Genomic DNA, 144,179 nt, shown 5'->3' with positions numbered 1-144,179 from the left:
AATAATTAGCTATTCATATGTAAATTACATGTGAATACATTTGAATAGCTTACAAATTTATTGGATATCTTGTAACATAATTATCAAAAGCTTATAAAATTATAGGGGTTTTTTCATACTAGTATGAAAATTGGTTATTTTAAATAACATGTGAATTGCATACAAAACTATTGGTTACTTAATTACATATGAACAGCAAACAAAATTATTGGTTGTTTCAAATTACATGTAAATAGCTTACAAAATTATTGATTATTTCAAATTTCATGTAAACAGCTTACAGAATTAATGGTTTCTTAATAAATATAGATAGCTTACAAAATTATTGATTATTTCAAATTTCATGTGAAGAGCTTACAAAATTATTGATTTTTTTCAAATAACATATGAATAGCTTACAAAATGATTGGTTACTTTATTGCATGTGAAGAGCCAACAAAATTATTGGTTAATTAATTATGCGTGTATAGCTTACAAAAATATTGGTAAGTGAAATTTACATGTGAATAGCTAATGCAATAAATGGTTATTTAATGACATGTGTATAATAGCTAAGCCACAATCATTGATTACAAATGAAGTTTAATTAATTTGAATTTGTGTCAAACAATGGCTAACAAAATTTATAGATATTTAATATCTTCTGAAATGTAACTTTTCCTTCGAATTCACTCTTCGTTTTTTTTTGGAGACTGGGAAAATTTGATGTCAAATTTAATAATGAAATTGCGACTGAGATTTCTGGAAAATATTTCGATATATAATTAAAGCTTCAGGAGATCTTTTTAAAAGAACTATCATCATTTGTCGTGTTTTCAATGCAAGGAATTAATATGCTGCGTCTGGTTATTTTTCAATCTTTGTACTGTTTTATTTCTTAAGAATTCTATTAACTGGAAGATTATATGATTAGGACCTATAAAATTATCTGGATGACAAAAGAAGGCATAAAAACATTAATAGTTTTGTAAATTTTGGCAGACAATTTAGATATATATAGGATTTTTTTAAAACTCCGCAAAATGATGAGTATAAGAAATGCTGAGCTTTTAAAAATGCAATCATTAAATTGAATAAGAACAATAATAATTGATATAAATAGAATACATGCACGTCATTCTTTTTTTGTCAAGTTTTCAATAAACAGCGAAAGATTGCGCCGAATAATAATGTCATTAAATTTAAATTATAATTCTATTTGATTACTTTTTAATTCTATGGTAATAATTTAATAATTCTCGATGGAATTATGAGGCTGATTAATTTGTCATGTTTCCATAATTAACGACCATTACTGCTGTGTTTTTAAAGGTTATAGGATATGTATGTCGAGGTAATAAAAAAAACGACGACAAGAAATGTTCAATTTGCAGAATTTAATAATTGTACAAAGGAAATTGCATGCTTGCATAATATATAGCAGCATTGTATTGCTTTGCAAAGGAAAAAGAAATATTTTAAAATTTGTTGTTTATATTTTAGTCAGAATTTTTCCATTTTCATAGAAGAGTTTAAAAAAGATCGAATATATTATTCAGTCAACAACGCAAGACCATGCATGGCGCTTTGTCATGTATCTTGTCTAACTGTCGGCACATCTCTTGATTTAAAAATGCGCCATATTTTTATGAACATGTAAGCTCAGTGTATCCTAAAGTGGAAATATTTATTGAATGCTTTTTATAAAGATTTATCATTGAAATAAAACTGATATTTCACTGTCTCAAACACTGAAAATATCAATTTGATATTTTTCACTGTTTTGAGATTTTAGCCTGTTCTTTCGTCCAAATGAAACTTCAGCGTGTACAGGGCTGGGACACAATTATAACAACTTCATTTCCAAGATGAAGTTACTACTGTATACAATTTGGCACTCTTATCTGTAAAAATGTCATTTAATATCTCTTTTATGCATATAATAACAAGAAATAGCGTTTATTTCAGTGTAATATGGGAGTATATTTCACCTCGTGAGCACAAAAAGTGAATATTTCACTTATGGCTTCACCACTCATGAAACATAACTTTTGGTGCTCACTGGGTGAAATATATTACAATCTTTCACTGAAGCAAACAATTATCCTTTATGTGTTCAATATTTTCATTACAAAAATCTAGGAGTATGATTTAATGTTATTGGTCACAGCAAATGTGCAAGATTGTTTTTTATTTCATTGATTATTTGTCTTTGAATTAACAGAAATAGCAAAGGCCTTGGTTTTAACTGCATGTTTTGCAAATTTTACAACTACAAAATTTATTGATAATTGAAAAACTTACTCAAGTCATTCCATTGTTGATAATTGAATAAGGTTAGTTTGTGTAATAGTATTTACATTTAGATTGATTTGGTTAAGTTAATGTTGAGTAATATTGACTTTGCGAGCCTGTGGTTAAATATTTTGATTTTATTCAATTTCTCAGGGCTGTCTTTTTATATTTTGGGAAACAGGGGCCAGGGCCCTGAGAAAGGGGAATTAAGCGTTATTTTTCATAAAAATTTGCAAGTTGACGGAAAAAAACAAACTTATTTACATTTGACTTGCAAGGTTGTTTTTTTAAATTATGGAGGGGAAGTTACTCAAAATTTAGAGGAAAAGTATAGTCCTTGGCTTTGGAAATGCTGGGCCTTTTGTTGGCCAAAAATTCATCAAAGACAGCCCTGTAGCTTTTTCTTTTAGTAATAATCATGTCGTTGAACAATCCAAGTAATTTTGGTATAAATCTTTCAAAAGGTCGAGCTGGGGCAGCATTTCTGTGGCAGACGTTACGACACGACTCTAACCAGCGCCTACTGCAAGAGGACTCCTCAATCCCGGGCGAGTTGAAGGTAGGACCATCATGTACTGGCGCGAAATATATAAATATATGTTAACAGAATAAAACAACATCATTAATGTTGTCTGTTTACCCTTTCGGCATTATATATATAATTTAATTTGCCATATTATTCTTGTCATAATAATGCAACATCAGCGTTTTCCAAGGCTGTTATATTTTTGCGACTAGTCGGCATCAAAAAGGTTAATTCAAATGTTAAATCATTCTAGTGCTATGTTGAGAAAATAAGCTCTAAGTATCCAAGACTTAACTATTTCAAAATATTAAGTTCTCTTTAATATGGTCAAATTATACTTATTAGTAACTCTAATAACTTTGAGGATATTATTATTTGTTATTAAAATATAATTTGAAGAAATAAAAACGCATATTTTCATATTTTTGCTTTTGTGGTATGCATGATTTTAGTAATTGAGATACCTTCATTTTATAGATAGATACTTTGGTTTTAATACCTTCGTTTGATATAATTTTTTGCTTAATTATTAGTTATTCAGTTACGACAGTGGTGTTTGGGATTTTATTTATTTGAGAATCTGTCTTGCCAATTTTGACGCTGCGCAATTCAATAAATTCTGTTTAGTAGATTTTCAATTCCTTTCGTGAGACACATTTGTTTCGTTCCAAAATTATTATTCACGTTTAGAAGACTTTCATTAAGATAAAATCCAAATAAGTTGGGGTCTTGTGATAGCCTTCTTATCGTTGCTGCGTTCGCCAGTGTCGTTTTTGACTGGCTTCCAAGTGAAACTGCCGGTCCTGGGCTCAACGAGCTTGGCAGAGCGGGACATTGTCATGCAGAAAATTTAACCTTGGTGAAAACTGACAATGCGTTCAAAATATTCGAATGGAACTTGGTGCATCTGTTGCCAGAGTCAATTACACTTGTCAATCAAGGCCCATAACTCTGGCTTCAATTATCATGGAGTAATGCACCTTGTAAGACTGAGAAACAAAAGGATGACGCGTTCGAAGCACTTCTTTTATCATGTTTGAAAAGAGCTTCCAGGTTGTAAAGGCCCATAACTCTGGCTTCAATAATGATGAAGTAATGCCCCTTGATAGATAGAGAAACAAATGGATGTTGCGTTCGAGGCACTTCTTTTTTCATCCTTGAAAAGAGCTTCCAGGTTGTCAAGACAATTTCTTTGTTAACTGTCAATTTTCTTTTCTACTAAACTTAACCAAATACCTAGCATTGAAATGAGAAATTAACAAATAACATGAATATGTTAATGCCATATTTGAAGCTCCATGGATTTTATCATTTTTCCCAAATGTTTAAAATTTGCAGGAAGCTTATGGTTCATTTGCGCGCCAGTCGTTGCGGCGAAATCGGATCCCCGTGCAACGAATGTATTGTTTAGAGGACGACGTTAGTAAATTGACTGTTGTTTTTTCACTGAAAAAGTGTTATGTGAATTTCTCTCACAAACACGGTTGGACTTAGGTCACAAAGAGACAAACACATTGCACATAATCATTTTTTACGTGAAAATAATGTGTATTTGTTTAAAATTTTGGTTTCGGTTATATTAATTTTACTTAACATTTTATTTACTTAGTGTTTGAAATTATATTTTGTCCGGCATGATAGCAGTATTTTTCAATAATTTAAATAGATCAGCAGTCAGCTGTTGTCCATTTAAATCAGGTGAATCAGTAGATTTCAGCTGAGGCTGGGCCAGTAGACAAAACATAATTTTGAACACTAAAACAGTTAAAGGGTTTTTAGTGTGCCAAGATAAAATAGTTATGCAACTGCATCACATTTAATTGAAGTATGTCGGTTAATATATTAAAATAACCTTTTGCCATTATTTAGCATTGAATTTACTAAATGTTGGGTGTTTTGTGCTAATTTTTGGTTATGGTCGACTGAGTTTATCTTTGCTAACAGCTTATTATTTTCCTTGACTTATTTCAGTACTAATTTCTAGTCTTATAAATTATTATTAATGCCTTTTAATCATTTCCTTTTAAATTAACTTTTTTAATTTAGTAAGCTTCATTTTAATTTTTAAGTTTAATTTTAACCGATCAGATACCTCAAAGTATTCATTGACTGAAATTTGTTTCCTTGGCAACAGCTTCCTGAAATGCCTCGTCTCCTTGACAACCGTCGATTACAGCATGTACGGAAAATGCGTCACAAGGTCGACCTGATGTATCGAGCCTCGGTAGCGAACAAGGACCGAACAGAAGTGCTAAATTTCAACAACCCGTTACCAGAGATCCACGAAAACTCTGGTTCAGTCGATCAGTATTTACCATCATGGCAGGATCAATATTCGGTTAGCAATTTTATAAGTTTAAACGTTGTTTATTTTACAGCGATTTTTAGGGAAGGGGTGGGGGGAGGATTTAAACATTTCATTTAGTATCCTTATAGCCTATAAGTTACAGGAATAATTACGTCGTAACCTAAGAGATATTTTAAACAGTAGAATATAACCTGAGAAACTCTCCTCGGAACAAAATCGCACCTAGTATTCTTGATTAAACAGCAACAGTACTTCTTACAATTCTTGAGTCAACTGTTTCAGCTAAGTTTGTTTAAGTATTTAAAGCAGGAAAGCATCTTGAAGAAGTAACCCTTAAAAAGTTAACAACAATGTCGTTAATCATTTTGTGAACTTAAAGGTCTGAAAAATCAGTCCAATGCGTTGAACTTAATTACTCTACAAACATTTTGTATTTTAAACCAAAATGAATTCCAACATTACAGGACACTACAGAGCCAGAATATCTTCGCTGGTTGAAACCGGAACAACGCCTCCGACGAGACAACACCATACAAGAAACAGATGAATACGATGAATCAGCACAGAAGCCACAGGTCACCCAATCGATGGATGACAACTACCTGATGTTTATGCGACGTCGACGAGAAAATGCCCCGAAGCAAAAGTATCTGTTCTTGTCAGAAAAAGATACCCGGGTCAAGGGCAATTTCTCTGAGAAATTCAAGGACGAGCGGGAAAATAAGGACATTCCTCGTCCATACCGAGGGGAGATGCCGACAAGCTACTCGGCACTTGGCGGAATGATGTCGGCAACACCAGATGCTGTAAAATCAGGTTAGACTTTTGGATATAGATCCATATTAAAGTTTGGGCCCATGCTTTAAATGCTAAGCCTAGATTCTGATAAGCGAAAAACAAGTGTGAAACATTTCATATGTTCACTATTGTTTTTTAACACAATGCTCTGCTACATAGAATTTTGAAGTCTGTGTGTCCTGGTCTGTCTATCTGTGAGTACTGGTCTGTCTATCTGTCTGTGTGTCCTGGTCTATCCATCTGTGTGTCCGGGTTTGTCTGACTGCCTGCCATCAACATGGAATTCACAAAGTCAGTTCCCCATATTTTACACATTCAAGGTTAAATCACAATCTCATTGCCCCATATTTTACACATTCCATGTGGATGGGTTAATTCACAAAGTCATTGTCGCATGTTTTACATAATCCATGTGGATGGGTTAATTCACAAAGTCATTGCCCCATTCCATGTGGATGGGTTAATTCACAATGTCATTGCCCCATGTTTTACACATTCCATGTGGATGGGTTAATTCACAATGTCATTGCCCCATGTTTTACACATTTCATGGGGATGGGTTAATTCACAATGTCATTGCCCCATGTTTTACACATACATGCCATATCCCCCGGAGGGGGAAAAAATCCCTCGGAATTTCGGTCCATCCCCCGGTCTCCCGGCGGGAGATGCAAATCCCCCGGAATTTCCAAAAAAAAAAAAGATTTTTTTTTAAACCTCCGCTTACGAGCGTGTTGTCACTGGTTTTATTACCCGAGATTTGATCCGCGTGTTTACGGTAAGGAATTTGATGCGCTGTATTTTACATCTGGATTATCGATTGATGGTGTGTATACAGCCTTGCACAAACTGCCAATCAGTAGGGTACATGTTTTGATTGTTACACAGTGTGCCATAATAGCGCCTTTGATCTCTGCGTTATACGAAAGGTCGCAATAAATTTGTATAGGTGTCACTAATTGTTTGTTTGTTTTAACCCTGTAAGGGTGTTGACATTAAATTACAAATGAAGATGTTAACACGCAACTATTGGACAATTTTCCGACGTGTGAAAATGTTACGGTATACTGTACTGTTTCTGATAATGATGGATTATTCTAAATTCATATCAGTACAGTCACCATCAAACTGAAACGCTGAGCGTTGTTTCAGCATATTGAGAAAAATTCAGACAGACTCAAGGTCAAGATTGACTTCAGAAACAATTCACAATCTGCTGAGTGTAAAGTTTAATAAACATAACATTTGCAGCTCATTTGTTCCTTCCAAGGACATGCTATATAAATCAACCAATTCATGCAATTAATTGTGCATGTGTTTGCTATCATGATTGTCATGTGGACCTAGTGCTGTGAAGTGCCTAAAAATGAATTTTTTTAGTAGTGCTTACTTAGTTCTGTGAAGTGCCTAAAAATTCATTTTTTTAGTAGTGCTTTTTGTAAAAATTTACTTTTTTTATTATTTAACATTTTATATAAATACATTGAAGTGTTATATGCATAATATATTATGAATTGATGTTAGTTCAGTTGTCATTGCAATATTGAATGAATATTTTTATATAATTATGTGAATAAAATACAAAAATTTGATATTTCGAGAACTTATAATTTCGATATAAAATCCCCCGGAATACTTTCCAAATCCCCCTAAATTTTAAGCCTTTTGCCCAAACCTCATGGAATGGTCTCCAAAAAATATGGCATGTATGTTTACACATTCCATGTGGATGGGTTAATTCACAAAGTCATTGCCCCATATTTTACACATGTAAGGTTAAATCACAATGTCATTGCCCATATTTTACACATTCCATGTGGATGGGTTAATTCACAAAGTCTTTGCCCCATGTTTTACACATTTCATGTGGATGGGTTAATTCACAAAGTCATTGCCCCATGTTTTACACATTTCATGTGGATGGGTTAATTCACAAAGTCATTGCCCCATTCCATGTGGATGGGTTAATTCACAATGTCATTGCCCCATGTTTTACACATTCCATGTAGATGGGTTAATTCACAATGTCTTTGCCCCATGTTTTACACATTTCATGTGGATGGGTTAATTCACAATGTCATTGCCCCATGTTTTACACATTCCATGTAGATGGGTTAATTCACAATGTCTTTGCCCCATGTTTTACACATTTCATGTGGATGGGTTAATTCACAAAGTCATTACCCCATGTTTTACACATTTCATGTGGATGGGTTAATTCACAATGTCATTGCCACATGTTTTACACATTCCATGTAGATGGGTTAATTCACAATGTCTTTGCCCCATGTTTTACACATTTCATGTGGATGGGTTAATTCACAATGTCATTGCCCCATGTTTTACACATTTCATGTGGATGGGTTAATTCACAATGTCATTGCCCCATGTTTTACACATTTCATGTCGATGGGTTAATTCACAATGTCATTGCCCCATGTTTTACACATTCCATGTGGATGGGTTAATTCACAATGTCATTGCCCCATGTTTTACACATTCCATGTGGATGGGTTAATTCACAATGTCATTGCCCCATGTTTTACACATTCCATGTAGATGGGTTAATTCACAATGTCATTGCCCCATGTTTTACACATTCCATGTGGATGGCCTTAATTCACAATGTCATTGCCCCATGTTTTACACATTTCATGTGGATGGGTTAATTCACAATGTCTTTGCCCCATGTTTTACACATTTCATGTGGATGGGTTAATTCACAATGTCATTGCCCCATATTGTTTTACACATTTCATGTGGATGGGTTAATTCACAATGTCATTGCCCCATGTTTTACACATTTCATGTGGATGGGTTAATTCACAATGTCATTGCCCCATGTTTTACACATTTCATGTGGATGGCCTAAATTCACAATGTCATTGCCCCATGTTTTACACATTTCATGTGGATGGCCTAAATTCACAATGTCTTTGCCCCATGTTTTACACATTTCATGTGGATGGCCTAAATTCACAATGTCTTTGCCCCATGTTTTACACATTTCATGTGGATGGCCTAAATTCACAATGTCTTTGCCCCATGTTTTACACATTTCATGTGGATGGGTTAATTCACAATGTCATTGCCCCATGTTTTACACATTTCATGTGGATGGCCTAAATTCACAATGTCATTGCCCCATATTTTACACATTTCATGTGGATGGGTTAATTCACAAAGTCATTGCCCCATATTTTACACATTGCATGTGGATGGGTTAATTCACAAAGTCATTGCCCCATATTTTACACATTTCATGTGGATGGGTTAATTCACAAAGTCATTGCCCCATATTTTACACATTTCATGTGGATGGGTTAATTCACAATGTCATTGCCCCATGTTTTACACATTTCATGTGGATGGGTTAATTCACAAAGTCATTGCCCCATATTTTACACATTCCATGTGGATGGGTTGATTCACAATGTCATTGCCCCATATTTTACACATTCCATGTGAATGGGTTGATAAACAAAGTCATTGCCCCATATTTTACACATTCCATGTAGATTGGTTAAATCACAATGTAATTGCCCCATATTTTACACATTCCATTGCCCCATATTTTAAATATTCCATGTGGATGGGTTAAATCACATTGTCATTGCCCCATATTTTACACATTCCATTGCCCCATATTTTACACATTCCTTGAGGATGGGTTAATTCTCAATGTAATTGCCCCATATTTTACACATTCCATTGCCCCATATTTTAAACATTCCATGTGGATTGGTTAAATCACAATGTAATTGCCCCATATTTTACACAATCCATTGCCCCATATTTTAAACATTCCATGTGGATGGGATAAATCACATTGTCATTGCCCCATATTTTACATATTCCTTGAGGATGGGTTAATTCTCAATGTCATTGCCCCATATTTTACACATTCCATTGCCCCATATTTTACACATTCCATGTGGATTGGTTAATTCACAAAGTCATTGCCCCATATTTTACACATTCCATGTGGATGGGTTGATTCACAATGTCATTGCCCCATATTTTACACATTCCATGTGAATGGGTTGATAAACAAAGTCATTGCCCCATATTTTACACATTCCATGTAGATTGGTTAAATCACAATGTAATTGCCCCATATTTTACACATTCCATTGCCCCATATTTTAAATATTCCATGTGGATGGGTTAAATCACATTGTAATTGCCCCATATTTTACACATTCCATTGCCCCATATTTTACACATTCCTTGAGGATGGGTTAATTCTCAATGTAATTGCCCCATATTTTACACATTCCATTGCCCCATATTTTAAACATTCCATGTGGATTGGTTAAATCACAATGTAATTGCCCCATATTTTACACAATCCATTGCCCCATATTTTAAACATTCCATGTGGATGGGATAAATCACATTGTCATTGCCCCATATTTTACATATTCCTTGAGGATGGGTTAATTCTCAATGTCATTGCCCCATATTTTACACATTCCATTGCCCCATATTTTACACATTCCATGTGGATTGGTTAAATCACAATGTAATTGCCCCATATTTTTCACATTCTATGAGAATGGATAAAAGTGAAAAAGACCTGTCGTTTTTTTTTTTGATTTTTTTTCAATGTCTGTTTCAACTATTCAGATTTCACTTTTTGATATATTTTTATACATAGCGATATCAGGGTTTTAGCTAGAGGGTTATGGGAGGGTGCTGCACCCTGTCCTTTTTTTATAGGACCCTTCTGCCCTCATGGAGACGAGAATGTGTACCCTCCTCAGCCTTCCGAATTAAATGCTTAATATGATGAAATATGGTTATGAATTCAAACATTACATATTTGGTAACTGAAACTGAATATTTCTTCAATTTTCTAACAGTTTCCATCAAATTAATGCAAAGTAATGCTTTTTTTATTCACTGCCTGAAAAAGTGTGCCCCTTTTGCCATCAGCACTCTGAGCCTTTTCAGTGCATTCTGTCCTTTTTAAAACTTGGCTAAAACCCTTATATATACATTGAAAGTTTCATACCTGAGAAATTAATCTTCATCTTTTTTCTTTCCAGACGCCTCTGTACGCTACTCCGCTCCACTCCCGCATCGCCAGATAATGGCAAGAGACTACGCGAGCGCGTGGCAGCCCCTGAGTATGCATGCCCTTATCGAATACAAGCGACAGATGCCGACTCTTGGCGATGGAGATTTCAACCTTGGGCGAACGAAGATGTGGGCGACGATACCTGTTGTTTCTGGATAAACGTGAAAAGTTGTTGAAACAAATTGTAATTTGTCTCTGAATTGTCATTTTAAGGCTTAGTTGTTTATATACGAATGGCCCTTTTCGGCATCATTGACCGATTATATGACATTGTTAATTTAATGGATGTTTTCTAAATTTTTCTTGTATACTTGTTATCCGGACAGACCATGACTAAATAATGGTTAGAGTATTTTTTTAATGCTTTTAACTTCAGATGCAAAATTTGGACACTATAAGGACTTGATTTAACTAGATTTTTTTCCAAGGAAGGTTAAATCCAAAGACATAATATTCTTTTTAGCTTCATTCATATATACTGGAGAAAAAATGAGTATGATATGCATTTACGATACATTTGTATTGATATCTTTTGTTGTATTTTAATATCCATTCCGTGAGTTTTATCATCTTTAGGTAGAAGTTTTACATACAAAATGTTTTGACCAACATTTTTTTATGCCAAGAGAAAGCAAGATGCATTTTCATATAAATGCATTGGTTTCAACTAAATATATTCATGGAATTCTAACTATATGTGTAGAGTTTAAATATATTTTGCCACCCCAACATTTAGGCCAAGTTTTACATATTGTTATACGTGAATTGTGATAAAGATGTTGTATTTTTATAGATCTGTTATTTGTTACATTTTTGTTATTTTTTATTGTTATACATGTGGTTTATTCGTCAATTTTGATATGGAGATAAGAATGCAGTATTCATCTTTCATCATTCCAATAATGTGTTAAGGCAATGTTATATTCATGTATACCAATGTATAGTGTGCAAATTTAATCATGTTTTTGGTAAGACACTAAATGTGAACTTACACACTTAAAGCTTATTAGCTTGTAAATCTTTTACAATAGACAGTCGTTCAGAACTTTGCTGTAGCTAAGTGTGCGGTTGATGATATAACTGTTAACTTTCAAATCTTTACTGTTTAGGAAATTAATGGATACACATGTGATCTGCAATATTTCTAACAGGATTGGAGACAACTGTATTAGCTTATTGATAAGTCATTTCCTAAGTGAAGTCAACTTCTTGAACTGTCTATTGTCAAATTAAAAGAGTGTTTAAGTTGTTGTGTTGAAGAATATGGAGTGATTTAATCATATGACCAATGACTTTAAATATGGAAAAGGATTGAAGTTCGGAATGACTGTTTAATGACTGGTATAAAATGTTTTATGAATACTAACCCAGAACAACTAAAGTGTAGTTGACACAAAACAATTGAATCCGTCCATATCACAGTTGTGATACTCGTCACTGATAGGTTGGTGCTATGGAAACTAGACATCTCTGTATCCATAGAAACGTTCTATAAACATTCCCAGTATCACATTAAAATCTGTGATATTCAATAAAATATCTATCCTTTCAATGCGTTTGTTGTTTTGATTCAAGTTTTTGTATAAATTGTTGACCAAGAAACTAAAATTTTGATATGATGAAATCAGTGACCATGGCTAAGTGTTTAACATGTTTGAGTTTAATCCTCACTCAGATTTTCATCGGCACAATATTGTGATTTTTTCGTATGAATATTGGAAAAAAACTCAATATTTTCTGTCATTGGAAAAGAAGAAGCTGTCAGAGAAACGTGATCAATGCCCCTAAAAAGCCATATTTAACAGATAATCATTAGTATTTTGGCCTGCATACACATATAGCTTTGAGTATGTAGTATATTTTCATGATGACGTACCATACCTTCCCACGAAGTTTGGAAATTTTCAGATCTGTATCATTTTTATAGAGAAAAGTATGTACCATAAATGAAGTGATTGCAACATCTAATCAAAGCGCGAGGCGCTGAAAGACTATCTGCGGGCAAATATGTGAGAGTTGCAAATTTTATTTGAACTATGGGAATGGTTGAAGGGCACATAAATAAAATTGAAAAATGTGCCGAGAGCGCTTGTGCCCACACTGGGCAAGGAAACAAACATATCTATATCTTTATGGCGTTTTGTGTCATTTTGTTTTTTGTAAATGTCACTTCAATCGTCGTAATCCCCCATCCCCATGTATTTAGTGTTACAATGCATGCCCCATTTCAATCGTTTTTATACGCCCATCTTACGATGGCCGTATTATGGGAACACCCATGGCGGGCGGGCGGCTGGCGGGCGGCTCCACAATGTTGTCCGCTCTCTAACTTGACCATTTCTCATCCAATTTCCACCAAACTTCATGAAAGTGTTTGTTGGTGAAATATCTAGGTCAAGTTCGATAACCAGCCAAATCGCTTTAGGCACTCCAGAGTTATGGCCCCCTGAATTTGTCAAAATTGGCCATTTTAGCTTTGTCCGCTCTCTAACTTGATCATTTCTCATCCAATTTCCACCAAACGTCATGAAAGTGTTTGTTGGTGAAATATCTCGGTCAAGTTCAATAACCAGCCAAATCGCTTTAGGCACTCCAGAGTTATGGCCCCCTGAATTTGTCAAAATTGTCCATTTTAGCTTTTTTCCGCTCTCTAACTTGAACATTTCTCATCCAATTTCCACCAAACTTCATGAAAGTGTTTGTTGGTGAAATATCTAGGTCAAGTTCGATAACCAGCCTAATCGCTTTAGGCACTCCAGAGTTATGGCCCCCTGAATTTATCAAAATTGGCCATTTTAGCTTTGTCTACTCTCAAACTTGAACAGTTTTTATCCGAATTTCACCAAACTTGCTACTATAAATGTTTGTTGGTATATATTCTTGGCAAAGTTCTATAACCAGCCAGGCTCTTCAGGATTATGGCCCTTAAATTGGTCAAAATTTGCCATTTTTGCTTTGTCCACTGTCTAATTTGAACAGTTATCATCTGATCTTCACCAAACTTGCTGAAAATATTTGTTGGTAAAATAAATCGGTCAAGTATGATAATCAGCCAAATGCCCCAAAGCACTTCAGGATTACTGCCCTTGCCATTTAAGCTTTCTCTACTCTCTAACTTGAACAATTCTCATCTGACCTTCACCAAACTTGCTGAAAATGTTTGTAGCTATAAAATCTTTACCAAGAATGTTTGCCGGTATAAATGCTTTGCCAAGTACACACTGATTGTCTCTTGGGTACGATTAAGGATGAATCATCTCTTGGAGACGATTTTTACATGAATGTTGTTTTTCAAATCCCGAAGTGCCTATGAAAATTATAGACATTTTAGCACCTTTTGACTCGAAACCCTCGAATTAAAATCATTTTTTTCTACTGTTAATGCCATATTGTGCCAAATCATTTGCTTCTTGAAAAGCTTGCTTCTCAAAGGGCCAATGTGACAGTAAGTTGTCTTAGAATCCAAGAAATTATTGATGGGCGTATTTTGTGAGTGTCACTCTTGTTAACGGTTTATCGTTTTGATTAGATATCATACGATAGGAAAATACAATACATCATATATATATATCATTTCCTTTTATTAACATACACGTTTTGTTTAGGGAAAATCATTTTTTTTACAAACAACTTCAGCAATAATTCCATTCAAAATGCACAGCTTATCACTTAAGTCGACATATACCCATGTATTTGAAGTTACAGTAAATGCTCTTTTCAATCGCGTCTAAAGGTTTTACGATGCTTTGATTAGATAGCATACGTTAGACAAGTTTTATGAACTCACACGTTTTAATTCTTTAAGGAAAATGATTCTATTTTTACACAACTTTAGCAATAATACCTTTTAAAATGCAGAGCTTATCAGATGGTCGTTTTCCCGCGGTGAGGACAAACATGTGGTCAGTTAATGTAGTTGAAACTATTTTTAGATTATCAAACTTGTCGGTTTTATGAATGAGAATATGATTTTGCTTTTTAAAGTTTATTGATAAATTTAATGTTATTAATGTAAGTACCTGTGTAGAAATAGTACTAGTGCTGTTATGAATGCTTCGTAGTCATTGAATGTTAAACAGGTTTAATCCGAACTACTTTGCTTCACTAAACGTATGCATGACTCACTGTCATACCAGGGCATGTGTGCTTATATAAATTGAAAGCCTAATGTCTAAAACAATGCCAAGAATACACCGGAACGAAGCTTTTATGCAAAAAATGAAAACATCTCATTAGAAATATAAACGCCTAAAATCATAGAATGAATAGTATCTTGTTATTGTGTAGCAGGTAAATTGCAATGTATAGTATTTGAAGCATTAGCAATACGAAACCTGAGATACAACTATTTTAACACTTAGACAATCATTTCTGTTTCTTATCTCATAAAAGATAAATAAAAAAGCACCATTACAAATAAGCGTATGTGCTTCAGGGTCACGTCAGGTTATAATAACAAATCCTGCAGGCGATGGGACACTTGCGGTCGGTAATCATTTCTGAAGCATCATGGGCTAAACTCAAGAGTGAATATCAATATGTTATCTTCCTACCAGAGCCTCCATTATATTGACCCAACAATTGCCGTCACCGGAACGTGACCATTGCCCATAAAAGGCCTTGTTGGACAGATTACCATTACCATTTGGGCCTGCATGGACATATACTATTGTGTTTATTGGCGCCGCACTGAAGTGCGCGCCTATTATGGAATGGGAATTTATTTTAGTTAGTGGTAGGAGCGGTTTTTAAGTTCGTTGACAGTTGGGTTTTACTATTATTTTATAATGATTAAAAATTGCAAATGGGTGGCGATTGCATGGGTGTTAAAAATGCTACCGGGTATTTATGGTTGAATAGATAGTCTTCAATTTATCTTTAAAACATTATTTCGGAAGAACGACAAAGAAGTTTAATAACTGTTCCCGATTCGTTTACGTTTTGCGATTGGTTACCTGAAATATCTGAAATATCATGCGCCGGAAATGTAAAATGTGTGGACCGGTAATTATGTGAATGGGAATAATTATGTTTTATGTTGTTTTGTTATGTTTACTGCATTGATAAACAATGAGGTAATCTTTTTTCTTTAATCTAATCGATATTGGAATTAAATGTTCACCTAACTTTATTTGTTAATGTATTGAAGGTGACATTAGTAAAATTTTATTGCGATTGTCCCCGAGTTGTAACACAAACCGGATGTTGCTATTTTTAGAACCAGAAGGTATTTCCCCGCTATTCATAGGTCAATAATGGAATTTCTACATCGAAGTAGCTGGAAACTCGGGTGATGTTTTTATCATGAATATACGTTTAAAATAAGTAAACACTAAAAGTGCACACTGACATTTGATTACGATACACTTATTTACATGTATGTATCAGCTTGTTGTTTTTTTAAATAATGTCGAGAAATATTAAACTGTTTATACGAGGGGTGTCCCAGAAGTTCGCGGAATAACGTCATTATTCGCAAACGCAAATAGGTATTATCTTGACATGTATTGAGAATGTATTTTAAACTAATTGGTGTTTAGCGCTGGTATTTTTAATTTTCTTGTTCTTTGTAATCTTGATATAGTTGGTATCCATAGCAACTGACCTACCCTTACCCGGAGCAAGCATAGATATTGGTAAAACTTCGTTATTTTATATCACTTAAAGGTGAGTTAATATTCCGCCAAATGAAGTGACGTTAACAGCATGTCTGGACGTCATTTCCTGAAAACTTCAACGCCATTGCTGTTTCCATTTCAATTTTGTTGTAACTTGAGTAACATCACTGTTTCAAAAGCAACGTCGGCATAACATCGAGTTACGGAGTGCTGTGAAAATGTCCGTAGGCCTTCAGATGTCGCCAGCTGAAACCCTAATATTGATAAGAAGGTCGACAACGCTTCAACTGTTCAGCAAAACGTCCTTATAAAAGTGGCATGAGCGATTCTGCAATGGTAGTTTGTCTATAAAAAACGACACCAGGGTCGGCCGGCCAGTTCAAGTGAATTCGAACAATGATCGGGTTATACACCATATCTTCAGTCGACATCTGCCCTTATGCAAACGACACAAAGGATTGTTTTGACCCTTGACAAAGAGTGTAACGTCGAGACAGTGCAGAAATTTATCAGCAGATACCGGAAATGTGTGAACGTGCACGGAGATTACATCAAAAAAGTTAACAAAGAACTCGTGTGTAACGTCAGCTGATGTTCACGACGTCGTTTGTGCTCTGGGTGTTGCGTGATGGGTGGTTTCCGAATATCCAATAGTGGGTTTATGTATATTGTAATCTTTTGATATTTATACAATAATGTTTCGAAATATTAAATATTGTCATGCTGATTTTTTTGTTCAAAATAACCAGTATTGCAAAAGTTATTATACAATTCCGCGAACTTCTGGGACACCCCTCGTATTTTATTTTGTATATGTATGGCAGTATTATTATCTATACTAATAAGTTAGAAAGGCTTTAAAGTACTTTTTTTTTCCTTTACAGCACTAAACATTCTAGATGGGTAAAGAACCTGAAGGGGCATGAAAACCAAATCAGCATTGACTCAGCATTGAGTAATTATCATCTGTGCACACACTACAAGTACAAACGCATGGGAACAGACCAAGCTTCAAATGTTGAAGAGTGAAGACTTATTGTGAAAAATTCTAAATGTAAGAATACCATTGACAAAATAAAACAAATAGACATCGATTACCTACAGAGACTGTTTACATGTTATAATATTAAAAAGACAAATTAGTTGAGAACTTTCACTCTGACATTTTTGGAGGGGCATTACCGACTACATGTACATAGTGTTCTTGTTTCTTTACATATTTTAATTTAAAAGTACATTCATTGTTTTTAAATCTGAATTCTGAGTAAGTATCATATGTAACATTCATTTATTTGAATGATTACATTTTATGAATAAGTCCAATAAAGCTTTATCAATTTTTACAAGAAAAGGGTTGATTTTTAAGCATTTTATTAGCTATAAAAATGTATGGTTACATGACATTATGTATATTTTCTTCAAAATTGAACGGTAAACTATCATAAATTGTCTTTTAAATTGTTCATTAGACATCATAGAAAATATTTAAAATGATTTCAGCAGGTTGTCTTATTATTAATTATTTTTTATGAATTTATTAAACTGCTTTATATTTTCAAACATCGAAATACTGCTCTGTTCAGAAGACTCACAAGATCAATCAAAATGATTTTTTTTTTGCATGTGTATCAATAATGCTGTTCGGTTGAACTTATGTTTTCTGTTAACTGAAGTTTATTTCACCAGAAACTGTTGTGTTTATTTCATAAGCTCTGATAATATGAAAAAAAAATCAAATATAGACAAAATATTTACTTGTCGCTCTTTGTAGCCCTTGGAGTTCAGATGTAATAAAACTTAAATTACTTTTTTAATTCACAGTAAAATATCTTCAAAATTTGGATAAAAGTCCCATAGTGTACCATGATAATAACTATGTTGTCTGTGAAAGCTTTTATTAAAGTGTGTATTACTTATACCTTAATTCAGTTTAAATAATTATGGCCTTTAATGATTTTTGTTTTCATATAGATTTCCTGTTATATTGAGCTTTGTCAATTTTTTTGTTGTTTTGTATTATGTACAATTACTACTTCTATTTCCTAACTTAAAAAAATTGTCTCATTTGTCAAATTGAATTGGTACATATTTCATTTAAAGTGAAAAAAAACTCACATTATTTTTAGCTCACCTGTCACTTTGTGACAAGGTGAGCTTTTGTGATTGCCTTTTGTCCGTCGTGCGTCGTCCGTCAACAATTTACTTAAAAGACATCTCCTCCTTAACTGCTGGGCCAATATTAATAAAACTTCATAGGGATGTTCCTTGGGTGGTCTTCTATCAAAGTTGTTCAAAGAATTCAATTCCATGCAGAACTCTGGTTGCCATGGCAACCAAAAGGAAAAACTTTAAAAATCTTCTTCTCATAAACCACAAGGCTTAGGCCGTTGATATATGGTAGGTAGGATCACCAAATGGTCCTCTACCAAGATTGTTCAAATTATGGCCCTTGGGTCAAAATTGGCCCCGCCCCGGGGGGTCATGGGTTTTCTCTATATGTTTATAGTGAAAACTTAAAAAACCTTCTCCTCTGAACTTACTTGGCCTAGAGCTTAGATATTTGGCATGATTCATCGTCTAGTGGACCTTTACAAAGAATGTTCAAATTATGGCCTTGGGATCAAAATTGGCCGCGCCCCGGGGGGTCATGGGTTTTCTCTATATGTTTATAGTTAAAACTTCAAAAATCTTCTTCTTTGAACTTACTTGGACTAGAGCTTAGATATTTGACATGATTCATCGTCTAGTGGACCTCTACAAAGTTTGTTCAAATTATGGCCCTGGGGTCAAAATTGGCCCCGCCCCGGGGGGTCATAGGTATTCTCTTTATGTTTATAGTTAAAACTTCAAAAATCTTCTCCTCTGAACATACTTGGACTAGAGCTTAGATATTTGGCATGATTCATCGTCTAGTGGACCTTTACAAAGATAATTCAAATTATGGCCTTGGGGTCAAAATTGGCCCCACCCCGGGGGGTCATGGGTTTTCTCTATATGTTTATAGTGAAAACTTCAAAAATCTTCTCCTCTTAACTTACTTGGACTAGAGCTTAGATATTTGGCATGGTTCATCGTCTAGTGGACCTCTACAAAGATTGTTCAAATTATGGCCTTGGGGTCAAAATTGGCCCCGCCCCTTTGGGGGGTCATGGGTTTACTCTATATGTTTATAGTGAAAACTTCAAAAATCATCTCCTCTGAACTTACGTGGCTTAGAGCTTAGATATTTGGCATGATTCATCGTCTAGTGGACCTCTACAAAGTTTGTTCAAATTATGGCCCTGGGGTCAAAATTGGCCACACCCCGTGGCTGATGGGTTTTCTCTATATGTGTTATAGTGAAAACTTAAAAATTCTTCTCCAAACTCACAAAGACAAGTAACGTCTTAATTTAAACTGGATAACATATTTAGTACACATACCAATTTTCAATATGGGCCACATACAACAATTAATAACAAATATACATATATAGATATTTGGCATGATATATCATCTAGTTGACTTGTACCAATATTGTTCAATCTTTGGCCCTGGGGTCAAAAAATGGCCCCACCCGGGCGGTCATGGGTTTCCTTATATATGTTTATGATGAAAACTTAAAAAATCTTCTTCTCCGAAACCAAAAGGCGAAGGCCTTAGATATTTGGTATGAAGCATCGTTTATCGGACCACTATTAAGATTGTTCAAACTTTAGCCCTGGGGTCAAAATTGGCCACGCCCCGTGTTCATAGGCTTAGGTTTTCAATATTTGTATATAATGGAAGAATGTGCAATATATGACAGGTGAGCGATTCAGGGCCATTTGGCCCTCTTGTTAAAGATGCACTCTTACTCCCAAACAAGACTTATCACAATTAATATTATTGTTTTGATTTTTCAAAATGGGTTGATAAATGTCAACAACAATGTTTCTAATGAAGGATTTTGAGTTCAATTTGCTAATAAGAATGAACATAAAACATTTCTGCCTTGTGATACTATAGTAGACCACAGTAAATCTTTTAGCAATCACCAATCATTTAATATTTGTCATGCTTTCTGCTATTATAAACAGGGTCACAAGCTTGTTATAAATCAGTAAACAATATTTCAGTAAATGCATAATTTAGTAAGTAGTTATTGTTTTTTCTTTCATGCTTTACGATGAAATATGGGGTTTTAACAGTGAAATAACAACAGTGAAAATATCAATTTGATATTTTCACTGCAAAATAAGGAGTGAAAATATCAATTTTCAGAACTACTTTTAAAATCCTTTGTTGTTACATGTTCTTGCCTTGGTCAAAACAGAACACTGGACTTCAGTAAATTATGTCAAAAAATGTTTAAAAAAATAAAGAAATATTTTATAAATTTAAATAAATATATAATTGGAAATTAACAACTTACCGTTTATTACCGGTTATCCCGTTTATCAAACATTTTACTGATCTTTGAAGCTGAATGTTCGAACATTTGCTTTCATTCCAAACAAATTACAGACAAAAACAACTGTTCGAACATAAATAAAATTTTATAGCATCGTTCAAATGTATTTTGAACTGTTAACCGTTGTAGTACGTAAAATGAGCTTCCTGGAGAATTCACACAACAATTTACAGATAGATCCGATATTTTTTACCCCACCCACATCTCAAAATGTGTCAACAAACTAGCGTGGCATTTACTCTTCTGGAAAACAAACATTTTATAGCGAAACAGACTGGTCTCTGACAGTAAAATGACTGAATATTAACTTACTATAAAAACATGTGTATATGCAGTCTTAAACTAAGAAGAATTGTTAAAATCCAATGAGTATCAACATTTGTTTTGCTAACACATTTGACCTTCCAAATTTTCATTCTATAAATAGCGGCGTAGTAATTTGGTTAAAATAAAAAGTGTTTTCATATTTTTTTGGAACCTTTGTGCACTAATAATACTTCATGTTTTACTGTTCATAAAGCTTTGCAATAAAAAACGAGCGAATATTAAGCTATAAGAATGAATAGCAGAGAACTATTTCTCAGCAAACCGAAAGTAGAAAAGTTGACAGCTATAATTATGCATGAGGGGCACCCCACGGGTAGCGGCGTAAAGCCCACCCTTTTCAAAAAAGGGGGTAATTCAGAAATAAATAAAAAAACAAATAAAACTCCGAAAATAAGCATAAAAGAAACAGAAAATTTGTTTATTTCAGTGTAAGATCGTATTTTATTTCACTCGTGATCATAAAAAAACTACATTTTCACTCGTGGCTTCGCCACTCGTGAAAATATGTTTTTCTATGACACTCGTGAAATAAAATACGATCTTACACTGAAATAAACAAATATCCTCTATATCTGTCAATTTGATGTGTGTTATAATACAATTATATCATATATGTATTGATTTCAAATAAGAGTTTCACTTTAAAGATGCTCATTTAAAGATAATGAACAGACACACAAAAGACACATTTGATACTAATTGTATGAATGATTATTGTTTAGGTGACCTCTGATTTGTTTTGGAGATATTCATAAATGGGTGTTATTCTTTGTTGTCTTCAGTTTCTTACACATTTAAGGATTTTTATAATTGCTTTTCTGGTATATATTAATTTAATGCAAATGAAAACACACTTTAAAGTAGACACATTTGATACTAATAATATAAATGATTATTGTTTACATGTACTCTGATTTGTTTTGAAGATATTCATAAAGGGGTGTTCTTCAAACTTATTTACATGTTGGACTTTATTTAGTATTGCTTTTCTGGTATATATTCATTTAATGCACAAAGAAATTATTATAAGTGTTCAGTATCACTTTCACACATTGTTTACTATTATTTTGTGCATATATGGCCTATGTATGCTTATATGTGCATTGTTGTATTTCAAAACCTTTGTGAAAAATAGAAACAGTATTATTTCTTTCATACATAGTCTGATACAAATTCAGTTTGTATGCATTATTTTTATCATATTTGAAAAATTTGACATTGTCCTATAAGACACATGCTATTTTTGTGTTAATATCACTATCAACTAAAAACATCCATTTTCAACTCTTCTTTACCATGTAAATGGAGAAGTTAACATTATAACTCCATTGACCAGTTTTTTTATGCAATTTGTCCAATTTCATACATTTTAGTATAATTAAACAGCTAAAAACAAGGCATGTTATGTTATAAATGCATTTCATCTAGTAAACAATGTTCTCTTTTTATATAACAGTTCAATAATTATGTTCTATTTATGTTTGTAACTTTCAGACGAAATGATAATGTTTATTAAAGTACTACAAAAAATGTTATTTCATGTCACTTCTTCATGATGAATTACCCATATAATCAGGAAACTTATTCTTCCCTTCAAGTTATCATTCCATCATGGTGACTTTGCCCCCTCCCTCTAAATGATGAGAACTGCAGTGTACAAGGACAATAACTATATTTCAGTGAATTGGAAGAGTTATTCCCTTTGTTCCTTTTCCTGTCCGTAGCATAACAAGAAAACTACTTTTTGGAATTTCATTAAACATCATTCAATGGTAAAGCACAACAAGAGGAAGTGCAGTGCACAATGACTATATCTGTATTTCAGCTAATTACAGAATTATTGCCCTTTGCCTCTTTTTCTTGACCAGAGCATTACTTTCTAAATACTCATGGTATTGAAATAAAACTTGGTATATATGGATAGATGGCAATGACAAATAGTACAGTGCACAAGCACCCTAATTCTGTCGTGTTCATTAATGTACCACACCCCTAATGAAATGTTCAACTTGAAACTCTTCAATTTCAATGTTTTAGCCTATGTTGTTAAGCAGAATACTACAAATATTTTGAGAATTTCATGGATGCGGTTCGATGCATTGTAATATGCCTGTTGGCCTTGACATTTCTTGTTTTTCAACATATAACAAATGCATAAACTATTAAACGGCGCCCTTTGATGCTTTGCATCAATGGCCTTTCTTGTAACATATTTACATGATGACCCACCATACCTTCCCATGAAGTTTGGAAATATTGATCTGTATTTCATTAAAGAGAAGAGTATGTAAATCTGGGACCAATAATAAACAATGTAATCTTACTCCCAGATGTAAATGGAAAAGATAAGTCAATATAACATTTAAAAAGATCTATATACTAAATATATTGATTTGGAAACAAAACTGTCGCAGGAACGTGACCAATGCCTTTCAAAGGCCTTGCTGAACAGATAATAATAAGTATTTGGGCCTGCTTGGACAGATACACTTAAGTATGCAGAATATTTTCACGAAGACCTACCCTTCCTTCCAATAAAGTTTGGATTTTTTTATCTGTAACATTTTAAAGAGCAAAGTATGTACATGGAAATAATAAGTCATAATAAGATGATGTGGATGTCAACTTGTATCGCGTTCTTTTTTTATTAGCAAAATATTTTCAGCTCAAGTTGACCACATCCTTGACCTTTAACCAACTGCTTTCAGAATCAAGGTTTCGCGGGGTTTTATAAGTATTTATCATTGGTTTAAACAATATTTATTTCAAAAGATATATTTTAAGGAATACACAAGGTTAGAGCATAATCAATAATTAAAGGTCTAACATAAAAATACAGGCAAAGAAAGCACTGATGTATGCACATAACAAAATAATCACAACAGAATTGAGGAGGAAGCTTAGGCCACACCAAATTGATCTTTCGTTCCTCGGATTCGCCGCACCGGTTTTTTTGAAAATGTAAAAAAATATTTTTATTTTTTTCATGCGATCGCTCCAATTTTTTTACCTGTGAACCAGATATTTTGAGTTTAAATATAGGTTGAAGTGTAATTTGTCCATTTTTAATATGTTTTTCGCTTGCGCTCGCTTCATATTTTATGAAAAATGATAAAAAAAAAAAAATTATCTTTATTTTTATTTCGCTCGCTCGCTCCATTTTTTGGGGGCAAAAATCCGAGGAACTAAAGATCAATTTGGTGTGGCCTTATAAGCTTATACTGTATTTATCATTGCTATCAACATTTAGTCCTCAAAAACAATATGAAAGAAAGAGTATGATCAGGGCCCAATATATGAAGCACTTTGAGCTACGATTCTCGTATATAGATTATAAGCCGTTCAAAAGCGTTTCGTCTGCTACCTGAAAAAACGCAATGCAAGGTTACATCGTAAATTCACCAAGAACTTCAGCTAATGAAGGATTCATTTAACGCTTTCGGAAACAACTTAAAATATAGTTTAAAAGCATTGGGGTCCCCGTCTTTGGAGAAATGGGTTTGGGGATTATTTGAAGGGGATATTTTGTAAGAAAGATACTCTTTAACCTACTTCAGGATGTGGAGGTATCTAGCTACATTGGCCACATGAATCTCTTCCCGAGAATCTCGCTATGAATGTTGACGCAACCCCCAAGAGCCATGGAGATCGGTTATGAGGAAATGAAGTAATATACTAGAGCCATCACAGAAATTGATAATAGTTTGACCCCCAAATCAAGTTATACTGTGTACCCGACCCCCACAAGGGCCTTTGAAATCGACAACGAGCAAATGTAAATATCACATCATAAGTGTTTTAATTGTTGTATTAAAGTTTCCACAGATTGTTTTATATCTTAAACTAATATGTAAAAACTTTAAGAGGGAAAATATTCCTATTTACAAGGATGGATTAAAGCAGAGTTGATTAAAAATGGAACATAACCTAAGGGCGTAACCTTTTGACTTACGTCCTTCCATTAGAACCGAATTGTTTTTGGATTAAAGTGTTGGCAGTGTTTTTATTCTAACAATTTCTAGTCCGAAATGGTGCAGTTTTGCGTATTTCATAACTTTTTTCTTGAAATAAAAAGTAAACTTGGACGATTTAATAGGGGAGGGCGCTGGTCGTGTGACCATGACTGCTCAATGACCTTTTGACCTCATGAACAATAATGGTCATCTATTGGTCAATGGCAGCCCACCACTGAAATTGAATATTTCGAAGTCATAACATTCTCATATTATCGTGTTGAAATATTTTTATAATATGATAATGATCTTGACCATTACTGTTGACCTTTGTACAGTGTTACCAGACGCTGTACGCACATATTCAATATGACCTATAACTCTGACTTAAAACATTACTTAGTTAAGGCCCCTTAATCAAACAGAACAGACGAGCATAGGCGCTTGTAATATGGAGCTCTTGTTTCCATGTAATATGTACTTACATGGTTTTCATATCAAGGGAGGTAATGTAGGGAAAATGGTTCAAAGAATTATGTCCCTTGTATTATAGACACGTTCACATGGCCATATAATGATGCTGTAAGTTTCATTGAATTCTACCAAAGGTCCCAGTTTTAAGTGCAGATGGAAAGGTAAAGTCAGTTGCTGGGTTCCAATAAGTTAACAAAGGGTTATAAATATGACCATGTTTTAGAATACAACCTACATTTCAGCCAATAAAAATGCAGATAGGCGATCATTAAGTTCTAGGCTTAATCATGAAGCATTTCAACTTTTGAGGGTGTTTAAATGTCAACCTACTGCCGTGTATCTGATACACATTCCCTATGGCAGATTATGCGTTGACAATGTGCCAGTCAAATGAGGTTGTATTCTATGCCAGTTGAGCAAAGGTTCGATCATTCCGCCCATTATATATCATTATAAAAAGTTCATGTCATCTTACTATTACTTAAAGGAACTCACTCATGTTTTTGGAACAAAGCAGAAGTTTTTCTTAGTATTTCATCTGCAAACACCTTTTTTATGGGTTTGTTTTCATTCTATGATAACAACGTCACCCTATTGCATTAACTCAATAACTGCATATGAAAATAGAAGCAGATATTGAGTATTGCACTAAGGTTACGATATATCAATATTGCATAGAAAGTTACAACAATTTATTGAAGTAATATAATATATTGGTTTATGTGGGGTGCGAACCCACGCCAGTTAAGTCAGGTGGAGACAAATATTCTACATAAGTAACATGAACGTTGAAGCAGATATATATTGCTTCTGTGTGTGTCCAATATTTCTCTTAGATCAAACTTTATGACCTAGATTTTGACCTCATCGAAACTTCGTGATAAAAATTGAATCTTTGATATCTGAAATTCGACTATATGAAACATCTCAATTTAAATCATATGCTGTTTAAAATTAGTTCATGTAACAAATATTACATTCACAGAACAGTTATTGCTTGACACATATATGTTATACATAATTACTGACACAATTGCTATACAGCACTTCATTTATTTACAACAAATAAGAGGATCATGCGATCCTCGCTGGATTAAACAATGGAGGTAAAGATGGACATCTTTTTGCATGGTTTTTCTTTGCATACCAGAATCAGATTGATGGTTTAACGCAACTTGAAAACAGTGATGTTGTCCCCATAATTACCAACAATGAGGTTGGAGGTTTGTTCACTGAAGCAGACTGATCGAGGGTTACACAATCCATCAGCCTCCCTGGCCACTGTGGACAGCTTCTTTTTCTCCTCCTGGTCCACCTGTACAACAGTGTTGGACCTCGACCCACACACAAACACATGGCCACTGGGGCTGACACATAGTCCAGTTGGGTCTTGTAGGTCAGGATCCTCTACTGTAGATAACACTTGACCAGATGTATCAAGTGTTATAAGTTTAGAAGCATGTGTATTTGCCACATAAATTGTCTCCCCATCAGGAGAGACAGCACAACTATACACTGTGTGGATAAAAGAGGTGTCTTTATATATTTTCTTAACGAAACTCCCATCAAAAGCGTACACGTATAGGGCATTGCCGGAACCCACATACAGCTGACCCTTGTTGTGGGCAATGGATATGCACTGATGATCTGTGGTGAACTTTCTCATGTTCTGTAGCTTCCCTTTCGTCAATGTGAGGAAGTGGATCTCATCTGATGTAGAAGAGAAGTCATTTACAGCTACTGCTACTTCACTGCCTGTGGTGTGACACAAGTGTTGAGGGGAAGCAGGAAGATCTAAGCGATCAATGATCTCATACTGCCTGTTCAGAAGTTTAACTCTGCTATTTAAATAATCAGCAATAACCAGCTGTCCATTTGGCAACTCACATATACCTAAAATAGTGCACGTATCCTTGTCATTCATTCTTTTAACTTTATTCCTACTTGAACTCCTAGCCTTAAACAAATGATTACTATCATATTTTCTGACACTTTCAATATTTCCAAAGCTGTTTAGGTTTCTCAAAAATGGTAGTACACTTTTATCAGATTCAAACTTCAATTCCCTTTTCCCGTACTTCTTGCACAAGACCATTGGCTTCACTCAATTTAGACTGGCATATTCTGAATCCAATGTAAGAACTGCACTCCTTGTTTTTGCCAGTAATCTGCTTGAGTTTCTCAATCATTGTACTGAGTTGGTCATGCATACGAGCAAAGGTTTCTAAATCATCTTTTATAGACTTCTCTAAATCCTCAATCATGTTATCCAGCTGTTTAACTGTCTTCTTTTCCAGTTTGTCTAAGATCTGGTTAATTTCTTTGCGGAGAGCCTTGATGTCATCAATGATGTTCTTGTAAGAATCATATAGGGTGCCTTGATCTTTTATCCTTTCATTCTTGAGCTCATCTAGTCTGCTCTTCATCTTGTCCACTGCTGCTGGCAGCTGCTTGAACTCTGATGTACTAAGGAAGCCTCTGGCCAAGTCAGGTAGGTGACTGATGCTGCTACATAGCCTGAAATACATTGACTCATGTGATGGATAGTATAGAGGAACATATGGATGTTTTAAAAAGATTATTAAGGAAAGTAAAGACAATTATTTCAACCTTTGATCTACGAATAATTTTTACATAAGACTGTTGACTATGGCCTTTACCTTGTTTTATAGACCTTTCCCCTCCCAAACAAAAGTTAAATAAAGTAATAATACAAATATATATATATATATATAACCTTGACTTATTGGTCTAAATAACCAACACCACAAGAGGTGTCCATCAACATGTTCATGTAACTTTATAAAGTTTATGATAAGACTTGTAGCAGTTATCACATGCGGTTAACTCTTACCTATGGTTAAGGGCCACACAAACACTGCAACAAAGTTCCTGGTGGTCATCACAGTGAACCTCTAACTCTTTGTCATGTTGGGCACATCTGTCCATTGACCAATCCGCCCACTTCTGAATGGCTCCACGCCCATACACAACATGCTTCTTGAAATAATCTCCATGAATCCCGTCGCACTTGTCACACAGATAGTGTTCACACTGTGGACAGAAATGCTGGGCTTCTGTGTTCAGGTCATTTTCCTCACATGTGAAACAACTTTAGTCGTGAATTAGGTCAGATCCCTTGTTAAAGGATGAACCTCCAGTGGCCATGCTATAAAATTAATGTTGATTTCAACTCTAAATATCTGTTGAATCTGTATAGCATTAATCAATATGTCCACAACTATTCGAAATTGATTAAAATCCACAATGTCTTTGCTAACACAATTAGCATTAATTTTAAAAAGATGCAATTCGCTTATGTTTGAGGATAACAACACTGGGCGCCATTGCTGTGCTTAGATACCCCTCATTTCAAATGACGAGGAAGAAAAAATCTTCAACGATACATTTTATCTGTAATCTTACCAGACCGGGATATTCATAATAACAACAGTTGAAATTAGAATTTAAAGTATGACATTTGTATAGAAATGACTTGCGGATATGGAACTGTTTGATCAAAGTAAATGTAAGAAATAGTCTCAATTATTCAAACAAAATAAGGTAAAAACATTGATATCATACATTCACTTCCTACTATGTATTAGCTACACCGTCACTGCGTCCAAGCCGTCGTTAATACGTTATTATTAATTTCTGACTACTTCCTGATTCGACCACGTCCTCACTAGGTTTTTTTTAACATGTTCAAAGTTTCGTTACTAAGCGCATCCTTTGCGATGAAGCTTCGTTTTTTTATTTATAAGCGCATCCTGTGCGAAGGAGCTTTGTTTTTTATAAATAAGCACATTCTTAGTAAAGAAGCAATGTTTTTTATTGATAAGCGCATCCTTGCGAAGGAGCTTCGTTTTTTCATTAATACGCGCATCCTTTGCAAAGAAACTTTTTTTTAAACTGATAAGCGCATCCTTTGCAAAGAAACTGTTTTATTTATAAGCGCATCCTTTGCAAAGGAGCTTTGTATTTTATAAATAAGCACATTCTTAGCAGAGACGCAATGTTTTTAATTGATAAGAGCATCCTTTGCGAAGGAGCTTCGTTTTTCATTAATACGCGCATCCTTTGCAAAGAAACTTTGTTTTTTTTAACTGATAAGCGCATTCTTTGCAAAGAAACTGTTTTATTTATAAGCGCATCCTTTGCGAAGAAGCTTCGTTTTTGTTTCTTTGTACCCAAAAATGCAGCTCCCTCGTAAAGGGTTTAAGAAGAAAAAACTCAAGGCGGAAAAAGCTGTTTTTGTTAAAAGAGAAATTGCTAACAGCGTTGTTTTTACACACTATGAACTATTTACTACATACCAAAGGGATTTTCTTAATAATGACTATTATAGTACATTGTATTAAAATACATGTTAAATTAATCCAACAACTGGGCGGCCATTTGGCAGACGACAGTGTTATTACCCCTGGGAAAACAACACGACTCTGATCAGCTGTATAAAAGGGAAACATTCTGCAAACATTGTAAGTGTTGCCTTGATATTTTAATCAATCCATATAAAATTAAGAGTAAAAACAAGTCATCAGAGTTTTTACAACTAAACCTACTGCATTTCACTGTCATTTATAATCCTTGGAAACAGATTGAAACAATCTTTCCTTTAGATATATTCAGATTCAAGACTAAATGTTATCCCCTTTACTTGCATTGGTAACTGTTTATTAGTGTCACGCCAACACATTATGAGAATGTCTTTATAATAGAATCAGGAATTGAAGAGCACTAAGTCTTTATAGGTTGATGTAGACTAGAGTGCCGATCAAACTGAATAACTACAAACAAACAATCCTTATGTTTAAAAATCAGAAATTATATGGGAGTAATCAAATGATCACTTTTAATTTATACAGATTTTTATCTTTTGTAGCTATTGTGTTTGATAAATAATATCTCAAGCGTGTTATCTCATTTCTGTTAGGCTGCATCTCTATTTAGTCTAGGGAAATTGCCCATCAGCCTTATCAGAGAAAAGGCCTGATCTGTCTATGAAATCAACAGGACATTTCGAAATTTATTTGGTTAAAAGTGTTGGTAGGTATTTTTGATTTTTAAGAATTTCTAATCCTAATTTGTTTTCGGATTTTATTATATTTTTTTCTTATATGTAAACTTATGCCTTGCGTAGTCTGACATATGATGTTCGAAGTCCCAGGTAAAAATCTCAACTTAGTGTGTGATTATTTTTTCATAAGACATTGCACATTGACCATTAAGCCCCAAGAACAATAATGGTGATTTACTGGTCAATGGCAGTTCACCACTGAAAATTCATTGTCCTAGGTTATGCATACTTATCTCAAATTAGTGTGTGGACAAGTTTTCATGATAAAATGTTTACCTATTTCTGTTTGACCTTTTTACAACAGACGAGCACATGCGTTTGCGCTGCGGAGCTCTTCCATATTCCATATACACTTTGTCACAAAAGGAGTAATATATAATTCTTACTGTGAACAAACGTTATTTTTTGTCGTTGATTTATTCAATGGTTTTGAATTTATTAACGCACAAGGATAACAATGTGGATGGACAACTATGATGGCCTGGACAAACAGACGCACGGACAGACAGGGCAGATATTTATTTTAACAAAAGTGTGTGTTTGGGTTGTTTCGCTTCGGATATTGGATGTCAGCGTAAAATAATAAAGACAGACAAGTAAATAAACTAGTGTTTATTTTTGAAAATCAAACAGTTACTAATACTATAGACATTCATGTTTTTATATATTTTACTCGTGTGATATAAATGGATATAATTTATTAACTTGGACATTAGACTAGCTTAGGTGAATATTTTGTTCACAAGTATTTTCTAAGATTTGATCTGGTGCCCTGGTTTTTGACTCCATAAGACATAATTACAAAATATTCCAAGATTGTATTAAGAAAATGTTCCCCTTTCATGAATATTAAAGCGGATATATAGCCAAGATTTCTCTAAGATTGTACGTAATTGACTAGTCTTAGACCCATTGTGACCGTTTTGAAAGTCTAAAATATATAAAGTGATAACATCAAGTGGGACATTTTAACCACAGGTTAAACAACTGCGGTGTAATTTCATCAAGTGTAACATTCTTCCCAAGTTGGACATAATCTGACCAATCATAACCACTAAGGTTTGTCATAGTGACCTAATATTTGATCACATGTAACCCTGTTTTAAATTTGTTCTAAATTCATCAAGGGGAACTATTCTAATGAATAATAGATACATCATGGACCAAATATAATGCCCCAAGAGTGTTTCAAAGTTTTTCATAAGAGTCTGATATTTTACAAGCGATTAAGATTTCAAAAGGGGGAACATTATCTGATCAATCCCTACCAAGATATGGTTCCGGACAGGAGAAAAACGGATGCACAGAAGGACAGACGCAATGCCAAACCAAAATCCCCCTCCCGAAACCTTCAGTTTGGTGGAGAATACAATAAGTATTATAATAGAAAAGAATATTGTTTATTTGTTATTTGAACACAATGTTTAGAAGTCGGCAGGACAGATACAAATAACATTATCTCAAATGAGCTTTTATCACCGACTGCAAAAAAGACAGGTATAACATCATCACACGTTAATGTAGCTGCATGAAAAGACAAAAAGAAATTTGTAAAGATAAATGATATAAAACTTAAGAGCTTTAATAAGTATGATATTTTTCCCTAATGTTAAAATCTTTAAGAAGGGACAGGTACAAAATCACTAAATAAAAGGCACAAGTGTTTATATTTTCCATATGATGATTTTGGAAACTGAGTTAAGTTAAGAAATAAGACGTTTTATGAATACCGCCCATGGTCGTTTGAAATGGTAACTGAATAATATCTGCAATATTTTATTTTCATTGATGTTATTGAATAAACATTTATTTATTCTAAAAAAACTTACAGTTTTCTTTTAATTTGACTATAATGACCATTTTAAGATATCGACTTAAGTTAAGAAATGACTTAAGTTGTTTTTATGAACACTAAACCAGAGCTTTATTATCGGATTTGGACGTCTTGGATGCGTTTTGAAAACAAAAGAATTTAAGAAAGAATGCTGCAGGATAATTAGTTGTATAATCTACGCACCACAGTTCGCATAAAATCTTGCAGGAGTTACCTGGCTTGCAAAATTTAGTTCGGCTGTTTACAGTGATTTTAACCACACCCATTGATTGGATTGTGAGATATGGACAGTACATCATTAACACTGAGAATTGTTCATTTAGTTCATCACATTATATCATAAACACTAAATGTGTTCATGAATTTCCTAATAGTAAATTAATAACACTGAAATTGTTGATTAATTTCCCAAGAAAACATCATTAACATTGAAATGGTTTATTAAGTTCCTTACAGCCCATCATCAACATTAAAATCATTCATTCAAACGCTCCTGACATCAATTACAACTATTCAGGATAACGACTGTTACTAAATTTTGTACAAATTGTTTTTTCTCAACTTTCTAATTAATCCTTTTCTTTATCAAACTTGTTGTTTATGATCACACTTTTCTTCTTAAATATTAAACTTTTTTTTTAAATTTATTTATAAGTTTATAATTTGAAACCTAACTCAACTTGGGTTAAAAGCTAAAACTAGGATTAGAGGTAACAACTGAATTTACTCTGTAATTAGTTATCAAACAGAAAAAGATTTGTTTATACAGTGGATATTCTACACACTAAAATCAATTTATAATGTCAATGAACTTCTTTATCTATACATTGATATCCGTCGTTTATACAATTAATTTTATTGTCTATTAAAATCTTATGGTATCTATACAGTGAAAACTGTTATCAATAAGTCATTCGGACTTCGATAAAAAACTTTGTGATTAAGAAGTTTAATATCTAAACATCGACAATATGTTACATTTCAACTTAAATCCAATGATGTTTAAATTCATTTCATGAACAAAAAAGGAACAGTTCACAGAACAGTCATTCCTTGACATATATATGACATGCATAATAAATGAAACAAAATAGTATTTTCCATTCCTTCACAAAACTTGAAAAACAAATGCAAACTGTTGAAATTTATTTACAACAAATTGTAGAAAACACGCCATCCTTGCTCATTTTAACAATGAGAGTGAAGGTGGACATCTTCTTTCAATGGTTCTTTGCATACCAGATTCTGATTGGTAGTTCAACACAACTTGACAACATGGATGTTGTCTCCTAAATTCCCAACAATGAGGGTGGAGTTTTGTTCTTTGAACCACACTGACCGTGGGTATAACACGCCATCAGCCAGCCTGGCAACTGTGGACACCTTTCTCCCCTCCTGATCCACCTGTACCAAAGCGTTAGACTCAAACCCACACACAAACACATGGCCACTGGGACTGACACAAAGTCCAGATGGACTTTGTAGGTCAGGATCTTCAACTGTAGATAACACTTGACCAGATGTATCAAGTGTTAGTAATCTAGAAGCAGTAAAATGTGTCACAAAAATCCTCTCCCCATCAGGAGAGACAACACACTTATAAACTGTGTGCATAGAAGTATTGTCTTCGTATATTGTCTTAATGAGACTTCCATCCATAGTGTACAGGTACAGGGCATTGTTGGAGCCCACATAGAGCTGGCCCTGGTGGTGGGCAATGGTGCAGCATAGATGGTCTGTGGTGAACTTTCTCATTGCTTTTATCTTCCCTTTCGTTACTGTGAGGAGGTGGACCTCATTTGTGTTGAATTCACTTACAGCTACTGCTATATCATTGTCTGTGATGTGACACAAGTGTTGCGGAGCAGGCAGATGACAGTAACCAATGACCTCAAACTGCTTGTTCAGAAGCTTTACTTTGTCATTGTTATAATCAGCAATAACCACCTTTCCACTTGGCAACTCAAATATACCTTCAATACTACAATTTTGCTTGTCCTTCTTTTTCTTAACCTTATACAGACTTGAACTCTGAGCCTTAAACACATGATAACTATCAGTTTTTCTAACACTTTCAACATTTCCAAAGCTGTTCAGGTTTCGCAAAAATAATAATCCACTTTCATCACATTTAAACTTCATTCCTTTTTTTCCTCGTATTTCTCGCACAAGACTATTAGCTTCACTCAATTTTGACTGGCATTTTGTGAATCCAATATAAGAGCTGCTCTCCTTGTTTTTGTCAGTAAACTGCTTGAATTGCTCAATCATTGCACCGAGTTGGTCATGCATACGGGTAAAGGTTGCTAAATCATCTTTTATCGACTTCTCTAAATCCTCCATTATGCTTTCCAAGTTTTCAACAGTTCTCTTCTCCAGTTTGTCTAAGATCTGGTTTATTTCTTTGCGGAGAGCCTTGATTTCAGCAATGCTGTTCTTGTAGGAGTCATTCAGTGAGGCTTGTTCTTTCAAACGGTCATTCTTGAGCTCATCCAGTCTGATCCTCATCTTTTCCACTGCTGCTGGCAGCTGCTTGAACTCTGATGTACAATGGAAGCCTCTGGCCAGGTCAGGTAGGTGACTGATGCTGCTACATAGCCTGGAATACATGTACTCATAAGATTGATGATATCAAGGAACGTAAGGATGCTTATTAAAAAATACAGTCGAAAATCGCTATGTCGGGCTTTGATATCTCGATGTTCCGCTTGTGTCGAAATGTTTTCCCGTCCCGAATTTACTCCTTGTGTTTCTATATAAAGCAATTCCGCTTTTGTTGATAAACCTCTATCATTGCATTTATGTCTTATTCATAGTGTGCGTGTTTTTTCTAAAACTTTATGCCCCCTTATCGCAACTTTGTCAAAAACATGCCGTCGAATGAATAAAGGTGTGTAAGAAAACTATTACACTTAAATCATAGTTTAGACAATCATTTCAACCTTTCATCTACGATATCCTGTTGTACTGACACCGCCCGCCCCCCCCCCCCAAAAAAAAATAAAATAAAATAAAATAAAAATAAATAAATAAAAATAAAATAAAATAATATATATATATATATATATATATATGGCTGTTGAGCTTAACCTTGACTTATTGGTGCTAATAACCAACATCACAAGAGTTGTCCATCAACATGTACATGTAACTGTATTTAGATGATAATAAGACTGGTAACAGTTATCACATGTGGTTAAACTCTCACCTATGGTTAAGGGCTACACAAACACAGCAGCAAAGTTCCTGGTGATCATCACAGTGGACCTCTAGCTCTTTGCCATGCTGTGCACATCTGTCCATGGAGAATTCCGCCCATTTCTGAATGTCGTCACGCCCATACACAACATGCTTCTTGAAATAATCCCCATGAATCCCCACACACTTGTCACACAGATAGTGTTCGCACTCGGGACAGAAGTGCTGGGCTTCCGTGTTTAGGTCATTTTCCTCACACTTGGAACAACTGTACTCGTGAATCAGGTCAGATCCCTTGTATATGGATGAACCTCGGGAGGCCATGTTTTCTTTCTTATTATAAAATAAATGTTTATTTAAACCCTTGAATGTCCAATGAATCTGGCATCAATTAAAATTATCACAACTTTTCGTAAGGGTTGACAATTGACAAAGCCTTCACTACCACAATTAGCATTTGTCACATAAATCAGTCGATCACAGCACTGTGCGCCAATGCTACGGCATGTTTAAACTGACTACCCTATGTATTTCAAAAGACCAGGAAGTAAAATTATTCACAAATCAATTATATCGATAAACTTACAAGACCGTAATAAACATAATAACCACTGTGCGTAACTTGAGATTAAATTTAAGTATGGACATGGGCTAGCAGATTTCAATAATATTTTATTTCAAAAAGTCAATAGGGGTTACACAAGTACAACAGTTGCTGTAAGATGCAGCAATTGGATGTTAGCGCGGGACAACTATTGGTTATACATGTATATATGTCGGGTCAGAAATAAGTCGATGAAGTAAAGGCTAACAATGATTATAGATGGCAGTGAAAGGAAGTTATAACTTAAAAGATGACAGTATTGGACCGTTGTTTGGAACTGTAATGAAAACCGTTGTAAATACAATAGCAATCGTACAAAATGACACGACAATTGATGGTATAAATATGACAGAAACGATAACTGTACAAAATAACTTTATTCATGAACTGTGTCAATATACACACATATATAAAACACAACATGGCCACAGTGGTGGCTTTCTTTTGGAGTGGCTGATATTATAGTTGAAATGTTAAATATGCCAAAATCATTTGGTCAAGTCTGTGCAAAATTCGCAACGTTGTGATTTTGGAGAACTTTGATGAAATGTTGACTTTAAACAAGAGTAGCCCCTAAGGTTTATCCAAAAAGTTTCAAACGATGTACACATTTGGCTAATAATCTGCGAAACAAATTGACTGTTATAATGAAGTGTTACAAAGCCATTGTTTCTAACTGAAAAACATAGCACATAAAAAATGTTTGCATATGTAACAGATTTAAGCAAAAATACATTTAATATAAACTTAAAGAAGTTGGTTATGCATGAGTTCCTTATTGTGTGGCGTATAAGAGTTATAGGCATGCATAAGGAAACAAGAAAGCTGTTTAAAGAATTTGAAAGTGTGCATGGTACAAACTACTAAGTGTGAAAAGTAAACCATGATTCTGAAATAAACATGTTCTTAAAGTCCAAACATAAGAATAAAATAACATATATAGTAGTTTAAAAGTATGTGGACACAGAGTAATGACTTAGAAAACAGTGGTTGAAAAATAATCATATTATAAGCTGTGGAACATACATACTTTAGAACATATCATATACAGAACATGCGTAATACACTATCAACATTTGCATTAATATATTGTTGGTATTGGTAATAGCCGAAATGACAGAATTGTTTAAAGTGACACTAATATTCAAAATCAATATATACACATGTATTACAAATATCAATTTTGACTGATAAACCTTTAACTACATACTAAATAATGCATTTCTGGTAAAATATAAAGTGTGGTTAACAAGATCGTAACCATAAATTTAATAGCAGAAAGCGCAAAAATATTAAATGATTGGTGAATGCTTAAAGATTAACTGTGTTCTACTATAGTCTCAAAAGGTAGAAATACCGTGTTTTAAGCTCATTTATTTCCAATTAAACTCGGTATCCTTCACACTAACCAATGTTTTCGACATTTTATCATTCTGTTTTGAATATTAAAACAATATTATAAATTTTGGTGAATCTTATTTGGGAGTAAGAGTGCATCTTTAAGTCTAAAGAGAAGAAATGACAAGAAGTATTTTTAAGATATTGAAAAGAAATGTGTAAGGTTTAGAAATGGAAATTAACATTTTTGTCTACACTCAAGTCACATGTAATAGAAGTATGAATATTTTATGCGATTATGAACCATGCAGTAAAATATACTGCTAAGATGTCTGAACAATCTTAACTTTTAATATAGAACTCGAAAATTGCGGAGATGACCAATATGGAAATGTTGATCAATGTTTATGTAAGAAATATACTCAATTATTTCATTACATGTAAGTTCAAGGTATAAGATCTCGAGACATATTGATCAATTATTCCGCCAATGTCATTTGTTCAATCAATTTAAAATAAAAGTCAAAATTGTTGGCCACATTGTCTTTTCCAAATATAAAATTGAAAATCTATATTTTTAAATTTCTTTTGGTATAAGGGGCACTTAACCACATGTAGATATTAACCAAGGGATGACATTAATAACCATATATGTAAAAAATTACCAACGGATGACATTACAAACCATATATGTAAATATTAACCAAGGGATGACATTACTAACCATATATGTAAAAAATTACCAAGGGATGACATTACTAACCATATATGTAAATATTAACCAAGGGATAACATTACAAACCATATACGTAAATATTAACCAAGGGATGACATTACTAACCATATATGTAAATATTAACCAAGGGATGACATTACTAACCATATAATATCCCATATCTGTAAATATTTACCAAGGGATGACATTACTAACCATATATGTAAATATTAACCAAGGGATGACATTACAAACCATATATGTAAATATTAACCAAGGGATGACATTACTAACCATATATGTAAATATTGACCAAGGGATGACATTACTAACCATATATGTAAATATTAACCAAGGGACTACATTACTAACCCTAAATGTAAATATTAACCAAGGAATGACATTACTAACCATATATATATAAAATTACAAAGGGATGACATTACTAACCATAAATGTAAAAAAATACCAACGGGTGACATAACTAACCATATATGTAAAAACTAAACCAAGGGATGACATAACTAACCATATATTTACCCATATATGTAAACATAAATCAAAGGATGACATAATTAACCATATTTTTAAATATTAACCAAGGGATGACATTGCTAACCATATATGTAAATATTAACCAAAGGATGACATTACTAACCATATATGTAAAAAATTACAAAGGGATGACATTACTAACCATATATGTAAAAAATTACCAACGGGTGACATAACTAACCATATATGTAAATATTAACCAAGGGATGGAATTACTAACCATATATGTAAAAATTTACCACGGGACGACATTACTAACCATATATGTAAAAACTAAACCAAGGGATGACATAACTAACCATATACTTACCCATATATGTAAACATAAATCAAAGGATGACATAATTAACCATATTTTAAAATATTAACAAAGGGATGACATTTCTAACCATATGTAAATATTTACCAAGGGATGACATAATTAACCATATATTTACCCATATATGTAAATATTAACCAAGGGATGACATTACTAACCATATATGTAAATATTAACCAAGGGATGACATTACTAACCATATAATATCCCATATCTGTAAATATTTACCAAGGGATGACGTTACTTACCATATATGTAAATATTAACCAAGGGATGACATAACTAACCATATCTGTAAATATTTACCAAGGGATGACCTTACTAACCATATATTAATATTAACCAAGGGATGACATTGCCAACCACATATAAATATTATATATCGATTATCATTGACCCCCGTCTGCACATGCGCAGTATGGTTAAGTATGACACATTTCACGGGTCTAAGGAATTTCATGCCACAACGGCAACGCAATTGTAGATCTATAAAGCCGAGTAGAAGAAATAAGTCGTTTGACCAGCTGGAACTTTCGTTGTTTTTCCCATAATAAAGCATCATGTGGACCTCAGGAATTTATCAGACTTCATATGAGACTCTATCATAGTAATATACTATCTCTTTATTATGATTGTGGACCTCAGGAATTTATCAGAATTTATATGAGACTCTATCATAGTTATATACTATCTCTTTATTTTTTTTCTAAATATTTAATCCTAAGTGGCACTGATGTCTTAATTTTGATGGATGGTTGGTAGCCATTGTATAAAATTTGAATGCAATTCATCAAAAAATTGCTGAGATACTAATAGTCCATGCTTACATTCAAATCTTGAACCAGAATGTTTAAGTCGAATAAAAAAGGGATGCCATTTGCATTATTTGCAAATTGGAGTAATCTAATTCAATTTATTACGAATGTTGGAAGGTTTGAAGTTTCATTGCAATACATGAAGCATTTATTTAGATATGAACTTAAATGTGCTTACATCCACAAACTCAACCAGAGTTTTGAAGTTGAAAATTAAAGGGCCATAATTTGCATTATATGCAAACTGAAATGATCTAACTTGAATAATTTAGTATGTTGCATGGTTGAGAAAAGTTGCATTGCAATACATGATGTTTTTGCAGTTATATTTTCATGCAATTCCTCTACCAGAATTTGTAAGTCGAATAACACAGGTACATAATTTACATTATCTCTTTATTAGGCATTTTAAATTCTCAGAACAAGTATAAGTCATCGATTAATTAAACATAGTCTTAAGTTGGTTAAGAAAGATAACGTAAAAATATTATCATTAAATAACTATTTGTATAATTATTTAACACCTGAGTAATGTAAAATTAATTTTTTGTATTAAAGCTGCTCTCTCGAAAAATTACCGATTTTTTATTGTTTTGTCTCAGAATCAGCTTAGTTTGGCATCAATGCTTTTTATTTAGCCATATGATATAGTTCACATTATAAAACAGATCTCAATTGTTCTTTCCAAAATATGACCCAAGAAAGCAGCGATAGTCGAAAAATATCACATTCAATGTCGGTGAAGAGGAAATAACTTAAAAATATCCAAGGAAAGATTATGATTTTTGTGCACTGCACTAAATTTCATTGCCAATATACCAATTATTATAGCCTTATTTCAATCGCTTATCTATTTTCCAAGATGGGGCACATACTAGAACCCTGGACTTCCAAAAAAAGGTATCAGGTAAAAGGCAGATTACACACGAGAAATGTTGGGCGAAATTATGGATTTTGTGCACTGCACTGCACTTCGTTTCATCGCCATCTATCTATATTTCAAGTTTCATTTCATTGCCCGATCAAGCAATGATTATGAAAAATGTGTTAAGGGGAGGTAAATTCATTTTATTTCTGGTCGTTTGTTACCAAAGCTACTGTCGAGTTCATTTTCTGGGCAGAATGGACGAAAGCTGATAGCTTATAAATCCTTTGTCGAGTTCAATTCCTTGGCAGAAATCCGTTCTTTTGCGGACACCTACGCCACTATACCACTCCTACCTTTATATATACTTCAGCACAAACAAATCACGAAGAATTAGACAAGTTGTTGGAAATGCATAATGGTAATGATGTCGTGAAGCTGTGTCACTCGTTGCACTTTATAGATGTAAGGATTTTGAGTTTAGTATAGGATTCAAACTCGCCTTAGTACTAACTCTACAAATATAAAGGCACATGTTGCCTTTACTTTAAAATATTGTAGAGGTTTATCACAGATGAATTTAACACATTTTGGTTATCCATCAGATTCTGCTCGATTGACAATGTTCTGGACGATGATCCTGGTCACAACACCAATATCGGGAAGTGGTTTCTTAAATGTTCCATGTTTATTTTACTTCTAATAACAATCCAATTTAGGGATTGTGTGGTCATGTTCAAATTAAATGAGGCTGAAGTCACTGACGTAATTATATTATAGGGTTGCTATGTCACGGATATTTGATGTCACCTTAAAATAATAACGAAGAATGAATAAATTGGTTTTTATTTTTGAAAGCAAAAAGCTACTAATACAATATACATACATGTTTGAATATAAAAATGTTTTTGATGCGTTTAACAACACCAGTAATACTTACATTAATTGTATAGATGTTCTTAAGCATATAACTTATAGTTATTTTAACAGAAACATTTTAAGAAACACTTGCCTAATAAAAGAAGTTTGATGGATAAAGCTCAAGCAAATAACTCAATTTTAAAGTAAATACTATTCAAACCCTTTGAAATAATAGTTAGTTCTAAGAATACAACCTACATTTTCAAATAGCAGATAAACAATCATTAAGTACAAGGCTTATTCATAAAGTATCTCAGCTTTTGCGGGTGTTTGAAGGTCCGCCTTCTGCCACTCATCCGATACACATTCCCTGTATCAGAATTTGCGATGACAATGAAGCCAATGAAGTTGTATTTTAAGTCAGAAAGATGACCTGAAGTAACATTTAATAATAAAGAAGGGCTCGTCGGCTACGCTCAATCCGCTCATTCGTTATTATTAAGATTTTACTAAGATTTCATCTTACTTTTACAAACAAATAAGTATAAACTCTTAGCTTTATATTATAAAATAATGGAGAAAAATTTAAAAGTTTTGTTTTTCAAAACCAAACCAGCATTAAATAATGGCTGAGGGCCAGTGGTGCCCCTATACACAGGAAATAGAACCATAATTATATACCCGGGAAAATACCCATATATTTAGAGGAAATATAACCATAAACACCGTGAAAATACCCTTATATAAATAGAAAACAGAACCCTATAAAGCGGGAATATACCCTTATAGACACGGAAAACAGACTCAGGGATGAAACGTATGTGCTCACAATCAAACTAAAACACGCAAATTCTTTGAATAGATATTTACCGCCAAAATAGGCAAAGTAGATCAAATAGAATTCAAGCTTTGGTTTCAGCCCCAAGTCAAACCTAAACAAGATTTTATGGAGATATATATTCTGCATAAGTTTCATAAAGGTTGAAGCAGATATATTGCCCGTGTTTGTTTCCAATATTTCTCTTAGATTGGACCTAATGACCTAGTTTTTGACCTCATGTGATCCGCTTTGAATGTCTACCTTGATTATACCAAGGGGAACATACTGACCACGGTTTTAACATTTTCTGACCAAACTATGCCACTATTTGGTTCCGTACAGGATTTTTCAAAGATTTGACCTTGTGACATAGATGTTGACCTCATATGACGCAGTTTTAAACTATTCAATGATTTTATCAAGAAAATATTCTGATTAAGTTGCATAACTACTGGACCTGTTGCATTGCCTCTTAGATTTCAACATGTTAACCACTTTAAAAACGTGGTGAGATTTCATCAAAAGTATCATTTTTTCTAGGTTTGATTATAAGCTGACAAATTATTACCATGATACTGGTACAAATATAAAAGTAAGATTTACCTAAGTGACCTTATATGTGTTAAGTTTGAAGAGAAGTGGACAACATATCATGCCTCAAATGTGTTCTAAATGTTAACATTACAAGCGGTCGAGGTTTCATCAAGGGGAACGTTTTGACCAAGTTTGAACATTGTATGACTTACTACTACTAAAATATGATAAACACAATAACAAATGGACACAAGGACAGAAGAAGAAAAGATGGAAGAACAATGCCAAAACAATATCCCCCCTCCCAAAATCTTTGTTTAGGACCGGAATAATACATTAGTAACTTAGGTCATTTCCTTTTTAAATATATTACTTGTCGTTTGATATAATAATCATATCTGAAATACTTTATTTTCACAAATGTTATTGAATACACATTCATCTTCTTTTAATTTGACTTTGAACGTTTTAATATCGGTTCAAGTTAAGAAATGACATAAAATGTTTTATTTATACCGGCCAAAAGCTTTGTAAAAGGCTTGGGACATCTTGGATGCGTTTTGAAAAAAGTAAAAAGAACTAGTGATACAGGATAATAAGATATATTAGCCACTAAACGCACAACACTTAAAACGACAAGGTTTTAAACATCCTATAAAGTAAACACACACTTGTGAAATCAGCAATGTGAATCCCGGATGTCTTTAAAAAAACACTCTGCAACAAGAAAACAAAAGTTGTCCTGCAAACGCCGCTTGGTCTATGATATATTTAACTTTTGGGATAAATGGTCTTCGTGGAAATTACATGCAAAACTTCGAACAAGGGTTATAAATAACTTAACAGGACAAATATTTTGGTGAGATATGAAAGTAATGGTACTTGCACGCAAAAACTTTATCCATAATTTCTAAGTAGAACAACGGCTATGATTTGCATAAAATCATACAGGAGTTAACCGACTGGCAGAACTTAGTTGGTCTGTTTACAGTGACTTCAACCAAACACATTGATTGGATTGTATGATATGAATATAAAAGCATTAATACTGAAATCGTTCATTAAGTTCTTAACATTACATCATTAACACTGAAAGTGTTCATTAAATTCTTACATTACATCATTTGCATTGCAAGTGTTCATTAAGTTCTTAACATTACATCATTAATACTAAAATTGTTCATGAAGTTCTTAACATTACATATTAACATTGAAATTGTTCATTAAGGTCTTAACATTACTTTATTAACACTGAAATTATTCATGAAGGTCTTAACATTGCTTTATTAACACTGAAAGTATCCATTAATTTCTTCACAGTACATCATCAATGTTGAAATTGTTCATTAAGTTCCATACAATACATCATAAATATTGAAATTGGTTATTTAAAATTTTCTGATATCAAGCACAATTTAAATTGTACATTCAGTTTCCTGTGGATTTTTCAGGATAACCACTAGCTTCTACTAAATTAAGTACTAATTGCTTTCTTACAGGTTTCTCTTGGTTACTTGTTTTGAATGAGCACAAGTTATAATTTCAAACCTAACTTCACTCGAGTTAAAAGTTACAACTAGGAATAAAAGATACAACTAAATTTACTCAGTAATTAGTTATTAATATATATATCACACAAACATAGTATAAACTGATAAAACTCCTTATCATCTTTAAATACAGTGGAAATTCTACAAAATGAAATTAATTTATAATGTCAATGAACTTCTTTATCTATACAATGAAATCCATCACCTATACAATTAAATATATCATCTATTAAAAAATGCTATCTTTACAGTGAAATCCGTTATCAATAAGTCATTCGGACTTTGATAAAAAATTGTGATTATGCACTTTTAATATTTGAAAATCGACAACATGTTACATCTTAATTTAAATCAAATAATGTTTAAAGTGACACTCTCTTATTCAAAATCAATACATACACATATAATACAAACATAAATTTTGAGTGAAAAACCTTTAACTACTTAGTAAATAATACATTTAAGGAAAATATGAATTACTTAGAACAAGATTGTAATGGGTATTTAATAGCTGAAAACGCAAAACTATTAAGTGATTGGTGAGTGCTAAAAGATTTACTATGATGTACTTTTGTCTCATAAGGTAGAAATGCCGTGTTTTTTTGCACCATTCTATCAAAATAAACTCGGTATCCTTCATAAGAACCATTGTTTTCGACATTTATTTATCTTTTTGGTACATCAAAATGATTGTAGTAATTGTGGTAAATCCTACTTGGGATTAAGATTGCATCTTTCATATGATTTCATGTATACAAAAGAAATAGTTCACAAAACAGCCATTCGATAAAACATATATGCCATGCATAATTAATGACATAAAATAATGATTTCCATTCCTACAAAACATTTGAAAAAGAAATAATGCAAACTGTTAATGAAAACATATTTATAACAAACAGTAGAAAGCATGCCATCCTTGCACATTTAAAAAATAAGGACATCTTCTTTCAAGGGTTTTTCTTTCCATACCAAAATCTGATTGGTATTTCAACACAATTTGACAACTGTGATGCTGTTATTTGACAGATTCCCAATAATGAGGGTGGAGGTTTGTTCACTGAACCACACTGAATGAGGGCTACACAAGCCATCAACTTCCCTGGCCACTATGACCAGCTTCTTTCTCCCCTCTGGAACCACCTGTACCACAGTGTTAGACGTCTCCCCGCACACAAACACATGGCCACTGGGGCTGACACAAAGTCCACTTGGATATTTTAGGTCAGGATCTTCTACTGTAGATAACACCTGACCAGATGTATCAAGAGTTATAAATTTAGAGTGGATTTGATTTGTCACATAAATTCTCTCCCCATCAGGAGAGACAGCACAATTATGCATTGTGCGGTAAGAAGAATTGTCTTCATATAGTTTCTGTATGATGTTTCCATTCATAGTGTACAGGTAAAGGGCATTGAAGGAGCACAAATACAGCTTTTCCAGGTGGTGGGCAATGGATATGCACTGAAAGTCTATGGTGAACTTTCTCACTGACTGCAGCTTCCCTTTCGTCAATGCGTGGAAGTGGATCGCATGCATAGTGGAGATGGTAGATGCATCAATGCCAGTTACAGCTACTGCTACTTCACTGCCTTTGGTGTGACACATGTGTCGAGGAGGAAGAGGGAGATGACAGTGACCAATGACCTCGAACTGCCTGTTCAGAAGCATTAATCTGTCGTTGTTACGTTCAGCAATAACCACCTCTCCACTTGGTAACTCACATATACCTTCAATATTGCACTTATACATGTGAACTTTATACAGACTTGAACTCTGAGCCTTATACACATAAACATTATCAACATTTCCAAGGCTGTTCAGGTTTCTCAGAAATGGTAATACATTTTCATCAGATTTGAACTTCATTCGTTCTTTTTCCTTTATTTCTTGTACTAGACAATTAGCTTCACTCAATTTAGACTCGCATTTTCTGAATCCTATGTAAGAACTGCTCTCCTTGTTTTTGCTAGCACTCTTCTTGAGTTTCGCAATCATTATACCGAGTTTGTCATGCATATGGGCACAGGCTTCTAAGTCATCTTTTATTGACTTTTCTAAATCTTCCATCATGCTATCCAACTGTTCAACTGTCCTCTTCTCCAGCTTGTCTAAGATCTGGTTTATTTCTTTGCGGAGATCCTTGATTTCAGAAATGATGTTCTTGTGGGAGTCATTCAGTGACGTTTGGTCTTTCATCCTCTCATTTTTGAGCTCATCCAGCCTGCTCCTCATCTTGTCCACTGCGGCTGGCAGCTGCTTAAACTCCGCTGTATTTAGGAAGCCTCTGGCCAGGTCACGTAGGTGACTGATACTGCTACATAGTCTGGAAAACATGGACAAGTGATGGATAGTATCATAATTGCACGAAAGGAAAATCAGAACGTATTTCTGCTTATTAACAGATACATCTTCAGGTATCATATATTTGCATATATTTCTAGTTTATTCTGTGTGTGTTATTTTCAAAATGTCTTGTCAACTAGGATGCTTATCACAAATTTGTCAGAAACATACGGACGAATAAATAGAGGTTTTTAAGAAGTTTATAACGAGTTAAATCATAGCAAAGACAATTATTTCAAACTTTGTTCTGCGAAGTATTTTTTTCATAAGCTTGTTGACTATGGTATCTACCTTGTTCTGACACCACCTCCACCCCCAACAAAAATAAAATAAAATAATAAAACAAATATATATCTATAGGCGTGAGCCATAACCTTGACTTTTGGGGGTAGATAACTTACCCCGCAGGAGCTGTCCATCAACATGTACAGATTACTTTTATGGATTATAATAAGTCTCAGATAACAGTAATCACAATGACACATGTGGTTAAAATATTACCTATGGTTAAAGGCCACACAAACACTGCAGCAAAGTTCCTGGTTGTCATCACAGTGGACCTCCAGCTCTTTGCCATGCTGAGCACATCTATCCATGGAGAACCCCGCCCACTTCTGCATATCTCTACGCCCATACACAACATGCTTCTTGAAATAATCTCCATGTATCTTCACACACTTGTCACACAGATAGTGTTCACACTTTGGGCAGAAGTGCTGGGCTTCAGTGTTCAGGTCATTTTCCTCACATGTGAAGCAACTGTAGTCGTGAATCAGGTCAGATCCCTTGTAAAAAGATGAACTTCCAGAGGCCATTTTTTCGTCTTATTATTGAACTAGTGTTATTGTTTAGTTAAACTCTTAAATGTCCAATAAATCTGTGTTAAATCAATCTAAATTATCACAACTATTTGAAAGTGATGACAAGTTACAAAGTCTTCACGAACATAATCAGTATTTAAGGAAGTACAAGTCACATTAATTTGTTAATCGCAGCCGCTGGGCGACATTGCTATGACAAGTTTAAACTGCTTAAACCTATGTTTTTCAAAAGATCAGGAAGTAAAATTATCCACCAATAAATTATATTGTTAAACTTACAAGACCGTAATAAACATAACAATTACAGTTGGATTCCAATTACTGACACTTGATATTAGAATTTGAAGTATTGACATGGGCTAGCATATTTCATTAACATTTTATTTAAAAATGTCAATCGGTTTCAATACATGTATGCGGTTATGAACCATGCAGTAAAATTTATTGCTAAAGATGTCTGAACAATCTTAATTTTTTAAATAGAACTCAATAAAAATGCGGAGATGACCAATATAGAAATGTTTGATCAATGTTAATGTAAGAAATAGACTCGATTATTCCGATACATGTACATTTAAGGTAAAACAGCTCGAGATACATTGATCAATAATCCACAAATGTCATTTGTTAAATGCTTTTGTAAGAAAAAAGTCTCAATTGTTGGCCAAACTGCAACAAAAATCAAAGCGCTGAAACTGCTAAAAGACTGTCGGTAATGAAACTGAAGCAAGCAAACACTACCGATAAGTCGTTTCAAATGAAAAGGAATAAATCAACTTCATACATTTGATGAACTTTCTTTAAAGTAGATGAAAAGGATAAATGTGATTATAATAAGCACAAATATATCGTCACTACCTAATCCTGTATCTAATGGCCTATAAGATTCGATATTTAAATTCCTAAGATTGAACCGCTTTAAATCAGTTTAATTCATATTAATTATGTTTGATATGCTTCAATGTTTATTTTTTGACGCAGCTTATAACAGTTTCAGTAAGCGATTACATGCCTTCATTTAGGTGGGGTCTGTTGAAGCCAATGTCTTTAAAATGCAAATACAATACAAACTATACTCAAATAAAATAAAATAAAATAAACCTGCATGGTGCTGTGGCATCATAAGAAAACAACAACTACTTATGTCCTGAACTTCAAAACTGCAACGTTAATTTTACTGTTGTGTGAGTATTGCAAAGAATGGTATTACGGTAATACAGAACTAAAAGAAAATTACTTGGTCAATTTTATATTATTTTCTTGGAGTCAGGTATATGCAAGAAGCATACGCAGTTCAGATATTTTACAACTGCAAAAATCGAAGTAAAACCATAATCTAAGCACTCTTTTACAGTTAAATACAAGATAGTCAACTTATTAAGTGGTTTAAATAATAAAAAGAAACAAAAGGTAATCACTATATTTTCTAACAGTAAATTTAATGGTGTCTTATAACCATAATCTTAGCATGAAAGGCAATGTTAAACTTCTGCACTTTTTTTATTCAACTGATAGTTTTGCTGAAAATAAAATGAAATTACCTGGGTAATGGAACCATAATTACATATTATAACATTTTGTGGGACTGCGAAAATAAATGCATTACTGAATTCTAGGCATTTTGGCATTCTTTATTTTAATTACCAATTTAATTAGGTACTTGGATAACATTTAATTTCAAAATTGTTCCAAGGCAAACTGGGATTAAAAAAACGCTATCAATTCTAAAAACTCCAACGTCAAAAAGTAAACTTACTTAAAAGACATGTTCAAACAGAAATTTGTCCATAGGACACAGGTGCTCCCATAAGCCGCGTTTATTTGTCACAACTGCAATGGTGATTATTTTGTCCCTTCTTCATATATCTGCATCAACATAATGAATTCCAAAACTTAAGTTAATAACATCAAATACCTGCCTGAAAGGTGAAGTTATGAGTGACTTTAGTGGAACAATCCAAAACAATTCACTTTTTGCTCATTCAAGGGCCTTCCACTTGTTATATTTTTTGCAGCGGCAAACAAAACTCCAGATGCTCAACTTATAACCCAATTTACATTCCCCCAAGCTTTCATGAATCTTTGTCGTCATATTTGCTAAACCAATACCCATAACACACGTTTTATTAAGAACAGCAAAAACACATGTGCGAAATTTCAACGCCCCATTAATATTGCCCTAAGTTTTCATGAATTTAGTTAATACAGATCTGGATTTTAAATCAACACAAGTCCCAGTAATGCATATTTTTCTAAAGAGCCTTAAGTATGGTTTTATTAAGTGCAGCCGAAAACAAAACCCATCGAGCATAATTGATACCCCCCCTGGCATTCCCCTAAGGTTTCATGACTGTGGGAAATATAGTTTTGGGTTTTGATTGACAATCTAATAATGCAAACTATTACTAATTAGGACAATAACTCTTGTTTTACTAATAGCAGAAGGAAACAAACCCTAGTTGCAAACCTACATCACCTCAATAGCATTACACCGTGGTTTCTTCACTCTAAGTAAAAAATCCTTCGAGTTGTAAGCGACACAGAATCGTACAGAACCACACACTGCTGCACACACACATGCACAGGCAGACAAGGGCAAATTAATATGCCTATTCAAATTTGAGGATATAAAATTACATTATGATAAATTGAAATTGATTAAATATGTTTCGTTTATTATGATAATTTACTGACACTACATATAACATGTACAATTTTGATATTTTCAAATGCTGTTTTGGCATGTACATGGGTTTTTATCTGACGATAAACATGAAACTAAAGTGTGATGTTCCCTCCTACCAATTTTAAATTAAAATAACCATGAGAAAAAGCATTTTTTCACTGCACCTTGAATACATGTCAAACGAAAGAAATGTTATTACACAATTCAAGTTATTCAAGATTAATTTCACACTTTTCGTTTGATGATTTAAGTGCATTCCTAACTGCAGGATTTTCCCATACAGTTATTTCATATTGGCCACACAAGGTCAGCTCAGGAGTTGGCTCCTCATCGCCGGGCATTATCTCTTTTTCTCCCACCTCAGATAAGTAGATCCAATAATTTAACCATGCTAGAAATTCTTATCTTGCCCACGGGCGAAGATATATAATATGCCCGTATGGAACTCCTTTTTAATGGTCGCCATATTGTAATTACCTCCCTAGTTGAAGACTGTCATCTGTAGCATCGTGAAAACCTTGTCTTGTGGCAATATTTAGGAGGCTTAAATTAGGTATTTCTCGCTTCAAATGTCACCATAAAACAGTTTTTAACTGAGGTGGGAGAAAAAGCATCTACCATAGCCGCTCGTGTAAGATATGTTCATCCCGACCCTCGCGCAGGATGTTTTGCGGAAACTCGGTAAACCTCGTTTCCGCAAAATACCCTACGCTCGGGTCGGAATGAACTATCTTACACTCACGGCCTTGGAAGATACTTATAATCTCCACAGAAAACACACTGGTGCAAATTTCACTGTAACACCTCCACATTTATATTCTAACTCTGCATCAATATTTAATTATTTTTATTGGATTTAGGAAATGTCTTTGTTTTAAAGGGTTTATATATATTAATGCATTCTTTCATTTTAAGGCATTATCATGTTCGACTCATTTGACACCGATGATTAAAACAAAAAAGGCTTATGATTTGTGTACAGATTCAATATGATTAAAGTGACACTCATATTCAAAGACAATACATACAAATATAATACAAACATAAATCATACATGTGATAATTTCTTGGGTCGATTCCGGGACACTTGTCGTAATGTCAGCGCACACTAGGGGGGTCCGGGGGCATGCCCCCCCCTGAATTTTTTTTAAAAGGGAAACGTCTGTGGTGCATTCTAGAGCATATCTGGGCCTATTTTAGTCGTTTTTAACGTCGGGAAAATGTACCTATTTTGACTGCCAATACTTATTTCTACTTGACATGGGGTTTTTTTCTGCATTTTCTTGAAAAAATAAAACCACCAGATATTTTCCCAGGCTTTAAATGAAGTGCTAACCAGGAGGATATGCGGTTTCATCAAAACAGGAAATAACCAACTATACGGGCACCGGTTTTCCCGCGCTTTTGAGTAACATGCGTTACAATATATTTATTTTTTCATCACATTTAAAACGTTTACAATTTATGACACACAATATTTTCCAGACGATCAAGAAGATTTTCCAGTCAATGAGCTTTTTCCGTTTGGAGATGCATATAATTTTGATAGAGACGTGTTAACAATCGGCTGTATAAAGCGATCACGTGACTTACCATGGTCACGTTTCCATAAATGCATTATTTAGTAAGTAGTTAAAGATTTATCAGTCAAAATTTATCATAAATTTTGACTGATAAACCTTTAACTACTTACTAAATAATGCATTTATGGAAAATATTCATTACTGATAACAAGATTGTAACAGTGTATTTAATAGCAGAAAGCCCAAAAATATTAAATGATTGGTGAATGCTTAAATATTTACTGTGGTCTACTATAATCTCATAAGGTAGAAACACCATGTTTTATGCTCATTTCTTTTAAAATAAACTCGGTGTCCTTTATAAGAACCATTGTTTTCGACATTTATTCATCCTTTTTGGAATATTAAAACAATATTATTCAGTGTTGTAAATCTTATAAATCTTATCAGGGAGTAAGAGTGCATCTTTAATTATAATGTATTCTGTAATTAATAGACAATTGGCCATAATTTCTTCATTTAGAAAAGTGTCAAAATTATGCTTTTAACATGTGTATATCTGAAACTTAATCATTTGCATTTCTTATGCTTTGATCATTTAAGTCAATTGAGTTAGACATTATAATGCATTAAAATTAGAAATAATTTTTTGGGAATCAATCTATAGTTGTTGCCTTCAATCTTGAAATAAATTTCTTCCCAACAGATGCAAATTTAATAAAAAAATAGAACTCCGCGAGTAGGATGTGTCGCCTGACGAATTATTTACTGTCGACATTATATCTGTTAGATTGGCATTTTATTCGTTTATAGACAATGAAGTTGCCATTTAACTTTCAAGTGTAGGTGGCATTTGAACTGAAGGTAACGTTATGCCGGACAAAAATTAAAAACGAAAATTATCAACTAGCATGTAGATGCAAGAGATACGGTTCTTGTGCACTGCACTTGCCCTCAATGAGATCTATCTAGCTATGAAGTTGATACTCTAATATTCTTCAAAATATGCACCGGACAAAACTTTCAGCATGAAAATTAACAAAGCGCAATTACTCTATTACACTAGCCCTCCATGAGATCTATCTACATATGAAGTTTCAAGTTGATAACTCTTATATTCTACAAGATATGCCCCGGAAAAAACTTTAAGCATGAACATTAACCAAGGGCAATAACTCTAAATATATGGAAGCAAGAGTAACAGTTATTATGCACTGCACTTGCCCTCAAATCTATCTATATGTATTTGAAATTTAAAGTTGATACCACTAATAGTTTTCGAGATATGCCCAGGACAAGTGAAAACGGGACGCAGACGCCAACAAAGGACAATAACTCTAAATATATGGAAGCAAGAGTTACGGTTCGTGTGCAATGCGTTTGCCCTCAATGAGATCTATCTAGCTATGAAGTTTCAAGTTAATACCTCTTATATTCTTTAAGATATGCCCCAGACAAAACATGAACATGAACAAAGGGTAATAACTCTAAAAATAAGAAAGCAAGAGTTACTGTTAATGTTCACTGCACTTGCCCTTTATAAGTTCTATCTAGCTATGAAATTTCAAGTGGATAACCCTTATATTCTACAAGATATGCTCCTGACAAAGCTTTAAGCATGGAAATTAACAAAGGGCAATTACTATAAAACTAAGAAAGCAAGAGTTACTGTTATTGTGCACTGCACTTGCCCTCCATGAGATCTATCTACATATGAAGTTTCAAATTGATAACTCTTATATTCTACAAGATATGCTCTGGACAAAACTTTAAGCATGAAAATAAACAAAGGGCAAACACCCTGAAAATATGGAAGCAAAAGTAACAGTTGTTGTGCACTGCACTTGCCCTCAATGAGATCTATCTACATATGAAATTTCAAGTTGATACCACTTAATGTGTATGAGATATTCCCCGGACTAGTGAAAACGGGACGCGACCGCCACCACCGCCGCCGACAAACGTAATCCGTATATGTTACCTAGTCGGGCGCCACAAAAATAAGAACCAAGATTTTGATTATGACATATCTGCAAAGTAAGTGATCTTCATAACTGCTCATAAATGCCCTAAATGATATTTATCAAAATTTAGTAATCAAAATATATTGACTAATAATGCATGCTTACATTCAAAACAGGGACGCCATTTGCATTATATGCAAAATGGAGTAATCTAACTTGATTAATTAAGTACTTTGGGAGGTTTGAAGTTTCATTGCAACACATTAAGTATTTGTTTAGATATAAACTTAAATGTGCTTACATGCACAACCTCAACCAGAGTTTTGAAGTTGAATATTAAAGGGCCATAATTTGCATTATATGCAAACTGAAGTTATCTAACTTGAATAATTTAGTATGTTGCATGGTTGAGAACACTTGTTTTAAGTTTCATTGCAATACATGATGTTTTTGCTGTGATATTTACATCCAAAACCTGTACCAAATAACAAAGTCCATAATTTGCATTATCTCATTATTAGAAATTTTAAACTATCAGTACAAAGTATAATTCATTGATCAATTTAACATAATCTAAAGTTGGTTTTAAGAAAAATAAAACTATATTATAATTTAACTCTTGAGTAATGTAAGTATTGTTATCTTCAATATCAATGGTAAGATTATAATTATTGTGCACTGCCCTTCATCCCACTGTCATTTATCTATGTACCAAGTTTTATTTCAATCCCATCAGTAGTTTTGAAGTTTTTCTCCTGACAAGGGTGTGGCGGTCGGACGGACAGTCCGCCCCTTCAAAGACATGAAAAGGTTTGAACAAATGCCATGGAGGCCATCACCATTCTCAGAGGAGTAAAATGGGTTGATTATCTGACACATTTTCAAATACCATTTTATATTAATTTATTTTAGCTCAATTGTGACAGAAGCTGATAGCTTGTATATTCACTGTCAAATTAATTTCCTCAGTTGAAATCAGGACTGTGTCGCACACCTATACCACAATACCATTTTTAACTTTATACTTCAGCACAAACAAATGACTAAAATGACTTATGATGTCGTGTTGACACAGTTGAGCTATAAAAATGTCAGGATTCTGCGTTAAGTAAAGGATTCTAACTGAACTCTCGCCTTAGTACTATTTCTGCCAATATAAAGGCACAAGTAGCCTTTGACTTTAAAAATTGTACAGAGGTTTATCACAGATGCATTTAACACATTTTGGTCATCCATAAGATCTTGCTTGATTGCACTATGTTATTGACGATGATCTTGGTCATGACACCAATATCTGAAAGTGGATTCTTAAACACTCCATGTTTATTATACTTCAAATAATAACAATCAAACTCAGCATTTGTGTAGTCATGTTTAAATTCAATGAGGTTGATGTCACTGAGGTCGACCGGCTTGGCGTGGTTATTCTGAGCGTCTGGCTGGGGTGATTAAAGTTGTCCACATCATTAATCAATATCCTCGTTCAAAGTCTACGACAAAATTAAGCGGTTCCCCTTTGTTATATCGCTCGTAATTGTTTTTGAAGGATTTTGCTACCTGTAAAAGAACAATGATATATTCATGTTTGCTGAGCAAAATGTGTAAAGTATATGAAGCCATATGGTCTGCAACTGGACTTGCAAGACTGTTATAAACCTACTAAGTTAATATGATTTATTTATTTTAACTTGATTGTAAAGACATCTATCCGCTGACATTGATCACTCTTGAGTTGAGTGTTACCACAATAGAAATCATTACTAGGAATCACTATTTGAGAGGCTGCGATAATGTAACCCCCTTTGAACTTATAACCTCTCGTATGTGAGAAGGAACATCTTTACCTCTAGACCACATTATTTAATGCTTTCAGGTGAACTATAGAGATTTATCAGTGAAACAAAATTAATATTTGACTGTTTAAAATAGTGAAAATATCACTTTAATATTATTCATTGTTTAAAATTATCACCCCCTCTCAAATCAAAATCAAACTTCAGCGCGCACAGGGCATGAACACAATTTCAACGACAACATTTTCGTAAGATAATGACGTTACATTTGCGTACAATATGGCGCAATTGTCAGAAAATCCAATGTCATTTGATATCAATTTTAGCCATATACATGCAATAAAATGTGTTTGTTTTTCAGTGTAATATCGAAATATATTTTAACTCATGACCACTAAAGGTAAATGTTTCATGCGTGGGTAAGCAGCACGTGAAATATAGCCTTTTGTGCTCATTCAGTCATTTATGTTATGATCTTTCACTGAGATACACAATTACAGTAAAACTGTGGTCGTTCGAACAAGCAGTCGTTCAAGAATTGGCGTTCCCTCGAGGTCGAAGCTTGGTGCCGAATTGTTTTCCTTCTGTTTTCATATAAAATATACCTACGCTGCATCAAAACCTAATTATGTCGAGGAGTCGAGCAATATTCTCGGTCCCAAGTACACAAATCATGCACAAAACCTTATGGCTCCCTCGAGGTCATAATTTCACACTTTTTCCCGAAAGAGTGTTCCATAATACCCAAATAATTAATATTTAAATTTTTGCAAGTTGTAAAAATTGCAATGACAGTTGAAAGGCAATCGATAAGGTGTGGAAACCCGTTTAAACACTTTTAACGCATGACTGATTTAGTTGATGTGGGCATTTTAGAAGATAGTTATTGATAAGAAATGTACATAAGTAATAAAAATATGAATCAACACTACCATATCGATCCAACATCGGAATCTCTGAAAAGAATTCTTTTTTTGTCACTTTGCTTTGAAATATGGCCATTTTGTAAAAAAAATAATCAATTTATTGATTAATTGATTTTTCTTTTAAATTTTATATTTAGTAAACATATAGTAAACGACAGCTTTGAACATATTAGCGATTTCCACAACGCAACACATAATTGGTGTCTTAGTAAACAGACTACTTCATACTTTAAATACACTGAAATAAATTTCATAACAGACTGGAGAATTGAAAATCGGGTCGTTCGAAACATCGGTTCCCTCGAGGTTTAGGCTCGGTCCCCGGCGACCTCGAGCGATCGCAGTTTTACTGTATTCTCTATTATATTTTTATCTACGTACAGCAGTTGAATAAAATCAGACTAGAAAACACTTACCAGGTGTGATAGCGAGACCCCTGCCACATGAGGGGTAATAATGACTCCAGGGAGGGTCCACAAAGGGCTGGACTGGGGGAGGGGCTCTTCCCTAAATACATCCAACACTGCCCCACCCAACCAGTCAGATCTTAAAAGGAATGAAATATATATATATATATAAATTATAATGAGAAAGTAAAATGACATTTTAGGTTTTCTGAGGCGATCCCCTATTGAGTTCAATTTCAGCAGTGTAAAATTTCACATTTGTAATATTTCTGTCTGGCTTCAAGTGAATGGCAAACATAAAATAGAAGAACATGAGTGTTGCCTGGCTGCATGACATTTGACTGTTAATGCAATTTTGTTCAAAGAACATCTTCAGAAGAGGAATAGTATTTACAAAATGAAGCTTTTGATCAGGGCTTCTAAAAGTTTGGAAACTCAATCGGATAAAAAATCCCCCCCCCCTCTAAATAAAAAAAAACCTGTTGAAAAGTCCAATTATATAGAAATGTCACACATTTTCGCAATATGTATTTTGTCAATATTTTTTGCGATGTGGCAATTCGTAAGAGGGCTCTAGAACCATCATAGCCGATAAATATAGTCATTGATACAAGCTTAATTAATTCAAATGAGATTCTCATCGAGTTCTGTGGTGTTTCTAACAAGTACGACTGCGATATGCAGTATTATGATTTATTTGCTTAATGCTTCTAAAGTGGGTCAACATTCAACTGATAATCTTGTATAATAATATATATTCAGATCGCTTTTTTTTACACTTTTTGAAACTGAAATCAGTCTGGCTTGGTCAAAATCGGTCCAGACTGGCAAATTGGCGGTTTTTAGAAGCCCTTCTTATGATAATATTGGTCGAGTACCTAAACATGTAACATCTGTGTAGGATAGCAATCATATGAAATGAATCATACTTAAATTAGTTTTTGACATGTTCTTCTAGATCATATCATTTAAATAATGAATTACAGCTGCAGAAGCCCTCAGAAGCTTTTGGCCGGAAATTAAGTACCAGTCATTTTTTAGATACTCCACCAGTTAGCAAAAAGCTACATCTCCCCACAATTTGTACATGAAAGGAACATAAGTTACATGTACAATACGTGAATTTTCCCAACAAAAAAAGGATTGAGAAAAATGCTTCAGAGAACAAATAAAATGACAGTTATATCACAGCATTGCATTGCATACAATCATCAAGAGGCCGTAACTTTGTGAAAAGGGGCACGTAATTGTAATCAAATTTTATGCGCAACTCTGCCTTGAAGGCACAAAGCTTTCTGATGATTTATTAAAACTGCCAGAATGGTGTATGAAGATCAGCTAACTTAAACCACATGTCAGTGTATACAGTCAACAAGGGAAGTAACTCAGTAACTAGAGATTGCTTTTTTGAAAAAGCGCTTGTCTCCCCTATTGTGTGGTCGTAGGTGAGAAAAAATAAATGATGGACATGAAATTTGTAACTTTGGACTGGAGACAAACCAACAGTGAAGTTTGGTTTATTCGATTATATTAAATAGTGAAGAGAAGAAAGTGTTGTTGATTAATCATGGAAAATGTAAACGAAGTTTGCATTGTATGAAGTTCCTGGGCGCAAGCGTTATTCAATTATTGATCGGAAACCATTTTTCAGCTCACAGTCATCGTGACCATGACCTTTTACCTACTGATCACAACATCAATAGGGATCATCTACATAACCAACTTGCATACCAAGTATTAAGTTCTTGGGTGCAAGTGTTCTTTAGTTACTGAGCGGTAACCATTTCTTCAACTCAAGGTCATGGCAACCTTGACCTTTGACCTACTGATCTCAAAATCAATAGGGGTCATCTACTAGTCATGACCGACTAGCGTACCAAGAATGAAGTTCCTGGGTACAAGCGTTCTTAAGTTATTGAGCAGAAACCATTTTTAAGCTTAAGGTCACCGCCAACGTATCATTTTTTACCTGAAGGTAACCTTGACCTTTGACCTTTTGATCTGAAAATCAATAGGGGTCATCTTCTAGTCATGATCAACTAGCTTACCAAGTATGAAGTTCCTGAAACCAAAGGATCTTTAGTTATTGAGCGGAAACTTTTTCTTCACTTCAAGGTCATGGCAACCTTGACCTTTGACCTAGTGATCTCAAAATCAATATGGTTCATCTTCTAGTCATGACCAACTAGCATACCAAGTATGAAATTCCTGGTTGCAAGCGTTCTCTAGTTATTGAGCGGAAACAGTTTCTTCACCTCAAGGTCACGGTGACCTTGACCATTGACCTACTGATCTCAAAATCAATAGGAGTCATCTACTAGTCATGAACAACTATGAAGTTCCTGGGTACAAGCTTTCTTTAGTTATTGAGCAGAAACCATTTTTAAGCTTAAGGTCACTGCCAACATAACATTTTTTACCTGAAGGTAACCTTGACCTTTGACCTTTTGATCTCAAAATCAATAGGAGTCATCTAATAGTCATGAACAACTAGCATACCAAGTATGAAGTTCCTGGACCCAAAGGATCTTTAGTTATTGAGTGGAAACCGTTTCTTCACCTCAAGGTCACGTTGACCCTGATCTTTGACCTAGTGACCCCAAATTCAATAGGGGTCATCTACTAGTCATGACCAACTAGCATACCAAGTATGAAGTTCCTGGGTCTAAGAGTTCTATAGTTATTGGGCGGAAACGAAGTGTGACGTACTGACTGACTGACTGACAGACTGATGGACTGACTGACGGACAGGGCAAAAACAATATGTCTCCCCATGAATGGGGGAGACATAAAGATATTACACGCAAATGATTTTTACATGGAAGGTCACCACGACCTTGACTATTGACCTTGTTACCCCCAAAACAATTGGGATCATCTAGACATCATGACCAACCTCACTTCAAAGTTTGGTGAACCTAGATCAAAGCATTCTCCTGATATTGCACGGAAATATTTTTTTACATTAGAGGTCACAGCGACGTTGACCTTTGACCTTGTGACCCCCCAAAATATAGGAGTTTTCTAAACCTCATGATCAACCTCCCTACCAAGTTTGGTGAACCTAGGTCAAACCATTCTCAAGATATTGAGCGGAAATGTTTTTTACATTGGGGGTCGCCGCGACCTTGACCTTTGACCTAGTGACCCCAAAAACAATAGGGATCTTCTACACCTCATGACCAACCTCCCTACCAAGTTTGGTGAACCTAGGTCAAACCGTTCTCAAGATTTTGAGCAGAAATGTTTTTTATATTGGGGGTCGCCGCGACCTTGACCTTTGACCTAGTGACCCCAAAAACAATAGGGATCCTCTACACCTCACGACCAACCTCCCTACCAAGTTTGGTGAACCTAGGTCAAACCGTTCTCAAGATTTTGAGCAGAAATGTTTTTTATATTGGGGGTCGCCGCGACCTTGACCTTTGACCTAGTGACCCCAAAAACAATAGGGATCCTCTACACCTCACGACCAACCTCCCTACCAAGTTTGGTGATCCTAGGTCATGCGGTTTTCCAGTTATCGATCGGAAACGAAGTGTGACGTACGGACGGACTGACGGACTACCCGACAGGGCAAAAACAATATGTCTCCCCCAGAGAGGGGGAGACATAATAAGGAAACACTCAACAATCATATTTCTAAATTTGGAGGAACTGCATTGTGATGTTGAAAGTTTTGATGTACCGTAAGAACTTGCATTACCAAACTGATTGGAGCTTACTGTCAAATTGACAATACTATCTTAAGATGATCAAATAAAATGAGCTGGGTACTTAATAGCTTTAACCAAGGATTCTTCATCTGTAACATCTCCTCTTCCTATGTTGATAAAAACACTTTTCTGAAATGAAAATTTGGTACAGTAATTCAAGCCATTCAAGATTTTATATTATACAATTTATTCACTGGAAATTCATTCGCCAATCAAATGAATGGAATTACTGAGGCATAGCTAAGGATTAGGATAAGTTCTATATTGAGTATGACCCCAGGGGCTGTACCATCATATTCAATAACCAACTTTCAGTTTAATAGAATAATCTGTGCATTTTGATTGGACTGTTAAAATAACTGGCCAATCAAATGAATGGAATCACTGAGGCATAGCTAAGAATTAGGATAAGTTTTATATTGAGTATGACCCCAGGGGCTGTACATATTCAACAACCAACTTTTAGTTTAAGTGAATAATCTGTGCGTTTTGATTGGACTGTAAAAATAACTGGCCAATCAACTGAATGGAATCACTGAGGCGTGTCTAAAGATAGGAGTGTTTTGATTGGACTGTAAAAATAACTGGCCAATCAACTGAATGGAATTACTGAGGCGCATCTATGGTCTAAGGATTATGATCAAGATTCATAAAAGCTAACACACACATGCCAAGAATTTCAACCCATCCCCCTGAATTCACATGAAAAGTCACAATGTCTTGTGTTTATTTTAGGGCAAGCTTATTTGTGTATTCGAAATGCTGTTGAAATCCATGATCTTTTTATTTCTATATGCTGATGTACTATAATATATCTATGCTATGAATTGACAAAATTATGATATTATATGTCATTTATTCATAGTGTGTATGTAAATTAGAGAGAAAAATATGTAAGCAAATATTAATTCTGTATTTAGTCTATAAGTCAACTTTAAGCTAAATATCGTTGCGTAAAAATCCCCTTGTCTAATATCGAAATTCCCTGGTCTTAAACAAAATCCCCTGGGTAGCCTCTCAAAAATTTGGAATGTATGTTTACAGCTTTCTTCAATATTTAGCAACATGGAAAAAGTAATTACAAACGGAACATTTAGCCACATCCTTGTTCAAATACCTTTCTTTTACAGTGTGAAAACATGTCCTTGGATAAAAGACCCTGAGTCTGAGGTGTGCTGGGTAAGATGTTGATTACATAGTCGCTCTCTGATAAAACCTCTGCCAGATCGTCTATTGTCCTGCAAAAGTTTATCGTATATAATCATTATATTCTGTGGTGCACTGGGTATTACATTTGAAGGAAGTTTGCACATTTATAGCCATAACAAAGGTTAAACAAGAATTTCATGAATTGGATGTGTACACTGTCAGGACTGTCAATCAATTTTGCAGCAAGTTCACCATGACCTTGAACTTTGATTTCCTGTCCCCTAAAATGGGGTCACCTACTGACCTTGACCAACGTGCATACCAAGTTTCACGATTCTACAACAAGTTTAAAGTTTTATGGGGAAATGGGCTTGTTGCCTTTGGTCATTTTAAAATGGTATAAATAATTATACCATTGTATAATTTTTGTTATAAAGGATGAGGCAACTGTAAATTAATTGCTGGATTCTTATCCCCACCCCCTCTTGTTTCCAATGCCCCTCAAATTTTATCTACAAAAAAAAAGTTGAAAGGTCTGTATTTGCATATCAGTCCAGACTGTCCGGAAATGGCGTTAATGCATACCTACCATGTGGATGTATAAAATTCACATGTTAAAGAGGAGAATTGTTAAGATGGTGTTCATCGCTTATGCAATAAGAAAGAACATTAACACATATTCAACAGTTAAACTGTCATCTAAAAAAAAATGAAAAAAATAAAATGTTTCCCCCAGCCCACATTAAAATAATTGGATGAAAATCTCACAATTAATTTATATTGGCCTAATTAGCATTGCACTTTTTAGTATAACACATCTCAGGGCTTTTTCTGCCCATTTTGGGAAAAAGACCCTAAATATTTTGGGAAAGTTTGTGTCGCGAAATTGGGAAAGTTTACAGTTAAAAGAAAAAGCTTTCCAGTCTCCTGCAAATTATTAAATATTTAAGTTTCTCTTCCCTTTCAAAAGACCTGAAAAGGCTGAAATATTAATTGCAATAAATCATGACAGATAATATTTCATACTGATATCAGAATGTGATGTAAAACAACGCATTACCCCCAAAACTTTACACCATCTTAATTTATTATGATGTTGAATGAACCAGTCCAGGTAAAAAGTCATTCATTAAACAAAAAAACAACATTTTTTTTTCAATTTTGATTTGGAATTTTTCTGGAGATTGGGAAAAATATCTTATATTTTGCTTTGGGAATAGGTCTGATAATCGGACCTGTGGGCACTACATAAAAAGCCCTGCATCTTAACAAACTTATAATAAACTGTAGCAAAAAATGGACAAAGAAGCAGCTAATATTTGGAGTTATTCCTCTCTGAATTTTGCAACAAGATGTTCAGAAGTTATTAATCCGAAACTAAAGTGTGTTGGCGACAATGCCAACCCTGGACAAAGTAGCCTTCATTGTCTGGCGAACTCTGCAGGCAACACAAAATCTTAACATAAATGGAAAATATAAACATCTACAAATTCTACCTGTATTGTGAGACAGCGGAATTCTTTTGCTCTTCTGATGGTATGGTACGAGTTACACCGATCACCTTGACACCGACAGTCGACAACAGACAGGACACTGGGAAAAGAGAGAAATAAAAAAAATACAATTTCCAATGTTCATTTAATTAAATCTTAAAGGGACTAGACGTCAGATGAAACAACTTCAAAAAAAAAAGAAAGTTGTCAAAAACTAACAAAAAATTGATTTTGTTGATGTGTACAACGTATTAAATCTCAATTTCTGATGTTTCAGCTGAGACAGCGGAAAAATATTCTTTCAATCATGTAAAATGAAGTTTTATAGGCATCACATTAGCTTGTATTGACAATTCTAGGCTAGTTTTAAGGAGATACTGAATGTGCTGATTTTGGGCCCATCTGGTATCTTGTCCCTTTCAGAGCCTCATACGCTATTCCTGACTACCCTTTAGTGGTAATATATTACGCTGATGCCTTCAACAATGGCTGATAGAGAGCATCTAACAGAAATAGTTAAGGGAAAATACTGTTTGTGCTGATTTTGGGACCATCTGGTGTCCGTCCCTTTAAGAGCCTCATACGCTTTTCCTGACTTAGTGGTAAAATTTTACGGTGATGTCTTCAACAATGGCTGATTAAATCATTTAAGAAAGCTTCTAACAAAAATAACCACCAAAGTACCAGATAGTCATGTATTGGTTTTATTATTAGTGGGTTATTCAGCAGTTTTCGCATGCACGGTATATGGTATAGAGGTATTGGCATCAACACTTTACCGTAGTTAGAATTCAGTTTTGCCTTACTCAACTATTCAATCGGGCTGTGCCTGTCAAATCTGGCACAAACTGTCTACAGTTTAGGCCTAAACAAATTCTATGTTTAGTGTTGTGTTTTTATTTATTTTGTTTTTCTTGGTTTGGAAGGCTCAAAACCTACCAGCCAGATAATGCTTTACATAGAATCAATTTAGCAAGGCCTTACCTCATTTTCCTATTTCATCAACTCCAAGAATACTAGTAGTCAGATAAAGATTTTCAGAAGGCCACATTGTAAATAAGTCGTGTGTTATGTTTGTTTATAATATGATGCCTATGTCTTAATTTGTTACCTTCTTTAAATAAAGTTATTATTATTATTATTATTATTATTATTATTATTATTATTATTATTATTAAAATATAATCAATTTAACATGGTCTTACCTAGCAACAAGAATACTACCAGTCAGATAATGTTTTAACATATAAATAATTGACATGATCTTACCTCCTTTCCAAAGTATTATTGCACAAAAAATACTTCCAACAAGATGACCCTAAACATATAATCAATTAGAAAGGTCTTACCTTGTTTTCCAATTTCCCCAACTCCTAGAACACTGACTGTCAGATCACTTAGACATCTATAGTTACTGTAGTCCGACCTGAAAAAAATGAAAATTTTCATGTATGGCGATGGTGGTGGCGATGGTTAAGAACTTCAGATGATAAGCCTTAAGGAAACATAAAAACTGAAGTGCCAGTTATTTGTCATTGAAAATAAACATAATAAAACATTGTTTAAACAAATACTTAAGTGGCAGCAATTTTCCACCTAGATTAAGTGACCACCTGTCTTCAGCAGCCATTTTGACCTTTTCCAAAAGGTGGCCACTTAATACAAGTTTTACTGTATTCATAACAAGACAAACTGTCATCCTAAAAATGTAAAAAAAAGATATACCCGGTAATCTCCCTAAATTCACATTATTGCATGTATATTACTTTGGTTCTTTATAATGCTTTGCAAATTGTCTAATAAAACATCTATCTTAATGTATAAAGCTAGAAACTTGTAAAGCATAACAATGTTATTACTTAGAATTAATAGTAGGATGTTGGATACATGAAAAGCATTGTTATGCAACCTTGGCATAGATCACAATATTTAAATATGATTTAGTGAATTATATAAAAAAAAAAACAATGACTGTACAACCTGTTTAAAACACTATAACCTTAATGGTTGAAAATAGGTTGCTAACCATCTTTAGTGGTCAACATTATCTTTTGTCCACTGAGATTAAGTTTTTTAATATATTTATTTCAGTAAATCAGCAGTCAGCTATTATTGATTTTAATCAGGTGAAGCAGTAGACATTTACAGTGGCTGGCCCAGTCAGTGGGTAGTTTACACAATATAATGTAGACCACGAAAAAAAAAATTGTAAGAATTTACACAAAATAAATGGAAATGGGTTTGTATACATATAAGTTATAGATACAGTTACTCGTTCTTCTTCAAAAGTGTCCTCTAACAGACGTAAGAAGCCATTTCGCTAGAACAAACACCTGTTTTGTCCGAGGCTAGGCCAAGGGTAAAATTGGTGTTCGTCCTAGCGAAACAGTTCTTACATCTGTAATATTATCATGGCCTTTCTAAATACAATGTAGTGGCTAGTGGGATTACTCGAAATTCTGGTGCAAGCTCCGCTTACAACTGTAATTAAACACTTTTTCAATAGCTCTGTTGGGGGTATAGTTGTTTAACAATATTTAACTAACACAACATGATTTTCATGTGGAGTTTATTGTTACTTATCATAATACTTACTTATTCCAAGTTGCTGTCTCCTGTTCCCTGGCAAGTTCAATGATAAATCTCTCCTTCGCCAGTATATATCCCAGTACATACTCCGCCATAACTATGTTAAATGCCTCGCCCATTCTTGTTATAGGAAAGTTTGGTGGCTGAAAGGTGATTAAAGAATGACTACTGTTTAGTAATGAACTTAAAGCTGCACTCTCACAGATTGAACGTTTTTACAACTTTTTTATTTTTTGTCTTGGAACGAGCCAATTTTTATGAAAATCCATGGAAACCAATTAATATAAAAGACTGCTGACAAAAATGAGATCGCAGATTTTTTATATTTAAGTTCAACAATTGATGTTTTATGCATTTTTCTTAAACTGTTAGTAACGGTTTAAGCCATAAAACATTAATTTTCCAACAGAAATATGAAAATCTACGATCTGATTTTTTGTCAACAGTCTTATATCATTGGTTTGCATATATTTACCCAAATATTTGCTCTTTCCAAGCCAAAAAGAAGTTGTAAAAATGGTATATCTGTTAGAGTGCAGCTTTAAAAGTAAAGTGTATTTTTCAACTGGTTAACAAAACCCAATCAGGATGCCATTTTCACCATAGAGAAATTGAATTGATAACGCCCTTAACCCCCTATAAGACATTCGCAAACCTTTCTTGTTTTAGTTGATATTTCAATTAAGACACCTCTGTAAGTTGGACCACAGTGATAAGACCTTCTTTATGATATCTTAACAATAAATTGCACAAGATATTACTGTTAGCTAAGCATACCATATCAATTACCTAAAAATAGCACCATCATAATGTCTCTTTGCAACGAAGAGGCAGTCATTTTTTAAAAAGCCCAAAAGCGATTGTAAACAGTAAGTTTTCGGCACTTCAAAGAAGGTAATATAAGGCTATGATTTAATTGGCTGGTTGATGTGAGGATGATGCATTCCTCACATGTATGGATCCATTGGAGTTGTTTCAGCGTACCTTTATGTGCAAGTTCTATGATGATACTTAAAAGAATTATAACTCTCCATTGGTGCTTGTGGCAGTTAGCTTTCTTTTATAATATGTTTCAATTTTGTACTTGATTCAGAAGTCACTTGATATACATGTATTTGGGCAGAGCAAAAGTAGCAATCATTCAATGCTTCAAAACCTTCAAATGCTAAGTTCATTTGCAAAACGAGCTGGTGCTTTCAAGCGATGTGGCACATAATATGGGCACATTTTGATTGCTAAGTAGACCCAGGAAATCTTACTAAACTGCCCATATTATGTGCCACATCGCTTGAAAGCACCAGCTTGTTTTGCAAATGAACTTAAAACTGTCAAAGACATAAGATACTTCACGAAGCAGACTTTCTGCAATTGTTTGTTAATAAATTTACATTATATCTCAGTACATGACATTTTAAATTTAAAAAAATCATATGTGAGTCATACCTTTTTAGAATCCATAGCTTTAATAAGATTTTCAACCCCTGAAATAAATATTGGTACAAATAAAATCATGAACTACCGTTATATCTTAAAGTCAAGAATGTGTTTTATATGTTTTCAAACAGAATGCAATAATTATTTCCTGAGGTATAAAGATCTTAAAAGGAAATTCATTTGTTACACAACTGTAAAAATAGCTAAAATAGCTAATTCTAAGAATAAAATGTTTGGTAAAACATTCAGCTAAAAGTTAAGACAATCATGATTATGAATCAAGAGGTATACAAAAATTATCATTCTTTTTTTACTTATATTAACAAAGATGTCTATACAGTGGAATAAAGTACTTGAAAAGGTAAGCGACAACATGCTACAGGGTGAGAGCCTAGTGTCTAAAGCACACCTCTCTCCCAAAGGGTTGTGGGTTGAGCCCAACCAGGGGACATTTCCTTGGCCTCACAACAGTATGGGCTCCTATCCAGAAAAACAGACTTGAGAGTGATTCACATCTGCTTAGAACTATACTTGCAATGAAGCAGAGATACATTAGTATAAACTAGCCTGCCTAAGCGCTAGCTGCCCACTGGAGTTTGTTCGCAGTGTTGGCTACGTCTATGATGACAGGTTCATCAGCCAGGAGTATTTTAAAGTATAATCTAACCTGCCCAAGCGCTAGCTGCCCACTGGAGTTTGTTCGCAGTGTTGGCTAGGTCTATGATGACAGGTTCATCAGCCAGGAGTATTTTAAAGTATAATCTAACCTGCCCAAGCGCTAGCTGCCCACTGGAGTTTGTTCGCAGTGTTGGCTACGTCTATGATGACAGGTTCATCAGCCAGGAGTATTTTAAAGTATAATCTAACCTGCCCAAGTGCTAGCTGCCCACTGGAGTTTGTTCGCAGTGTTGGCTAGGTCTATGATGACAGGTTCATCAGCCAGGAGTATTTTAAAGTATAATCTAACCTGCCCAAGTGCTAGCTGCCCACTTGAGTTTGTTCGCAGTGTTGGCTACGTCTATGATGACAGGTTCATCAGCCAGGAGTATTTTAAAGTATAATCTAACCTGCCCAAGTGCTAGCTGCCCACTTGAGTTTGTTCGCAGTGTTGGCTACGTCTATGATGACAGGTACATCAGCTAAGAGTATATCAGCGCTGTCTTCAATCATTGCCTTGTCTTCAACAGAAATACCGGACCCAGTTGATGCATCTGTGGAAAAATGAGAATGGATGGAATAGAATTAAAACAAAATGTAAAATAAAATGTATGTTATATTCATTGAAAGAGGTGAAAAATAATCCCAGCATTTGATTCTTCCAAATTAAGATCCAGGATGAACCATCCTCTGGTCTGGGGAACTTAAAAACATCACCTCATAGATACTAAATACAGTGCTTTTCAGATAAAAAGCTATTGTAACATTTAATAATTGTTTAAAGTAGAGCATGCATACATATAATGTTATATTATATGCACGTTGGAGCAATTAATTATTTAAATCACCTTGGAAGCCTGCAAATATGGCATGTATGAGATATATATTGACATGCTTTATAGATGAATTAAAAATCCGCTTGGCTAATGTCAAAATCCCTTGGCTATTAAAAACAAATCCCCTGGGCACATGTCAAAATCCCCTGGCTTGCAAAACAAATACCACTGAAGAGGTCTCCAGAAACATGGCAGAAAAGTGACATACTATTAAACCCAAAATAAGTTCAGCTTTAACATTTGTTTAGGATGTTTCAAGATAATACTGCCTGCAGGGATCAAATGGCTGGTGAGTTGACTTGATCTTCATCCCCTCTACTATCATGCCCTCTCCCTACAAACCGTCTTCAGGGATCAAATGGCTTAACAGAAAGTTACCATTTTAAATCTTTTGAGTAAAAAACTGTGCCTAGTGAGTGCTTGAGGCCAGGAGTGGCTGAACAAAACGCTTGACTGAGCTTACACGGGGCATTTTACCGTTGCCCTGAAAGAAAGTTTTCCCAGTGTGTACTTAGGCATGAAGCTCTACTTACTGAGCAGATTACGCATTAGGGGATATTTTTAAAATTTGGACATTCATTATGTTTCCCATTGGTGTAGAAACAAAAATCGTCAAATACTCTGTAGCGGCTATTTATAAACAAGTTCTTTTCCATGTACAGATGATGACAGTTCTTCGATTAGCAGTAAACACTACCATTCTTTTATCCCTTCATAATAATAATGTATATTACAATGTTAAAACTTGTCAAATGTTTGACACTAAAATAAGATTTATATTTTTTTATAACATGGTGCCTTAAATTGTGATATCAACACGCACCCATCGTTTATAGGTCCGTGATATTATTTACAAGAATCAATTTCATAGGACTAATTACACGAGGCTAATTTTGGTATGACAATATTAAAATAAAATGGTTTAGAAAACTAAAACCTAACAACCTTCAACATTCCGGGCTACGCAAGTTATGTTTGCCTTGGTAAAATGTCCTTAAGGGCCACAGCAAGAGCACTGTCAGAACTTGCAACGAAAATGTGAAGCATTTTTCTTAGACTTGACATTACGTTTGACACATGACACCGGTTGTTATTGTTAATTGCGAGTTACGTCCCTTTGCCGGAAGTAAAAAATTCACGGTCCGGAAATTTATTGCTTCAGCAGTGATTTTTGACGTATTTCTCGAAATGTTTTGATTGTCAACATGTCTTCTGCACTTGCAGCGTGTATTCGACGTTTCTGTAAACACTGTAAACGGCTGAATTTCATCTTAGAAGATACAAAACGTTGTTATGATGATATCAACGAAAATCAGGGACAAGGTGAAAATGGTAGGTAAACTTTAAAGTACATAGTAGAAAGTACAGATCTATAAAACACGATATTTAGTATGTTTTAATGCAGTTGTGTTTTCTCTCACTATTAAATTGAGTTTATTTTGATAAAATAACACAAAGATTCATGTAATCACATCACTTGTAGTCCATATAGATATACAATATGCCATTACTACTTTTGGTTTAAAACTGAAAGCTTCCACAGATACTGGACATACTGAAAATACGTTTATTTCTGAAATACGAAGATAATTATCGATTTCTTCTTATTTGTTTAAAGGTATTATTTGCACATTGAGCACTAAAATTTACAAGAGGGATCAGCCTTCTGAAATCCAGGTAGTTTTGAGGGCACCTTCCATTTGTATTTCCTATGGGATGCTTTTCCATACCTGACTTGTCTCTGAAAAGGTTTTTCCCATATTAAGTTTTATAATGCATAAAGCTTGTGTATGATGTGATCATGGGGCAGGTAGTCGAATGCTTTTGAGAGTTTTAGAACTGCACCTACATCAAGGGCTTCTTTCCAGTCTTCCACCAGCATTAACAGGGAAGATTGACATCAAAATGTTTTTCTGAAAGCTGCCAAGAAAGAATAAAAAATGTTATCAAAATGACTAATCAGTAATTGTTGCTCACTTATGACCCATTGATATAATTTGGATATATTTTACCACAGCCGTATTAAAATAGTTGACTGTAACCTTAAAAGTTGTTCCTCTTTTTATTTTGACAGTCAGTTAGATAAGAATTATTTTAACCAATCTGAATGCTGATCGCAACCAATCAAAGTGCTTGGTTTTCAACCAATCGATGAGTTTTTCATAATATCGTCATTCTGGATGCAGTTGGAATACAGCTTACATTAAAGAAATAATTGGTATAAATCAACTTGAACTTTGTAGTTTCTTATCTAAAATATTTACTATATTTACCGAAAAGCTCAGCTTTGACGTATTGTATAGTTAATAGCTGACGAGTGGATCGGGTTGTTGTTGAAAGATACGATAGTTAATTTAATGTATACACTTCTATGCTCTTGCTAGAAAGCTCAGCTATCCTGTGAGGCATAGTAAGTTGGAACTTCAACAATCTTTAAGAGAAAGCTCTGCTTTCCTGTTGGATAAAGTTAGAGCGTATTTATATTTTGATTGCAAACGCAAAGAAAGAAAGTGAACGCATTTTATGTATTTACCACGAAAGCTCGGCTATCTGGTATTTCATAACTGAGTAGTATTTTAAGTATTGTTATTTTAAAAGATACAACTCTGTGTCTTATGCATGAACACCCAGCTTTCTGATAATTCACAGAGATCACTGATAAAGCAGTAGATTAAAAGAGTTGGAAAACCATTTTTAATATTAGTTGAACAGTAAGTCTAACAGTTTGGCAAAAGGAAAATTATTTATATAAAACTTCTTCTGTAATTATTTTGTGATTACCGGTATTGTTTTTGAGCTAAATTACAATCATTTGTATCCAATCAGAAGGTGAAGTAACCTTGAGGAAAATTATTATAAAGTTGCACCTTTTATTATTTATTAAAGAGTTCTGCCATAACTTTGATAAAATAGTGTACAGCCGCTCGGTACACTCCAAACACGTTACAATACAATGGTCTATAGTTATTTTCAATAAAGGGGTCATCTTTCTTGAAAATAGGGGTATAACAAGTTACTTGTGCTAGCTTAAGACTATTTGGAAATGATCATTAGCATATGATTTCATTGGCCATGTTTCGGATGGGAACTTTAAAAGTACTTATCTTTGCCAGCAACGATGATTTTAGGAGGAATCAGATCTATAACAGTTTTGTTTATGGTTTTAACATGTCAATATATTTTCCAATATCTTTATTGGTCACTGACCAGGGTAAATTGAAAGTCAGGTGACATTTGGCAATTTTCCTGTATTTTGTTAAGACTACGGTGTTTATTTTTAAGCTGTCAGTTCCAGATATTCAAATATTTTCTGCTATATTAATGTAAGAAGACTTCACGTGACCAGCTTTTGATCAGAAACCAAGTTTCTGCTGTCTTCGAGTATATATAATTATAGGATTATCCGATATATACGGTATTTGTAGGTTTCTTTGAGAGAAAAGGTTTAATTGTCTGCCAGAAGTCTTGAGATTTGGGTCCTCCATTACACCATTCTTGGAAATAAACAGCTGTAGACTCTCTTTTGACCTTGGTTTTAAGATTTCTGAACTTTTGTTGTTTAAAGTTGCACTCTCAAAGATTGAACATTTTGACAACTTTTTTTTATTTTTTGTCCTGGAAAGAGCAAATTTTTGCAAAAATACATGGAAACCAGTTATAAAAGACTGCTGACAAAACATAAGATCACAGATTTTTATATTTCAGTTCAAAAGTTGATGTTTTATGCATTTTTCTTGAACTGTTTTAAGCCATAAAACATTAATTTTTGAATGGAAATATGAAAATCTGTGATATGATCTTTTGTCAGCAATCTTTTATCATTGGTCTGCAGATATTTATGCAAAAATTTGCCCTTTCCAAGACAAAAAATAAAAAAGTTGTAAAACGGTATACCTGTGAGAACGCAGCTTAACCAGTTGGCCATGATGTTCTGATTTCTGTTTTACATTGTGTTTCTTGCTTGATGAACCTTGTAAATTATGAAGTTTATGGTAACCTAGAGTTCATGGAAGATGGTGCATTTCTTTTTGGGGGTTTCTGTTTGTTTCAATAGGTGTTTGTGAGCCCAATATAAATATCCTCAAAGATATGGGCTGGATGGTACAGTACGGATGGGAAAGATGTTCATTTAATGATTTTTTGTCAAATTTATTGTATGACCTGAAAGTGACCTTCTTTTTTATAAATGGTTCACATTATTCTCTTAAACTAGTAGCTATGAGGTTGTGACAGCCGTGAAGGCCGCAATTAAAGTTTTACACCTGAAAGATTTTGCATTGGTGAGGATGACATCAATAAGTGTGGGCCTGCAATTTTTCATTAATTAAACATGTAGGCTCAGAGATAATAATAGCTTCAGCACATTTTGTCATTGACTCAATGGTGAATGTAGCACAGCAAGTCTACGTACTGATGTTTGTTCTGATTTTAAGATAATTCTGAAGCTTTTCGAAGTTAAAATTTATATCAGATACTATCCAAGTAAAACATATAACCCACTAATTAAGAAGTATATATGTTTTTGTTTTTTTCACTAATTTGGACCCAACAAGGTTTAATTTGCTTCTGTGGAGGGGGGGGGGGGGCATAATGTTAAAGTGCCTTCCCCCAAGGGTTTAAACGGATAAGCCAAGCCCATAATGTTTCTTCAGGAAAACCATTGAAATTGAAAATCAAAATCTGATTTTAGGCATGGAAAAATGGACAGGTGCCAGTCAGTGCCATCCTAAGATGAGGTTTAGTCCTACATGGTGTCACTACATGAAGACATGTTTTTGAATGTATTTTATAAGAAGAAACTGTAGAAACTGTATTATTGGCTGTTCTTTCTCATGAATGTGGCCCAATAATGTATTTTTACAGATTTTATTATTGCAGAGAAGTAACATAAATGTATGCAGTGCTCCAGCCAGGATTTGAAAAGGGCTGGGTGCTGGGTCAGAAAGGGCACTTTATGCATTGAATTAGCCTTAATGGGAATGTTTAATTCATATTGTCTATGTGTTGAAACTTCTTTCTGAACTAAGAGTTTGTCATGAATACCTTAGGTGTCATCTTTACTTTAATTAATGTCAAAATTATGTATTTTATCATTTTTGTACTTATTTTGAAAATATGTCAAACAAAAGGGAACAGCAGGGTTTGGTTAAAAGGCAGCAGGGAGCAGGAAAAGGGCAACAGTGTGCCCCACCCTGCTATTTAGGCCTAGCTGGAGCACGGAATATGACAGGGATGTCATTTGTCCGCGAATTTGCGGAATCCTGCAGATCTAATTTGAAGTCAGGAGAGAGCCCTCAAAAGAGCTTCTATAAAGCAGGTTTTTTTTCAATGGTAGTGTGCTTTTGACCCAAAGAGCACCCCAAGAAACCATGGCTGAAATGGTTTCAGCCAAATCACACCCCCGTATAATATTAAGCATGAATAAGGGTGATGTCCTAAATATTTGTTAATTTTCAAGCTTAATTTTATTTCAGAGCTCCTTAACATCGAGATGCTCCAAGAGGAGGAATCCGAAATCCTGTCAACGACACACAAGCACCCGGGCATTCTTGTTCTTGGTCAGAATGAAGAATGCAAGTCTCGGGTCGTAAACGAGATCTTCGGTCGTACAATCTTTCCCAACTTTGAGGGCTCAGAGGATGGCAAACAGTACAGGACAGTGCGCTTTAAATACGGTGATGATCTCCGGGTAAACTTAGAGTTACCAAATGACTATTCCCTCCTTGAGGAGTTAGAGGCTTACAAAGGCCCTTGGAATACCATACCACATCGAGATTTAGAGCTTTCTGCTGAGACAGAATCAAACACAGCTAATGGGACTGCTGTGCTTGAAGTTTCGTTCAATCACCAATTGTTGAGAAACGGATGCACACTGATTGTGGCAGGAACGAATCAGCCGTTTGATGAGGAGGTGAAGAGATGTATTGAAAATGTGTCTCCAGTGCTTGTATATGCCTTCCAGTCGGAAAAACTTTCATCTCAGGTTTGAACTTAGATTTACTTATAAATCAAATTTTTCAAGAAGTTAAACATTGATATGCACAGATTCGGAAACATTTTTGTTGGACTTTGTTTTTAAAGCAACTGTGCACCAGATGATCAATTTGCAAGAAAAAAAAGAAAATTGTGGAAAACTGTCATAAACTTGGTAACAATGTGTACAATGAATGCATTGAAACCTACTAACTGAAGTACCACATAGTTTACAATTTATTAAAGTTTAGCAGTAATTTCGTATTTTTTCATTAAAAAAGATTACTCGGTATGTCTACCTAGTAGAATTCATTCCTTATGCATGATTGGCTAGTCGGTGTTTTCACCTGATATTACCAAGTTAGGTGTATAGCTTAATTATGTCACCCGAAGCCATCGTAGCTCAGTGGATACGACGCTGGAATGCAATTTTGGCGACACGGGTGCGAACCCGGTCTCCGACACAATTTTTTTAAACATTTTGTTACTTTTTTTTACAATTTTGATATCAAAGCGTAACACATTCTATTAAATAATTATCCTGAGATTCGTTACAGAAAAAAACTTTTTTTGGTGCCAATCTGGTGTACAGTCCCTTTAAATACTTGTCTATAGATATGGCTGAAACATGGTATTGGTGCTGATCAGGGTTTTGTTAATGTTATATCAATTAATGACACAGAACAATATACAAGAAAGGAACTAATTTTAAAGATTGACTAGCCTTGCAGTTACCTTATTTACTTTTCTGTAAATTTCAAGAGGGTGTTATTATCCATTAGTGAGATATGCATTGAAATCTGCTCGAAAAAAATGGCCATTTTTTAGCGTTATGCAGTCTCACTTGAACAAAATATATATTATAAGTACAAAATACCGAAATTCATATATGATATACTGCATGCTTGTGAACCCAAACAGTTTATTGCGGTTGAAGTATTGGTAAGAACATAATTTTTATTGTGTACAAATCGTAATGTTAAGTAGATATAAGTGAGTGACTACCAGCCCTTCTTAGTCATTAAGATTTTACACATGGTGTGTTATGACCTAACTAAGTGGTGTAGACTGGCCCCATTTTCTCGAAACTTATTAAGCTTGACAGGCTTAAGTAGCTTATTTCAATTAGTGAAAATACATACTTAAATTGAATTTTGATAAACGAAATATGTTTTTTTGTGATTATCATAAGGTAATTGACTATCTAAAGTGTTAACATTCTTAAAGAATAAAATATTATGCAAATTATTTAAAAACAAAACGAGCGAATTATTTAAATTTTTAAAAAATGAAAGGTTGTTGAATAGTTGATACATATCATTATGATATATTTTCTTTCAGGAAATCCAAGACCTGGAACTTTTGAAGGAAATCACAAGCTTTCAACCGGTTTGTTTTGTCCGAATTCCGAACCCTGATGGTTCTTTAGCCACAGTGGTAGGCTCTCCCTTCGGGGCACCAACAATACAAGCATCAGGGTCCAGACAAAATTCACCAATCCGGCCAAAGAGCGGAGGGTCAGGCAGTGTTGATTCAAGCGAGAGCTTGTCAAACGGATATGTGAATATAAGAGATAAGAACGTAAATCAGGACTACTATGATAGGAACAACAGTAGATTGCATTCTGATGAGACTAACAGTGAGAGCGATAAAGCAAGTGGGAATGTCGTGCATAGACATAATCATGTAAATGACAAAGTTCAGGGGGCGGATGGCAATTCTGAAAATCGAAGTGGTGAGAGTAGGACACATCAACGTGTGGGGAAGATTTTTAGTACCAACTACCCGCCTGTCCACTGTCAGGTGGTATATGGTCAGTTGTGCAAGATAGGGTTTTTAAGTGATACTCCAGGCATGCGAAATGTTAGTCAGAATATCATTCAGGATTATTTCGAGGTGGACAGTATTCTAGTGCCAAATTTCGAGACATTTCTCCAAGCTTTTATGTCTTTCTCGGAACAAACAATGCAGCGTTACTTAGTGAACGCAGTGACTGTATTAAATCAAACTCACATACGATGTTTGCAGACATTCATCATTTGTGCTTTCGATATGGCAAGGGACGTTCTTGTGACGCCGAAGAAAATTGATTTTGCGCGAGAAAAGGAAGAGGGATTGTATAAGTCGTTGTTTCAAATAGCAGTCGATAAGGGTGATGAGATTCGAGAAATGATCGAAAAAAACCATGGCAGACAGTCGAGAAAGTCTGATCAACAAGGCTTTTGAGTACGATTTCATTGGTGAGTTAATTAATAAAAGAAAGACACATGGTGACTGCATTATAATTTTTAACTCATCTGGTTTTTTAAGAAAAGGGTCTGGTATTGTTAATGTGACAGCTTGTTGTTGTTGGTGTCATGGGCGTTGGCGTCATTGGCTCTTATGCGTTACGCTGTCATGGCTTGGTGGGTCATAATTGTATTAGTACAATAAGTTGAATCTTGTTATAACCAAAAAAAAATTAAGCTATTCAATGAAATCCGGTGTGCCTAATGTCAGAATTAATAATTATATGCACATTTATAGCAAGGCCCATAACTCTGGCTTGAACCATTGTTGAGTTCTGCCCCTTGTTCAAATGAAAAAAAAAAGATTAGTGTTGGCATTTCCTCTCAGCTGTCTTGTTAAACAGAGTGATATACTAGAGACTTAAGGTGAAGTCTATGTACATACAAGTTAATGTACCGGTATTCATGAATGGCATTTTTAGTACATGTATTTGCTCTTCAAACAAAAAAATCTGGGTACTTTTTTTACGTGGGTGGGGTATATATACTTTTTCAGGAGGGGAATGGGGCAGTCATCGAGATAAGACTTTTGGATGAACAAGCCCGAATTTTTATACTATTGCATTGGCATTCATTTTTTTAACAAGCCCTGCTATATAAAATTCAGAATTTGAGCAAGCCCGGAAGACATTTTACCAGTGCAGGGCTTGTGGGCTTGTGCTAATTTCAACCACTGATGGTGCCTTAAAATACTCTGACAATCCATGGCTTAGTTTCGCATGTAGGTCAGAGAGTATTTGTGTTATCCGGTTGACAGCATAATATTGCTATAAATAGTATAATTTTGTACTGTATTTAATACTATAGAAAATATATCGTAACATATTTGTTAAATCTGGTCTAAGCTTTTTGCATTCTCGAAAATCATAGAAATATTATAAGTAAAACAAAAAATTTACACTTCATAAATTATTATAAGATATAAGTGAACAATGACTTTAAAATAATGTTATCAATAATATGATACATAATATATAAAGATAATTATGTACTACTTAATTCAATTTAGGCAAAATTGTTGACTTACTAAATAATAAAAGGAAAAAGGGAAATTCATTTCACCATACATATTACACTATATTTGTGAAATATAACAGCCACAATTCTTTCATCATTCAATTGGGATAAAAAAAAATCTATTCTAAATTTGTAGCTGTCACTTTTTAATTTTACTTGGTATACCAGGGTTTTCTACAGGCCTTGGTCTGAAACCCAAGACTCAATGACTCTTGAGGTCTGATTTTCAAGAGTCAAAATCAGTTTTTCAAAAGTTATTGGCCGTTTTATTTTTAAATTTCGTTCTCTTTCTTCGTAAATAATAGGTCTTATCAGTCAGCATAAGTTGTTTTGTATAAATTCACATATATGTACATGTATTTTAAAATCAATCATTTACATGTGATGTTTTGTGGTACTCATGTAATCAATCACAAACTTATGAATGCATTCATGTGATTTTTTTTTTTGCTTTATCTCATGCATTATTTAACAAGTTTAAAGCTGCCCTATAACAGATTGACCATTTTGACAACTTTTTTTTTGTCTTGAAATGAGCCATTTTTTTTTAATTAGATGTCTTGAAACCAATGATACATATTAGACGGCTGACAAAAGATCAGATCGCAGTTTTTATTTTTATTACATTAAAAATTGATGTTTTAGGGCTTAAAGTGTTAATAACAATTAAAGAAAGGGATTTTCTCATTTGAACATACATGTATAGGGGCATTTTTGTAATTGTTTATTCAACATTCTAATGAATTGTGTGATTGAAATTTTTGGGGATTATTGAATTTCAAAAATCATTGTAACGAAACTAATATTTTTATTATTTCCTCATTTGCAGGAGATAGTAAAGCTTGTTCTTTATCTGTAAATTTTCCCAAAATTTTATATCAAGTGATTATTTTATTCTCAAAATGGCATATTTAGCCACAGAAATTTTCCAAAAATGTCTATATATGGTCTTTTTCCAGAAATTGGTGCAGAAAAAGGCCTGAAATTTGACATAAAATTTAAGGAAGTCTGTTTAATTGCCAAATATTTAGTTTAAATTTATTGATGGCCATACTATATATATAAGTTTTAATAATAAAGCAATACAAATAATATTTACAGTCTATGAAAGGCAGAAGGGTGCGCTTGTTCACTGTGTATTTTACGTGAATAAATTGCGTCATACATGCTACGTCAGAAGGCAAATGTTTATTTTGCTGCGAATGAAGACTTGTCTAACAAAGGTAACTTTTATTTTTCTTCACCATTTTAAAAGAAACAAGGGGCAGTCTATGCCCGCTTTTGTTTCATTACTGGAGTTTGATTAGTTGATTAGTTTCATCAAACACTTTAACAAACCTGTTTCCAAAATAATGGATCGAGCGTCACACGACCAGTTTTGTTCAAAGGTAATTGTGGAAGTGTTTTAAGAAACTAAACTTTCAATTATACTCTGGTAAAAGATCGAAGACGGGGCTCTGTAAGTAGCGTAGACTGTGCTATGATTCATTTAAAAGTGGTGAAGAAATAGTGAAGTTACATTCTAAAGTCTTCATTGGAAGCAACATGTTACCATATGACGTAGCATCGATGAAGTGATTTAACACATAGCATACACGCACTGATCTTGATCCCCATGAGGCTAAAAGGATGATATAAAAAAGGCCTATTGCAACACTTTTCAATAACTCTTTGGTTAAAATACTACTTTATGAATAGAAGCATTGCGGGAAGAGGAAGTTTATTCAGCATGTAAATATATATATATGTAATGGATTATGCACTTGAAGATTGTAGACTAAAAGACAATACATCAATGGGCTTTTATAAGAAAACCGAAACTACAATCATTACTTGTATAAGGGTTTACAAAATTGAATAAGAACATTTTTCAGTATAGTCAACATGTATCTTTCTAAGAGTAATAGGAACTGAAGGCATTTTGTGTGAGTTTCAACGTAGTTATAATAGATCTACATATATCCTTTTGCACAATATGAACTATAGTTGTTTAAAACGTATACCGGGGGGGGGGGGGGAATTTGTAAAAATTCCTAAGATCTGAAGTGTTCTAGAAATGTACGAAAATTCCTTTTGGGTATTATTTCCCAGGTCACCAGGTGTAAACTCAAAGACTTTCAAAACCCTTTCTTTTGGAAGTTACCTACTGTTTTTTTTTTAATCTCACTGCACCCCACTTACCCCCCCCCCCCTCCCCCCCACACACCCCAATCCCCGCTAAAACATTAACAGAGTTGTGTTGTGATCTTTCTAATTATAGGTGTCGATTTCAATGAGAAAGGGGAGATAATTACCTACAAGGGATTGAAGATCTGCACGGGACAGATACAAGAGCTCGTGCTCGGGGGACTGAACCAGGCTGTGGCCGGGAAGCTTGTCAGCTCTGTCAATATTCTCCGAGATTCATATACAGGTATGTGTTGATTAAACAAGGTCAACGACCTGCATGAGACAAATACAAGAGTTTGATTGTGCTGGGGGGATCAAACCAGGCTGTGGCAGGGAAGCTGGTTTACAATTTTCGCAATGAACTTTTTGTATTTTTTGTGTTGGAAAAAGCCAAATTCTTCATGAATGTCTGGAAACCTGATATATGACTACTAAAAAAAATGCAGATCACAGTTTTTCATATTTACAGTAAAAAATGGATGTTTTATGTCTGAAGGCGTTGAACCAAAAGATTTATGGAAAAATGAGTTTATCGGCATATAACATCAATTTTCAAACGTAAATATGAAAAACTGTGATCTGACTTTTTGTCAGCAGTCTTTTATCCCTCAGGTTTCCAGACATTTTTACTAAATTTGGATCATTTTGAGACAGAAAAATAAAAGAAGTTGCCAAGATGGTCAATCTGTAAGAGTGCAGCTTTAAGCAAGCCTGGAAACTATTTTACCAGTTCAGGGCTTCACTGCCTGGCTTGTTCTTATTTGGACCATTGGATATTGGGTGGCGATCACCTTCATTGCCATTTGCTACAAAAGGCTACAACGATTTTTCTTTAAAATGATGTAAGCACCGCACTCAATAGGTCAGTCTCTGTAGTAAACCAAGCATGTTGCTGTTAAAATCCTACATAATTTGAGCATGCCTAGGTTAATTAATTTGGAATTTTATGGCTTTCTGGGATTAACAATGACATATTATATTCTTTAAATTAATGATAATTGCTCTTTGTAGCAAAAGTGTGATGATTGTTTACATTAGAAAAATATGGGGTATTGAAGACATCTATTTGATGTAATAAAACATTGAAGTCAATATATATAGCCCGGAATTAACTTAACTGGGTTTTCCCATGCCGTTACAAATAAAAGGTGAATATCGAGCTATTAAAATTCATGTAACAGTCCAATGACTCTATTGTCTCCGAAGTAAAGTGTGTATATAACAACGGTTTAATTTTATTTGTACCGGAGGATTAGGCTGGGAAAACCCGAATAACTATAATTCTGGGCTTAAACTATTAACACAGACCGCTTACACAGAAGTTATGGTTTGTATCACCCTCAATGATGTCCCCTGGTATTTGAGGATGTGTGAATGACAAACACTGTTTGTGTATTACAATTTCTTCAATTTTTACTGACTTAGTTGTAAGGGACGGAAATTGAAATAACATCAACAAAAAAAAGCCAGATTTTTAACCAATTTTATTATACTGCATCAGTACAGTAAGGTCAAAATCAGTTCGAGACTCATCCAGGCAAAATGTGGGGTTTTAGGACCCCTGATTTATAAAGTTAATTCAATGTTTCCTGCATAATTTTTTTACCAAAATAAATGTGGATCATAATTAACAGGTTAGGCTACACAAATCTATAAATAAATGAATTTATTTTATTATTTAATGCTTATGCTTAATCACCAGATTAAATATATATAGTACTTGAATATGACTCACGTGTAACTATTGTTTGGGTGATAAGGGGAAATCCACTTCATATCAAAATGATAAATACAACAAGATTAAGATATGAAGGCCACGCAAAAATATACATAAAACTTCTGAAACAATTGTTTCATTTTTTGTAAGACTAGCGTTTTTTTTGGCAGCTTTACCCAAATTGTACCACAGAACTTTTAGTATTGGGGTTGGACAATATTTGCTCAATGTAATGACATTTTTTTTTATCATACAAATTATACTTCAAAAATATTACAAGCCTAGTGATTTAAAGCTGCATTTTCCGAGAATGACCGTTTAGACAACTTTTTTTTTTGTTGTGGAATGTCAGCTAATACTTACCTAAAAATAACGCCTGGAAACATATGACTGCTGGCAAACGATCTGAGTTTGCAGTTTTCACGTTCGTAAACAAATGTTTACAATTAAGCGTTATATACAAGGGCTTTAAGAAAAATGCATCAAAGATCATTTTTTAGCATAAATATGAAAACTTGCAATCTGATTTTGGTCAGCAGTCTAATATATTACTGGTTTCCTTGCATTTTCACAAAAATGGCTTGTTCTAAGACCAAAAAAGTTGTCGAAATGTTCAATCTGTGAGAGTGCAGCTTTTATTAGGCTGCTGTGTAATATGAGATCAGAAAAAAAGTGTGTTATATGGTTGTTTTTTGTCAACATTTAATGTTTAAATCATGCAATATTTAATAAGAATAAAAACTAACAGATATTGAGGAACGTAAATAACCAACTGAAAGTCATCAGTGTTATCTTTTAAATGTGTTTTTTTTGGTCATATTTGACTAACACATTACCGGTGTTAATGCTCATTGTGGGGGCACTATTCACTGTCAGTGATAACTTGTTGTTTTATATCATCCACCTTTTATAAGCATTGGAATCGCTCTCTTTACATGTTTCATTTATTTATTTTGTTTTAGAGTTATTATTATGCATATGAGAGTAACTGCATCACATTAGAGTTTTATTTATTTTTAGCTCGACTATTCGAAGATTCTTGTTCACTTTTCAATTTGTTTGTTTTATTGCTTTTGACAGGCACATATTACATCGTGATTGTATTCACTTCTAAGTCAAAGCGGCATAGCTGAGTGCGCTGTCTTACGACAGCTCTTGTTTTGTTAAAAACTTGAAACCTTTAAAGCTGCACTCTCACAGATATACCGTTTTGACAACTTTTTCTTTTTTCTTTAGGAAAAAGCAAATTTTTGCATGAACAGTCTTATATAACTGGTTTCCATAAATTTTCGCAAAAATTGGCTCGTTCCAAGACAAAAATTAAAAAAGTTGTCAAAACCTTCAATCTGTGAGAGCGCAGCTTTAACCAATATTTTAAGGCGGTAAATAGTCTTGTTTAACACATAACCACACAATTTATTGCTTTTCCTCGTTCATAGGTTAAAAGTTCAATGTCATCTACATCTTCAATTTATCGACACTTATCTTATGAAAGCACCTGTTTTGAGGATGTAAACACTAAAATATAACATACAATTCAGAAGTTGTCCTTCCAATTGTAATTAGCAAATGTTCTATGAACCTTAATTGGTTGAAAATTACGAAAGTTTATGTATAAAATTTAAACCACTTTGTCGTTTTTGAAAAATTGCGAAAGCTTTTGAAGATGATAGCTTATTATCATAGGAGAAAGTTTTAGTGTTTAATTTTTGTCAATTTGACTGATCAATGCGTAAAATATGTTTATTTGAACGTTATATTTATAATAGTAAAAAACGTCAAACTTATGCCATGAGTGTGCATGATATCAAATTGCAGTGTTTGCCACTTGTAAATACAATGATATATACATTAAATCATGATATTAAGATGATCTAAAAAAAGTCATGACATAATACTTGTGTGTGTGGGAAGGAAATCTTGACATCTTGAGTATCACTTAAATACAGTCTCGGCCCTAATTAGTGTCCGAAATTATATTTTGTCTAATGGGATGGCAGTTATTTTCAAATCTACTGTAAAGTTATTTAGTATTCAATAGTCAATTTTAATCAGGTGAATCTGTAGATTTAAAAAGAGGCTGGGCCGGTAAGAATATATAATTTCATATGCTCAGCTCATTATGTTTTTTTTAGTATGCATTTACCAAAATTAGTTTGGTTCTGCTTAGCATTAAACTTTAATCTATTTTAGTAAATACTTACTAAGACCTTTAAAGGGAATAGACACCAGATGGTCTCAAATCGGCAAATACAGTATTTCCTCTAAAGAAGCCTTAAATTGTCAAGTTTATATTTTGAAAGGTGCAACAAGCAAGAACATATCCAGTGGGATGAAAAAAATATACCCCTCCATCCCCATGTCAATATTCTACATTATCTTTTGCATTATTAAGAACAGTTTTGTATAGTAGTTCCCAGAGTGCAACATTTAAAACACAATAATTAATCAATTAGTTGTTCCATGGTGACTGCGCTTGCTCTCATGTCGTGAACATCTTCGCCACATCGTCCCATTAACCTTATTTAATTCATTTTTTTCAATTTTACCACCAGGACTGCCATCTCCAAATGAGGACCCAATGATTGGTAACTTGTTGCAGTTGCTGAAAAGCTTATGTTCAGTAACTGTTCAATTAGTTTAGTTTATACTAATTTATTTTATGGTCGATTTCGATGAAATTGTTTAGCTTATAGAATTACTCCATGGACCCTTTCCTTGGTTAAAACATACTATTGGTGTACATTTCACGAAGCCATGAGAATATAAGTATCTTCCATGGCCGTTAGTGTAAGATTGGTTCATTTCAACCCGAGTGTAGGGTGATTTGCGGAAACGACGTTTCTCCCACCTCAGTTAAACAAAATTAGGTAAAAATGTATTTTTGCTGGAACTCTGCTTTGTGAAAATAAATGCGTATGGATATGTGATAATTCGTGGTTGTCATGGTTATGTGCGCAGTGATTCAGATTATGTAAATAGTCAAATCGCTCTTTAATTAGTTTTGAGGAGAGTGAAGCATTATTTCTTGAAAGGTGCGTGACTTTTGAAGCAAGATATAATTAATAAGCATTGTAAATATTGCCACAAGACAAGGTTTCTATGATACTACAGTCTTCAAAAAGGGAGGTAATTACAAAGTGGTGACCATTAAAAAGTTCGTGGGCAAGATAAGAATTCCTAGCATGATAAAATTTTTGGATCTACTTATCTGAGGTGGGAGAAAGCTTGATCTCCTGGTGGGGATCAAACCTACAGACTCTTAGGTTTATGATTAGATTTTAAATTGCAAAAGGCCCTTTTTATTTTGCCTTTGTAAGGCATGATATAAAGTACTGGCACATAAAATTATTTTAAGATGTTGTGACAAAAAATGTTAAGTAAGTGTTTTCGTAGCCTGCAGTCACTGGTTATTGTGTCTTAATCATTATTGTGAAAATTGTTTTATATTGATTATAATAACAATGTTGAAAATGTAAAAATATTAGGATATCAATATGAAACTTAGTACCCATGTTGACAAATGACAATAAGATATCAATATGAAACTTAGTATAAATGTTGATGTTGACAGTAAGAAATCAATATGAAACTTGGTGCACATGTTGACAATGACAATAAGATATCAATATGAAACTTAGTATAAATGTTGATGTTGACAGTAAGAAATCAATATGAAACTTGGCGCACATGTTGACAAAGACAATAAGATATCAATATGAAACTTGGTTCACATGTTGACAATGACAATAAGATATCAATATGGAACTTAACGCACATATTGACAATGACAATAAGATATCAATATGAACTTGGCACACATGTTGACAATGACAATAAGATATCAATATGAAACTTGGCGCACATGTTGACAATGACAATAAGATACCAGTATGAAACTTGGTAAACATATTGACAATGACAATAAGATATCAATATGAAACTTGGCACACATGTTGACAATGACAATAAGATATCAATATAAAACTTGGTGCACATATTGACTTTGAAAATAGGATATCAATATGAAACTTGGTACACATATTGACTTTGACAATAGGATATCAATATGAAACTTGGCGCACATGTTGACAATGACAATAATATATTTGTATGAAACTTGGCACACATGTTGACAATGACAATAAGGTATCAATATGAAACTTGGTGCACATATTGACTTTGACAATAAGATATCAATATGAAACTTGGCGCACATATTGACTTTGACAATAGGATATCAATATGAAACTTGGCGCACATGTTGACAATGACAATAAGATATCAATATGAAACTTGGTGCACATGTTGACTTTGACAATATGATATCAATATGAAACTTGGCGCACATGTTGACTTTGACAATAAGATATCAATATGAAACTTGGCGCACATGTTGACTTTGACAATAAGAAATCAATATGAAACTTGGCGCACATGTTGACTTTGACAATAAGATATCAATATGAAACTTGGTGCACATGTTGACTTTGACAATAGGATATCAATATGAAACTTGGTGCACATATTGACTTTGACAATATGATATCAATATGAAACTTGGCGCACATGTTGACTTTGACAATAGGATATCAATATGAAACTTGGGTGTACATGTTGACTTTGACAATAGGATATCAATATGAAACTTGGCGCACATGTTGACTTTGACAATATTAGATATCAATATGAAACTTGGTGTACATGTTGACTTTGACAATAGGATATCAATATGAAACTTGGCGCACATGTTAATGATGACAATAAGATATCAATATGAAACTTGGTGCACATGTTGACCCAGGGCTTTAATTTTCACCTTTGTTAGCAGTGGCTAGAATTCAGCTCCACCTTATTTAAAAAAAAGTATATTTTTGCTCTGTTTTGAGACATTTTTTCCCCAAAAAGAAAAAGAAATAAATATAAATGAATCTTATGGAATATGAATGTTTGTGATGATGCTTTAATTATGTTTGTTTCATATTGTTTGAATCATTTACGCGTCTAAATTTTCAGAAATGAAAGCCCTTTTTAGCTCACCTGTCACATAGTGACAAGGTGAGCTTTTGTGATCACAATTTGTCCGGCGTCCGTCCGTCCGTAAACTTTTACTTTAAACGACATCTCCTCATAAACCGCTTAGCCAATTTCATCCAAACTTCACATGAATGTTCCTTGGGTGGTCCCCTTTGAAAATTGTTCAAATAATTGAATTCCATGCAGAACTCTGGTTGCCATGGCAATGGAAAAGAAAAACTTTAAAAATCTTCTTCTCCCAAACCACAAGGCTTAGGCCGTTGATATATGGTAGGTAGGATCACCAAATGGTCCTCTAGCAAGATTGTTCAAATTATGGCCCTTGGGTCAAAATTGGCCCCGCCGCGGGGGGTCATGGGTTTTCTCTATATGTTTATAGTGAAAACTTAAAAAATCTTCTCCTTTGAACTTACTTGGACTAGAGCTGAGATATTTGGCATGATTCATCGTCTAGTGGATCTCTACAAAGATTGTTCAAATTATGGCCTTGGGGTCAAAATTGGCCCCGCCCAGGGGGGTCATGTGTATACTTGATATGTTTATAGTTAAAACTCCAAAAATCTTCTCCTTTGAACTTACTTGGACTAGAGCTTAGATATTTGGCATGATTCATCGTCATGTGGACCTCTACAAAGATTGTTCAAATTATGGCCTTGGGGTCAAAATTGGCCCCGCCCCGGGGGGTCATGGGTATACTTGATATGTTTATAGTTAAAACTCCAAAAATCTTCTCCTCTTAACTTACTTGGACTAGAGCTTAGATATTTGGCATGATTCATCGTCTAGTGGACCTCTACAAAGATTGTTCAAATTATGGCCCTGTGGTCAAAATTGGCCCCGCCCCTGGGTGGTCATGGGTTTTCTCTATATGTTTATATTAAAAAAAATCAAAAATCTCCTCTGAACTTACGTTGCTTAGAGCTTAGATATATGGCTTGATTCATCGTCTAGTGGACCTCTACAAAGATTGTTCAAATTATGGCCTTGGGGTCAAAATTGGCCCCGCCCAGGGGGGTTAGGGTATTCTCAATATGTTTATAGTTAAAACTTCAAAAATCTTCTCCTCTGAACTTACTTGGACTAGAGCTTAGATATTTGGCATGATTCATCGTCTAGTGGACCTCTACAAAGATTGTTCAAATTATGGCCCTTGGGTCAAAATTGGCCCCGCCCCAGGGGTTCATGGGTATACTTGATATGTTTATAGTTAAAACTTCAAAAATCTTCTCCTCTTAACTTACTTGGACTAGAGCTTAGATATTTGGCATGATTCATCGTCTAGTGGACCTCTACAAAGATTGTTCAAATTATGGCCCTGTGGTCAAAATTGGCCCCGCCCCTGGGTGGTCATGGGTTTTCTCTATATGTTTATATTAAAAAAAATCAAAAATCTCCTCTGAACTTACGTTGCTTAGAGCTTAGATATTTGGCATGATTCATCGTCTAGTGGACCTCTACAAAGATTGTTCAAATTATGGCCCTGTGGTCAAAATTGGCCCCGCCCAGGGGGGTTAGGGTATTCTCTATATGTTTATAGTTAAAACTTCAAAAATCTTCTCCTCTGAACTTACTTGGACTAGAGCTTAGATATTTGGCATGATTCATCGTCTAGTGGACCTCTACAAAGATTGTTCAAATTATGGCCTTGGGGTCAAAATTGGCCCCACCCCCTTCGGGGGTCATGGGTTTTCTCTATATGTTTATAGTGAAAACTTCAAAAATCATCTCCTCTGAATGTACGTGGCTTAGAGCTTAGATATTTGGCATGATTCATCGTCTAGTGGACCTCTACAAAGTTTGTTCAAATTATGGCCCTTGGGTCAAAATTGGCCACACCCCGGGGCTGATGGGTTTTCTCTATATGTGTTATAGTGAAAACTTAAAAAATCTTCTCCGAACTCACAAAGACAAGCAACGTCTTAATTTAAACTGGATAACATATTTAGTACACATACCAATTTTCAATATGGGCCACATACAACAATTAATAACAAATATACATATATAGATACACACGTAAAATCAAGTAGTGACAAGAGCTTAGATATTTGGCATGATGTATCATCTAGTTGACTTGTACCAATATTGTTCAATCTTTGGCCCTGGGGTCAAAAAATGGCCCCACCCGGGCGGTCATAGGTTTCCTTATATATGTATATGATGAAAACTTATAAAATCTTCTTCTCCAGAACCAAAAGGCGAAGGCCTTAGATATTTGGTATGAAGCATTGTTTATCGGACCACTATTAAGATTGTTCAAACTTTAGCCCTGGGGTCGAAATTGGTCACGCCCCGTGTTCATAGGCTTAGGTTTTCAATATTTTTATATAGTCTTATATAATAAAACTTTAAAAATCCTCTTCTCCAAAATATAAGACCTAGAGCTTTCATATTTGGTATATAGTGTAACCTAGTGGACCTACAACAAAGATATTCAAATTATTGTCCCGGGGTCAAATTGGCCTTGCTCAGGGGTTATTTGTTTTTACATTGTCTTGTCACTTAAACATCTTTTCCTCTGAAAGTAAAGGTCAGAATGACTCCATACTTGATATGTAGCATCCTTACATGGTCCTCTCTCAACTTTGTTCAAATGGTTTTGTTTGGCCCCTTTTAGGGGTCACCAGAGCAAAAAATAGAAAAACCTTTAAACAACTTGATCTTATTAACTGCTTGATGGATCTTCAAGTCTGAAGCATCCTAGCATGGGCCTCTGTCAGGTCTTTTCAAATAATTTTGTTTGGCCCCTTTTAAGGGCCACCAGAGCTAAAATTAGTAAAAAAACTTAACATTTTCTTCGCATGAACCCCTTGATAGATCTTCAGCAAATTTGGTTTGAAGTGTCCTTGCATGGACCTCTCTTAAATTTGTTCACATAATTTTGTTTGGCCCGGTTGCCATGGCAACCTAAAGGAAAATGTCAACAATTGGTTATAATCATCTTCTTCTCCTAAACCGCTTTGACAATTTTAATGAAACTTCATAGGAATGATCCTTGGTTGGTGCTTTTTCAAAATTGTTCAAAGAAATTAATTCCATGTAGAACTCTGGTTGACATGGCAACCTAAAGGAAAAGTGTCAACAATTGGTTACAATCATCTTCTTTTCCTAAACCGCTTTGACAATTTTGATGAAACTTCATAGGAATGATCCTTGGTTGGTGCTTTTTAAAATTGTTCAAAAAAAATAATTCCATGCAGAACTCTGGTTGCCATGGCAACCTGAAGGAAAATATAGGCTGTCCTGTCCGCGCTGTGACTTACTCTTATATGGACAGATTTTAAAATGACTTGCCATATGTTTTCGACATACCAAGACAACGTGTTGTGTGCAAGACCCATGTCCCTACCTCTAAGGTGAAAGATACACTAAGTGTTTATTCACAATGGAATGCTGAATATGAGGACATAAAGAGTGTTGGCTGTCATTTAGTATGATTGGTTTCTTTTCTATGCTCAGAGGCAATTTAATATAACTTGCAATATGTATTTGACACATAAAGGCAAGATCAACTTTTTATGTACTTGTTCATAAATCAATGCCACATTGGGGGGCATTTGTCACATACTTTGACAGCTCTTGTTCAATATTCTTTGAGAAACAAGCTATATTAATAACAAAGGTTAAACTCTTTTACTCAGGTGAGCGATTTAGGGCCATCATGGCCCTCTTGTTTAAAGACTCTTTCCATTTTTTGCTGACCCCCCCCCCCCCCCCTTGAGACATCGCATGTCATAGCTATAACATGTCCAAGTTAAATAACCAGAAGTTGATGACTAATGCTGATATTCCAAGTACTCGCTATTCGTGTCAACTGTCTGCATAGAATAATATCAACCAGATTATTACTGTTGGGTCTGTTCATTGTACCTGCTTTTACATGCCCAATTCCGACCAGTGTCTAATCTGTGTCTGCTAAAATCACTCGATGAAATGGCAAATGGTGTCCATTTTAAAATGTCGACAGCAGCCAATGGATGCAGGCAGTAGACATGGAAAGTGTGCCCATGGAATATCGGCCTTTTTAAACTAGTATACACTTTACAATGCACTTCACGACCTTGGTAATAGGTTAACTTTGTTGTACAATCTTTACATTATTACAACACCAATATGGGAATGGAAATGTAGATGGAGCTAAAGCATTCAGTAACTAGCATGCAGAGGTGGAGCTAAAGCATTCAGTAACTAGCATCCAGATAAATTACAGTGCTATCAATAAAAATATACTGCACGCTTATGGTTGGAGGAACATCGATATACCGTATTTTCTCGACTATAAGACGGGGAAATTGGGTCCCGATTTTTACCCCCAAAGTAGGGGACCCGTCTTATAAGCGGGTCGATAAAATATTAAAAAAAGATTCAAGTCAAAATCAGTAAAATTTTACAAAGGGTATTCGTCTATCCAGTATATCGTCTGCTGATACCTGCTGATACAAGTATGGGGCAATTAAGTAAACAACAACACAAAATCTCTTCACCGCGCGTGCTCTGACGTCACACAGTGTACCGTTATATCTGCATTTTTTCTCATGGCGCGTGTCAGTATAATTAGTTTGACAGTTATATCAAATCAATAAATTGGAATCTTAATATGATGTAGGTACCTAACTGTCAATTTGATTAAGCAAACAAATGGCAATGTGAATATGAATCCTTTATGTTCGTCGCCAATCAAGGGACAATATTGCCTAAAGCATTATTGCTATAAAACAAACACCTATTCATGCCTCGGCTTTTCGCAGTTATGTTATTGAAGCCATTTATTTTGCCGAAGAACTTCATTGGTGTCTTCAATAAAAAAAAACTAAAACATACATATGTTGTTATTGATGAATTATTACAATTCCGATAAGTAACGACCTGTCCTGCAAACTTATGTACTCATTTTTAACCTACCTCCAAATAGAGAGCTCACAGTTGACCGCCATTTCCTTTGGGTAAAACAAAAACAGTTACCGCGAAAGTCGATAATTGTCCGTTGAGCTTGAACATTTTTACACATTAGGAAGAATTTTAGCATTTTAGATTTGCTTAAAAATTGACCCCGTCTTATAAGCGAGTCGAAACAAAAAGCACCAGATTTCATGGGCAAAGTTAGGGGGCCGTCTTATAAGCGAATCGCCTTATAGTCGAGAAAATACGGTAATTATACAAGTTAAATAACAGAGGTTGCTGACTAAACCTGAGGCCCCAATTTCTCGAAACTTCTTAAGCTTAACAGGCTTAAGTAGCTTATTTTAATTAGCCAAAATACATACTAAATAAATTGAATTTTGATAAATGAAAAATGGTATATTGTGATTATCATAAAGATAATTTCTATCTAAAGTAAAAAAAAAAACCTTAAAGAAGTTTATATTATTCAATTTACTAAATTCACCTTAGAGTACAGACACCTTAAATTAATTATTTTTTTCGCTGTCCGAATTCATAGAAAATTACCAATTTTTACATTCTATTTACATATATGTTAAACCTGCCTTTTTCTTCATGTTTGCATTTAACAACTTATTAATTTATCCGTAGTAATCAATGGACATAAACTTATTTATTACGCCTATAAGTGTAAATCCTTCATCAAGTTAATTAAAATCCCCTTAAACACCATTTTATACATGCATTGAACTGAATAAACACATTCTATCGGCTTCAGATCAAAGAGTCACACTGTGTGACGTCACATAACTCACAGTTATACACACGAGGATCTCGTGGAGAGCATGGACATTGCTATGCAGGATTAATGTATAACTGTACGATTATTGCTTCATATAGTCGTGTGGTACAAGTTTGAAAGCTTATTGGCAGATCGTTTTACAAACATGCCATGTCAATGTTTTCTTAATCCCTTGATTGCCCTTGTTGTTTGTTTAATCCTCAAATAAATATATCACACTTCCTTTTCAACAGGCAATAAATCGTTTAGGATGGGTAGTAACTAATCATGGCCATTGCTATGCAGGATTAATGTATAATTGTACGATTATTGCTTCATACGGTCTATAAGTGTGGTACAAGTTTGAAAGATAAAAATCAATAATCTTCGTCTGTGAAACTTGGTAACTGTGAAAGTTATGATTGATGTCCTTTGGGTGTCCGAAAATTAGGTACGCAAAATAAATTATTTTGGAAAATAATTATGGGTGTCCGAATATTTAGAGTGTCCGAACTCTAAGGTGAATTACGGTAGCTCAAACTTTTTTATAATAGATTTGTAAGAGCAACAGCCTTATAGTATGTCAATGTTCTTTCATGTCAACACCTTCAGCTATGAGTATTATAACCTGGCCTCCAAAAAACCAACAATTTGCTGTCTGGACCGGTTTTGACCATGCAGGACAAATTTCTGTACCAGAAAATGGTAAAAAAAATCGGTCAGAAATTTGTCCATAATCGCTAAGTCATGGAAAATTGTACAATATCGGGTAATCGGTTAAAGTAGCACATCTTTAACAGATTATTTGATGCACAAAACCCCTAAAATTTACTTAAAAGTAAATCGATATGTAAACAACATTTAAAAGAAAAACAAATATACTAATCAAACGCATGCTGAAAATGTTCATTGAAAATATAAATAAAATCGTAACATCTTTGTTATTTCCAGGTACGTTGACCCGATGCCTTGAAAGCCTCGAAAGAGTCGAGCAGGAGCACCCGGATAGCAACTCCACCACAGAGGCACTCAAACAAGTATGTTATCGCATGCGATGTATTTTACTCGTAATAGTTGAGGCACCCACAGCCGGTGATAATAAGACTATTTACAAGCACTTTAGTGCAAGTGTATTATTTCTTTCACATGGTCTGTGGATGATGTCACTGTTTTATGCCGTGGTGTCAATGACAACGTTCAATAAAAATTGTGGGTTAAATTTAATAGCATTGTAACTTATTCGCACAGTACTAGTTATTGAATGGTTGATTGGCCCATTCTAATATTGTTATCACTCTGATATAGGAAGTTATTGTTTGAACCAAAAACAAAGAGAACATTATCAAACAATAAGTACAACTAAAGTTTATGTAATTTGTTTAAACATTCTTAGCTTGTTGGTATTCAGAAGAAAACAGTCTAGTTATTGGTGATAGCATTCAAGGTGTCATCGAAATGGCTGGCAAATACATAATTACCTTCACCTTTGAAATAACACAAAGAATGTGAAGCCATTTAAGTTATTCACATGAAACTTAGACCGTACGTTGAAAGAAACAATATGCACATGGTTAGCAAGGGCTAAACTCTGGCTTTAGTAAAGTTTGAATTATTTCCCTTTATTGACTGAAAAAACAACACCAGTAGAGCAGGAGACCATTCTAGCCACAATTATGCTCGTATAGGGAACTTAGCAATTCACATGAATTATTATTTTTTGTTGTCGTTTTTCTGACTGTGAATTAAGTCCCTTTAAGGCTGCACTCTCACAGATTGAACGTTCGTTTTGACAACTTTTTTAGTTTTTGTCTTGGAACGAGACAATTTTTGCGTAAATCCATGGAACCCAGTTATATAAGACTGCTGACAAAAAAATCATATCGCATATAAGTTCATAAATTGATTTTTTATGCATTTTTCTTAAACCGTTACTATCGGTTTAAGCCATAAAACATTAATTTTCGAAAGGAAATATGCAAATATACGATCTGATTTTTTGTCAGCAATCTTATATCATTGTTTTGCAGATAGTTACGCAAAAATTTGCTCTTTCCAAGACAAAAAAGAAAAAAAGTTGTTAAAATGGTCAATCTGTGAGAGTGCAGCTTTAAGCCACTATTTTCTTTGTCCATCAGCATTGACCATGGTTGTGTTGACCGCTGTATAACCCAGCATTTGGACAAGGTCTGATCACCAGGCGTGATGACCACAGTAACAAATTAACCCAATATTTGGACAAGTTTCGTGCATTGCTTGTTATCATTTTAATCAAAGAGTTGTATATTATTGATATGATGCATAAAGTCTTAATACATATGAATGACAGAGGTGATTAGCCATATATCTAAAATTGCCTTGGAGGTTTTATTATAATTTTACCTGACCTGTCTATGGACTATAGGTTACGGAGTTAGTAGGTGACCCGATATGGGATTTACGGGGCAAAAGAAACCATATTGGGTGAGAGCAAAGCTCGAACCAGAATATGGTTTCCTGCGCCCAGAATATCCCATATCACGTCAACTATTTAATAAGCCCCATAACATATATATCGCGTTGACAACCTGTTTACATGTTTGAATGTTTCATTAATATTCATCAAAATATTCATTGGAATCAGAAAGTAGACATCATTTTGGTACGATATAAATTTGGTGACCCAATATGGAAAAATTTGTTTACATGTGAAATGTTTCATTCATTCATTGGAATCGGAAAAATAATGACGCCATTTTGGTAAGATATGAATTTGGTGACCCAATATATGGAATCATATGGGGTCACCATGTGACCAGTCCTGGACCAATGGCGTTGCGTCATTTATGTTGGAGGCGTTATATATTTAAATCTATGCCCCATTTTTTATGATAATTAAATTTCATACAACAATATTATCATTATGGTATTTATTTCTTCCATACTGTTTTTTCTGTAATCAATTCAATTCTATTCAATGTACATACATTTCAAAATCTGTTCTTCTTTTCAAAAATCATGTTTGGTTTCTTTGAAAGCTGCACTCTCACAGATTTACCATTTTGACAACCTTTTTATTTTTTGGCGTGGAATGAGTCCATTTCCACGTAAATATCTGTAAACCAGTGATATAAGACTGCTGACAAAATATCAGATGGCAGATTTACATATTTACGTCCGAAAATTATTAATTTATGGCTAAAAGTGTAATTATTGGTTTAAGAAAAATGCATAAAACATCATTTTTTGAACCTTATATGAGAATCTGCAATCTGATGTTTTGTCAGCAGTCTTATACCACTGGTTTTCCTGCACTTTCGCATAAATTGGCTGGTTTGAAGACAAAAAATAAAACAGTTGTCAAAATGTTTAATCTGTGAGAGTGCAGCTTTAACAAATAATAGAAAATATATATTCTTGTTTTCTTTACTTAATGTAATTTAAGCCCCTGTTGATATGAGCTGAAAAAAAGAATGAAATTTAAATGGTAAAGAGAAATTAACTTAAAGCTGCACTCTCACAGATATACCATTTTACAACTTTTTTTGTCTTGGAAAGAGCAAATTTTTGCGTAAATATCTGCAAACCAATGATATAAGATTGCTGACAAAAAGTCAGATTGTAGATTTTCATATTTCCATTCGAAAATTAAATAAAAATGCATAAAACATCAATTTTTGAACTAAAATATAAAAATCTGTGATCTACTTTTTTCAGCAGTCTTATATAACTTAAGTTTCCATTAATTTTTGCTACAATTTGCTTGTTCCTAGACAAAAATTAAAAAAAATGGCAAAACGTTCATTCTGTAAGAGTGCAGCTTTAATATGTCATAGTTTTGTTATTTTGTGAAATATTTATAAGTACTACACTTAAGCTAGTAATTAATTAGTTAAAACCATGATTAAGGAAACAAAACAATATGACCTTGTTGTTAAATGGGGTTTTCCATTCATTATTCCACCACTTGAAAAAGTGCAAAATATTACCCTGCGCCCACTTCCCCCCCCCCCCATTTTTTTTTTTTATATGTTGATATTTGAGAATAAAAGTAATAAAATACCGTCAAAATGCACCATTTGGATTGTTAAACATTTCTATGGGGAGTAATTACCCCCCCCCCACCCTCCTTGAAACATTTTAATCCATATAAATTATGGTAATAGGGTTAAAATGGGTGTCAAAAGTTTGCACCCCTATTAGTTATGTCCCCTTTAACGCTGATTCCTGAACCCGCCCCTGGACATTAAGATTATAATCTCAACTTACAACCAGAACCTTACAACTAGAACACTGTTTTGGCCGTAGATGCTATTTAAAGCTGCACAGCTCTCTCAGATTGATCGTTTTGACAAAACAGTCAATCTGTGAGAGTGCAGCTTTAAAAGAAGGACTTTCATTGTTTATGATTGTCTTTTTTAAATATTCTTCTTTGGTTAAAGTTCAAGTACTTTCACATTTGTATCATTACCACTGTTCATGTCTTGAGAACTACTGGATTTTTTTTTATTCAGGCACAAAAAAATAAATTGTTTGTTTCTGATTTTAATATTAAGGCACTTTTCTGTAAGATTGTGTTTCCTGATGTATCTTTTAAAAATTGCAGTAAACTTGTGAAACGGCTCCCTGTTCTTTTAATGTCTTTAATGTGACTCGCTCATGGTTTTTAAAATGTTCTTTCTTTTTACAAAATAAAGTGTGGCAAATCACAAAGAGTGCTAAAACAAAAATACCAAAAAATTGAACCTTTCAGCAAATGTTGATATTTGCTCGAATATCGTCTTTGAAGACCATAATTTTCATTAGCGTATATAACGCCATTGAAATTTAATTACGGCTGTGGTGTTGAGTGATTGGTTGATTGACATTATCACGTGATGTTATCAATGTATTCTTAACAGTTTTACATATCCACCACTTTTGTAAAATTCTGGTGGCTGTGTGGACTAGCAGGCTGTTTTCTAATTATTTCTTGACTTTACTGGCAATGGTTCAAACCCCACTAAAACCAAAATATTTTTTCTGCAATTTCAATACCGTAGAGTAAGATAATTATTAAATAAGTGTTTTCAGATGCATTATCGGAAAAACTAATTATTGGTCCAAAAACATGAGCGAGTCACTTGAATATGATTATCCAACATTGTAAATATCATTTGTATTTTTACATAACCTTCTTTGCATGGAGCATGAATGTAATCAATTTCAGATACTCAATGCTGCGTACCAAGTTGAGATAACAGTCCGATCAAGTTCTACTTTCATCCATTTACTCCTCCAAAGAATGAAGCAGGTAATACCATGTGACCTGGTCATGTGATCAAGTCATGTGACTGGGCAGCCTGGTGATGTTGTTTTGCAGTCAGGGAATGCCTGTTGTGCTTTAACTTATCAATAAGCATGTGCAATAATGAACGCACAATAATAAAAGTTTTATAGAAATAATGTATTTTCATTTAATCAAGAATCATATATGACATTAATTAGCTGTAGACTAACACTGAATGCATAAAATTCTGTATTTTTCTACATAGACGTACATTCCCTAATAGATGTTCAGGGGGACTGTTTTTTGGTATTATCAAACAACATAATAAGAAAAGTTTTCATGATTAAAAACCTTGTTTTAGCTCATTTGGCTGTTAGATGATATATCAGTCGGTCATTTTGTTGACATTTAATTTATACGCTTGTGTACAACTCTTAGGTTAAATAACACCAATTTTAAGTTACACAACACCAATTTTGGAGAATTTTTTTTAATCACGTTCATAAAAATGACATTGCAGGGTGCGTTTATTTTGAAAAATATGGTATATGTATTAGATATCTGAGATTCATAAGAAAAAAATCATGTAGGTCTGCTAGATTTGAGCATATTCAAATATATATAATTATGAGCTTTGGTATTTGATATTAATTGAGCTAAAATGTACGTCACTTTGAAATGGAAATAATATGATTGAAACTGTATCAATGGTAAATGTGCAGGCTACTCGATATGGATGGATATATAAGGTGATTGAATGTGCATCGAATGATCAAAGCTTTGGACAATCTTGGCTATGTACAGCTTAAAGCCTGCTTAAAACAGCCAAAAACGACCTCAAACTTAATGAGACAAAATCGTTATTCTTTTCTGTCCAGGCATGCATCCCAACTTTTAACAGTCTTTAAACTATCTGCAATCGACTTCCACTTTCTACTTAGTTCCAAGTGAGGGCATGGAGGGGTAAAAAATTTGGTACCGGGTCCCTGATCATCAACTGCCCATGGTTACCTGGATATGGGCTATTAATTATATACATACATTCAGCAGAATAATCATGTCATATAACAAAAACCATGTTGTCTGAAACAAAAATGGTTCGGATGTCTTTTTATCTTGTGTCATTTCTGTTCATATGAGCTCTGTCTTTGTGACAGAGTGGTGGTGGTTATGTCATCTATGAAAAAGTACATGGATTAAAGAAATAGCTTTATAATTTCAACAAGCAGCAGGTGAAATAGCTAACGTTACAGACCCAAAATCACAAATCATTTAGATGGTATTGCTGTATTTGTTGGGTTCCGGGTACTCATATTATTCCCAGGTGACCCCTCAAAAATGTACCCAGCTGGCGGGTTTACCTACCAAAATATACCCCTGCCGGCAGGTTCCCACCAAAATGTACCCTAGCCAGCGGGTTCCCGTCAAAACGTACCCCTGCCTGTGGGTACAGGTAACCCATCCATGCCTTACAACTTGGACAATCATTCTTTCACAAAACATTCATTTCATTTTATGTAAGTCATCATTAACCCAGAAAGGTTCTTATTAAGTACACTAATTTCAACAGTACCGAGAAGTTGAGTTGGTGTATTTTGAAAGAAACAAACTTGTATCAACCTTTATGTTTAAATTGTGTCTATATATTTGTTTTGTATATTTAACAATTTTGTTCATTATTAAAGAAAAATGAAATTCCCAAATTGAGTCAAAAATTGATTCCCAATCAGAAAGTGAGACCCAAAATGGTGGAAAAAGTACTAGGCGTAAAACAGGCAATCATGGCGCTTTAAATCTTGCCAGGATTAAGACCTTCTTCTTCTTGTCTTGATTTAGAGTATTGAGACTCTTAATTGCAAATTTTAATGACTTATAAAATTGTTACTTGAAGGGCAATAATTGTAAAAATTGCTGCATATTTTTAAAATAACATTTTGTTAATATAATAATACACCCTTTTTGTTAAGAACTATTATATATAAGATACAGTTAACATTTTGAAATTTACTTTCCTGAGTCTCATCCTCAAACTGAGACTTAAAACATTTATGAACTGAGACTCAAAATGTTAATGAACTGAGACTCAAAATGTGAAAGAACTGAGACTCAAAATGATCATAAACTGAGACTTAAAACATTTATGAACTGAGACTCAAAATGTTAATGAACTGAGACTCAAAATATGAAAGAACTGAGACTCAAAATGTAAATGAACTGAGACCTATTACCTATGTGAATGAACTGAGACTCAAAATATGAATGAACTGAGACTCAAACTGTGTATGAACTGAGACTCAAAATTATTGAACAGAGACTCAAAATGTTATTGAACAGAGACTTAAAATGATATTGAACAGAGACTCAAAATGTGAATGAATATGGGCTCAGTGTATACCTACTATGATTAATGAACAAACAGCTTCCACAGTTATTATATACTGTGTATGATGTTTGTATGCTTTGCTTGGGATTACAACTTCGGAAAACAATTGTTACTCATCATTTATTTTTCAAAGCTTCAAGTAAATGTGGAAGAATATTTCTAAATTAACCTGCATTCGGAACACCTCGGCCATTTTCTATCCAAAACAAGCTTATTATTAAAAAAATGCAGGTACATCAGTAGAAGAAGTTTATAAAATTTTAAATAATAGTATTCATTCTGTGTATAGTGTATTTTGTATGACTCAGTTTGAATCAATCGCAAGCCATTATTCTATTATTGTATAAATAAGGAAGAGTCTCAAGAGTAAAGTCATTATGTTTAACTTCTAAATTGAAATTTCTATGTGGTTTGACTTGGAGCGTATGCTGTTTTACTTGGAGCGTAGTAAAATGTAAAGAAGTCAAAATACTTCTGAGGTTGTTGTTCATAGAAAATGGCCGAGGTAATCCAAATATATTAACCTGCTTTGCTCCATCAGATGATAATCACAGCCTATAGGCTTGAATTAGAAATGGAAAACACTTGCAGACAGTCAATACGACGTAAAATGAGGAAGGTAATCAGTTTGAAAGATATGGTGTACTCTTTGGGACAAGTCTTTTAACAGTGAGTTTAGCGAGGTCTAAGCGTTTCCTCCCAATACTCCACAACGCAGTCTGTGTATACCAGGTGATACATTTCGTCATAAATGTTTTCTTCCAAGGCAATATTTTGCTTTAAATAAAGATAACTTCACCATTTTAAATCATACACTGCACAGTCTACGCCACTCACAGAGCACTGACTTTGGTCCTTTACCAAAGTTTGATTGAGCGTTAAGTTTTTCCTAAACGAACCTTTGCACAAAACCACTGCCTGATGGATCACTGTCAAAACATTAATCTGGAAACAGGTTTGTCGAAGTGTTTGAGGAAACTAATCACCTCATCAAACTCTGGTAATAAGCCAATGGCGGGGCTCTTTAAGTGGCATTGTCTGCCCTTCATTTCATATTAAATGATAAAGATAAAGGGAAGCTTATTTTGTCTTTATATGCACCAGTCAATTTTAACCCCCCCCCCCCCCCCCAGGTCCGGGGAATAGCGGGGACTTAGTCTTCCGGGCAAGCCAAGCCTGTGTAAACAGGGGACGAACTGCTGGTAAAATCCCTGCCTAATGCCCCGTACCCCAGGGACTCTAGGTAAGGACCATTCCCTGCTATTTTTGGCGCAAAGACAAAACCACCACATTCACCCGACACTGCAGGACCACCTGAAAAGTAAAAACACAGCCCATTTCCCCCGCTATCCACGGTGTACCCCCGGACCTGGGGGGGGGGGGCATGGTGACAATTGACTGGTGCATTATTCAAACCAAAGTATTGCCTTGCGACGTTTATGATGTAATTTATCACGTGGTATACACACACTGGCAACACAATACCTCACTAATGTGAGAGATTAATAATTGTATTAATTTTTTAGCACTATTTATATCAATTTACATTATAAACTTTGCGGAGACTAAAATACAAGTCCTAATGGTACACCATAAATATTGAAGCCGATGGGCATGTTTAAAAATACTGCGCTGTGCATTTGCTGCGGCGCCTTCTTGGAACGTTTACAAATATTTACAGAGCCTTGCATTTTCTTAGAAGAAAATAATATAATCTGGTTATATGTATGCACTTGATGCATTTTTTCTGCTTAAAGGGGCACATAATAGGGTGTTCAAAAAATCAAACAAACTTTGAAATAAATGCATTATCATGTTGAACTCATTGGTCTTACATAAAAGATCAAATTAAAAAAAAAACGCATATCATTTAGGTACATATAAAAAAATATGAACCATTTTTTATTTTTGTTTATATTTATTCAGCTATGTGGCCACAAATTCCACAGTTGAAAAAAACACCAAAATGTATTACTATTATTTTTTATCTGTAACTAATAAATCATATGCATGTTTTTGATGTCAGATCATTAAAGTCAGTGAATGAGTTAAACATGATAATTCATTAATTTAAAAATATCAAAAATATTTTTTGGGGCATCAACCTTTAATTTGTGCACCTTTCAAAATAAATTACTATATGGTAATTAAATTTACAATGTACAGAGAGTGCATAAACTTATAAATCATCTTTTAAATGTTATGGAAATATATGCATGACTTTCTGTGTACCAATTCATAGTAAATAATAGTTGTTTATAAAAACAAACCCTTAAGCATTACATTTTCTTGAAAAAAACAACAACATAGGCCCAATAATTTATTGCTCAGAAATTTGTTAAAGTTAACAATGGTTAACAATGTGATAAACGACATAGTCCTTATTTTTTTAATGTGAAATATTTTATGATGTGTTCATATATATATAATTAAAACAAATACGGTTTAACAATTGTCTCAAATCTTGTTAATCTTCCTGCGGATCATAAATGTATCTGTGAATTTTCCAGATTTATACAGATTTGAAAGTTAACAAGGATGACATTAAAGCGGCAAGACACCAGATTGTCCGAAAATCGGCAAATGCCGTATTTCCTCAAATCAAGCCTAGAATTGTCAATGCCAGCTAGAAGGGGTCAATGAAATGTCACTTTTTAAATTACATGGTTAAAATAAAAAAAAGCAAAAATCTTATGTTAAAAATTGCTGTCTCATCTGTGTTTTCCCATTTAAAAAAGCGTATACTGGTTTTCAAGTTTAATTTATATCTGTTTATGAGTACAGATAAATATACTGATGCTATTTTTAAACTTACTGGGATTTACATGGTAGACAACCATAGTAAATTTCGAATTGAATTTTGTTTATGCTCAAAAACTGCGAAAGATCCATGAATGTTTGTGTTTTAAGTGATGTGATACATCAGAAAGTAAGATTCAATGCGTTGTACACAACGATGTCAATTTTTAAGTTTTTGACAATTTGTCTTTTTTATCTTGCAATAAATTTATTGTATCATCTGGTGTCTTTTAATTAATAGCACCTTTAACATAATTGTTAACTTTGACAAAGTTCTGAACAATAAATGGGTCCATCGTTTGTTTCCCCGAGATTAAAACATAAGCTTCTTGTTTTGGAGATTATTTATTTATATATAAGAATTACTACTGTAACTAAATATATATCTCTTATATCTTAATATGAGGTTCTATGTTTTCAATTGATATTATACGTGTACTTTCAAAACTTGCTTAACAATTGTCTATTGCATAATCATTTCTTCACTCAGGTTCATAATAATAAAAAAATATTCATTTTAAGGTTAATGTTCATATTTTAAATAAATTGATATATATTTATTATGAACATATTGGCTACTGAGCTTGTTTCTGTATTTTTTTTATATAAATATATAAAAATGAAAAACATGATTGTCAGGAATAGAAATTTGATATGGAAAAAAATATTTGAATATTGGCTAAACTTTATAGAGAACACAATGATAAAATTATTTTCTTCATCATAGATTTTAATTGTTGCGAGATGTTGTTAACTGATTGTTAGTATAATTAATGTGTTTGAGGTATAAAAGAAACAAAAAGATTTCCATGTTAACAGTTGATTAGTCTAATTCATGTGTTTCAGGAATGATAAAAACTAAAAAATTTCCATGAGAACAGTTTGTTAGTATAATCTAGTGTTTTGAAGCACACTAAAAATGCAAAGATTCCCATATGATTGTTTGTAAAAGTTGTGTGTTTCAGATATAATTAAAACTAAACGATTTTCATGTTAACAGTTTATAAATATAATTCATGTGTTTGAAGTATAATAAGAAAAAAACAACATGTTAGCTGAGTGTGTTAGTATAATTCATGTGTTTGATGTATGAACACTAAACTATTTTCACTTTCCATCAGATTGTCCAGGGTATGCCGTGGAGCCAGAGTCCCCGTATTGATGATGATTGGAAGAAAAAAGTTGCTGCCGAGATGTTGGCCAGTCTAAGTGCTACCAGGTATGTCTATGAGGCTATGGTTATAATAAATATTATGCCCCCCTTTGAAGAAGAGGGGGTTTATTGCTTTGCACATGTCGGTCAGTCAGACGGTCCGTCGGTAGACCAAGGCTTGTCCGAGTGATAACTCGATAATTCCTGGACGTATGGTCATCAAACTTGACATGAAGGTTGGGCCTGACCAGTAGGCGACCCTTTTTATTTTAGGGTTCATCGGTTGAAAGGTCACCTTTGAAAGTAAAAGGTTATCAAAGCTTGTCCAAGTAATAACTCAACAATGCCTAGACCTATGGTCATCTAACTTGACATGAAGACTGAACCTGACCAGGAAATGACCTCTACTTATTTTAGGGATCATCAGGTCAAAGGTCAAGGTCAAGGTGACCTTGAATGCTAAAAGGTTGTCCGATTGATAACTTGACAATGCCTGCACCCATGGCCCTCAAACTTGACTTGGAGGTTGGGCCCGACCAGTAGATAACTCCTAATGATTTTAGGGGTCATCTGGTCAAAGGTTACAGTGACCTTGGATGCAAACTCTACAATTCCTGGAACTATGGTCATCAATCTTGACATGAACGTTGGGCCTGACTAGTAGATGACCGCTATTGATTTGAGGGGTCTTCCGGCCAAAGGTCAAGGTCAAAGAGACCTTTAATGGTAAAAGGATTTTAAAGCTTGCCCAAGTGATAACTCAACAATGCCTAGACCTATGTTCATCAAACATGACATGGAGGTTGGGTCTTACCAGTAGAGTCATCAGGTCAAAGGTTTAGGTCTTAGTGACCTTGAAGCAAAAAGCGTGTCTTTGTGATAAGCTGACATTGCCTCAGCCCATGGCCTACGAACTTGACATTTAGGTTGGGGGCGACCAGTAGATGACCCCTATTGATTTTGAGGTCATAGAGTTAAAGGTCAAGGTCACAAACTCATTTGTCATTAAAATTTATGCCATATCTACTTATTCCCTGCTGCTAGGAGGATACATGTTTATCTTCAAAGATCAGTCATTATCTGAGGAAAACTGTACCTACTAGTGTTTACACCAAGAGGTTGGCCAGTGTTTAAGTGCAACAAGGTTTGATTAATACAATGAAAAATACAGGGACTCACCTAATTAATAGTCGAAAATTCAAAAATAAACCCTGTTTAGGGTCACAAGGCAAAGGCCTAACTTACTAACATCACATATATAACACAAACACTAACACCAAAAAAAACCTAACCCTACATAAAAAATAAAAAAAAACTACAAACAAACTCCACCCTTATCAAAACTGCTTTACCGTTAAATGAAGACATGGAGACATGATAGTAATTATAATATAATGATCCCGTAGAGCTAGAGTGGATTGACAATGACCGGAAGAAAAAGGTTGCCAACGAGGGGTTGGCCTGGGTCTTGGCTCAACCAGGTTAAAAGCCACAGACCTTTTATAATAAAGTTGATAACAATTATTATAAAAGTTTTATTATAATTATGCTTTCCAGTGATTTTTAGAGATTTATCAGTGAAATAAAATTGATATTTCATTGTTTCAAACATTGAAAATATCAATTTGATATTTTTCACTATTTTGAAATTTTAGCCCATGACTAAATTTACAAAGTGACTTTACTTGCACATACAAATAGGCGGGTTTTTCTAAAAAGTGTTATTAAATTCAAAGATCGCTAGCCTATTTTCCCCATGAAATATTCTGTAAAAGCAGAAAAAAGCATGGGTTCTGAAAATGTAGGAATACATGAAAATTAAGAAGTTTAATATTTCTGCTAAGTAGCCTTTTAACCTGAACCTTGTGGCTGAGAGGCCTACAGACAGAGAGACAGACAGATAGGCGCGTTTCTGTCCAAGCATTTTACAGTCTGAGGATTGAATGGGAAAATCTTTTCTTTTGTATTGAAAAAGGAAATAAATAGTAAGTAGGCAAGTATTACATTGTAAGAGATGATGATGTCATTCCTAAGGCATAGCAAAATGAAATTATTTTTTCTGTTTTCCTGACCTATTCTAAGTTTTTATGTCCAACTATAACATTTTAAAAAAAAAATTCTCCTGAAATCTTTTGGTAGATTCTTGATTTGGAAAGATGTTTTAGGTAGATTCTTCCTTCAAATTGTACGTAAATGTATTTAAAGCTGCACTCTCACAGATTGAACATAATTTGACAACTTTTTTTTTGTCTTTTAATAAGCCAATTTTTGCGTAAATCCATGGAAACCAGTTATATAACACTGCTGATAAAAAATTAGATCGCAGATTTAATATTTAAGTTAAAAAATGGATGTTTTATGCATTTTTCTTAAACCGTTAAAAAAATTACATTTTCAGATTAGCAAAGAGCATATCATCCCAGATCAAAGATCGTCTTAACAAATCCCACGATGCCTTTCTGACAGCACTCAAGCAACTGGAAATGAAGCACTCGGGACGACTTACTAAGATCGAAGAGGAGCGGTTGAAACTACGGAAAGTGCATGCACCGAGAGTTGCCAAGGTTGCGCTTGAAAGCACCTCGCTAAAAGATGTCATACTTTATGGTAAGGCTACGATCGATTATTAGCGTGTTTGGTGTTTTCCTGCCAACTCACTAAAGTACCCACTTAAAATCGTTTATTAGGCCTCATTTTTATTTATTTTTATTTTTTTTCATTATGAAATCAAGGTGTTTGTTCTTAACAATCTATTTATTAAAATTAATGTGGTCGCAGAGTTATTATTTTAAGTCCATTTATTTCACAGGCCCTGATTTTTCGAAAGTTCTTAAATTTCACAGACATAAGTAGCTTTATAATATTATGTTGATAAGCAAATTTTGTACTTCTGATTTTGATAAATAAAACTTTAAAACTTACTTTTTTGTGATAATCAGAAAGATCTCTTAAATATACAGTCAAAATACCCTTACAGAGGCAAACATTTCACAAAATTTAGAAGAACAAAAATGGTGAGCTACGATTAGACGACTTGAAACAATTTTAAGTAGTTTCGAGAAATCGGCCCCAGTTGCTTTAAGTTCAGTGTCCTTTTTAGCTTCCAGAAACTTTAACTTCACTAATTCTTGACATACACAGAGTAGTAAAGAATGAATATTAAATTCAAAATGATTAGTCTTCCAAGAAAATTAGTACTGCCTTTTTGTACTTTGTTTTGTTATAAATTGTATAGTTTTTAGCTCACCTGAGCATGAAGTGCTCAAGGTGAGCTAATGTGATCGCCCTGTATCCGTCGTCCGTCATCGTCGTCCGTCAACAAATTGACTGTTAACACTATAGAGGTCACAATTTGGGCACAATCTAAATGAAACTTGGTCAGAATGTTACCCTCAATAAAATCTTGGACTAGTTCGATATTGGGTCATCTGGGGTTAAAAACTAAGTCACTAGGTCAAATTAAAGGAAATGCTTGTTAGCACTTTAGAGGTCACATTTATGACTGCATGTTTATGAAACTTAGTCAGAATGTTTATATTGATTAGCTCTAGGCCAAGTTCGAATCTGGGTCATGTGCGGTCAAAAACTAGGTCACCAGGCCAAATAATAGGAAAAGCATGTTAACACTCTAGAGGCCACATTTATGACTATATGTTCATGGAACTTGATCAGAATGTTATTCTTGATGATCTTTATTGGAACAGGTGAGCCATACAGGGCCTTCAGGGCCCTCTTGTTCATCAAAATTTACGAATCTATAACTTTGTCATTGTTCCTGTCATGATTCTTTTCAGGTATGCCGCAGATGGGGCGAGAAATCGGCCGTGGTCAATACGGAGTTGTCTACTCTTGTGACTCATGGGCAAGTTACACCCCCTGTGCCATAAAGTCGGTTGTTCCCCCGGACGAGAAACACTGGAATGATCTTGCTCTTGAGTTCTTCTACACAAAGTAAGAAGTTTCTCTTTATGCATTATTAGCTCGTCCGCTCATTGGCCAATCCGTTCATAGACTCGTCCGTTTTTGTAGAATAATTTAGTTATACCCCTTTTAAGAAAAACAACATTGGTATTCCATTCATTTGTTTGTGAAATAAGTAACCTTTCCCTTTCTTTCAAATAAACTATTAATATTCGTGAGGCATTAATTTTCGTGGATTTCGTGGGTTGGCTTATCCATGAATTTAAGATCCCAACGAAAATTTGACCTTTATTCTGAAATTGGTGAATTTACAGAAGATTCAGGATTCCAGTTTAGATTTTATTTTTTTCAAAAAATGAAAATCCACGAAATTAAGTACCCACGAAATTGTCCTTTTTTCGAAAAAACCATGAAATTTCACGCCTGTCAATATAAATGATTTCACAGTATGCCTTTTACATGGAAATAAAAATAGACAAAATAATTTTAAATCCCTAAAAGTGTGAGAGTGCATGGTATACTCATCATGAACAAATGAAAAACAGACCTTACTGTCAGTGACATTTATAAAGTAGAGATCGTACCAATTTGTTTAAGGAATAATCCTGACCATGACAGAGGTGTACACTGTTATGTGGCTCTCTTCTCAACTCAAACAGCTACGGAAGAAGTACTCGAGCTGTATATGAGGCATCCTAGCTGATTTACATTCAATGAAAATTATGCTGATAATAATTATTATTGTTTTCAGACATAGATTTAGGAACATCCCTAATCATACATAAGTTGTAACGTGGTGTGACTCAATGATTTACAGAGCTTGACGAAGTTCCCAAGAGGTAAAGAGTCGTCCTAGCTCACTCATATTCTTTGAGATGAAAGTTGACAATTAATTTATTGGTTTGAAATATTTTCAGGAATATCCCCGACCATGACAGAGTTGTTATGTTACGTGGCTCTGTGATCGACTACAGCTACGGAAGTGGTACTCCCGCTGTATTGCTCATCATGGATCGACTACAGAGAGATCTGTACTCGGCAATCAAACAAAATCTGGACTGGGTCTCAAGGTAAGCCTGGATAGACTGGTTTATTTAATTATTTCTACTAAAGTGGTACCCAAGCAGTTTTGCCTATCATGGATCTACTACAGAAAGATCTGTACTCGGTAATCAAACAAAATCTGGACTGGGTCTCAAGGTAAGCCTGGATAGACTGGTTTATTTAATTATTTCTACTAAAGTGGTACCCAAGCATTTTTGCCTATCATGGATCTACTAGAGAAAGATCTGTACTCGGTAATCAAACAAAATCTGGACTGGGTCTCAAGGTAAGCCTGGATAGACTGGTTTACTTAATTATTCCTAGTAAAGCAGTATCGAAGCAGTATTTGTCATCATGGATTGTTTACAGAGGGATCTGTACTCGGCTATCAAACAAAATCTTGACTGGGTCTCAATGTAAGACTGGATAGACTGGTTTACTTAATTATTCCTAGGAAAGCAGTATCGAAGCAGTTTTTCTCATCATGGATTGTTTACAGAGGGATCTGTACTTGGCAATCAACCAAATTCTGGACTAGGTCTCAATGTAAGACTGGATAGACTGGTTTATCTCATTATTCTTCAGAAAGTGGTATCCTAGCATTATTTACTCATTATGGATTGTCTACAGAGAACTGTATGCATATAATTTTTTTGCAAAATATAAAATCTTGACAGAGTTTCAAGGTAAAGCTGAATAGACTGGTTTATTTCATTATTCCTAAGAAAGCGGTATCTGTGCGATGTCAGAGATTAACTACAACTGGAGATTATGAACTCTGCAATCAACAGGATCCAGACTGTGCTTCAAAGTTAGACTGAATAGACTGGTTTGTTCTTCTTGATTAAAATAGCTTGAGTGAGAAGAAATTTAATGATAATTGAGTATCTTTGAAATGGGATTAGAAATATGATACCAGTCATTATTTGGTCCTCAAAAAATAATATGTTTTACGGAATAGCGTACAGTTATTGTAAACAATGGTGATGTTTTCAAATGTGATGATGTCAGCGAAAATGAGTTCTGTGGAGGTAATGATCATCAACAATTTTCCATATTTCAGATTACAGGTTTCTATCGATGTGGTCGAGGGGATACGGTTTCTTCATGGTCAGGGCCTTGTTCACAGAGATATTAAACTGAAAAATGTCCTAGTAAGTCAACCTTATATTGTTAACCAATTATGCAGCCAATTGTATAAAACCTGGATAAGTTATCCACAGGGGGACAATTGTACAAAAACCAGGATAAGTTATCCACAGAGGGCCAATGGTATAAAACCTGGATAAGTTAGCCATAGGAAGCCAATTGTATAAAAGTGGGATAAGTTAACCCCTGTTAATCAATTGTGTAAAACCTGGATAAGTTGGCCACAGGGGGTCAATTGTGTAAAACATGGATAAGTTGGCCTTAGGCGGGCCAATGGTATAAAACATGGATAAGTTGACCTGAGGCGGGCCAATGGTATAAAACATGGATAAGTTGACCTGAGGCGGGCCAATGGTATAAAACATGGATAAGTTGACCTGAGGCGGGCCAATGGTATAAAACATGGATAAGTTGACCTGAGGCGGGCCAATGGTTTAAAACATGGATAAGTTGACCTGAGGCGGGCCAATGGTATAAAACATGGATAAGTTGGCCTTAGGTGGGCCAATGGTATAAAACATGGATAAGTTGACCTGAGGCGGGCCAATGGTATAAAACATGGATAAGTTGGCCACAGGTGGGCCAATTGTATAGAACCATTATCCCCTATTAACCAATTGTGTTAAACCAGGATAAGTAAACCACAGGTGGGGAATTGTATAACACCTGGATAAGTTATCCACAGAGGACTGATGGTATAACACCTGGATAAGTTATCTACAGGGGGTCAATTGTATAAAACCTGGATAAGTTATCTACAGGGAGTCAATTGTAAAAAAACCTGGATAAATTATCCACAGGGGGCCATTGGTATATAACCTGGATAAATTAGCAACAGGGGAGCCAATTGTACAAAAACCTGGATAACTTATCCACAGGGGGTCAATGGTATAAAAGCTGGATTAATTAGCAACAGGGAAGCCACTTGTACAAAAACCTGGATAACTTATCCACCGGGCCTCAATTGTATAAAACCTGGTTAAGTTAGCCACAGGGGGCAAATTGTACAAAAACATGGATACCTTATCCACAGGAAATTGTAAAAAACCTGGATAAATTATTCACAGGGTCCAATTGTATGTTATGGTAAAGCTGAATAGACTGGTTTATTTCATTATTCCTAAGAAAGCGGAATCTGTGCGATGTCAGAGATTAACTACAACTGGAGATTATGAACTCTGCAATCAACAGATCCAGACTGTGCTTCAAAGTTAGACTGAATAGACTGGTTTGTTCTTCTTGATTAAAATAGCTTGAGTGAGAAGAAATTTAATGATAATTGAGTATCTTTGAAATGGGATTAGAAATATGATACCAGTCATTATTTGGTCCTCAAAAAATAATATGTTTTACGGAATAGCGTACAGTTATTGTAAACAATGGTGATGTAATTATTCACAGGGGGCCAATTGTATGTAATGTGGATAGGTTTGCCACAGAGGGCCTATTGATTAAAACCTCTGTAACCTATCACAGAGGGCAACTGTATAAAACCTGATAACTTATCCAAAGTTAATCTTTTGGTAAGTTTGCACATCCAAGCAATTTAATTGGTCAAAAGTCATTATTGGATAAATATTGATCAATCTATAACCATTTGAACTAAATTTAACCAAACCAAAAAATGAACTGTTTTCATACAATTGGCTGGGTTATCTTTAACCCAATTTGCACATTTAAATTATATCAATAATTTTGTTAATTGTAATTATTGGATAACATTTTGCCAACCAATAAACATTTTGGACAACTTTAAATGTACCAAAGAATTTAACCAGTTTCATTCAATTGGCTGATGATGGATTAATCTGGTCTTAAGTAGAATTCAAACCAGTACCTATTTTATATTAGGCAAAAATATTTCTTTAACTTTATGGTTTTAGTTACCGTGATATACACCGTATTATATGACAAAGTTTTTCTGAATTCATAAACATCAATGGCATGTGTATAATGTTTAAGGTTATTGAAAATGTGTTAACATTGAGTCCATTGGTTTTGAGTTTTAAGAATAAAAAACTGTGTTAGACATTTAACGTTTGATTGTTTAGAAATTAAGCATGGAATAATTATAATTCTTTACAGTTGGATAAGGACAATCGTGGGAAAATCACAGATCTTGGTTTCTGTAAGCCAGAGGCAATGATGAGTGGGAGTATTGTGGGTGAGTATGTCTGCTATCTAGTTCTTTGTTAATAAAGTAATGGTATGTATCACCTACTTTTGACTTTATACAACTGGGGAGACAAGCGGATCTTGGTTTCAGCTAGGCAGGAGTATTTTAGTGGGAGTGGGAGTATCACTCAGTGGGAGTATTTAAGTGGGAGTATCAGTCAGTGGGAGTATTTTAGTGGGAGAGGAAGTATTCATCAATGGGAGTATTTTAGTGGGAGTATCAGTCAGTGGGAGTATTTAAGTGGGAGTGGAAGTATTCATCAATGGGAGTATTTTAGTGGGAGTGGGAGTATTACTCAGTGCGAGTATATTAATGAGAGTATCAGTCAGTGGGAGTATTTAAGTGGGAGTGGGAGTTTTACTCAGTGGGAGTATTTTAGTGGGAGTATCACTCAGTGGGAGAATTTTAGTGGGAGTATTACTCAGTGGGAGTATCACTCAGTGGGAGTATTTTAGTGGGAGTATCACTCAGTGGGAGTATTTTAGTGGGAGTATCACTCAGTGGGAGTATTTTAGTGAGTGGGAGTATCAGTCAGTAGGAGTATTTTAGTGGGAGCAATATACACAGTTAATGTTTAAGCAGGGGTTTAGAATATTTATCTAACTAGCAGTCTTTCAATATTTGAGATATATATAATTGATATAATGCTTTCCATGATGAAATCTATTTAAATGAAATAGATTCTTTCCTAAAACTACAAAAATGCAGTTCTGTAAAAAAGATTCTTTATTTAGGTACTCCAATCCATATGGCACCCGAGCTGTTTTCGGGAAGATATGACAGCAGTGTGGATGTTTATGCATTTGGAATTCTGTTTTGGTACATCTGCGCGGGAAGCGTCCGTCTGCCACAGAATTTCGAACAGTGCGCCAACAAGGAACAGCTTTGGAATTACGTAAAAAATGGTACATATGTGTGTGAATTATGTAAAGCTTTGAAAGATTATCATTAAAAACTATTTAGCTCTAACGAGTCTCCGGGAACACCCCCAAATATCAGTTCCATGTTCGTAAAAACCCTTAGATATTTGACAACCTTTCATCATTTTTTTACATTGTTGCCGCTTCATTGTCAAATAGCGATACCCTTGCCGATCTGTATGCATATCCATCACTCCTTTTCATCGCATAGCGCCATATCTAGAATATTTATATGTTAAAAACAAGTCTTGAAGGACCAAAAGTTCATGTACTTGGATTATATTATTAAGAGTGTGACAGTCAATTGCTGTTGATTAATATTTGCACAGTTTTCTCCAGGGTAACCAGTAATCTTGCCGTGGAAATAAGTATGTCATTGAGAAAATTGCATGTTTCATTAAAAATTGGGATGTTTGTTTATTAGTTTGAAAAAAATACTTTCTTTAAGACACCATTCAACCATAGAAGAGGAAATCCAATTCTACTACAAAGTTCTATGGCCAGCAAATTTTTTTTAAGGTTGGCCGTAACTTGATTGATTTCTTCTCCAGGTTTAAGGCCAGAGCACTTGCCCGTGTTCGACGATGAATGTTGGGACCTGATGTCGAATTCTTGGGAGTGTGAACCAGCCAAACGCCCGCTGCTCGGGGAAGTGCATGCTACACTCCAGGTTACACAATACCATTTTAATTTCTTTTGATTATAAACCAGGTTGTCTGAAAACTTTGGTTATACGGTTGTGGTATGTCCTTGGGCGGACAGAATTATGATCTGGCAGACAATTGGGATGACTTCAACTATTCGTTTTCTGGGCAGTAACTTGGTCATGCATAAGGGGATTTTAAAATAACTTGACACTAATGTTCACTATGACAAGATTATGTGTTGCTGCAAGACCAGCTTCTGTAGGTCAAAGTTCAAGGCCACATTTAAGGGTCATTGGTTAAAGTTATTTGTAATTTGACTTAGAGACTGTAACATAACCATGTTTAAGTTGATTTTGAAATAACTTGCGACTATGTTTTACTATGACAAGACTGCATGTCCAGTGAACCATATAATATATAAGTTGAAGGTCATGGCCACACTTAAGGGTCATTGGTCAAAGTTCTTCGTAATTTGGCCTATGGGCTGTAACTGAACTAAGCATAAGTTGATTTTAAAATAATTCTGCACCAAATGTTCACCATAACAAGACAGCATGTCCAGTGAACCATGTAGTATATGGGTTGAAGGTCATGGCCACACTTAATGATGATTGGTCAAAATTCCATAATTTGGGGGTTGTCAGGGGGTTTCATGGGGACTTTATAATATCTTGGTACAAAAATGTTTTTCATAAGAACACCCATGTACTTTGCTTTATGGAGCTGTGGCTTGGTCATTTTCTGGCTGATTTTAAAATTGTTGGCACGTATGTTCACCATAAGAAGTCAGTGTGTCATGTGCAAGATCCATGTCAGTAGGTTAAAGGTCAAGGTCTCAAGGGTCATTCATCAAAATTCATTGTATTTTAACCTTTCCTGGCTTGAACTTTGAATCCGCTCTGTGTGCTTTTGTATATGGCATGTCATTTTTTTTTCAGGGCATCTACGACAGATATCGAAACAAACCAGGCGGACCAACGAAAACAGCGAAAGAATCCCCACCGAAACCGTTGACCCAAAAGAATGTTAAATATAAATTGAAGGACAAGAAGTGACTATCTAACAGTAACAAGGCAGATGGGAAAACCAAGTGCCTTTATGGAACCATTTTTGTCCATGATCAATGACTTTGTGACAGACTTGTCTCATAATTTAAGGGTTTCATGTTCAAAGCAGGGTAAAGGGCTTAGGGTTCTTCCATTTAAACATTAAGGCACTTTTGAATTATATAACCACCCTTTTGGGGTCCAAATTAGTGAAAAAAGATACCCACCCCTATACTAAGAAAAAAATTGCCTTCACCCTGTGGGGGTATATGAAATTGTAGCCGATGCAATTGATACTAATTTGTAGGTTTTTTTTCTAATTTTGATGCAAGTGTGCAAGCAAATATCAGCTGTAAAAAAGTCATTAGCTCTCGATTTCAGGGCTCATCTTGGGCCCGTATTCACAAATGCCCAGGGACCATGATTACAAACAGTCTCAAGTCAAAGTCTAGACTAAAAAAGCGTTATTATGAAGGAACAAAAAATCATATTTATTACATTTCTTTTACAAAAAATAAGTAAATAATTGTAAAACATTCAAAAAGTTATATATTTCAGCAAAATTCACCATCAATGTGTTGATACTAGGAAAATCACAATGAAATGATGTTCTGCCATAAGGAGTCTTGAGTCTTAAATCTGACATGAGACTGTTCATAATCACTGCCCCTTCCCATGGCCCCAGGTAATTTTGGCTTCAATAACGATTGAGTTTTGAATGAGTATAAACAAGAAACGAGCATAAGCAACCATTTACAGTGCTCCTGTTTTCATTTTTAGTTCTCCATAACCTCATAATTTTAAATACACGTGACAATTTTGTTAATTGGGTTATGTTTTAAAGGAAGGTATTATTGCAATATAGACAATGTATAACATAATGTATAATGAGATTCAATATTTTATTAAATAATATGCACTGAATTTAACATTAATGTGCTTTTCTTCATTTCATTCATGTTTAGAGCTTTGGGCCGATTGTTCAGAACTTCGATAAAGTTAACAACAAGAATTGCCACATTGTTTTAACTTTTAAACTTTTACAATATGATGAATTGCTCACAAATTAAAATATGAACAAGTACAGCTGAAACAGTTGTCTCAAATCTTGTTAGAAATACAGCAGATCACAAGTCTAGTAAACGATTTGAAAGTTCACAACGAGAACATTAACAACATTGTTAAATGCTTTTTAGTAGTAGCTGTGAAAATCTTAAATCTGTTGTATCATCACAGATGGTATTGACTTATTAGCATTTGTTTCTTTCTGCTATGTTTTCATCTTTAATACAGAATACAATTCATTTCATACAAAAATGTTGCAGAATAATAAAAATATGACATTAAGCGGATTTTACGCCTAAAATCTTTCTTAAACCAGACTCCAGATATGTTATCAAACTTGGCACACATGGTACCAAAGCATTCGAAACTCCTCAGCTATTTTCCATCAAAAACAACCCCGGATGAATGCCAGTTCATCAGTAGAAGTAGTTTGTAACATTTTGACGATGAAAACATTGACAACATTGTTAACTTTAACAAAGTTCGAAACAATTTACCCAGTGTTGGTTTGTTCTAATATGCTTGTAGTTCATCAGTATTGCACATTTCAAAAATGGCATGAACAATGACTTTGAAAAACATATACATGTATGCACCAACTGTTCTAAATAATTATTATCCCATTATTAACCATTCATGTAATTGAGCTGTAATAAAGGGAAAAGTATGTTCTTGAGTGGTAATAATTGTTCTTGGGTGGTTACAAATCAATGATCTTGATGATGTGGGTTGGAAGGTTCTTTTTTCAGTGGTCATTAATGTTCTTGTTCTTGAGTGAAGATTGTTCTTGGGTGATAATGTAGGTTCTTATTTTTCAGTGGTGATTAATGTTCTTGTTCTTGAGTAAAGATTGTTCTTGGGTGATAATGTAGGTTCTTATTTTTCAGTGGTGATTAATGTTCTTGTTCTTGAGTGAAGATTGTTCTTGGGTGATAATGTAGGTTCTAATTTCTCTGTGGTGATTAATGTTCTTGTTATTGAGTGAAGATTGTTCTTGGGTGAGAATGAAGGTTCTTATTTTTCAATGGTGATTAATGTTCTGGTTCTTGAGTGAAGATTGTTATTGGGTGATAATGTAGGTTCTTGTTTTAGAGTATTGATGTTTGTTCTTCTTGGATCAAGATTTGTGTTCTTGAGTTTAAATAAAGTTCTTGAGTGGCACTGATCTCGAGTGATTATATTATATATATATGTTTTTAATGGTAATTATTGTTATCGAATGTAGGTTCTTGTTTTAAAGTAATGAGGTATTTTTCTTGATTGAACTTCATGTTCTAGATTGAAGCTGTTTGATCTAGAATGGAAGTGAAGTTTTTAAGAGGTACTGTAGAATATTGTCATATGTATGTTCTTCACTTGAGGAGTAAATATGTGTGTTCTAGAGTGAGAATGAAAGTCTGAGTGGTAGTATATGTTCTTGAGTGGTAATTGTGTGTTCTTATTAATAAAATGATGTTCTTGAGTTCATATGTATGTTCTTGGGTAGTAATGAATGTTCTTGAGTGGCAATGTACGTTTTTGAGTGGTAATGTATGTTCTTGAGTGTCAATGTATGTTTTTGAGTGGTAATGTATGTTCTTGAGTAGCAAGGTATGTCCTTGAGTGGCAATGTATGTTTTGAGTGGTAATGTATGTTCTTGAATGGTAATGTTTGTTCTTGAGTGATAATGTATGTTCTTGAAAGGTACTGTTTGTTCTTGAGTGGTAATTTATGTTCTTGAATGGTAATATATGTTCTTGAGTGGCAATGCATGTTTTTGAATAGAAATGTATGTTCTTGAGTGCCATTGTATGTGCTGGAATGCAGTAATGTTTGTACTATACATGTGACAATGCAAGATAATGATTTTGTGCAATACTCTATTTGCTTACCAGCAGGCTTTTTAGTTTTATAGGATCTACCATTTTACCACTATGTTTGCAAGCCTGCATGTTAAACTTGTGTTGGATAATATTTTCTAGCACACCGGATAGGCATTTCCGGTGAATTCAGCCGTGCTGGAAAACTCCATCTGGCATCCCCCCATGCCAGATGAGTCACGCGCTGTGACGTAATACTTTCAATTTCTTTTATTAAACACTAAATGTCACCATAGTTATGAGATTTCAATTGATGAGTTCCATTAACATTAACTTTACAAAAATATTCCTTAAAACAAAACAAAATAACCCTTAAAAGACGTGATATCGAAGGAACATATTGACGTATGCAGGTAATACAAATTACTGCGCGTCATGATGTCATTAAACATCATCGCACGCACTTTTTGGTGATATGTACAAAAACGCGCTTTCTTATGTATTTTCTTCACAAAAAATGTAATTAAAGGTATGCTAGAAAAAAATATCTATCATGTGTGTCCGTTCCGGATAGAAAAATCCGACACTCGGGCACGCTGCGTAGCCGGTAACTCGGCAAGCCTCGTTACCTGGCAACGCAGGTGCCCTCGGGTCGGAATTTTCTATCCGGAACGGGAACACATGACATATATTATTAATGTTATTTGATGATGTGTTATTTGATGATGTCACAGACGTTTTCTCATCAGAAATGTTATAATAATATTTAGTGAAGATATGCATAAAATATTTTCATGTCTAATCTTTGTTATGTTATGTACAAATCATTGTTAACCATTCCCAATGAAATATAACTCTTTGTTTCTTCAAAAAGAAATCAGGGTATTGCCACAATAAACCTGGTTCCATCTTCACTAACATCGTAAGTCTGAATTTGAGACTCGGGCTCAGATAACTGAAATCTTAATTATTTCCAAATATCTATTATATAACATTGTTTATAAAAAAGATGTCTGTTTGAATGTTGTACATTTTTGTTTGTAAAAGGTACAACCACTTTTATCATCTTTGCACCTATGAAAGCATGTTTACAACAAAATAAAGATTTTGCTTTTTTGAGCCTGTCTAAGGTCTCAAAATCAGACTCAAATGTTAGTAAATATGGCGGGCCCTGCCCTGTATGTAGGTGTGTGATTTTGGCAGGTGATATGGGGAAGAAAAACACTTGTATTGTTGTATGCATATCATAATCAGGTAGTTACAGATATGGATTAATCTTTTAAGGCCACTTATTTCTGTCATTGGGCCATTTGTTCAGAAATTTGTTGAAGTTAAAAGCATGATGAATGACCTTCACAGATTGAACATTTTGACAACTTATTTATTTCTTGTCTTGGAAAGAGCCAATTTTTGCGAGATTCCATGGAAACCAGTTATATAAGATTGCTGACAAAAAAAAGATTGCAGATTTTTATATGTAAGTTCAAAAATTGATGTTTTATGCATATTTCTTAAGCCGTTAGTAACGGTTTAAGCCATAAAACATTAATTTTTGAACAGAAATAGGAAAATCTGCGATTTGATCTTTTGTCAGCAATGTTTTATCATTGGTTTGCAGATATTTACGCAAAAATATGCTCTTTCCAAGACAAAAAATAAAAAAGTTGTAAAAATGGTATATCTGTGAGAGTGCAGCTTTAAAAGTGAAAAATAATATGTTGGGCTCCTAATTTTATAAAAGGCAAGTTCATTTAAAACAATTGTCTCAAATCTTGTTATATAAGGAATACTAGGGAACATAAGCAGGCCTTCCAGCGTTCCTACTTTTTCCTACTTTTCCTACTTTTTCCTACTTTTTAACAGCTTCAAACTTTTTCCTACTTTTTTCTAAAAAACTCCTACTATTCCTACTCTTTTGAAAATAAAGTCCGCAAAAATATTAAAGTTTGTTCTTTGAGCTAGTTTTATTTGCAGAAAATGAATAAAAGATGTCAAACTGGCTGGTTTCTGTTGTTGAAAGGTGTGGCAACATGTTCCACTTTGACGTGCATCCTCTTTTCACACACACACAGTTCAGCAACAGAAACCGACCAAGCATCATTCACTAAAATATTCAATGTGGCATATAGAATGGTATGATTTTGCATTAAAAACATCTCCTCTAGGTAAGTTTATAGCTATTAATAATTACATATTTAACCAAAAATATTCCTACTTTTCCTACTTTTTTTGTAAAAAATATTCCTACTTTTTCCTTCTTTTCTGTCAGAAAATCTCCTACTTTTTTCCTACTTTTTTGTTAGTGGCTGCTGGAAGGCCTGCATAAGCCTACAGTGAGACCTCCAGAGGAATTCCGATTTGAAAGTTAACAACGATGATGTTAACAATGTTGTTAACTTAAACCAAGTTCTGAACAATTGACTCAATGTCACTGAAAGTTGCATCCAACTTGCTTTAGTGTATTTATAGACCAAATCTCACAAGAAAGTATGATATTTTTATATGAATATATAGGTCGGATTTAGTCAATACCATTGCTAACACAGTCCACATGCTGATAAATATTTTCTTTTCTTCATAAGGCCACACCAAATGATTTGTTGAATGGTTTTACCATCCCTGTTTTTTTAGAAAATAAAATTAAGTGTTTATAAACATTTTTAAAGGACTGCTCCTGTTTTTTCAGAAGAAAAAATCGAGAAAAAATGTCCGTTGAAACAATAGTTCTATATTTAAAAAAAATAAATAACAAACTTAAATGCCATAAGAATTTTGTCGCATCAAATCAGGCAAAATGTAGGTCTCTGGCCTTTCAGAAAGGCTGAAACAGTTTTTAATTTTTAATATCTTAAAAGTGATAATTGTATTATATATTAAATTATTATAAATAATTGTATAGAAAAAACAAGTGTGCTTTTGCCCACTTCTGTTTTTAATTGTATTTAAATGCATTTTCATTTCACCCACTTGATTCCATTGTTTTTCGCCAGAGTATATCGAACAAGACATTTGTTGAATGTTTTTATATTCTTTGTGTATACAGGATGATTTATACTCTCTTGATTATGTAATTATAAGCTGAATATCCAATATTCTCCCTCTATTTATTTGTTTTACGTATCAAATTGTTACAGATGTGTGATTTTCTACAATAAAGAACACTCACTAAAATAATGGGCGTTGTTCAAATCCAAGATCAATATTCTTTCATAATCCAAGATAAATATTCTTTCATAATCCAAGATAAATATTCTTTCATAATCCAAGGTCATTATTCTTTCATAATACAAGATCATTTTTTTTCATATTCCAAGGTCAATATTCTTTCATATTCTAAGGTCAATATTCTTTCATATTCCTAGGTCAATATTATTTCATATTCTAAGGTCAATATTATTTCATATTCTAAGGTCAATATTATTTCATATTCCTAGGACAATATTATTTCATATTCCTAGGTCAATATTATTTCATAATACAAGGTCAACATGCTTTAATAATTCAACGTCAATATTCTTTCATAATCCAAGGTCAATATTCTTTCATAATCCAAGGTCAATATTCTTTCATAATACAAGGTCAATATTCTTTCATAATCCAAGGTCAATATTCTTTCATAATCCAAGGTCAATATTCTTTCATAATCCAAGGTCAATATTCTTTCATAATACAAGGTCAATATTCTTTCATAATCCAAGGTCAATATTCCTTTATAATCCAAGTTCAATATTCTTTCATATTCCAAGATCAATATTCTTTCATATTCCAAGGTCAATATTCTTTCATATTCCAAGGTCAATATTCTTTGAGCAAACTAGAGCTATCACAGAATGTGATTAATGATTTTAAAATATGATGTATGACAAAGATATGGTAGGGACACAACTATTATCAGTAAGGCTTATATAGCAAAACATACTCAGTTCAGAAGGTTGCTGTGACCTTGACCTTAAATTAGGAAATCCTGTCTTCAACCCATCCTCATCCTATTGTAGTCACTACTGCCAAATTATTTTAAAATCTGACCATGAATGAGAAAGATATATATGGACAGGACACTATTTTTTATCAGTTAGGCTTATAGAGCGAGACATACTAAGTTCAAAGCTTGCTGAGACCTTGACCTTGAAAGTACGGAAACAAGTCTTGTGCATGATTCGTCCTCGTGTTTCTGCCGTACTGTTACTTCTGCAACATATTTTGAAATCCAACCATGACTAAGAAAGATATGGAGTGGATGAAAACAGGACAGACCGACGGACACACTAAGTTCAGAACATTGCTGTGACCTTGACCTTGAAGAAGGGAAAATCAAGTGAGCGACACATCTTCATGCTATGGTGGTAACTTCTGCCAAATCATTTAAAACTCTGACCTTGGAAGCCTAGAAAGATATGGAGTGGATGAAAACTGGACGGACCGTAATACACACTAAGTTCAGAACATTGCTGTGACCTTGACCTTAAAGAAGGAACACCGGTCTTGTGCACAACACATCCTATTGCTACGGTGATCACCATGCCAAATTAATTGAAAATCTGACCTTGAATGAGAAAGATATGGAACGGACAAAAAGAAACAGATGGACGGACGAACGAACATGATCATGCACACAATTCCTATGTAGTCCCTACATCACTTTATGAAGCTGGGATTTAATGTCATAACAGGTAGTTTATGTCATAACAAGAAGTTTATACGTTCCAACACTGTTTGTCTGTTTATTATAAACAGCATATCTATATTCAAGACAATGCAATGTACAATCCAGTCAATTGTTTTGTTTTTTAAATTGTTCTATAGGTATAATAACACACAAGTATTTCTGCAACCAAATAATCGGCTCATGTGTTTTGCAATTGCCACACATGCTTTATTGTAAATATTTGTTCCTTAACATTTCTTTTTCTTCGCCTTCAATAAAGTATCCATCACCAAATCATGAATCGGTAAATAATAATCGGCATGTCGATTCTTGCGAATGGCTTGGTACGCTTTTGAAGTTCTAACAAGTCTTTGTGAAGGGTACAGTAGGTTGTTGAAAATAGCCGTTTCCCAGTCAATACCAGCTTCGACGTCCCGTAGAATCTCCAACTGTTGAACTGGTGTTACGACTATCTCATCTCTGTTAGGATTATTTGTCAACCTGAAAATGCATAAACACATATACAATTACATGTGTATAAAGCAAAAAGTTTTCTACGTGGTTGACTGGTTAGCGTAGTGGTTTACGCACTCTCTTCTCACCAAGGCGACCTGTGTTCAAATCCCAGCCTGGGCACATGTGAGTTTGGTTAGTGGTCACCAAGCCGGACAATTGGTTTTCTCTGGTCACTCCAATTTTCCGTACAACACAAGACCAAACTCTCGCGCAACATTGTGCCAACGAGAGTGACTTTGTTTAAATTATCATAACTTATCATAACTTTCTACACAATCGTTGTAAAATATATAATGTTAAAACTAAAAAGTATTGTTCAATATTTATAGCACTTCACACAGTTCATGAGGTATTTAGAGTCTTGCACACATTATAGTAACAGTAAAAGCTGCACTCTCACAGATCGACCGATTTGACTTTTGTATTTTTTGTCTCAGAATCAGCTCAATTTGACATCTATGCCTTCAATTCAATCATATACATGTATTAAGATAACTCACAATAGAACAGATCTGTTGGAAAATGCCAAAAAAATATTTTTTCTTAAAGCGCTAGTCACGCTTTTAGCCATTAATCACCAATTTTCAAACGATTTTTAACTTGTGATCTGATAGTTTCTCAGCAAAATTGTTTCTATATTTCACTGAATGTGATTGATACCCCCAATTGCCGCCCTGATAGGAAACCGCATGGAAAAATTTAGAAATGCCATAAAATGTCAATGCTGTGGAGGGGTATTTTTTTATTTTTTTTATTTTTAAACCTTCCTCTTTAAATAAAGATATTTTTATATTCTGCAATAACAAGCGTACATGGCAATATATTTACGTATTAAGTTTTTCAGTTATGCAAAAGGGACATTTTTTGATTTCAGGATGGGGGTCATTTTTTTCTAATTTTTACGATAACGATTTTTAGACCAAACTATGAAAATAGATATATTTGTAACTATGAAATGAATCTGGTCTATTTTGGCGCTACTTTCAGTAAAGAAAAACAAACATGTTTATCAAATCAAATGAAAGAGGTGACTTACATTACAAACTTTGATATCGGCAATGTGGCATGCCTAATGTTATTTCTCATGGCGTATTCTAACACAAGATCTTGCCGAATTTCTAAACCGAAGTTGAATATCACAGGAATATCGTCCGTGTTATTTTCATACACATTGGGTGAAGAGTTCGAAATGAAGACCAACTTTTCCCGTGGAAAAATTTCTCTTTCCTGATGTACATGATGAAAATTTGATGAAGGAAAGTCCTTTTCCGATTGTCCAATGTTAATATTTTTCTGACATACAAAGTGCAAATTCAAAGGACATTTATGACTTCTGTTCATATCAGTATAAATGTTTGTTGAATAGTTGTTAAAAGCATTTCGGCAAATGCTATTAACTGATATATGTTCACGAAATGAGTTAATCCCTTGACAATTCACTACGACATTTTTTCCAAAACAATTCGCTAATCTGTCATTCCAAACATTCGCTGACAGTTGACGTGAAGTGTTATCCTCAAAATCCAGATAAAATGGATTTTGTAATGAAGTCTCACTCTCGGTAGCTTTTACAAACTCTTCGTCATTTTGGATGTGTCCGAGTTTAATTCTTTCAAGAATCTCTTCCTCTTGTTTGATTGACTTGTAAAGCAAGCTGCTGGCATTTGGATCCAGGTTTCTCAGCGCATACCAATCTTCTGGTCTCATATATTTGGGCATCTAAAAATATATAATGAAATTCATAACTAAAATGTTGGATTGTAAAAGTGCTTGCCTCCCCCATTGTGTGGTCGTAGCTGAAAAATAATCGTTGATGGACATGAAATTGGTAATTTTGAACTTGGGACAAACCTATAGTGACCTTGTTTGACCTATTCACCCCTATTCAATAGTGAATATCTACTGCATGAGATCAATGATCCTATAAATATTAACAAGAGCTGTCACAGAGACAGCGCGCTCGACTATTCTGCCGCTTTTTGGTGTATGGATTGAAAAGTTTTGGCGAAACATGCAAGGATCACTGTTAAATTAGATTTCAATCTAATGTGCTGAGAAATTTACATAAATTTAATTTGAAAATATTTGTGGTAAGCAAACTTTAATGTAAATTCTAAGTCGTAAAAGGGGCTTAATTTTGTCAAAATGCATAATAGAGTTACCTCCTCCTGTGTACAGGTTGGGGGCATAATGGTGAACAAACCTGCTAAGTTTCAAAGCCAGATGTCAATGGACTTTGAAAATATTTGAGGTGGTTCGCAAACTTTAACGTAAATCCTAAGTAGAAAAAGGGGCATAATTTTGTTAAAATGCTTGATAAAGTTACCTCCTCCTGTGTACAGGTTGGGGGCATGATGGTAAACAAGTGTGCAAAGTTTCAAAGCCAGATGTCAATGGACTTTGAAAATATTTGAGGTTGTACGCAAACTTTTACATAAATTCTACGTAGAAAAAGGGGCATAATCATGTCAAAATGCTTGATAGAGTTATGTCCTCCTGTGTACAGGTTGGGGGCATGATGGTGAACAAGTGTGCTAAGTTTCAAAGCCATATTTCAATGGACTTTGAAAATATTTGAGGTGGTACAAAAACTCTTACAAAAACTTTAACATAAGTGGTTACGCCGACGTCGACCCCGACGCTCGGGTGACTAGGATAGCTCTCCTTTCTTATTCTTCGAATAGTCGAGCTTAAAATTAATGGATGTAAGAAGTACCATCTTGTTTAACTGATCTCAAAATCAATAAGAGTCATCTACAAGTCATGACCAACTGGCATACCAAGTATGAAGTTGCTTGGTGCAAGTATTCTTCAGGATATAATAAAGCGGAAACCTGATTATTCAGCTTATGATCAACGCCTAAAAATCATATTTTACCTGAAGGTAACAGCAACCTTGACCATCAACCTACTGATCTGATAACCAATAGGGGTCATCTACTGGTCATGACCAACTGGCATACCAAGTATGAAGTTCCTTGGTACAAGCATTCTTTAGAGTGAGCTGAAAACATTTTTCAGCTTATGTCATCACAACCTTGGACGTTGACCTACTGATCGCATAATCAATAAGGGTCATCTACTAGTCATGAACAGCTGGCATACCAAGTATGAAGTTCCTGGTAGCAAGCATTCTTTAGCTTATAAAAGAAGGAAAACCATCTTCCAGCTTATGGTCCCCACCAAAAAAATATTTTTTTAACCTGTTGGTAACGGCAACCATTGACCTACTGATCTCATAACCAATAGGGGTTATCTACTGGTCATGACCAACCTCCATAACAAGTTTGAAGCTCCTGGGTCAAAGCATTCTACTACGTTATAGAGGGGAAACAAAGTGTGACATACGGACTGATGGAATGAAGAACAGGACCAAAACGATATGTCTCCCCATGAATGGGGGAGAAGTAATATCAGTCTTAATATAAGTCTTTATGACATTGCAGGCCTTGAGGTCATGCAACACAATTTGCATTGCAGGACCGTGTTGGTATTTAAAGGACCAATTAAAATTTTAGTCCTGCTTTTGCGGGGTTGATGTCATTATCGGGGATATGAACGCAATTGGGTTGGTCAAAGTACGCGTGGAGTCCTTCGGACTACACACACATTGACCAACCCAATTGCGTTCATACCCCGATAATGACATCAACCCCGCAATTCATTCCTTAATTGAACCGTAGGTACGAATAAACACCACTTCCAGACAGTACCAGACAGGTATGCAAAAAAGACTGAGTTCAACATCTTTTATTTGAGTCAATAAAACTAAAAAGCGGCGAATAAAAAGAGCAGGGGGCGGGGATGAAAATCTAGAAATTAATTTATAGTCGCCTTCAAAATATTTTTGGATATGAGGCAATTCGGTACACCATATAATAGTAAAATAGATTTTTTATTTGACAATGGATTTTTTTTAAAGATTATATAGTTAGTGGGCAGTAATTAAAAATTGCTTGTTACTTTCATTAATTGTCTATGGAGTAGAAATAATGGTAGAATATTGTCTCAGATTCAAATATTCTGAACAAAAGTCATGAAGATAGGATTAAAATGTTGAAATTAAAGAAAGAAAAAATGAAAACTTGCATCAATTGGGATTTATGTTTATAGAAAAACAAACTTTTGCATTTAAATGTTGACAAGTTTTATGAAAAATTGATTTAAATGTTAAATTTATGACAGAGGGGGATAGTCATCAAACTGCTTAACTTCAAAAGATAGGATGTCCATGCTTGTCTGTTTTTATCAGTAGATCAAGGTACAGAACTCTGCAAATATCTCAGAGGGATGGAACTTGCTTATAAATATTGGGAAAAAAGTTTCAAGGGGAGCTGAAAAAATGTAAGCCCTATATATTTCTATATAAGTAGATCCAAATGTTTTTGCTGGATATCCTTACCTTGCCCAAGGGCAAAGATAAAAAATATCCACATGGAACAACCTTTTCTTCACTTGTAACACAAAAAAGAGTTCCAGCATAAAAATACATTTTTGCTAAACGGTATTTAGTTTAACTGAGATGGGAATAAAAACATCTACCATGGCCGCTTGTGTAAAATAGTTCATACCAACTCTTTCAAAAGGGTGTTCTCGGAAAATCAGTAAACATCTTTTTTGTAAAAAAAACCTATGCTCGGGTTGGGATGAACCTATCTTACACTCTCGACCACTGAAGATACTTATTATCTAACATAATATTTCACACACCCTCTAGTGAACATATACCTGGGATGTTCTTCTTCTGGGTCGCAATTTCTGCAGCATGTAGCTGAAATGTCTGTCCTTTGAAGTTTGGAACTGTTCGTAAAACAACAGTGGGTATCGATCATACGCTTCATTTCGACAGCTTCTAACAAACTGGAGAAACATGAAAAGAAATATAAAGTCAAACAAGCGTTTTATCAATGTTATATAGTTGTATTGCCCAGCTGAATTAATTACGTATTAAAAGACCACTCATGTAAATTTGAAATTAGGGAAACAAAGAAGTTATTTGTTTCCACTCATGCACCAGTCAATAGCAACCATGCCCCCCCCCCCCCAGGATCGGGGTATACCACGGATAAAGGGGGAAATGGGCCATGTTATTATCTTCCAGGTGGCACTGCATTGCCAAGTGAATGTGGTGGGGGGGGTGCGCAAAAAATAGCAAGGAATGGGCCTTAGCTAGGATGTCCCTGGGGTGCAGGGGCATTTGGCGGAGATTTGACCAGCAGTTTGTCCACGCAGGGCGAGGTTTACCTGGGATTGGCTGGACCAAAAGTCCCCACTATTCCCAGGACCAAAAGGAGGGGGGTGGGGGTGGGGGTCCGATTGGTATATAAATACAAGATTAAAAGTTTAAAACAATGTGATATTAGTTGTCATACATTGAGAAATTAGCAATTATATAGTTATGCATTTATATATATATATCTCAATTAATTGAAAATAACAAGTGAAATACCTTCACTAATGTTTTATACACTTGAAAACTCGGTCCAGATTTTGCTCCAGACAGTAGTGACATATTGGACTCAAGTCTGAAAAAAATCAGAATATCCTGTCAGCGTTGCTTACTTTCTCTTGGGTAGTGATGAGTATACCTCATTACACAGAAATGGTGAATGATAACAAATTAAGAGTTACCACAAGTTAAATAAAAAGTTATGTGCAATCTCAATGTACATCCATGTATATATTTATATCTAATGTCAAAATATAAAAAAGTATCCCTGAAGGCTCATTATTGTAGCTATAACCACATAACAGGCATACGTTGACAAGCATCAGTCCTTTTTTACCTTGTCAACAGTCCTTTTTTACGTCATGACTGATATAAGTATTGATTTTTTGATATTTTGGGTAGAAACATCGATCAAAAGGGTTAATAGAGTGACCGATATCCAACTTTTAACTCTTTTAACTTTGAAAGGCTTAAGAATATCGATAAAAACTGGAGTGAATGACAAAGGCGATGAATGCAACAAGTCTGCCAATACCAACACTGGAAGAAGCATGACTAGAGTAGAGTGGCATGACTGTAGCCTAGTCCACCTAAATAGCTATCAACCAGTCTTTTGACAATTTTATCACTATGGCAGACTTGAGACGTTACAGAGCAACAAAAGAAATGTCAAACTCAAAGTAATAAAAATGTATCCCTGATCTCTCATTAGTGTAGCTAGACAGCAACCTGCCCTGTGAGTTTCTCCCATAAGTACTATTCCATTTAAAAAAAGCCAGTACTTCAGAGTATTTTTGGTTTTGGCAACTCTTCGTTAAGGAAACATAATAAATGTCCAAATATTAAAAAAGTTCCCTTACATGGTATCGTCAATAACACGATTTTTGTGGTTACCACACTACAGGCAGATGGTTATTTTTTACCTGGGTTGAGAGTCAATTTTCATACCACCAGACCACGGACCCGCAGTGGATTATACTTATTGCTAAGCATCCTGACAGATGATGAAAATAAATAGTCGCGAAATTGAATGATATTGAGGGTGGTGCTAAAAGCCGAGACCCGGTGTCGATATTGAGAAAAGCCGGTATGACTGTTTATGATATCTACCAGATTATGTTGATACCGGGTTTTTCGTCAAAAACGGTACCGGGTAATATAATAATCCCTTAAGAAATTCCGGTATCGATAGGCCCGGTATCAATGTCCCCAACAATCAACCATGGCCTTTAAAATTGTTATTTATGCATGCATGTTTATTTTGTTTTTCTTTCACTTAAATATGCTTAATTAATATGCAATTAATCATGATTAGAAATAATTATTACTATGTCACATGATATATAATCTAAATTTAACTTATCATGTAATTTAAGAAAAAATATGTTTACGTTTCTTAATAAATATGTTTGAATCTTGAATCGTTGATTATGTTACACAAATACAACATAATAGTTAGTTTGATGAACGAAGAATAGTATGATTAACCTGTATTAATATGTTGACAGTCCCCTTAATATTCACAATTTTAACAAGTTGTAAATCTTGAATATAATACATTATAATTTGATAATAAATGACTTTTGGTTTTTATTGTGATATTTGAATAGAAATAATTCATTTGAATTAACATCCAGTGTTGATCTTCAAAACGCCGACGTGCTTATTCTTTTTTTCTCGGTAGGTTTAAATCTTATATGTATGAAAAATCGTAAAAAAAAGAAAATTCCAATTTTGTTGTCTGTCAAGCCTTTAAAACATGTTTTTTTAGTATACATTTCTTATTATATGTTAACTTCAAGCATGAGCAGCAAGATATTTCCCCTTGTTTATTGCACTTGTCTCATGGCATGGGGTCAATTTCCTGTGTATCTGTTTATTGGTCCAGTGCCTTTTAAAGTTGACACTTTCAGATGTGACAATATCATTGTCTGACTAATACATATCCAATTCTTGTATAAACATTATACATACGGGATTTACATCACAATCGGTAACGGATAATAAAATACTATCTTCAGAAATCCCGGTATCGATAGGCCCGTTATCCAATGTCCACCGATGGTCTCGTGATGCATGTTTAAATTATAACATTGATTGAAAATGCGTTTGGCACATAATGGTTTGTGCAATTACCTATGTTTTTTGTGTTTGTTGATATTTTCATTATATGCTTACGAACTTATATCAATCATGCGTGTTTAAATTATAACAATAATTAAACATGCGTTGTGCACATCTTTTTCCGTGCAATTACCTATGCATTTTGTGTGAGAGTTCGCTATTATTTGTTATTGTCGCTAGTTTGCCTATCTTGCAATTCAAAAATATGACAGTAAACGATTTTAAATGGTTGTTTATAACTCAAAAAATACAATCAAGATACAATAGATCAATCAAGCATACCGCCAACATCAAAGATCATTATCCGATAATAATACCTTCAGAAGGCAATACAAAAGCGGGTCATGTCATAATGAGATTAGTCATCTGATAACATTGCGGTAGCACTCAATCCGGTATCGACAAGTGGTACCGGACACCGGGCGATACCGGATACCGGGTAACAGCTTTTAGCACCACCCGATATTGAGTGGTCGTGCAAAAGTGCTGACCTATTAGCTGACGATATAGAAAAAGAGGAGATTTGCTGACCAATTGCTGACCATATAGACAAAGAAGGAAAAAAATATTATTGAAATTATAAGTTTTTTTTGGGTGGGTGGGTAGGTGCGTGCGTGCGTGCGTGCGTTTGGGTGCGTGGGTGGGTGGTTGGGTTGGTGAGTGAGTGAGTGAGTGAGTGAGTGAGTGAGTGAGTGAGTGAGTGAGTGAGTGAGTGAGTGAGTGAGTGAGTGAGTGAGTGAGTGAGTGAGTGAGTGAGTGAGTGAGTGAGTGAGCGAGCGAGCGAGCGAGTGAAAGAGTGAGTGAAAGAGTGAGTGAGTGAGTGAGTGAGTGAGTGAGTGAGTGAGTGAGTGTGAGTGAGTGAGTGAGTGAGTGAGTGATGAGTGAGTGAGTGAGTGAGTGAGTGAGTGAGTGAGTGAGTGAGTGTAATATAGAACAGTTTGGATATAATGAATTCAACGTCTACATGTGATATATCCACTGGTGCTTTTACACAATGATTATGATACCATTGGGAACACTTCTTACACTGTATTTGATCACCTTTATTTATAGAAATTTAACCTAAAAAAAACAAAAGTAATTGGAAACTCAAGTAATAATGTTAAGATGTTTTAATGATTCCTGTCGTTATTATATTTTTAGAATAAGGTAAGTATTAGAAGGCTTACAAATGAGCATGCCAAAATGTTTCAAGACATTTTGATGGAGTGGGGGGATAGTAAATGCTTCTTAATGGACTGGTTGGTTGTTGCAATGCGTTGTCTTTGACAATGATTCTTAAAATGACACTCTCATTTAAAATCAATACATACACATGTATAAAAAAACATAAATTCTGAGTAATAAACCTTCAACTTATTACTAGATGATGCATACATGAAAATATTAATTACTGGTAACAAGTTTATAACCGTGTATTCAAAAGCTGAAAACGCAAAAATATTAAATGATTGGTGAATGCTAAAAGATTTACTGCGATCTAGCATTGTTTCATAAGGTAGAAATACCGTGTTTTCTGCACCGTTCTTTCAAATTAAACAAAGTATCCTTCATATGAACCATTCTTTTGACATTAATTAATCCTTTTTGGTAAATTAAAACAATTGTATTAAACGTGGTAAAACTTAGTTGGGTGTAAAAGTGCATCTTTAATGAACTAGTGGATTGATTTTAACGTGTCTAAATGGACTGGTTAGGTGATTTCAATGCGTATGATGGACTGGAGGGAATGATTCAATGCTTTTTGATAGACTGATTGATTTATTAAATTTTATTTCAATGCGTTTTGATGGACTGATATAATGATTTCAATTATCCTAAATGGCCTGGTTGATTAATTTCAAGGCGTTTTATGCACTGGTGGAATGATTTCAAGGTTTATGATGGACCTGAAGTGGGAATTTAAGTCTTTTTGATGGACTGTAAGAAGGACTTGTATGATTCGAAGACGGCATTCGGATCCTCCCACTGCGGGTAGTGTCCTATCGCTGCGTCTAGTACAGTAATACTCGGGGATGGCACTACTTTCCTGCAAATGAAAGCGTAGATTACAGTTATACCGCGGATGGCACTACTTTCCTGCGAATTGAAAGCGTAGATCACAGTTATACCCGCGGATGGCACTATTTTCCTGTGGAAATAAAAGTAGATCTCAGTAATAATCCAGGATGGCAATACTTTCAAGTTAAAATAAGAAGTAGACCCTAGTTATTATCGGGAATGGCACTACTTTCCTGTTAAAAATAAAAAAAGTAGACCACAGTAATACTCTGATATGTCACTACTTTCCTGCAAAATGAAAGCGTAGATCACAGTTATATGATTCATATACAGATAAAAATATATTAGCGATTTTTTGGCGCCTTTTCTAACTGTGGAATTTGTGGCTGCGTAGCTATGAATTCCAAAACCTCATTTAGTAAGGCTAATATTTTGTTATCTGCACCAAAAATCATATGCGATTTTTTGTGTTTATCATTTAATTCAAATGAGTTTAACATGAAAATGCTTCAAAACTATTTTTTAAAAATACGTCAGCCTTTATTGTGCGCCTTAAATGTGAATAAAAATAATTAATAATAAATCGGTTATTATAACACAATAAAAGATGTTTAGCATTTACAGTTTTCACATAGAACTTTGCGTACATGCTACTAATGACAAAAACAAAACAACGCAATTGTAGAAGGCTTAAGTAGTTTGGTTGCTCTTGAAAATATGAAAAAGTCATGCAAAGAATTGAAATTAGCTGTAGGTTAATAACCATTCAAGATTTTAACATGATGCTTAGTATACAAATTACCAGTGAGAACGTGCATATGTGAAACAAGGCCATTAACTCTTGCTTTAATAAGTGCCGATTCTTTTTATATTTTTGTCCGAATCATGTGAATTCATCCGCCTAGTCGCGTAAAGTCAATTTAAAAAACAAACATTAGGTGCAAACATTGAGAGTAGGTCGGTAAACCGAAAACAAATACTTTTTTGATGCCTTTGAAAATTATGACTTATTTATAACATGGAATCAAATTCATTAGTTAAATTTATATCACTTAAATGTTTTGTCGAGATGCATGAGTTTATTTAACAAGACATTTTGTATTTTAGATTGATAACATATCTCAACCAACGGGAAGAAAACAAGGACAGATGGGTCGGTGCACTTTTGGAAACGAAACTTCCAGGTGATAAACTTCACATCATTTTGTACATAATGAATGACTCTATTGGCAAGATATTATTAAACTTTAAAGAAAGAGTGAATAAGTTACAATTAAAAGCATGAAAACTATAGACTAAAAGAAATATATGAAAATCGAGGACCAGGCAGTATGCGATTTGGCGGCCATTTTTCAAGATGGCCGACATTCGGCAAAAATGACTAAAAACAATGATTCTATTTTGTATACTCAGCAAACTATTTTAATTATTTAATGATATATATTCTTATTTCAGTTCACATGATTTATGGGCCATCTGATCCAGTTAACAGTGGATACGCCTTCGTTGATCATTACAAGTAAAACACCATTTCATACATATTTTATTGTGTTATAAAACTGATTTAATGTATGATTTAGCTTAATTTATTCCCATAAAAACAAGAGCAAAAAATCGAAAAAGAAAATAAGTTCAACACCAGAGTGTTACTGCGATATTCTTTTTCTTCCACAGAAAAGTAGTTCAATCCAAGAGTGTTACTGCGATTTTTTTTATTTCTACAGAAAAGTAGTTCAATCCAAGAGTGTTACTGCGATTTTCTTTTTATTTCCACAGGAATGAAGTTCAATCCCAGACTGTTTCTGCGATTTTCTTTTTATTTCTACAGAAAAGTAGTTCAATCCAATATTTTCACAGAAAAGTACCGGTAGTTCAATCCAAGAGTGTTACTGCGGTCTTCTTTTTTTATTTCCACAGAAAATAAGTTCAATTCCAGAGTGTTACTGCGATTTTCTTTTTATTTCCACAGGACATAAAATAAATCCCTGAGTGTGACTGTTTTTTCACAGGAAAGTTGACATCCGCGAGTATAACTGTCATCTCCTTTTTATATTCACAGGAAAGTAGTGTCATCCGCTAGTATTCCTGTCTTCTTTTTGATTTCTTCAGGAACGTAGTTACATCCGCGTGTATTACTGTCATCGCCTTTTTATATTCACAGGAAAGTATAAGTACCATCCGCGAGTATAACTGTCATCTGCTTTTTATATATACAGGAAAGTAGTGCCATCCGCGATAATTCCTGTCTTCTTTTTTATTTATTCAGGAAAGTAGTGTCATCCGCGAGTATAACTGTCATCTCCTTTTTATATCCACAGGAAAGTAGTACCATCCCCAAGTATAACTGTACTAGACGCGGCGATAGGACACTATCCCCAGTGGGAGGATCCCAATGGCGTCTTCGAATCCTACAAGTTCTTCTTGCAGTCCATCAAAAATCCTTAAATTATCAACCCAGGGTTATCAAAAACCTTTAATCATTCCACCAGTGCATAAAATAAAATTCTTTCCACCAGTCCATAAAAAGCCTTGAACTCTCTCCCCAGGTAATAAAAATGATCTTGAACTTTCTTCTCCAGTCCATTGAAAAGTCTTTTAATATTCCTCATATATTCAATCGATCAATCATAATGTCCATGGCCTTGGAATACTCGAAATATTTGAACGACGTGAATACATTTTAAATTTTCATAAAAATGAAAAACAATCAACTATTTAAAAAAGGGCTTTGAAATATTTTAAAACTTAAAAATTCGAGCAAAAGAAAGCCACCTTCGTATTATCAATATTTCCAATCTCCTTTGAAGCATATTACTTTACCCATATCTATTAAATTCTTGCATAAATTCATGAAAAGTCCTTAAAGGACAAAAGCCAGTAAAGGTCTTGAACTATTTTTGCCTTTATTCTGGTGATTTTTTTCCCATAAAAAGAAAAGAAAGTTTAATAAAGTTTACTGCTTAATAATTTGTATGTGAGAGTTAATGTTTGTTATGATTTCCTTAACAATAACCTATATTATTTTGTTGTTTAACTGTGTCTTTTAATTTTAAATGAGTATGCTTGTATGCCATGTGATTGATAGTGTTAACAATTTTACTTCTGTTTGTTATATGTTGTTTAATTTGTGGTATTCTAGCGCTGAATACCGTTGTGTAAATCTTGTATGCGCATTTGTTTTGTTGAACAAATAGCTTGTTTACCATGACAGATAAATACATGCATGACCATCATGTGCTTAAATATTGACGAGTATTTAGCCTTACCACTTTTGTTTGACCATGATTCATAATAACCTTAAAGGGACTAGACACTAGTCATTCTAAAATGCCGTCCAGGCTTTTTTTATGATGGTTAGCCTGGACGTCATTCATAACAAAATTCAAAAACATGTAAAAACTGTCTATGAAATGAAATGTTCTTCATTTGTATTCTGTGGCTTAAGACTGCCAATAAATACCTTAATTCTTATCAATAAACATATCCATTTTGCAAATTCACAAGCTATTTCTTCAAAAAAGTAATTTAAATACCGGATTTCAGATTTCAGTTGACAGGAGCTTCAGGAATGACGTCACCATAACGTTTTATGTACTTCCGTACTTGTGTGGAAAATTCTCAATAAAAAAAGTTCTTATGATTGATAGACATGTTTTCACCTGCTCAATTCACTGTAAATCAAAACTATCATTATTCCTGAAACTTTTATACCTTAAGTATCTATTTTTGCTTGATTTATCATTTAGAGTAGAGATTAAAGCATAAACCGTTGCCCTATAGTTGAAAGGTCATTTTTGAAGAACTGTCATGGCGGACGGTGCAATTTTCAGAGTTTGTTTTTCAAGTGGAGTAATTTTTCTTAGGAATAACTTGAGCCCTTTTTTATTGGCTTAAAAGCTAATTAAAAGCTTTTTCTTTAAGAATATATCTGGTTATCATAGCCTGCATTCGCTCGAAATGCCTTTAAATGTTGTCTAAAAATTATAATTTTACATTGAATTATATAGGGAATAACACTGGTGGTGTGTAACCTTCATACTGTCAAAAGAAAAAAAGGTTACACACAACTATACTTTGGGATTTTAATCTGAAGTAGTATTTTTAGTCTGGATTACCTTCCCCTAACACTATCATTATCAGTTACCACACTTTTGTATTTAATGAATTTGAAAAACATTTATCGTCACATACAGGATTCAAGATTTATTTACAAACTATTCTAAGGGCAATGTGGACAATGCATACTATTATACATATGTATAGAAAATAAGACTAAATATTAAAAAAACCCATATCAACAGCATTGTTACACTAAGTGAATCAAAATGTTTTATTGTGTAATCTATTTATCACAATTTGACTTCAACACGACAATACAAGTTTACAATAATCAGAGATATTAAGTTTTGCTGACTTGTCAATTTATTATGTATGTATATATATCGTTTCGCTAGAACAGATGTTTCATGATGATATTTATATTAACAAATACCTTATTCCTCACATCAGAAAACCTATACCAAACTCAACTAAAGGGAATCTTCAGGAAATTACTATTTTTAAAAAAAATGATAGAAAAACGTAATTACAGAACATTGTTTTTTGTTTTCTTCCGACTAGAGTGCGTTTTATTGTCAAGCTTACAGCTTATAAAAAAACAACTAGAGTTAGAATTGTTGTGTTTTTTAAAAAGAACTATATTGGTAAACAGAAGTAACACTTATGTGTTTAAGGGGTTAAAACATGACAAAGCCGGGCCTCTGCGTGAGAATTGGCCTTCAAGCTCTTATAGAATAAGCCTCGGGTTGTTATGAGACACTTGTGCAATCGTCGCCGACTTTACATTTAAAATGTCATCTTACAGAAGGTCAGATGCCCAGTTTGTGACGTGAACGCGCCAGCGGTCCAAAGAGACGCTATAGAATTTAACAAAGCTTATAAAGGCAAACCGGTAATTTTCCCCAGTATTCTCATTTCTGTCATACAAAGTAAAAGCACACATATAGTATTTATAACGTATGGTCGTTTTTAGACGGGAGGCTAGGTGCGTGTGGGGAAGGGGAAAGAAATGTAGAAATGTTTTTTATGTCAATAGATGTCAATTGAACAAATATTCGAATATTCGATTAAACGTTTGGTATTCGAATGTCAAAATCGGAATTCGAATTGTCGATTTTGTTTTTGTTTTTGAATAAACAAAATAATGAACCCTTTTGCCTACAACTCTGTGTTGTGTATAAAGTTCGTTTGTCTTGTTATTACAACGATTGACCCGTAATGCCAGACGTGTATATCACACTGCTGACAATACACTAAACACGCGTCATAATCATTTAGGGACATATCTTCGGGAACTGGAAAAAGTCCCCGTGATATGACAATAACTGGCTTTTAGACAAGTGACATCAGCAATTTCAATTAGTTTCGGTAAACTGTATAGTATAGCATTTTAGGATATATTTTCTCTATTGATGCACACAAGAAGAGTCAAAATCCGCATATATTTTCGTTTTATTGTTTGACTTTTTCCGAAGTTGGTTTGGTTTTTCAATAGCTATATTTAGTAGAGGTCTATCCCAGAACTAGGCTTTCGCCCTACCGAAAGACCCTCCATTGGCGCATAACGCCATTTCTGTATCTGTTCAAATACGTAGAAGGGCCACTTCTGGCTTATCTGTACGGCTATTTGACCAGGGATCCATCTAATTTCATTTGTTTTCAAATATGAAAGCAGTGGACTGAGGCCTATAATTCATTATTTTTCATTACTAAAAATAATTATCGCTGTCTCAGCTGCGTTTACCCGGTTAAAAAATAGCGCATTCAGATTTCCCAGTTTATAGTGTATACATTTAGCACGTGAAATTCCCGTGATTAGAATAGGTGCATAAACAGACGCGATTTTTATATTCACTGGGACAAACCCAGTGAATTTCGCATTGGAAAAAAATGCAAACACTGCGAAAGACAAAACAAAATTGTGTCGTTAGCGATGTGATACATCAGTAAGAAAGATGCAATGCGTTGTACACAGCGATATCGATTTTATGTAATCTTTTGACAATTTTCTTTTTTCATACAATGGTTTTATCTGGTGTCTTGTCCCTTTAATCTACCTGTATAAGTATTTCATTTATGTCCCCCCTTTAACATTTGTCTGATGCATTTGTAATAAACAATAAACTGTATGTACAGAATGTATTGCTCACACTAAATGTGTACAAACTAGTTGAGTTTACTTTAAAATTGAACTTCTGAACTAAACGCGTACGGACCCCATTCACGAATACGTATACGGAACGCCACCTGTATGGACTTTTGTACACTGAACCCGCACCCGTTAATATATATGGAGTTTTCAATATCTATGATAAAAAATCCTTTTTTTTAACGTATTTGTTAACAAGAGAACATATTTCATCCGTAGCATTTGTTGACAAAATAAGTATGGATGTACGGAACCCGTACATACGCATGTTTGGGATGAAAGTTCATATCCCGTACACTAGCATGTTTGAGATGAAAGTACGGACCCCGTACACTAGCATGTTTGGGATGAAAGTACGGACCCCGTACACTAGCATGTTTGGGATGGACGTCCGGATCCCGTACACCCAGGCTAATGTTCGGAATTAAAGTACCCTGTATAAACAACGTCATGATAAGGGATAAAAGTACGGACCCCGTACATTCATCGTATTAGGGATACAACAACGAACCCCGTACATGCAACGTGTAAGGGATGAAAGTAAGACTCCGTGAATGCAACTTTGAAGTGATAAAAGTACGGACCCCGAACATGCAACGTGTAAGGGGTGAAAGTATTTTCCCTAAGACAATAACAAAAGACATCATACCCAATCAATTACATCATTAACGTGTTCTTTTTAATATAAGTCATACAATAATAAACTTAAAACTTAACTTTATTTTAATACACTTAAACTTTAAATTCAATATTTTGCTCTGATTCTATATTGTATGCGTTTCGTAACACCTTCTTAGTGTATATTGTATGCAAAGTTGAAACCCTTCTTTGCATTTGTTGTATGCGTTACTATATAAATATTTATCCATGTTGTCTGCGTTTTAGTCTGTACACAAAAATCAGTCACATGACCTATTACGTAGGCTAGAGATAAGTCGCCATAGTTAAACTATATACAAACGATACTCTTCGATTACATGCAAACACAATTATCGTAAAGTGGACCGTTTGCCGCAAAGTATTATTACTTTCGTTTAAGGCATAGAAAATGAAAGTGTATTTATTAAAGCGAACACTTTGATTGATTTAATCAATATTATAAGACACAAAAACTTTACAACAGTGCCATCCTTACCAAAATTACCTTTTGAGAACTGTTTACACAAACGTAAATAACAATCTGATGACATGTATTGCAGAAACGTGAATACCATCGCTATGAAAATCATCTCAGTCCATCCAACGTGAATTCAATTTAACAGAAAATTAACGTTTGTATAGAATTTACATGTAAGAGCGTTTTATAAAAGATTGACGTCTCAGATCTATGCAAACAAAAAACACGCTGACATTCAACTTCTATTCAAACGTAAAGTTATAAACAATCATTGTAAGGTTGATTTCTCTCATGAAATATTTTCAATTACTTCCTATACTCTTGTTTTTATATCAAAAATATTATTTAAAGGATACAATTAGTGAAGAAAATAGTGTCGAAATTGTTTACGACAGAAGTTTTATGTTCGTATAGAATTGAGATATCAATGTTTTTGTTTGTATAGATTTGAGACGATAAGTTGTTTATTAAAATAAACTTCCTGGTTGGTAGTGAAGGCCAGGGAAAGGACATTTATAAATGAAACCCTATATGTTACAGGACTATGGCATCGAAGTTTGAATCCTCCATTCAGAGGGGCTGTGATTTCACCCATGATTTCGTCTGTTCCCCATGCGAAGAAGATAGATTGAACACGGAAGCTCAATATTTCTGTAATCAGTGCACGAAATGTTACTGCGTAAACTGTGTCCCAGTTCACAACAAGCTATTCAAGAGACACTCGGTACTCGACCGGAAGGACGTGAAGAAATGGGCAGCAGCACCAGGGACGGTGGACGTCCTTGAGAGATGCGAGAGGCACCCCGGGGAGGCGCTCAAGCTGATCTGTGGTGACCATGACCAGCTGTGTTGCCATGTGTGCGTTGCCGTGGATCATAGGTATGTTTCAAAGACGATTTAAGTTAAAATAAAACAATCACAGTATTTATACTGATCAAACAATAGTTTAAGCATGCTTAAAATTTTCTCCGGTTTATACAATCATAACAAAATTGTATTTTACATATGTGTATTATTAGACTATGCTATATTTTTTATTCGTCAACACTGTCAACAAAGCCTTGCTTACTAACACATTTTTTGAACTCGTTGATTAAATATCACTTGCGGATCGGGGAGGGGGGGGGGGGGCAAACCCACCCCCTCTGAAATCGTCCAAGATTTTTTTCTTTACATTTCAATATAGTTGAAATAATAAAACACCCCCAAAGTGCACAATTTGAACTAAAATTATTTTTTCTTTTATTATTATTTTTTTTTGGTGGGGGGATACCCCAAACTCCCTTCCCCCTGCCAGGACTTCCAACAAAATAGATTTCGGTTCTGAGGGAGATGAGCAACTAAAATAGTTACGCCCCTAAGTAGCGCCCCATCTAACGTCGAATCCAGGTCCGCCCCTGTATACCATGATATAAAGACTCGTTATTCGTGTCAGATCCTATATTATTAGACCTTTATTCGAATGGAGAAATATTGAGAAATACTTAAGTACTCCCTATTAATTCACGATGATTTGGGCAAAATTTCTAGCTGTGCGGTTTGACTAGATGATATGTCGTGCACGTACATAAAATGACGCTGTAAATCACATAATAATGCGTAATAATTATGTTCCAACGCATTCGGAACTCCTCGGCCATTTTCCATCAAAAACAATCTCGGATGTATATGGATGGTTTACAATGACAGAATTCTTTACATTTAAGTAATTTGCAAGTAGATAGTGTAGTATTTTAAATTCAGAAGTTACACTTAATGACTTTTCTGTTTGGAATCTTAATTGCCTTTGCAATAATACGTTTCACTGACAATCAATTCAAAACAAAACTTAGTGATTCAAAATACACGCTAAACACAACGATTCATTTTTACTATTATTTATTTTTTACGATCTACTTCTACTGCTGTACCGACATACATCCGAGGTTGTTTTCGATGGATAATGGCCGAGGAGTTCCGAATGGTTCTAATGCTCTTCATTATTTCTCAGATAGTCAAGGGACATAACTCGACACATTCTAAGAGTTATGAGCTTTACTACAAATACTGCCAATGTTGTTCGGCGACTTATGGTACAATGAATTTAAACTCTATGCGACTTATGGTATACTGAATTTAAACTCTATGCGACTTATGGTAATATACAGAATTTGAACTGTATGCGACTTATGGTATACTGAATATAAACTCTCTGCGACTTATAGAATACTGAATACAAACTGTATGTCGTTAAATGAATGAATTCGCAAAACATCGTCATAGCAAGAAATCTAAGTTATTTTTAAACCAAGCCTTTCTTCTATGAAATGTTATTATAAATACCAAGACTTAGACTATACAGTAATTTATGCTATTAGCCTCCCAACATTCCTATACATGTACCATTTACCTTTCAATTTAGATATTAATCATCTGGTATTTTTTAAACATATGCTATGCTTTTATTTGTCTTTACTTGTCTTTATTGTTTTTTACTTTTAATATCCATATTTCATTGTGTCCGTCTGTCTGTCTGTATTGCTGTCTGTATGGCATTCTATATGGCTGTCTGTATGGCCGTCTGTCCGTCTGTCTTTCTGTCTGTCTCTTTGCCGGTGTGATTGTCTGTGTGTTTGTCTGTGTGTCTCTCTGTCTGTGTCTCGGTCTGTCTGTTTGTCTGTCTGTGTATTTGTCTGTGTGTTTGTCTGTGTGTCTCTCGGTCTGTCTTTCTGTCTGTTTGTGTGTCTTTATGAATATATGTCTGTATGTATGTCTGTCTGTCTGTGTGTATGTCTGACTGTGTGTCCTTCTGTCTGTGTGTGTTGTGTGTGTATCGCACGTGCGTGCGTGCGTGTGTGTGTTTTCTGTGTGTGTTAGTGTGTGAGTGGGTGCGTGCGTGTCTGGGTGTGTCTGTCTGTGTATTTGTCTATGTGTGTGTCTGTTTGTGTGTCTGTCGTGTGTGTGCGTTGTTTGTGTCTGCGTGCGTGCGTGCGTGCGTGCGTGTGTCTGTCTGTGTGTCTGTCTGTCAGTGAGCGTGTCTGTCAGTGCGTGTGTCTGTCTGTGTATATTTGTGTGTGTGTATGTGTGCGTGTGTGTGTGTGTGTGTGTGCGTGCGTGCGTGCGTGCGTGTGTGCGTGTCTGTCTGTCTGTCTGGGTTTGTCTGTGTGTATACAGAATATTCCAGTCAGTGGTTTTGCGATTCTCCAGTCAAATTTTATTAGTAAATTGCAAACAACAGCTAAATCATTGAAATTTAATGGCCATTATGTCCAGCATTAATTGCATGGGAGTTCTTATTTTGGTCAGTTTTTGTAAAAGTCTATGTTTCTTAGGTTTAACGCTTCATCTCAATTTGTATATTTTGATACTTTTCAAAACTAACAAATAGTTCAACAGTAGTTTTTTACTGAATATAGACATGATTTTCTGAACTATAACTAAGCTAAGAATTAAATCTTTGATAGTGTTAATAATCTCCTGGGCAAAAGTATTTAACTCTCTAAACCACACCCTTGAGTTATGTTTAAAGATTGAAAACATCAAGTACAAGTGTAACTAATTAATGATTATATTTCTTGAACTCGCAACATCTAAATGTATTAATACTAGTAGCGCCTTAAGCTTTGATTGTGTCGATTAATTTAACAACTTGATTACAGTATTGTTGTTTAAGGGGCTATTAGGATTTGGCCTTCGTAAGGA

General features: G+C 34.3%; 7 protein-coding genes, 1 long non-coding RNA gene and 1 pseudogene across 15 annotated transcripts in view; 4 read left to right on the top strand and 5 right to left on the bottom strand.

Moving 5' to 3' along the window:
• LOC128217219 (uncharacterized) overlaps positions 1–12,541 on the top strand; it is a 104,403-nt gene extending 91,862 nt beyond the window's left edge. For 4 of the 6 annotated variants that reach the window (XM_052924191.1, XM_052924192.1, XM_052924190.1 and 1 more), the window contains 5 exons: positions 2,739–2,833; positions 4,139–4,219; positions 4,935–5,138; positions 5,573–5,924; positions 10,958–12,541. In XM_052924191.1, coding sequence (XP_052780151.1) covers positions 2,739–2,833; positions 4,139–4,219; positions 4,935–5,138; positions 5,573–5,924; positions 10,958–11,148 — 923 coding nt within the window. In that variant the 3' untranslated portion in view covers positions 11,149–12,541. The remainder of the gene's footprint in view (positions 1–2,738; positions 2,834–4,138; positions 4,220–4,934; positions 5,139–5,572; positions 5,925–10,957) is intronic. The other 2 variants (XM_052924194.1, XM_052924193.1) reach the window with 1 other exon arrangement.
• Positions 12,542–26,819: 14,278 nt separating this feature from the next.
• Positions 26,820–29,007, bottom strand: LOC128216258 (uncharacterized). Its single transcript, XM_052922828.1, has 3 exons — positions 28,648–29,007; positions 27,942–28,310; positions 26,820–27,802 (listed from the first exon to the last, which is right to left on the bottom strand). Exons 1-3 carry the CDS (start codon positions 28,740–28,742, stop codon positions 26,959–26,961), a joined length of 1,308 nt encoding a protein of 435 aa, XP_052778788.1. The 5' UTR covers positions 28,743–29,007; the 3' UTR covers positions 26,820–26,958.
• A 2,579-nt stretch (positions 29,008–31,586) lies between these two features.
• On the bottom strand, positions 31,587–36,392 carry LOC128218033 (uncharacterized). The gene is made up of 2 exons (XM_052925545.1): positions 35,919–36,392; positions 31,587–35,309 (listed from the first exon to the last, which is right to left on the bottom strand). Exons 1-2 carry the CDS (start codon positions 36,230–36,232, stop codon positions 33,968–33,970), a joined length of 1,656 nt encoding a protein of 551 aa, XP_052781505.1. The 5' UTR covers positions 36,233–36,392; the 3' UTR covers positions 31,587–33,967.
• Positions 36,393–42,049: 5,657 nt separating this feature from the next.
• Positions 42,050–48,241, bottom strand: LOC128218010 (uncharacterized). The gene is made up of 2 exons (XM_052925503.1): positions 47,735–48,241; positions 42,050–47,213 (listed from the first exon to the last, which is right to left on the bottom strand). The coding sequence occupies exons 1-2, from the start codon at positions 48,046–48,048 to the stop codon at positions 45,875–45,877; spliced, it is 1,653 nt and encodes a 550-aa protein (XP_052781463.1). The 5' UTR covers positions 48,049–48,241; the 3' UTR covers positions 42,050–45,874.
• A 7,291-nt stretch (positions 48,242–55,532) lies between these two features.
• Positions 55,533–70,054, bottom strand: LOC128216257 (glyoxylate/hydroxypyruvate reductase A-like). Its single transcript, XM_052922827.1, has 10 exons — positions 70,051–70,054; positions 68,802–68,945; positions 67,744–67,781; positions 66,307–66,443; positions 65,061–65,137; positions 63,715–63,811; positions 62,187–62,307; positions 61,131–61,198; positions 57,363–57,492; positions 55,533–55,784 (listed from the first exon to the last, which is right to left on the bottom strand). The coding sequence occupies exons 1-10, from the start codon at positions 70,052–70,054 to the stop codon at positions 55,698–55,700; spliced, it is 903 nt and encodes a 300-aa protein (XP_052778787.1). The 3' UTR covers positions 55,533–55,697.
• A 294-nt stretch (positions 70,055–70,348) lies between these two features.
• On the top strand, positions 70,349–120,870 carry LOC128216560 (dual serine/threonine and tyrosine protein kinase-like; annotated as a pseudogene).
• Positions 120,871–122,568: 1,698 nt separating this feature from the next.
• LOC128216559 (uncharacterized) lies at positions 122,569–130,108 on the bottom strand. The gene is made up of 5 exons (XM_052923154.1): positions 129,972–130,108; positions 129,049–129,124; positions 128,328–128,459; positions 124,636–125,318; positions 122,569–123,584 (listed from the first exon to the last, which is right to left on the bottom strand). Exons 1-5 carry the CDS (start codon positions 129,992–129,994, stop codon positions 123,332–123,334), a joined length of 1,167 nt encoding a protein of 388 aa, XP_052779114.1. The 5' UTR covers positions 129,995–130,108; the 3' UTR covers positions 122,569–123,331.
• Positions 130,109–134,273: 4,165 nt separating this feature from the next.
• On the top strand, positions 134,274–136,054 carry LOC128216557 (uncharacterized). Its single transcript, XR_008258086.1, has 3 exons — positions 134,274–134,357; positions 134,629–134,692; positions 135,492–136,054. It is a non-coding gene; the product is annotated as an uncharacterized LOC128216557 (long non-coding RNA).
• Positions 136,055–140,341: 4,287 nt separating this feature from the next.
• On the top strand, positions 140,342–141,456 carry LOC128216555 (tripartite motif-containing protein 66-like). 3 transcript variants are annotated; one of them, XR_008258084.1, is made up of 2 exons: positions 140,342–140,549; positions 141,039–141,456. XR_008258084.1 is itself a non-coding variant. In XM_052923153.1 (2 exons), exons 1-2 carry the CDS (start codon positions 140,570–140,572, stop codon positions 141,397–141,399), a joined length of 417 nt encoding a protein of 138 aa, XP_052779113.1. In that variant the 5' UTR covers positions 140,342–140,569; the 3' UTR covers positions 141,400–141,414. The 3 variants fall into 3 exon arrangements, 1 of the variants encoding a protein (XP_052779113.1); XM_052923153.1 differs by having other exon boundaries at positions 140,342–140,625; positions 141,039–141,414; XR_008258083.1 differs by having other exon boundaries at positions 140,543–140,671.
• Positions 141,457–144,179: the final 2,723 nt, after the last annotated feature.

Source organism: Mya arenaria, chromosome 14 (assembly GCF_026914265.1).
Source record: "Mya arenaria isolate MELC-2E11 chromosome 14, ASM2691426v1".
NCBI lineage: Eukaryota > Metazoa > Mollusca > Bivalvia > Myida > Myidae > Mya > Mya arenaria.
The sequence above is the reverse complement of the archived record's forward strand: the minus strand, read 5'-3'. Positions and strand labels throughout refer to the sequence as shown.

What these genes read in the sequence shown, in the direction of transcription:
- LOC128216258 (XM_052922828.1), bottom strand. Translation starts at nt 28,742, where the DNA reads ATGGACAGATGTGCCCAACATGACAAAGAGTTAGAGGTTCACTGTGAT. An exon ending in TGTGTGGCCCTTAACCATAG is followed by an intron (nt 28,311 to 28,647) that starts GTAAGAGTTAAC and finishes AATGTATTTCAG; the next exon opens with GCTATGTAGCAGCATCAGTC. An exon ending in ATTACTGGCAAAAACAAGGA is followed by an intron (nt 27,803 to 27,941) that starts GTGCAGTTCTTA and finishes AAACCTAAACAG; the next exon opens with CTTTGGAAATATTGAAAGTG.
- LOC128218033 (XM_052925545.1), bottom strand. Translation starts at nt 36,232, where the DNA reads ATGGCCTCCCGAGGTTCATCCATATACAAGGGATCTGACCTGATTCAC. An exon ending in TGTGTAGCCCTTAACCATAG is followed by an intron (nt 35,310 to 35,918) that starts GTGAGAGTTTAA and finishes CATGTATTCCAG; the next exon opens with GCTATGTAGCAGCATCAGTC.
- LOC128218010 (XM_052925503.1), bottom strand. Translation starts at nt 48,048, where the DNA reads ATGGCCTCTGGAAGTTCATCTTTTTACAAGGGATCTGACCTGATTCAC. An exon ending in TGTGTGGCCTTTAACCATAG is followed by an intron (nt 47,214 to 47,734) that starts GTAATATTTTAA and finishes CATGTTTTCCAG; the next exon opens with ACTATGTAGCAGTATCAGTC.
- LOC128216257 (XM_052922827.1), bottom strand. An exon ending in GAGACAGCAACTTGGAATAA is followed by an intron (nt 65,138 to 66,306) that starts GTAAGTATTATG and finishes CATTTTTTTCAG; the next exon opens with GTCGGACTACAGTAACTATA. An exon ending in TGGGGAAATTGGAAAACAAG is followed by an intron (nt 63,812 to 65,060) that starts GTAAGACCTTTC and finishes CTCTTTTCCCAG; the next exon opens with TGTCCTGTCTGTTGTCGACT.
- LOC128216559 (XM_052923154.1), bottom strand. Translation starts at nt 129,994, where the DNA reads ATGAAAATTGACTCTCAACCCAG. An exon ending in CCAGAAGAAGAACATCCCAG is followed by an intron (nt 125,319 to 128,327) that starts GTATATGTTCAC and finishes ATATATTTTTAG; the next exon opens with ATGCCCAAATATATGAGACC. An exon ending in CCGATATCAAAGTTTGTAAT is followed by an intron (nt 123,585 to 124,635) that starts GTAAGTCACCTC and finishes ATGCATTTTCAG; the next exon opens with GTTGACAAATAATCCTAACA.
- LOC128216555 (XM_052923153.1), top strand. Translation starts at nt 140,570, where the DNA reads ATGTATTGCAGAAACGTGAATACCATCGCTATGAAAATCATCTCAGTC. An exon ending in ATCATCTCAGTCCATCCAAC is followed by an intron (nt 140,626 to 141,038) that starts GTGAATTCAATT and finishes TATATGTTACAG; the next exon opens with GACTATGGCATCGAAGTTTG.